We start from the raw sequence: 116,336 nt of genomic DNA, 5'->3' as shown, positions 1-116,336 counted from the left end.
ATAATATAGTTGTTAGACAACCTCAAATCGATGATAAGAACAAACTCAATTATTTAATTAAACAATATAATTTACCTAAACATTTCAGGCAAAGGATAGTAAAATTACGAAGGTAAAGAATTGCTAAAATATTTCCATTTTGAAGCCACTAAAAATACAACAAGACAATTTCCCGCTCAGTTTCGTTAGCAAATCGTCCATAAAGGAATTCTTTGAGTAACCATTTCATTAAAATCTTCCAACTTCCTTGACGCAATGCTTTTTAATTAAAGCAACCAATTTTGGCACTCGCTGCGGCAAAGCTAAATGAGTTGAAGTTTCTTTCTACTGCTGTAGTTTACTTAAACATGATACATTTACCGTCGCAACTAAATAACATTTATACCTAAAAGGAAATTGTTTTGTGTCTTGAAAGATATTTTGATGAAAATAAATGTAAAATTAAAAACTCTTGCTCATTTGTGAGTAATAAGTTGTTTAAATAAAGTAAACATATTACATTTTTATGCAAAATTATTAGCGGATAACTTTTAAAAGAAGTCGCATATCTTCTTAGATGGACCTAACTCAAACAAGATTTATTTTCCAAAAAGGCAATAGACTTACAACTTTAGGACAAGCAGAAGACAATTCTACTTTCACTTGAAAATTTAATGCTGGTATCTAACTTGGAAGCAAAAGTTTTCAGCGCAGTCAAAACAAATAGTAAAGTTAAGCTTTACACGAAAACAACATTTAAGAAATATTTGCGAGCAAGAGCAAAACTTAATGTTATATTTTATATAATTTTCGTCTGGATATTTTTTGATAATATTTGGTCATGCTACAACGATTATAGTATAAATTAACAATAATTACTATAATACTATAAAATTAATTAATTAAACTATAAAGTGCACACTAGACGGATTGGGGTTAATTAATTTCATCAAATTAACACACAATTGCAAATATAAATGCGATAATTTGATAGAATTATTTGAGGCCGCATTGGCGCAACGGTTACAGCCATGGATCGTACCTGTTGCGCTGGCGGTTGCAGGTTCGATCCCCGCACATGACAAACATTTGTATTGGCCATACAGGTCTTTGCCGTCGTCTGGGTGTTTGTGCAATTCTTCGGGGGCTTCTCACCGTACTTCTGAGAGCACGTTAGGCCGTCGGTCCCGGTTGTTATCATGTACACCTGATAGCGATCATTACTCCGGAATATATCCGCCAACCCCCATTGGAGCAGCGTGGTTGATTAAGCTCTGATCCTTCTCCTACATGGGGAAAGAGGCCTATGCCCAGTAGTGGGATATTACAGATTGAAGCGTATTTGATTTAACCCTCGGTAGAAAATTTGTTTGAATAATACGAGTATTATAGTCTATAAATATCACATGTATAATACTAGGTAATAGTGGTTATTAATGTAATAACGAATGCTATACTTTTTATGTAAATTAACATTTTTTCATTTTTAATAAACTTGTGTTTATATCAACTTCTATTTACGTGTGAAGAGACAAAAAAAAAATTACACGGAAAATTACTAAAATAATCGCTACATTTATATATTTGCTGTATGTACTACATACTACAGTATATATATATAGACCTATATGTGTGAGTGTGATTCTTATCCACATTCACGCCAACATTGTCACTCTTGTGTTGCCTGAAGTGCAGTTTCATGTTTCTAGTACGATAAATTGCATTGATTGCATGACTGCAATAAACTGTGAGTATGATCAATAAACTGGATACAATGAAGTTCGAAAAGTTAATAAAAACTTTGAGACGAGGATGCTTACGCCGTGGGGTTTGAGTATGTTGGGAAAACGAGGTGAGTGGTGACTACTGTAACTATTTTAGTATTTCATAGCACTATATATTAATTAGCCAGTTATGACCACTTTGCACACAGTGCATTCGAACAGTGTTAGAATTGGAAGTCAAAATAATCCGGTTTTCTTCTTCATCTTGAAGAAATCCTCATTCAATCTGTTCACCTTTAAAATATATTACCGATTAGTATTTTATATTCAATACGTTTTTCGTATTTCTTTAGGGATAGGATCTTTTATAACATATTGGTAGGGTTACATCAGCGTGAAATTTCTATCTTCCATTCATAATCCGTAAGCATTTTAGAAAACGAATATGAAAAACATTTTCAAACTGTAATATATACAATAAAATAATGAAAACTCAAATGATAAGCCATGAAATATAAATCTAAAGCAAAGTTTTCGAAAAATATAATGTATCGGGTAACATAAATCTCGAATCTACACTTGTTAACTTGCATACAAAATATTTAGCATTTACTTTTCTGTCCTCGGTCACGTTTGTGTGGCGAATATGCAAATGCAACTTCAATATTCATCGATGTCAGCACAATAATTGAGTTGCATGTTTACCATGTTGTGCTAGGCGACGGCTATGAGTAGGTATCACTTTGAGTTTACTTAGTCTCAAAGCCAATTTACTCAATAAAAGTCGTGCATATATGAGTCTCATCAAACATTTACTACTATTTTTAATATATAAATTTATATATTATTAATTTATAACTCTAAACGCAAAATAACGCCAAATATTTGTGTTCTTATTGCATGTTTGAAGTGAAACTTCTTTAGAATCATTGTAATTTTTAAACTCGATGAAACGAAAATGCGCCATGATAAGGAAACAAACACATAAATTTATAAGATTAGGAAATATATTAACACAGTGCTAATTTTTTTTACATAATATATATTTTTTTATTGAGATCTTTTCACCGAGAAAAAAATCTCTCGTAGGCTACTTTTCAAAGTTTCACTTCTGCCGTGTATGAATTCCACACACACATACACACATTTTGTTTGTACATCATATAAATCAATAATTAATCACTACGGATGAATTACCTCTCATTTCAAATACACATTTCTAACGGTCGTATCTTTTTATTATTTATTATTAAAATTATTGTCTACATATTACTTAATATAATCAGACAATAGAGCTTTTTTAGACTCACTCTAACCTATACTTCATCTTGGAACAAACTTGAAACTTAATTCTAAAGTTTAATTTAAAATATATATAAGAAAATAAATAGGATAAATAGTAAATAGATAAGAAAATAACAATGTTTGTGCTCCAGAGACCGAACGATATTGTATATTCTTAAAATATCTCATTTCGCTCTCACAGAGAAGCGGATTAATATTTAATTTCACGTATTATAGCGTTATATCTAACCGAGATTGCGATGAAAGCCGGACAATCCAACCGGGTGTTATTTATTCCTATTAACTCTGTCCGAGCGTCTCGCCGCCGACCTCGAATAAAATATAAGCATCATTATTCGTCCTATAACACTATACACGAGCATTTGCGGGTTCCAAGAAATATAATTAATGTATGTATGTAGATGAAAAATATTTCCATTGCTTTGATACTTTGTTTAGTTTTTATCTACGTAAAAGTATTATTATTAAAGTATTTTAACTAAAAATATTTAAAGGTAAAAGTTATTAGAAAAAAAATATATATTGACAAGATACTATCGAATCAAAGATCAGACTTAAATAAGATACATATTAATCATATTAAGTTGATAAGCATGATAAGTTTCAAACAGAACAGTCGCGCTTAAATTTCTGAAAATACATTAAGAGGAATATTCCTATGGATTCTTTTCTCAGTAAAGATATACGGATTTGATCTACATATAATGTCATACACTAAATAAATTACCCTGAAGTTTCATTGTAATCCATACACCTTCAATGGATGCTAACCAGTAATTTAGCATCGTCGATAGGAACTAATATTGAACGTCATTAGATGCGACACTAATAGAGCTACAGACACAAAACGTATTACATAATGGTTAATTCGAAGGAATATTCGAATGGAGACGTTTATTGGTATTACAAAGGACACTAAATCCATAACTTGAATACTTGTAAAAATTTTACAAACAACAAAATTTGCATATTTTATTAATAAGTTAAATGTATGGTATATAAAAAAATAGTATAAAAAGTATAATAAAGTTTACCTAGCTTAACTGTTTATGTAAAAAGACGAAACTTACATCTAAAACTTGGATTGAAGTAAAGAAGTATCAAGCAATTATTTAAAGACGTTAATTAATTCGTCATGGAACGAATCACAACCTTAATGAAGGAACGGATGGCACGATGGTGAGGATCCTAGGACCTCAAGTTGAGCAGTTTGAAGTTTGTCTTGGACAACTCTGAGTACGAAGTTACTCCGCAAAGAAATTGCTAGTCCGCTCACAATCGCCTTCAGTTTAGATTTATTGAAATTAGCCTTTGCATGATTCATAGTTTTAGAGCATTTTATATTTTAAATATATTGTAATAAATTGTAGTAGCTTTTTCTTGCGGGTATATAACTGAATATTAATTATAATGATTGGATAACTGTTGAACTACTTGACAAGAAAATTTCCAATTTGAATCGGTGGTAGCTTCACGACATCTGTAATGAATTAATTAAAAAAATATTGTACGCTTCGTAAAATGTCGATTCAAAGGTACTTATGAAACCAACTTAAAGGGAGACATTTTTAATTAGATTTAAGAGTAAGTATAGATAAAAAGAATTATATTTTTGAATATAGTACTTTTGTCTGTAAACAGATGTCTATTATATAAATAACATAGACTATAAAATACTGGGACTAATATTAAAGCGTGAAGGAAATCATAAAACCACTACTCAATAATAATGAAAGTTTGACGTAATCAGCTACAGATATGCTTTGAATTTCTATTAGTGTAAATCTTCAAAATATTTTCTACGATTTCGATATAATTTTGTAGAAACTTACATAACTAAAATAATACTTAATTTTCGAAAAACAAATAATAATTATATAATTTAATCGTTTAGCAGAAAATTAACAAATTATTTAACAAAGAATAATCTTTTTTATTCCAAAAAAAAAACAGTAAAAAAGTTAATACAGAAAAGCAGGGTCGTGCTGGTGTGATATAGGTAGCAGGTTCTATGCACGCTCGTGATAAATATTTTTAAAGCCGATAAATATCGTGGTCTGGTCAATTATTTTGATTTTGGAATTGAGTGCAACGTATAATAACATTATAACAATCAAACCTGATTTCAATATTAAAATTTCTTTATTATTAGGAAATTATGACATTATAACAGAAAAAATATAGGCTATAATACGTCACGTCATGACTTGACGTAACAAAACAATGACCGTACTTGTGAACGCGCTTAACAACTACGAAGGATGCCTTGTTTTTTTATATAAAAAAATCTGTGCTTTGTGAAAAATTTTCAAGGAAATATAGCATTTTATTCAGAAAAGATAATAATGTTTACGGTCTCATATGCGGAGCCAACATTTACTTTTCATTACGGTAGCTCCGAGTCGATTATGGACCAAGATAAACACTCACTTAATATGCAGCGTTTTATTTAAATGTAGAGCTAGTTTATTACGAATTTATATTTTTCCACGTTGGCTACATTTATTTTACGTAAATATAAATTAAGCTTATCTTTTGTAGCTTACACATATCTGAGAATTTATTATTTTAATTTAATGAAATAAATAAAATGTAGTTGATTGTTATACTACGTTACGGACTTCGTGACTGCCTCGGATGAATAGGGTTAAATAACAAATATATTTTTTTATAACCTAACTTTTGCAAAATAAGATAACTTACATTCTACGAGCGATAGATATACTCGTAGTTTTCATTCTCGGACGACTGTCATCCGTTGCTATGGCATCTGCCACGTCGTCGAAATATTGGGAATTTCAGAATGACAATAGAATAAAAAATAGTAGTCATGAAAGCTTAAAAACATACAAAGATGTAGTATATTTATTTCAACGTTTACAATTGGGACATGAATTAATAAATGCAGGTAAATAAATCAAACTAAGGGATTGAAAACGTAGACGGAAGTAAGTAAAAAAAAAAAAAACCAAAACAAACTAAACAGATACCTCTGTCACGAGAGTACAACTATCGATCAGTGCTGTGCAACCAGAACGCATTACTCTTTGACTGTCAAGTGCACCGTTGGGGATGCATTTGCGATTTTATTTTTAACTTTTTCACTATATATCTACAACATTTATCTAAAGGAGATGGATACGATTCCATACATTCTTGGGCCAAAATGTAATGAAATGAAAATGGTATAAATTAATGTATTTAGGCTTATTGATCCCTCGCTAAAAATTATCTATATTTTGGCTATCTGAGAGTGGAGTTATTATACTTTTTGTAAAAGTGAGGTTATGTTACAATGTCTATAAAAAACCCGATCACTAAGTTCTTGTAGCATTAATGTTTGTTATATTTAGTAAAGACTGTTTGAAAACTCATTACAAATATTGATATACACTTGAAACCATAAATAAATATCAGAAATGGACTCAGAATGCATCGGAAAACAGTAAACACGAAACGAGTGACGGACACAGTATTACTGTTAGTAAGCTGTCATTAAAAATATGATTTATTTTAAATCGATACGAAATCGATAATCATTTTGGTTTATCAAATATTAATTGATATTTTCGATATTAATGTAACTTTATTTAAATACACGTTATTGTTTACAGCTTTAATTATGCATCTAAATATCTTGAGCTAATTAACTAGTGCAAACATTTTCTTTTTGAATTCTGTAATCGATTATAGTGGAATCGATACCCAAATAATTTGATGAAAACTATCTTTCTCAATTTTCTCCGCTTCTAGATTCAGAATTGAGCTGATATTTAATATTTTAAAATAAAAAAATATGACCAATTTTTTAAACAATATCTCTACTCATTACATTTTGGCCCAAAAGTCGCATTCTCCTTTATGTATTTTTATATTATTAAATATAAAAATACCAAATTAAATGTTTAATTCTATTTAAAGCGATATAAAGCGATAGCACTTTTATAACCAAATATAATATATATATAATTATTGACTAGCCCGTTGGCGCAGTTTGTAGTGACCCTGCTTTCTGCTCCAAGGGTTGTGGGTTCGATTCCCACCTCGAGTCTGGGTGTAATATAAATATTTATTTATATATTCATATATGTATCATTTATAAGTATGTTTATCGAAAAAAAATATATGTTGCTATACCAGTCGGCTGTTACCTATATAACACAAGCATTAAATTGCTTACTTTAGGAACAGACGACAGTGTGTGTATTGTGTAGATATTTATTTATTTATTATTATTTATTTATTTTATTTATAAACACAATAAAAAGCATTGATACAAAGTGTACAATATATATCGTGAGTTCAACTATTAGATACTATTCAATTACCGCTCTGGTGCGTGTGCCATACTCGCCCAAACACCGGCGGTTAGCGGGTTTTATTCTCGCTTTGGACGGATATTTGTAATTGTACAATTTTTTTTTCCTGATTTGGATGTCTCTCCTAAAGGGTCCCTCCAACGTGCCTCGATGAGTACGTTAAGCTTTCGGTCCCGGTTATTATATACACTTGATAGCGATCGTTGGTCATAGTAGGAAATATATTCGACAAGCCACACTAAAGTAGCGTGGTGGATTAAGCTCGATCCTTCTCCTACACGGAGAAAAAAGCCTATGCCTAGCTGCGAGACGTTACAGGCTGAATCATAATCGAAGTTCATTTAATTATTTATTAGAATAAGTATACAAATTACCTAAAAACTAATTAAACATAATATTTTAAGATTTTTTTTACTCAAATACTTGCAGCACAAGAGATATCAAATAGTCAAAATTATAATAAACGTCTTTGTTCAACATAAAACAAGTTGACGGGCCTTTTTCTCTTCAAATTAAAAATTTTTCATTCGCCCTAAAATATACATTTAAGTGGAGAAAGTTTCAGCTACAACTGCGGCCACTGTTTTTATTTCATTGCTGTACAGAACATAAATTACCTACATTATTGCGGATAAAATTCATGAATTTAAAGTTTAAATTGCTTTCATTTAACTTCGCCGTGTTACAGGGTAACATATGTATTCGTATGTTACTCCTTCGTGTACAGAGCGTAAACTCAAAGTAAGAAGTTCTTCGGTGATACTAACTTGTCCTGTTCGACTCTGCGTTTATCTTAATGAAAACATTTTCGAATGTTTATTCAATTCTGTTTTCTTACTAATTCATGAAAAATATTTATCAATTTTTATACATTGTCTGGACTTAAAACCTATTTAATTTTTAAACTAAAAATAGAGCAGGTCAAAAATTTTTAGGGTTATAACGTCAAAATTATTTAATCATAATTTTATCAAGCTCTTTTCTAAGTTTATTTCACACAGACTAGCAAAGTGATTTTGCCTCCAAATGTTTGTAGTTACCTCCACACCTTACTAGACGAGTATATTCTTTATTATTATTTACATTGATCTAGAGTATCTATCTAAAGTAGTTTAATTTATTATTTAGGTAGGGGTATATTTAGATAAGAAACACAAAATTTCACTAACTATATAATCACAATACATTTATCCAGATTCCATATCCATCTTCTCCACCTAGTAAATACACTGTTTAATTTGACTATGACTGTCTTGGTTTCGCTTAGTTACTACAATACTGTAACGATATCTTATCGATTTGGTCGGAGGAGGCAAATGTATTGGCTGCTTGTTTGCAGCGAGCCGTGCGCCATCTGACGTCCATATTTTATGAGTTTAATCTAACACCACGTTGCCTAGCAACACCATGCCTTAGATACCAAGATTCGTGCTTCTTTGGCACTGCAAGGCTTTAATTTCAGTAATGGTTCTTGTCTACCTGCTAAATTTATTGTTAACGGCTGTATCGAAATTCACGTTAATTATAAATTTAAAGCAACGTCTTATAGGTACCTAAATATTTTTAAATCACCGCTCAAAATTTAATTTATCCGATTATTAAAATTTAAAACGACACGTTAACAGCGTGAAATTAAAATAAACTTTTTATTATTTTATATTTATAGAACTTAAGTATTAGTATCAATCGTTTGTTTTGTGAGTTTAATTAATATTTTTATTGATCTATTCCTGAGTGAAATATAAGTGTTTTGAACATTTATATAAAAGAGGTTTTATTTAATTGATGTTATTGATATACTTGTCATTTTTATTCAATGTTTCAACGGCGTTACAACCGTCATGGTTGTCGCGAGAACAAAGACGTGTCACGCCACGACGACGAATCCAAAGGTTTACTTCGCTTACCCCCATAATGTCTGTCTTTACAATGCTGCTTATCATAAATACTAACATAATTGTTTAAGATATACGATTTTCACTACATTTTTCTGAGGATTATAATCATTGGTGGCATCCTAACGATTATAATTTATTTAAAAGAAAGTAAAAAGTAAATAATAATAAAAAATATAAAAAGGAACATATTACGTCACACTTAATAGATATATAATAACTAAATATTAACCCAACAGGCTTAACATAATGAGATTATAATTAATTAAAATTATTTTTAAAAACGTAATTATTAAGCTGAAACTTTTTCTTGGGTTAAAAATTGTCATTTAAGTTTTTGCAATACCTATTTAACAGCGGTAACAAATGAGTATATGCTTTATGGTGATTTAAAATATTGACAACACCTTCATGACATCCTGATTATTGTAATAATTGTCACGCTATATGGAAGGTAGAGTAGGTATGTGCCTTTTAAGATATATTGATTTTACATAAAGTGAATTCTTATTACTTTTATGAAAGTTATATAATTATGTCGAGCTCAAAAAGCAAAATCTTAAAAACAGTGCAAAGTAAAGTATGTTATTAGTGATTAAAAAAAAAGCCTATATAATGGATATTAGAAACGAAAATTAATTGTTGCAGAGATATTTATAAATACAAATACATTCTTTCTATATTTCTTTCATAATTATTTTCTATCGTATTCCTCCTTTCAGTAAAACGTTCAAAATAAAAAAATGATGAAATTTTTTCCAATAAGCTTTACGTTTATATTAAAGTTATCGCTCAGTCCGAAATCCGATTATTTATTCGTAAAGTTGAATGTGAAGTGTACTTATAGTTTGCGTTCGCTTTGAGTATTTACTTTTTTTATTTCGAAATATTCTACAACTTCAAGGTACGTATTCTGAAATAAAAAGAGAAAATAAAATTAAGGCGCTCGGAGTAAATGAACACACAATTTAGATTTTTATTACAATGTTCATTGAGACTGTATAATTGTGCAGCATTGTGTATGAATACTGGAATAATTATATTGCCATATACAAACACTTTATGCTTGCGGAATGAATATGCCACCAGCGTGATTAAATTACTAAACTTTTAAGATTTGTTGACGCTTTGGTTAGTGCTCCGTTCACCTGAGCCGTAGAGTCATACTTTATAGCCTACAATATTTTTAAATAAGCATTTTTTTTTAATTTATACACAACTTTTGATAAAATTATAAGCTAATACCGAATATTACAAGTGTACTGAAGAGGGTTAAAACAGCTTTTAAAATATTCCACTCCAGGGCACGTTAGTGAACATTGTTTGTATTGAGACCGACAACTTCGGGTGCTCTCGAAGGTATTCTGATAAGATCCATCGGGACAATAATTCAGACCTAATGTTAGTATTAAATATAACTTTTCCAAATAATCTAAAAGCTGTATCAAGGATGATCAACGACAGATATTTTAATGTCGGTTGATTAATGATTTGCGTATCAACATCGGTTGAATTAGATTTACAGTTCTCAGTCTACTTCGCTTTAATCTGTGGAAATGCATAAATTAATAATGATTCTATCGACGTAACGTAAAATATTCTCGTGTAAACATTGTAACGAGCAAGTAGTAACAATGTTTACGGTAGGTATAGCAAAGTAATTTTTTTTATGTCACTAGGTCGGCAAACAAGCGTACGGCTCACATGATGGTAAGCGATTACCGTAGCTTATAGACGCCTGCAACACCAGAAGCATCGCAAGCGCGTTGCCGACCCAATCCCCAATCCCCTAGGAGCTCTGGTCACCTTACTCACTAACAGGAACACAATACTGCTTGAAAACAGTATTATTTTGCTGTGATATTCTGTAAGGTCGAGGCGAGGTACTTACTACCCCAGTCGGGCTGCTCCATATTTTGAGCAGGAAATTCCTGCTGTGCCCTACCTCAGTTAATGTTTTGTTGTATATTTTTATTTAATAAGAGCAATATTTGAGGCTAACTTATATTTCATATTATCACTACTTTATTTCATATTATCACTACATTCATATAATCGTGCATTTAATTTTTACGTGAATTTTTTTAGAGGGCTGCCTATAAACCTTTTAGAAACTGTATTAAGCCCTACAAATACAGTAAAATATTCAAAATACCTCACGAACGTATTACAAGATTAATAACAGAAATCGGAATCGCAGAAGCGCTCAAATTTATCCAGGAACCGCAACTAATGTAACACAATTACAATTCTACCAAACCATTGTCGAGGAAATAAGATTACGGTCGATTCGTGTCTTATTTTCATTTTATGCTTACATTAGAACCTTTGTTCAAATTATTTTCCTTACAAATTTTTTTATATAAATAGCTGTGTCATTGACACCGAAAAAATACTGAACTAATACGTTAATAATTATTTTGGTTTCTACAAACTGCACCAACGGGCTAGTCATACAAGTAATAAAACGTAGGTAGACGAAAAATAGACAATTAAATAGGCTTTAGTATAGATAACTGAAAAAGTATTTGTCAAATATCGATTAAATTTTATATAAGACTACATTTCAAGCACCGCCTTTCGATTTAAACAAGAATATTCGAAATCAGTACACATAGTAAAAAATTCAGAAGATCCGAATTGAGACGAACTTCACCTATCTGTGTAATGAATAAAAACTATTTTGTGTTAACTTTAGTATATTCAGAAATAAATCGCAAACAGGTTGACTAAAAATTCATGGCCGGGCTTATAATCATTTAAAAATTGGAAAAATACTTTTTAAAAACCGCTTGACGCGTTAGACGAAATTTGGCAAGCAGGTAGTTTATAGCTTGTAGACATCCGTTAAGAACGGATTTTTCGATAGGGCCAGATTAAAGGGGTCTAAGGGCTCTCACATATTTGTATGAAAGTCCGTCATTTTTTGTGCTAGAAGCTTGAAATTTGGCAGAGAGATAATTAATAGTCAAAAGACGTCCTCTAAGAACAGATTTCGAGACTAAGACCACATTAAAATTGGTCTAGCTCTCATTCTCACAAGTTCCTACTAAATTCCTTCATAGTTTATGCTGTGTATATAAAATTCTACAGAGTGATGATTAATTGTTAGTAGACGTCATAATTAGTGCAATTTTCGATTTCGACTGTTTTAGACTTTTTTTTTGGAATATTAGCATCGTTGTTACTGAATTATGTAATTTACTCAGTAATATACATGTCGCAGAGTATGAATACGGAACGTCAAGTGTTTGACTTAGGTGTATTCAGATAATGTCAGTTGTCAATTATTAGCTGTAAGAGTAGTGGGGTGATCGACGCGCCACCTAGCGCATCGTTCGATAGTCACCTACCCTCATTTATTATATTACTCGAATTGTTCTGACGTGTATAAAACGAACGGTTTCACCTCAGCTAAGGCAGTCTTGGCTCTGGCTTGGCACGATACACTTGTTGTATCCTACTAGTAGCTTAACCTAGACTCATTCAATAATTAATTTGTGCAAACGAATTAATTGTTACCTATTACGATTAATTTGACTAGGCGGGGCGTATAACTCGAGCGGTGAAGGTGAGCGTTGATACGTATCTCAAAGGGGGCCTCCTTAAACCTACACCTGGGTCGCAAGTCCTAGGTACTGCTCTGAGTTACTCCCTCTACCACACGATGGATTCGGCAACCGCACGGTGAACCGTGAAACCATCGAATACTAAGAAGTTAGTCTTCGCCCCCTTAACTAATAACTATCCCGCCTTCCGTGCTGCGTTATCTTTCTGTTAAGTGAATCCTGTGTTATAATAATTTGGTGATATCATTGAATTGTGTTTATTTGTTGAGTCAACATTACCCACTGAAGCCCACAGTAAACTGAGTACTCTGAGACGATGAGAAAGAGAAATATACCTTCAAGCCGACAAAAGTATACCTTCCTTCTTCATTTCCGACATACATTATTAGTTCATTTTGTTTTGATAAACTGGCATTGAATTGATTATTTTCGATTTTCGAAAAATAAGTTTGAAATAATTCCATGTAAAAAAAATTACTCGTAGGGAAGGAATATCACGTTTTCTTATATTCATAACATTTTCTGGGCGAGTTTCATCTTTTCCAAGATACGATAAAGCATTGAATAAGTATTTTGTTTTGACGTCAATACATCCATATACTTATAATATAAACAAAATATATCAATCTACCCGCTACAAACACGCTGCTTGTGGGTCATATAACCCCAGCCGTCTTAAAAGGTAGATTTTAATTTACAACCAAGAAATATTCCAGTGGCTACAATCAATGTTAAAAATTAAAATATTTTATTGCATTAGTATATCAAAATTAGGTAGTTACCAACATATATGATACGCATTTAAGTATAAAACATACAGATTTCTTTGATTAATCGTTTTATTGTTTACTAGCGACCCGCTCCGGCTTCGCACGGGTATAAAATATAATTATAGCCTATGTCATTCACTGAAAAAATGATTAAAATCGATCCAGTAGTTTTGATTTATTCATTACTGCCCGTGGCCCGTTAACTTAGAGTAAAAGCCGGCCGGAACCGCCGCAAACGCTACGTACCGCGATTTTTAAATCTGTAATATCTTCGAAAATATTCATTTAAATCATTTGCTGTAAAGGGCCATATAGATCTATATTAAATAAAAAATATATTTAAGGTATTTAATTGGATAAGGATTAATGCTGTATTGGTTGAAATCGCTTTGAAAATTAGCCATTATTTGTTGTAAAAAGTAAATGACAAAAAAATGTTATTGTGGGATATCCATAAGAGATAGGTATATACCATCGCGGAGTTTTCTGTAGACCTTTTCAATGTGTACAATACTTAGTACATTATTTTGATAAATCTCGTAGGGTTCAGCCTGCGTTTGCAATTTAAGCGAAAAAAAAATAATTATTTACGACATAACATTAGAAAACTCAAAAATAACAGTATTTCTCCACTATTTAATGGATGTTATTATACATATAAACGTTCCTCTTGAATCAATCTATCTATTAAAAAGAACCGCATCAAAATCCGTTGCGTAGTTTTAAAGATTTAAGCGCACATACATGTGCAGGGACAGAGAAAGCGACTTTGTTTTATACTATGTAGTGATGTCGGTTTAAAAATATTGTTAGCTATTTGCAGAGGACTAAGCCATGTTTAGTAAATATAACTGTAAATAAGCTTAACTTTAATTAAGTGAAATAACAAACTGAACTGTTTATTTATAACACTATATTTAAGTCAATCTTATCTCTTCAAAGGCCGAGGATTATTCCCTTTGAATCACAACGTTGTAGTAGTTTATCAGAATGGTTTCTCTGATATACGGTTCGGAGTCCCGCCCTCCACCTGTTTCATTGAACTTTAAATTCCCACCTGAGTCCGCCCTTTTAATACAGTTGTAACCTTAAATTAGAAAACTATAGAAGTGGTATTTATGATTATATTCAATTAAACAACACACGCCAGCAAAGCAAAATTACAGGCACTCATAATTTTATTGTTTATGTTCTTAATCGTGATAATTTGTAAATATAAAATTATCTCAATAACATAACATAAAAATAGGTATAATAAAACAATATTTTAAATTTTTGTTAAATGTATGATTAATAATAATGTTATCTTCAAATGTACAAAATACATCGATAAGTATTCTATAGAAAAGTTCACTCCGTGGATATAGCGGAAAGAGTGCGATAACATCATACTTTATGCGACATGAAAAGGCAATACTGACTTGGTTAAGCTTGATTTAATCTCAAAATGTTAAGGAAGTGCTCTGTATTAATAATCTTTGAAAACTCCTTTGTTCTTACTGTGAAGGAAGCCAACTTTTGTTCTTGCTTAAAGGAACTAAATCGCTAACTGGTGTATAGAAGTTACAGGTTTTTTACGTTTATTTACGTTTTGGTTATAAATCCTTATATTTACTTGTAACTACTCTTTATGCTATACGTACAAAAACTTGAAAAGGAGATTTTATGAATTAAGCTTGTACGAATATATTGTGTTTACTAGTAAACCATAAAAAACCTACTTCAATTTATATCGACAAGTTATAAAAAGTAGGTAGTTGAAAAAATAATCAATTAAATCATCATCATCAACACACTTCATGGTTCAGCCTATCGCACTCCACTACTGTACATAGGCCTCCACAAGCTCGTGCCAAAAATGTCATGTGTGAAAAACTTATGTGTGTTGCCCACGGGCACCACGCTGGGGAAGCGGGTTGGTGACCGCAGGGCTGGATTTGTCGCACCGAAGACGCTTCCACCCGTCTTCGACCTATGTATTTCAAAGCCAGCAGTTGGATGGCTATCCCTCCATCGGTGGCTTTTTAAGTTCAATGTTAGAATAGGAACTGTGTTATCCCTTGGTCGCCTCTTACGACACCCTCGGAAAGACAGGGGGTGGCTACATTTTTTACTACCGTAACCACACAACAGGTTCAATCAATTAAATATATTTTACTAAACTAAAGTCATAAATAAAAAAAGAATGAAGAAAGTATTATCAAAGTCGGTACACGCAGTAAACATTTTTAAGGTAATACACATAAAGAATGCAGTCAAATTGAAATCGTCCTCTTTTTTTGAAGTGTAAATTGTAAATTTAGGTTTTCTATAGAATTGAAAAAATACCTATCTAACTAGGTCTAGCCTAAACATATACTTATCTTATCGATGACATTAAATTAATTACAAGAATATATTCTAATCAGTGAATAAGAAAACTTCCTGATAAAATTAAATCAATCCGTCTGTAGTCTAACATGGATCGAGGTTCTTAATTCTTAATTTCACGTGTCTTTGCCTCTTGTATCGGACGGAAATTGTCGAAGAAAGATGTCTGGCAATCTTGCTAGATCTTATTTATTTTTATTAAGTTTGTCCAAGGGTCCACGGACCCATATAAACTACGGGTGTGACAATATTCCTCTAGAACGTAAATGTTATTTACGAAAGGATTTATTGCTGCGAAGTGTCGGGTGGTGAAACCTTTGTTAAAGAAAATGTTATTTAAGATTTTATATTTTCTTTGCAAGCATTTATATAAATTAAGTTCTAGTAAAGTTACGAAAAGGGAGCGTCCATTTTGTAGAAGTAAGGAAATACGGTTACCATTAATGTAAGCAATGTACAGACAATCTTAACGCAACTGTCTAAACATATATGCTAATCATAATTAAATTAAGTATATAACTCTGTAAACTTACTTTGTACTATTGAAAAGTAAGGAGGACGATAATAATTCTACGAAAGTGATTATGATATAGAATCATATTGTAATAGAGTTTCGATGCTTTAAATAAAATAATTATATTTTAAGTTAAGACGTATTTCGTGACCCCCATTTCTTTGCATAACATATTCCTAGGACACCATTGTAAAGCCTGTGTTGTTAAAAAAATCAGCACAAAAAAAGAACGCTTCCAATTTAATAAAATACGCTTCATTTTTATATTTTCGTTTTTACACATACAAAAGGCTGAATTTCTTACTCTCACGATATTGAATATGTCAATATTATATTAAATATTTATTATCATTGCGGAAAAAAAATATTAAGAGAAATTTTGAAATCATATTTAAGTATAATAGTTGCATTGGTAAGTCAACTAAAATTACAAAAATTTTAGATATAATGAAAAATTTGTCATGAAAAAGAAATAAAAAAAAACGGATTAATAATATATTATCATGTTTCTGAGATATTACGAGTATAAGTGACCAATTGTATTGTTGGCCAACACTAACAGACGTTTTTATGAGCAAGGGTGCAGCTATCGTCACGATCAATAAATATCAGATTTAGATTTATTCGTAATTCATCACTCATCATCATCACTTCAGCCTATCGCAGTCCACGGCTGGACATAGGCCTCCACAAGTTCGCGCCGATATTGGCGTGAACTCATGTGTGTTGCCCATAGTCACCACGCTGGGCAGGCGGGTTGGTGACCGTTATTACGTAAACGAAATTACATCGAACAACTGAAAAAACAATAATTATAATTTTATTTGTATGCTCAGACGTCAAATAGATAACTGTTGTGGTTTTGGCGCTTGTTTTTTGTGTGTTTTCAGAACTTCGCCATAGGATATACATTCATTGGCGCCCGTTGAGTTTAGACTATACTAATACAGAGACGTTTATTTATTATTTATCCTATAACTATTTTATGTTTAACATCTATTAACATAGATTATATTTAAACGATAAAAATGTAATAACTTAATAAAATATATTCCGATAAAGGTGCAGAAGAGGTTGTCGATTTGTAATTTTTTCTCGTTTTGTTCACGCTTGTTTGACTCACATTACAAACCACTTAAGTATGTATGTATCTAAATGCAAGTAAATGAATAGAACAAAGAAAGTTTATCAGCATATTTTCTATATTGAATAGAGATTTAATCAGAGTTTATAGTTTTCGTAAGCTTATCTTTTTTTAATAATAAATATCTGGGGCCCGAAACGAACCCTCAACCCGTGGAACAGAAAGCAGGGCCACTACAAACTGCGCTAACGGGATAGGCAAAAATAATATTTACATTTGTATATCTTGAAAATTCTCCTACCTATCTACCTATAGTATATTAAATCAATAACACTATTTTTTTTATTCCAATAAGTATATCTGGTATAAAAAGAAAGTAACAAATAATTTGGCTTTACCAAAGTTAGTATATAAATGTCTGCGTTTTATCTCAGAATCGTAAAATGCTTGACAACGGGTTGAACAGAACAACCTTTTTGATCACGAGTTGAGTAGTAACTTCACTTCTTCTTCTTTACTGAAAGTAAACGGCAACTAGTCGACAGTCTATAAAAGTTTGAGCGTTCTTTGTACATTCACCTTTTAAAGAGAGCTCTGGACAAGTCGTGAACTGACTTGAACAATACAGTTTTGTTTCCAACGACGTACGTGGCTTGAAAATTTCAGATCACCTCGGGCCGTTGAAAGTTACTACGCTACCAATACTGAATAGAAAACTTTTAGCCTATCGAGTAATAAATACAACGTAGCGAAAACAAATAATATTAAAATTATTTCATAGCGTATCGTTGCGCTATTGAATTATTCAAATTGAATCTGTGTGTATTATTTGTATTTATATATTTATTATGTATTATTTCTATGTATATTTATCAAAAAAAAAAAAAAAAAAACATAGTTACAACAGTCGGCTCTTACCTGTAACACGAGCATTAAGTTGCTTACCATAGAACAGACGATCGTGTGTGTATGTTATAAGATATGTATTTATTTATTATTTTATTTATACAGAGCTTACACGAATAATATAAGCAAAAGCATAAGAAAGGCGACATTTTTCCATTGACCTATAATACCGATGATCTTGTTATAAACTGCACCAGTACTCTTGGCGGCAACGAGATATGGATTCAATTACATTTTTTTTTTGTACTATGGTCATAGTTTGTTTAATATAATATTTACCAGTTGACCTTCTCATATTCCTACAGCAAAGTAATTTTTAAAAATTTTATCGACGTTTTCTTAACAAAGTTATTCAAGCAGTAAAATTTTCGCACCTTAAATAAAAGCAAAGTCATGAATGTTTACCGACACAAAAATTAGAATGATATTAGACCCCAATGTCTCACCAAAGCATCGTTTTCTTTTATACCTTAAGAAAATTTATAAAGTATCAAGAAATCGTACCCGGGAGCAATATTTATCCTCCATTATTATTCAAAATAAGGAAAAAGTGTAGACAAACTCCTCTGTAAAAGACTATAATTTTAATAATGTTATGTAAATGTTATTTGTGACTTCTTGCTGTTTTATTTCGTGTAGGTATAAGATAATTACGGCAAATAGCTTTGTTTAAAAAACTTTCAAAAAATGTAAATAATGTCATTTAATCAATAACACATTATATACTCGTATTAGTAGTAGTTGTCAACGTTAAAGTTTTTTTTTTGTTGTCAACGACTCCGTCCGCGTGAAATTAAAAAAAATTATTGTTCAGTTCGCAGAGTTACAAAATAAGTAAATTTCTAAAACAAATGTAGCCTAAGTTCAGCATTCCTTATTGCATCAGCTATCTGTCAGTGAAAGTCCCGTCGAAATCGGTCTAGCCGTTCCAGAGATTAGTCAGAACAAACAGATAGACAGACCGACAAAAATTGTAAAAAATATTACTTTGGTACAAAGTAATATTTTTTACAATATTACTTTGGTACAAAGTAATATTTTTTACTTTGGTACAAAGTAATATTTTTTGTGGTACATATACCATGTATACACCCATATGCATTCAGTAATAATCAGTTCTTTTAATATTACAAACAGGCACTCCAATTTTATTTATTTGTATAGATTAATTTAAGTTTGGTAAAAAATCATGTATCGATTTGGATTGGAAATTGGTATAGCTTTGACTAATTTTGTTCTGTCATTTTCAAGAGAGACAATACACAATAGATTATTACCTATGCTACAATTTAGGTAAAGTTAACAAAAACCTAACCACTAGTCTAATATAGTATAAAATTCTCGTGTCACGGTGTTTGTAGTTAAACTCCTCCGGAACGATTTGACCGATTCTCATGAAATTTTGTGTGCATATTGGGTAGGTCTGAGAATCGAACAACATTTATTTTTCGAACATCATCATTTTCATTCCCCTAAGTTATAGAGGGGGGGGGGAGGGGTGAGAAAGCTTATAAAATATATGGCAAAACAACGTTTGCGGGGTCAGCTAGTTACTGTTATAAATTTCAATTAGAAAGTAATCCAAATTTCTATTATGCGTAATACCAAGTCTATAGTAAAAGTTGCATATCGAAGGAGTTGTTTATGTATAAATTTATAAGCAATGAAGTTATGTTCCGTCTTATTATCTAACCGAAGAGGACAAAGACAAAACACCGACTTCCTTAAGATGAATGAAGATTACGACTTTATATCAATGTGTGCCCCGAATTCTTGAGAATACATTTTGTCTTAAAGTGAAACAATTTGTCTTCTTATATTTTTGCATCTTTACGCTCGCTACTCTCTATCTGACTTCGGTATAACAACTATAAATAATGTGTTGTTTTTCTGTACGTGCTTTTGTAATACAAAGCCACACATAAAATACTATAAAATTTATCAGATGAACATCATAGATGAACTTCGTGGTGTTATCCACAGTTAAATTTGAACTGCACGCAGTCGAAAAACTTTAAATCTACTTTAAAAAAATAATTATTAGTAATCGGATATTTAGTGTATTATAGAAAATCATTAATCAAAAATTTTGTTGCCACAAATTATTTTAGGCTGTGTAGCTACTATCCCAAGCATAAAAAAATAAAAATATATAAATACTATCTTTATGTAATTACAAATTGCTATAAATGAACGATGAGAAACGACCCTGAATTATAATAATACTTAGGAATGAAATGCCTTAAAAATCACCTGCCAGTACCTGAAGTGTAAGTACTTAATTAAATTAGCTTGAAAATGTGTATTTTATAAAAATTGTTTAATCTAGCATTAATTTTAAATTCAATATTTATTGACGTGTTGTAACTTTTTAAATAATATCTAACAATATGCGCATAGCAATTACAGATAATATGTGTAATATTTACATACACAATATACCCATAACCATTTCTTCCAATTAGAATCAATTAAACCATTCGATTATTTTTCCATCTTACACCATTCGAATTTTCGCTGATTTTTTTCATCACAAAAGCGAATAAAAAAAATATATGTATGAAATCATAGTAAATCTTTTGAGAAAATAAAAGATGCAAAAAGAGCTCGAAATAAAACCAAATAAAGAAATGAAAACAAAATATAATACACTTTCAGATATTATTAATAATATTATTTATAATATTTAACATAATACATTTTCCCTTCAGATATATATTATATATTCTATACCTATTTGTCAGTAGGTACCTACAATCTTACAGTAAATAAAAAAGTAAAGGTGGTAACAAACAAGCGTGGCCTGTAATATAGGTGTATACATATTTAAGCCCAAAAATAAATAAATTTATACAAGCAAATATTCATGATATTGACATAAATGCTTACCATATCTATTCTAATACAACATATTTGTAGTAAAACGGACGGTAAATAAATGAATATTTTTCTAAAACAAAATTTTTCGGTTAACTAATAAAAACTTCCAACTTTTATATAAATATTAACCACGAAATCCATTAAACAAATTAAAATGTATCGAGCAATGCATTCCAACTCGTTCATGCAGATTCCACCGTGTCTCATATAACGTAAAGAATTGTCTTTAGGAATTATGGTTTTTATGTTTATTTTGATAAGGTCCAAATTTGTTATAAAATTGTGTTATAAATAGGCATAAGCCCGCATGGTGCGGTTAATCATACTGAATGTACTTGCAGGTATTATTTACGTAGCTCTGAATTCCAACTGCGCTCGTTAAAGGTGCTTGTAAACGTTGCCTGTCGGGACGACAGTAAATACCATTTAATTGTAAGTTATGTTTGAACAAGGGGCATACTATATGAAACAGCATAATGTGACAAAAGTTCGTTAGCTATTAATAACAGTTTTAGGCTTAAATATTGTTATATGCGCTAATAATTGCTCTAATTTCGATTATCACTATAACAGGTAAGTTACTTTATAACTTCGAAATAAATTTAATATATAGAGTATAGTATTACATATATAATTCGTAAATAATACAAAGTCTTAATAAAAGGAATAATACGTTTAAGGTAATACATAAAGTTTTACATATCATCCCAATTTCCGCTCTCTCTCTCTCTCTCTTTTCTCTCTTCAGCCTATCGCAGTCCACTGCTGGACATAGGACTTCTAAGTTCGCGCCAAACATCAATTTTCTCACATTTCCTTAATCAGTAAATTGTGACAAGTTTGAATTAATTATGAACACGTTAAGAAGAGATCATGTATCGTATTTACTTCTAGATTACTGTTCTTAGGAAAATCTATAACTTTTAAGTATATATAGGATCATCTGGTTCCGAGAAAAACAAAATAACGTGGAATATAAAGGAGTCGACTATTATTTAAGGCAAATAAATTTTATTACATGTTGAAGAAGTGAAATAATCGTTTTACTTTATCTGTGCAAAATGTTATGCATGCAAAGAATTTGAAAGAATTACAACACGTCTGCAATCTCGGTTCCGTTGATTTATGAATTTCGTTTCAGTTGAAACAAGTGTTTTTATGGTTTTTTATTTTTCTAGCTAAATAGCATAACAAGCATCTCGGTTTGATAATGAAACAGCGAGGATTACAGTTGCATAAAAAATGGCTGCTGCAAAATTGAAATCGCAAACTTTTTAATTTAGCGAAACGTTGTATTTCCTAAAAATTTTCTACTTAGTTTTCCTTTGAAATAGGACTTCATTAGACTAGCATTCTTTTTTTATTTAAGACAGTGAAAATTTAAAAAAGAAACCTATTTTAAAGAATATATTACTATGATAAATAATCTCTATACTAATATTATAAAGCTGAAAAGTTTTTAGTTTAATATAAGGAACTAATGGTATAATATATTTTGTAACGTATATTTTTATTCTTCGTTCATTCTTTTAACAATTATTTAATTTCGTCGAATTTGCTATTCATTCATTCATTACTGGGCGTTACGCTATTGGCGTGTTTCGTGTGACGTGGGGCTGCGTAAGCAGTCGTTGGTGGGGTTCGCGGTGTAGATTAGACTCAGCACTATATAAGCGCTGGTGCTGTGCGGCTCCTTCCTTTTCCTTTATCTTCAGCCTCGGTCAGGTTCAGGGCTCGATTTGTTGGGGTCCTTGGCCCCAACATCTACGATAAAGAATTGAGCAAAAATTTTTTTTAACTCCGCGTAGACGTCCGCTAAGAACGGATTTTGCGATATTCCACCGCTAAAGGGGTTTAATTGGGGTTGATAGTTTATATGAAATATATACAGCAGCTATAAGTTCGCCTGATAGGTTATTTATTTATACTGCAGCCTGAAAATAAAACTAAAAATGTGGTGTATAGAGAGGTTTTATAAAAATAACTATTACATTATACTAAATTGTGCCTTTGAAAAAGTTACTCAGAGTGATAAGCATTTCAAGTGACTGAACTAAAAAAAAAAATAATTTGCGTTAAACATTTTAATAGTAATGGATATCTTCATAACCACGCGGACGTAGTCGCGGGTAACAGTTAGTGTATTAAAAAACAAAGTCCATAAAGCGTATGTAATCGATTCCCTCAAAATCTACTGAACGGATTTTCATGCGGTTTCACCAATGGAGAGAGGGCTTCAAGAGGAAGGTTTACGGAACGGCTAAGCCGATTTTGATGAGAGTTTCACTGGAAGTTTGCCGGGAAAACTTTATGACAAACTGATATCAACGCGGGCGAATCCGCGGGTACGGCTAGTTAGTCTATATAGGAAACAATCACTTGGCGTTGTTACAAGTTTTACTAATAACTCGGATGTGTGTGGCGTAAATGTTACTTCGACTAATTAGACTGTTCTTGAAGAAAATAAGGCTACCAGAATCGAATTTTCTCATGAAGATTTTTTAATGATATTTATAAGTCTCTCTTTATTTATTTATTTATTTTTTTTTTTTTTTATCAGTATAACTAGGTCGGCAAAGAAACGTACGGCTCACTTGATGGTAAGCGATTATCGTAGCTTATATAAGCCTGCAACACCAAAGGCATTTGTGATGCGAATGCGTTGTCAACCCTATGCCCCAATCCCCAAGGAGCTCTGTTCACCTTACTCATTATAAGAACACAACACTGCTTGAAAACAGTATTATTTAGCCGTGGGCTTCTCCAGATTTTTAAAAGAATATTTCCTGATGTGCTTGATTAATATCTTTATTTTTTGTAAATATAAAATAATTTATACACTGATATAATTATGTATAAGGAATTATTATCGATAAACAGAGCCTAGCCACAATTAAACATAATGAGCCTTTTTAGGATTCCTTTTATTCCTTTAATAAATTGTAAAAGTCATTATTCGTTTTCCAGTTAGCTATAGAAAATAAAAATTCTATATTAAAATGAAATAAGACACATTAAAGCTTATCCCTGTTTTCATCTTGTAATATTTAATCAGATTATTTCTCAGCGGTGTCCAAAGCCAAGTAGGATTAAAATTCTGAATACCAGGCGCCAGGAGCACACGACTTTAAGTCCATGGACCGTGCAGCACACCGTCTCTACTAAAATATTTCTTAATTTGATCGCAACCTTTCTTGAAAAATAAATTTCTGATATTCGATCTTCTTAAATATTTTAACATCTATACATCTACACAAATAAAGAAAAATAAGAGTGTCCGTTTGTAGTATTAAAAATAAAAAACACAGATGGAAATTAAATGATATATTCCTGAAGTCGACGATATTATAATATGTCTTCGAATAATTACTAGAGAACCGTCAATTATTTGAATATACACAATTGCAGAGTAGACTCGAGTAAAATGACTAATTTGTTTTACCTGAAACGTTGCATTTTTAATGAATACCTACGGTCGCTTTCCAGTCGTAACTGCTGTAATGAGAAGTAAATGATGGCTTATAATACAATTTTGTAAACATTATTCTTATTTCATTGCATGGCTGCTCCTGTTTGTTAAACATTGTGTAAGCACCCGAATAGCAACCCGAATATATATATTATATGTTACAAATATAGGACATTTGTTGTTTTGTTAAAAACATTTGATTGCAGCTAAATCTCTTTTGGATACAATATTTTAAACATATTATATAACGCGAGATTCCTGACCTTTGAGTGACCTTTTATATGCAAGTTGTTGCATCCGTGCTATACAAATATGACCCTTGTCTGGCACGATACAAATGAAACTATTGACAACTTTTTTTCACAAACTCTGTTACAATTAAATAATCGAGACAAACGGGCATTATAAAGATAATGATTAACCACATACTACAATTAGCATCCTGTATAACAATAGAGATAGATACGCCTGTTTAGCTATTGTCAGCCCCTGTTTATCAAAAAGTGTGATCGGGCGAGGAGAACGGAGCAAGAAAGAGAGAGGTACACAATTTCTTTCGCTCTTTCTCTCATAGCCAGTTAGGTTTCGTATATCTAAGACACAGTGCAGGCCTATTGTGCAGGCCTATTGTGCAGACATATTGCTACACATTTCAGCCTGTCGCAGTCCACTGCTGGACATAGGCCTCCATAAGTATACGCCAAAAGGTTTTTGGCTTTTTAAGTTCGAAAGTGGTAGCTATCCCATAGTTGTTTCTTACGACGCCCACGTGAAGAGAAGGGGTGGTATATTCTTTACTGCCGTAACCTCACAGCACACTCGTTTTTTTTAGGTAATACTTCTTTCCGCATCCTTGACTTGAGGATTAAGCTGGTGATCGCGTGACGCGAGCGTTACGAAAAGTGTGATCGGGAAAAGCGAACGGAAGTTGAGAGGCAAGTATAAGTTAGATGGAAGCTAAAGAAGTCTTACTTCAGTCATGTGGTCTAAAGCACACTTTTTTTTTTAATCATAGACTTCTTTTTTACCCATTTGTAATGGGATCTCTAAATAGAACATCTCACTACTAATCTCATAGAAACTGTTTGCCATTGTGGCAGGAGGTTCGGCTGGGGAAACTTTTCACATTTCAAATAGAATTTGCATATAGTCGGAAAGGCAATATTTCCGGTAGGGACCGCATTTGAATATTGCTGACAACACGAAGAAAAAGATCTATCACAATTGATGCCTGGGGTAGAGCAAACTGCAAAAGACGGTGCACGCCTCTTGAAAACAAATGCAATAAAAGAAAACGTATTTCTTTTCAACTTAAAATGAGTTTTCAAGTATATTTTCATTTGATTTTCCGTTTCATTTGCTACTTCACAAAATGTAATTTTACTTGTTGGAACTTTTTGGGTGATCACAGTTTAATTAAAACAAAATTTCTTTAAATTTAAACAAAAAACACAAGTTTAGTTTTTGCTCAGCTTTTCATATTCGATACTTGTTTCTGTAGTCAAAATGGCTTGTCTCTCTTGTATCTATTTGTATTTGAGATTCCACAAATATGCATGAGTAGGTTTACGTCTTTGTTCCTAATTTGCAAAGGAGTAAAGCGTTCTTACGGTATCTGTCTTACCCCTAAACTGTTTCGAAATTATCAGATTAAATAAACATTACACGTCTAAATAAACCGAGATGTTTCAATGGATGGAAAACGCAAAACATTACCTGATCATTGATTCAAATGCAGGGTGGCATCAGTGACATTTTTAGTACTTATTTTATTTTTAGAATCTTGTTCGTGGTCTGTATACCAAATAATTGTGTTTGCTCGCAAACGAAAAAAAAACCGACTTCAATTACATCGACAAGTAATACAACGTAGATCGACGAAAAAATAGTCAAGTAACTACGCGTTATCAAAGATTACTCAAAAAGTAGTTATCAGATCTCGATAAAATTTATAAGTAACCACATGATAAACATCAGCTTTTGATTAAATTAAAAATTATCAAAATCGGTACACCCAGTAAAAAGTTATTACGGATATTCGAGAGTTTCCCTCGATTTCTGTGGGATCCCATCATCAGATCCTGGTTTCCTTATCATGGTACCAAAGTAGGGATATCCCCTTTCCAACAAAAAAAGAATTATCAAAATCCGTACATCCAGTAGAAAGTTATGCGGTATAATACAACGTAGGTCGACGAAAAAAGCGTCAAGTAAAAACGCATTATTAGATATAACTCGAAAAGTAGTTGTTAGATTTCAAATAAATTTAAATGGAACCAATTGGCACACACCACCTTTCGATTAAAACAAAAATTGTCGAAATCGGTCTACCCGGTCAAAAGTTCTGATGTAACATACATAAAAAAAAAAAAAAAAAAAAAAAATACAGTCGAATTGAGAACCTTCTCCTTTTTTGGAAGTCGTTTAAAAAGCGAAATAATGTAAAAAGAAAATTTTTGAATAAACCTCCAATAAATTCTAAAACATCTCGGAAATCTACCATACGACTGTGGGGCATCCTATTGACTCAAACTCCAATACTTTTTCTTCACGGACTATATACCTTGAATAGCAATGAGGTGTTTACAAGCGGTTACTATATAGTAGTTCATATTTAATCTACATATATTTTGTGCAGATTTAGTACATGTCATGCATGTTATGCTGTGCGGTTACGGCATAAAGAATATAGCCACCCCCTCTCTTCCCGTGGGTGCCGTAAGAGGCGACTAAGGGATAACACAGTTCCACTACTATCTTGGAACTTAAAAAGCCGACCGATGGCGGGATACCCATCCAACTGCTGACTTTGAAATACACGGGCCGAAGACGGGCAGCTGCGTCTTCGGTGCGACAAAGCCAGCCCTGCGATTACCAACCCGCCTGCCCAGCGTGGTGAGTTTACGCCATTTTCGGCGTGAACTTGTGGAGGCCTATGTCCAGTAGTGGACTGTGAAAGGCTGATGTGATGTGATGTGATGAGGTACATATCATATACGTATATTAGTGCCTACCATAGAGGGTTTTTAACCATAGTCACCGCGCTTGGTACTGCGTGTTGGTGACCGCAGTAGATGTTATAATATATATTGAGTAGTGTGTGTTGCCAGTGATGACCTTCGGCGCTGAGACGTGGTCTTATACAGTTAGCCTTTTCCATCGGCTCAAGGTAACTCAGCGAGCGATGGAGAGAAGCTATGCTTGGTATTTCGCTACGCGACAGAATCCGAAACGGCGAAATTCGTAGACGAATGAAGGTCACCGACATAGCTCTCAAAATCTGCAGCTAAAGTGATCAATTTATTTTTTATTGTACAACATCCACAGTTTGTTGTGATCCGTGCCCTTTTTGAAAAAAAATTAGCATTTTAGTGCTTATCCGCGAGCACTTTTTTATTATTGTAGCACTTCAGGGCAACAGTCTTTTTTCTCCCCATTTAAACCATAAAAATATCCAATAAAATTGATGAACTTTTCTAAAACTTTTTTAGCTGACACTTTACTCAAATGAGCTATTTCTGTGGCAGATCTTAACTTTTTAGATATACCCGTAGTAGTTTTAGAAAATTTGTCAATAGTTAATTTAGCTAATTTAGTCTTTTTAAATTTATTATATTTATGTCACAAATATAATTACTCTTGTAATGACATAAAGTTATTTCAATAGAATATTTAGTGTTTGAATGATATGCTCATTTTCATTACAAAGTGTGGGGCCTAAAACAACACTGCCTCCAGCATCGGAAAATTAATGAACGCATTTCCAACAAAGAGATAAGGGAAAATGTTCTTTTCTTATTTCCTTCAGCGAAATACTTAATCCAGCGGATGAAGGAACCACTCTCCTTTCTAATTCCTTTACAAACAATATTTAAATGTTCCCCCTAATGAAAATGGTCCCTGAAAAACTTGTTTACTATTGAAACACTTTTAATGAATGAAGATGAATGTCAAATTAATTTATTTTACAATTAATTCTTTTTTAAATTACGCCTAATCGTATAATGGAAGGAAAATGTATTTTTTTACGTAGAAAATATTACTTCTTATTTAATTTCAAAGGCACGTTAGAAGATCATATTGAATAACCCTCGAGTTTTTTACACAGCTCTTTTGATATTAAAAAATAATTTATTTAAAAGTTCTCTAGAGTCTTTAATTTTAAAATGTTCAAGATGAGAGAGTTTTGTATTTAGACTATTTATTTCAAACAGTTCTTTAACGTTAAAACGTACCAAGATATTAAAGAATCCTATAAAAAAAAAATCGAATATCGATTTACATATTTTATTACTTTTTAAACTACCTAGTTACACTCAAATACAAAATTTTGTCTACCTGCGTCGACAGTAACCCGTACCGACTAGGCTCTGAACATTTTGAAAATTGCTGTTTTTAGACCTTTCTTTTATTATAATAATAATAATTTAATTCAGACATATGTCCACATTTTGGTTTGTTCCATTTTTTTTCCTAAACCATGTTAGTTTTAACAATTGTGACCAAACAAATTATACCAAATCATAAATCAATAAAAATAACACTAAAATCAAAATTAAATTTTAAACCATACCAACATACCTAAACTTATTTATTAAATAAAAAGATAAAATCAAAGACCAGCCAGGACATTTTCTTTTGAATGTCTTTCTGTCTTTTTTTCAAGTCATGAAAAGATTTGTATTAAAGTAAATAAAATAAATAATTACATCGACATGTAATACGGCGTAAATTTATACTGATATTTTAAAGCTGAAAGTTTGTTTGTTTGTTTGTTTAGAAACACAGGAACTACTGATTTGATGTGAAAAATTCTTTTTGTTTTGGACTTTTACCAAGGAAGGCCTAGGCTATATACAGTGGCGTGCATAAGGTTTTTTTGACAGGGTAGGCAGTCAAAAAAATATGAACAGCTACACTGCACCTATTTTCTCGCAATTTTTTCCTAATTTATTTCAATTTTGACACGTAATGTAATAAATGCATTTATACTAATAATAATGCAGGCATACAAATACACGTACTGCAACCAACTGATATTTATCAAACAAATCAATTACTGGATAGACCTCATAAAGCCGGCACTCTGATAATTTCGTTTTTGTGAAACATAGGAAATCATTGATAACACTATTGATTGGTTACGATTGTATGCTTAATGAAAGTACTTGTTTATTTATTAATACATAAAAAATTATAACGTCATTGTTAGTTATATGTTAAATCGATACGCCTGAAGAACTTTTAATTTATCCGTAAAATCGAACGTGTTGAATTTGGATGAACTATTTACTTTCATCAAACACACATCCTTGTTACATATTTCACAAGTAAACTATATTAATATTTTCACTAATAACAAGAACGCACAAACGAAAAATTCAAAGTGAATTACTACTATTACGAAATTACTGTGTGGAATGTTGCGATTATGCGACCGTGTCAAAAATCATAATTATTGGTAAAAACGGTATCGCATTTAAGTCAATTTGATTTGACGGGTTATTCTTAGGCTGTGCCTACTCTCATTGTTAAACCGACTACTGTTAAAAACACAATACTTTGTTCGTATTCCATATGACGCGCGACATTATAAAATTGTAGGATTATATAATGTCCTACTGTCATTGCTAACATTTTGTTAGCGATTGTAGGCAGAAGTTTCATAAAATGCGCGTCGTCGATTCGCGCGAAGCGCTGATATCGCATATATGACGGTGGGTTTTTTAATTGAAGCGGATTTAAATTGCATTATGGTTTATGTCTTTTTCAAAAATATGTAATGTTCATGTTTTATGTATCATTTTTAGTAACATGACAAGATAGACAGTGCCTTTTTGCCTATATGGAATGCACGCTACGGGCTATAAAACAACAACAGGAGCTAAGAAATGAAAACGGGAACAATATTCTTTTTTTTTTTGAGAACTTACGTTGCGTTTGCTGCGTAAGCGGTTGAAGCTTCCCAAAAATTATGTATGATGGAGTTGATCACCATTAAAAGTTCTAAATAAAGTCCGCGACAGTATGTCCCTTAAGGGTAACTTATTATAACACTTTTTATGGTATTCAAATTTGTTCTAAAAGAATGCATTAATTGCGAAGTTGGCTTTAAAGACTTGATATAAATCCTTTAAAAAAAATTATTTATACATCACAACTATTTATTATTGAACGAAATTCTCCTGGACATCATCTGATTTCAATGAATATCTTAGAAGATATCCTAGTTGTAAAATAACTGCAACGAATTAATGACCACAAAAAATGAAAAGGTGGTTTTATTGCGTTATTATCCAGGCATATGAATCCTTACGAATGAAAAATACTTCACCAAAAAAGCAACTTTACAAAAAATAACTTTATCTTTTAAAATTTTTAAGTCGGTCGCGTAATTTAGGAGATTACGTAAAATCAAATGAAACGATTCCGCGTCGCACCGCGCGTGTATGTCGTCTAAGTTGCACAGTAATGTTTTGTAAATATTTTAGTACCTACGTTTTTGCACAAAATCGCGGGATTTTAGTACCTATCTACGTTTTTGAACAAAACCGCGGGACACAGTTAGTAGTCGACAAAACTGTCAGTTAAATAAATACATTATTAGGGATAACTCAATACGTAATCGTCAGACCTCGATTAATATTAGACCACATACATGAGGCACCAGCTTTCAATTAAAAAAAAGAATAATCAAAATCGTTACAACCAGCAAAAAGTTGTTAGAACCTCATCCCTTTTTAACCGACTTCCAAAAAAGGAGGAGGTTCTCAATTCGACTGTATTTTTTTTTTTTTTATGTATGTTACATCAGAACTTTTGACCGGGTAGACCGATTTCGACAAATTTTGTTTTAATCGAAAGGTGGTGTGTGCCGATTGGTCCCATTTAAATTTATTTGAGATCTAACAACTACTTTTCGAGTTATATCTAATAATGCGTTTTTACTTGACGCTTTTTTCGTCGACCTACGTTGTATTATACCGCATAACTTTCTACTGGATATACCGATTTTGATAATTATTTTTTTGTTGGAAAGGGGATATCCCTAGTTTGGTACCGTGATAAGGAAACCAGGATCTGATGATGGGATCCCAGAGAAATCGAGGGAAACTCTCGAAAATCCGTAATAACTTTTTACTGGGTGAACCGATTTTAATAATTTTTAATTTAATCGAAAGCTGATGTTTATCATGTGGTCACATATAAATTTTATCGAGATCTGATAACTACTTTTTGAGTAATCTGTGATAACGCGTAGTTGCTTGACTATTTTTTCGTCGATCTACGTTGTATTACTTGTCGATGTAATTGAAGTCGGTTTTTTTTTCGTTTGCAAGCAAACACAATTATTTGAAGTCATTTTTAAAATAATACAGTCACATAAAAAATATGGCGGTACATAGTTCACCGGGTAAGCTACTTTAAAATAAATTTGATCTCTCAGCGATACCAAGACCAAACCACACTTTGTTTATGTAGTTACTTCACAGCACGAGTTACCAAGACAAACGTGAAACTGTTCAACTTCAGTTGTTTCTGAAGTAATAGTGCCGACCTTATCTCAATTAACGCTTTGTTCCTGTCCATTTAACTCTATTTAAATAATAGATGTGTAATGATTGTTTTGATACTAAAAATACGTATTATATACTTATTTATTTATTAACTTACGTATTAAGTTTAATCTAATACCTTTGTTTTTAGTATATAACAGCATTTAGAACGTTGGCAATAATGGTAACATACCTATGAGGTTAATTATTTTCTTTCATTAAATTTAACATTTATGTTAGAGTATGTTATAAGTATAAATGTGTTCCAATACATGCATTTTTCTTCGAGGTATTTTCTTTACCACTGAGGTCGTAATTACTTTAAAAAAAAATAAGTCTGGACTCAATTTCCGTATTATATCGATCAAGTCCTCATGGCTATCATCATATTCTGTTAAATATAAAGTCTAAAGACCATTCATTTATTACCACAACATTCATGTCCACCATTTCATTATTCTAATTTTTTTCCTTGCCGCCTTGTTTATAGACATATGCACGCAGGTTAAAATTTTATTACATGCAAGTACCATATAATATTGACAGTGTAGATATACTTATTCTACTTATTTTACACTTGTTTTTCAACTACTTTTAAAATTTAAAAATAAATTCATATGCTACCATTCAATACATAGGTATCGATTCTACAGCCTATCTTTATTTTATACGAACAAGAAAATACCGAATTTATTTCTCATATATAAAAAAAACATGAACTTAAACTCAAAACTATTTTCGTAAAATGAAATGAGCACAATAATGATATATCCTGTTTGATTTAAACGCAAAATAGAATTTTCATATTTCATAGGATGCTTTGTGAAACGTAACTGCTTTCCTCTTTAGAAACAAAATGCTTTGTTTTAAAAGAATATTGTATGTAGCTTTGAAATTTTCACAGAAAGCATAATTTGTAAATAAAAATAACATATATTATATTTAACAATTGATAAAAATTTTAATGTAAAATTTATGAACCGTCAGCCAAGAAAGTGGTGTACCACGGTAAGGTTGAATACCGCTTGCAGATTCATAGGTGATAAAGATTAGTTTCGCTTGCAGACCAATCTGACAAATTCTATTGCCGTCTTTATCTGATTATTGATAACGATATTATTTATATTCGTACTTAATAGAGTTTAAAATGTCATGTATAAAATGACGTGAATACTTATCAATCAGGTTTACGTCATTATTATATGTCTTTTTCAGTATCAATATTTTAATAACGAACCTTGTTGTAATTTTCGATGACCAGGAAACTAAATCAAAACTGTTACACCACTTTCTTGACTGACCGTACATTTCTATAAAGTAATCGTAATAGTAACAATGGTAGCGCCTGACTTAAAACAATTGCAATCTCATTGCTATCTGCTATCTAAACCTTTTTTTTACAATCAAAGGTATTTGTTAAAAGTATTTACTCCTACAAAAATATTTTTTTAATCCCGAACTCTCAGTTCCAAGCTGGAAACGGACGTTTAAACAAAGATTGAAATCGCTTCGTGACAAGCTTAAATCCAACCGCATCAACGCTGGGTTCGCACTTAAGTGGACTCAGACCTAAGCCGGCAAAATTGTAATCCTACTATGCAGAGCTGCATTTATTTATATATGAACGTGAAATGGTATACGAGGTACTACACCAAACGATATTACATTTTTCAGTAAGACTACATAAAATAAAGTAAAAATAATTTGATAATGATGATGAAATAAAATTATTTGATCTTCAATGACTTTAAACTCTTGAAGCCGGCTATCAACATAGGTGACATACATCATGAGTATTACTCGAATGCAAACAAAAGACACCTAAAACTGTTGTCGATTTAAAGGATTAAAAAAATATATTTGTGTGTGTGTGTGTGTGTGATGTTTTGTCAAAAGCTTTGTTTTGAAAAAATGGTTTAGAGACATTTTTCATTAATTTTATTGTAAAGAGATACGTAAAAATCTTTTACTGAAAACAGACCGTGTTCGTGGAACTAAACAAATTTTATCTTTACATCATTTATTATTGTTTATATATGGGATTTATTCTTGCTGTAAAAGAACAGTTTGAATAATAAAATTCTAACGTCCCTACATTAAGAACGTTTAATTCATAGTATAGCGGAGCAGTAGAAAAAGTCATTTTGGTCGAAACATACCTTCAGTACGACTTTACGTGCCACCTCAAGTGGTTTTAAATTAGTTTTGGTGGCCCCTCTTCAAGAAATAATACATACTATAGGTAATAACAGAAAAACGTAGAGCAAAATAAACATTTCTAACAATAATTTGGTTAACAATACTTTTTCATTGTTAGATATAAATTAATTTGTGAATATTGCCTCTTTGAAAACTAATATGAGCCCTGAAGTTCAAATTTTTATATAAATTATTAATTTTAATACTTTACAAAATGATTATTGAACTTTGTATAATTGGTAATGGCTACCTGGTTCCCCTCGAGCATACAAACTACTTGAGACACGTATTACATAGCTACGATGACTATTATATTATTTAACTAGTGTGACTTCTCTAGTCGAGCTGCTATAAATTTTGAAATCTTGATCTTCTTAGCTTAATTGCTGCTGTATCCTTCCTCAATTAGAAGTGACTTACTATATTAAGAAGTTTTCTTGCTATATAAGTTATGTTTATATTTAAAGCTAAGTCTAAAGTTACTAATAATAATTGCAAAAATTAGTCCGACTATGGAAAGTAGGAGACTTCTCTAAGCTTATCGTCTATGTTTAAATTCGCTCAGTAATAAGTTTTGCAACCAAAGTATCTTCAGCAAATATTAATTGGAGAGGTAGTCGTGCTAGTTCTGCCCCCATTTGAAGACAAATACTTAGGACGTAGTTCGCAAGTGGTATTAGACTTGAAACGGTAAACTATACAGTAGAATTTATAAGTTTCAGGTTTCACATACTTTGTCTACTCGTATAGTGCGGTTTATCTAATATCTTAACCTAAATTATCTGCACAATTTTTTTCTGACAGGATAATGTTTAAACTCTTTTATACGTATATTAATAGGTACACTTTAAGCACAATTTTCAAACATTTCAACGTAGGTATATTAAATAAAGTGACATTGATATTGTGCCTAATAAGTTATAACGTTGAATACGTTAAATAACTTATTCGGCACAAATTGTCTTTAACATGTTTACTTTAATAGTTCTTAAAGTCATGTTACTGCGAAAACACAACGCGCATCTTACTAAGATAGACTTATTCTAAAACGCACGAAATTTTCAATGGGTATTCTAAATAATTCATCATGCGATGATTTTGGCTACATACCTACGAAGTAGCCACCAAGATGCTTACTCTTTAATAATAACATTGGCATAGATTTGATTTTTGTAAGCTCGAATAGATTAAAAAAGAAGCATATGGCATTAATACTGGTGTTCGTAGACCCAGTTCTACCCCCTTTTATGGTCACAGAACCAAAAACCTTAAAATATTTGGTAAGCTACGTTACAGTGGATTTTTCAAAATGAATCAGACCGATCTAATAATAATAAAAGTGTAATTAAATATTTTTACTGTCGTTTTTTTATCAGTATTTCTTGGATTCACGCGTTCACATCCTACACACTAAAATACATATAAAACACGTACGTGTTTAATCCAAGAGTATAAAATATCCGGAATGGAAAAACCAATTAGTCACTAAGTATTTTAATAACCATATACATATTATATTTTATATGTTTTGTAATTATCTTATCATAGTTAACAATTCAATCGTTATCATCCATTTTTTATCGTTTTAAATTTATCAGTACCTACTCATTATTTTATTAGCGTCTTATATTGTAGACTAATATTTCTTTTGTTTTATTTCATTCGTCATTCATCATCGATATAAATAAAAACTTATCGCTAAATGCGTGGCTAAACGGATAACTCGAAAACGATACGAGGACCAATTTAGATATAGGTCAAAATGGGTTTTTATGGAATGATAGAATTGATCAGAAAAATAAATAATTTCATAAAACATTGCAATTATGAACGATGAAATTTCACGCATTCGACAGTTCTCAAGACACGATATCAGCGGGCTTAGCCAAGTTGACAATCTACAACCGATAACGCTATTAGAAAACTAACCAAATGTATAGGAATGACATCATCTCAACGTCCAACCATCATCGCTACCTCGGACAAACACTATTCCTTAAAATGTCTAATGTAGTGATAGTGGTCTCAGCTGAGGGCTATAAACAATTTCAAATTGCCTGTAATATCAGAGGAACAATTAATTTTTGTTTGTATATAACAAAACCTATTTTAATTTATTTATTTATTTATTTATTTATTTGGAGAACGGTACAGAAACAATTACAGAATAACAGCGTAGCATAAAACAGAAAAAAAAAATAGATACAAATTGTCCCCTCTATGTCTCACTAAGAACATAGGGATAAGATTTACAGCAAGGACAGTAATGATGATTAGTTATTACTATTATAGTCTAGAGCTAATGAAAACACCAAGGCAACTAATTGATCTAACTAAATAGCTTCCTAACTTTAGTTTTAAAAAGATGCCGGGAGCACGAGAACATGTCTATATCATTAAATAAACTATTGTGTAGGACACACATTCTGTAAAGTGGCGCGCGTTGACCTATATTTGTTCTAGTTAATTCTATATGGAAAAGGTTTTTAGACCGAGTTGGTTTAGCTGGAGCTCGAAAATACAGTTCTGCAAGAAGTTGTGGTGCGTTTATTTCACCCATGCAAATATGTCTGTGGGTAAGTGCATCAGCCATCGAACGTCTATCCCTAAGAGAAATCATGCTGTATCTATCTAATAATTCATCATAAGAGCACCTTGGGGAATGAATACGGTAGTTGAGGATACGTAAAAACTTTTTTTGTACAAGTTCTAGGCGATTTTTTTATGTATCGTAGTGTGGGTTCCAAATGGGGGATAAATACTCAAGTTGTGAGCGCACTAAACTTTTGTAAAGACACATAAATGTTTCTTCTCACTTAAAAGATTTCGTGATGCGGCAGATAAAACATAACATGGGGTAAGATTTCTTTATTATATGATCAATGTGTGTATCAAGCGTAAGCTTTGTATCCAGATAAACACCTAAGTCACGAATCGACGGTTCAGTATCGAGCATATGATCTCCCAGCAAAAAGGTGGATGGTATCATGTTTTTATTTTTTGAAAATCGAATATGTTTGCACTTGCTATAGGCTAAAAATAGTTTATTGGCTCTACAGTATTCATTTAGTCTATCCAAGTCTTCCTGCATCAAACAGATATCATTATTGTTTGTTACGGTGGAGTATATTTTTAAATCGTCTGCGTATAAAAGAAACTTTGAATGTTTAAAGCAAGGCGAGATGTCATTAATAAATAAAGTGAATAGTAATGTACCCAATATCGATCCCTGTGGGATACCGGATGTCACAAGTGCAGGAGAAGATGCGTATCCATTCATGACGACAACCTGGGTACGATTTTCTAAGTACGAAGAGAGCCACCGAAGGAGATTACCTTTAATGCCACTGTACGATAACTTTCTTAAGAGCAAAAGATGATCCACCTTGTCAAACGCTTTTTTATAATCTGTGTTTATAGCTTCAACTTGGCCCTTTTTGTCTAAATTTTTAAATATGTAATTTGTGAAAACTAATAGATTTGACAAGGTAGATCGCCCCCTAACGAATCCGTGCTGCTCCTCGATAATAGTATGCTTAAGCTTCGATGATATGAAATTGTGAACTAGTTTCTCAAACACCTTCGGAATAGTTGATAGGATGGATATTGGCCGATAATTTGGTATTTCATTTTTCGAACCCGATTTAAATATAGGCGTTATAAAAACCCTTTTCCATTGGCTTGGAAATACACCTTTTCTGGGGCAGTTATTAAAAATCATTTCAAGAGGAAAAGAGATATTTTTACTAACTCTTTTTAAGAATATAGGTGCTATGTTATCGGGACCAGGCCCTTTGCTAGGATCTATATCTTTTAGTGCTTTATAAATGTCAAGTTGAGGTAGATAAAGTTGATTCAAACATATGAGGGTCTCATTAGTATCTAGTGTGTCAGAAATTTTGTAAGCTTCTAGATTTACCGGCTCAAAAACTGATTGAAAATATTGAGAAAACATACTACAAATTATGCTTGGATTACTGGATGTACAATTGTTAAGTTTCATGGTTTTTGGATATCCTGAGTTAGTTTCTTTTAAATCAGAGGTGTATTTCCAAAACAACTTTATATTGTCTTTAAGAGACTTTTCTATATTTTCAATATATAGATTGTAGCAGTTCCTAATTAGTAGTTTGACTCGCTTCCGCAGTAAATCAAATTCTTGATAATCTCTTAATGAACCGTAAGTTTTCCAACGCATCCATACCTTAGTTTTTCGCCTAAGTGTAGAAATTAAACTCTTAGAAAACCAGAAAAATTTATACTTAAAATGTAATAATGAAACTAATATTTATGTACAATAATTAATTTTTATGTAAAGTAACAAATAATACCTAAAATGTAGGTTTTGAGTGAAATGTAAATAAAAAGTATTAATGACTGAAAAATCCTTTCTTTCCAACTGTGCATGCCACGAATATCATCAGTGTTTTAATAAAACAATAATAAACTTATTTGTAATAATAATAATGTTTTATTAATTATTTTATATTTAAGTAGGTACATTACATTGAACATAAAATTAACTGGACATTTACAAAATACTATTAATAACTTATTAATCAAATGTAGGTTAATGATAAATTAAATATGAAGGACCTACATAAAAGTTACGTACAACGTACGAAGTTAAGTACGACGCGTTGGCGCAACGGTAAATGCACTGGCTGTTGCGCTAGCGGTCGCGGGTTCGATTCCCGCTCCCGACAGACACTTATATCGACCATATAGATGTTAGTCGTGGTCTGGGTGTTGTGTTTGTGTATTGTGTATTGTGTGTTTCCGGACCCCCAACACAGGAGAAAGTCCTACTGGGGGATCCGTTGAGTGTAAAGCGTTTATTAATTTTTATAAAAAAAGAATAAAAGTTTGTAACTAGACAATGTAAATAAAATCTTACTAACTTAAAATAACTATAACCTATTCAATAATAACTCAGCATGGCTCTTCCAAAATCATCATGGCTAAATGCTGAATATAGTTCAAAATTATCGTAAATAAACAATTCTCGGTCCTAACACAACTCTTTCATATTATCATAATAGACGCCATTTTTTAACGTTTACTACTGGGTCTCGGCAATCTTTTATCTATCGTTCAAAAATTTCGACATCGTTTCGCTGACGCTTGTCAAAACTGTAACATGGCTACCATTTGTATGGGATGTAGTGATCGTCGTTGTAGAAACGATTCCATTTCGTTGTAACATTTTGAACGAGTAAACTTGTCTACGAATTTTCTATTCGTTTGTTATGATCACGTGACTTAACGTTGAGATGATGTCATTCCTATACATTTGGTTAGTTTTCTTATAGCGTTATCGATTGTAGATTGTCAACTTGGCTAAGCCCGCTGTCATGTCAGCTTGTTATTCATAACAACTATATTACTAATATTTACGCTAAACTGTCGCAACCATCTATAAAAACTACACACATATAAAAGTATTTAGCCATATATTCAGTCAGCCGTTACCTATATTTAACACAAGCGTTAAGTTGCTTACCGTAGGAACAGACGAGTGTGTGTGTATTTTATAGATATTTATATTTATATTAGAGCAGAAATAATTTATTAAGCTTGTCACTTGTTATTGATTGTTTTTTTTTTTATTATTTTAAACAAGAAATAATACTACTTTAATAATTATCATATTCAATAACATTATTATTATAAATAAATAAATATTTACAACATACACGGTCATCCGTTCCTAAAGTAAGCAACTTAATACTTGTATTATAGATAACGGCTGACTGGTACAGCTACATTTTTTTTTCGATAAACATACGTATAAATAATAGGTATAGATATAAATAAATATATATTACATCCAGACTCGGGGTGGGAATCGAACCCACAAACCCCGGAGCAGAAAATAGGGTCACTAAAAACTGCGCCAACGGGCTAATCAAATTATAATACAATACTATAAAATTTAACAAATGTATTAGTTTTTCTGTAAGTCATAAAACAATACTAATAATCTATAATATACATATCTATAATATGTAGATATAGTTTAAATTATTTATTTATAACATCCTTCATCATTCTTGTTTGAGCAAAGTTAGATTTAAATACAATCTTTAACCGTATTTACTTTGTCTTAACACTTATGAATCGATACAGTTTTTTTTTTTTTTGTTTGTTTGTGATTATGTATATTAAAAGTGCTAAACAAAATAATTTTATTTCTTAACTTCTTAAATAGAAATAAAAACTAGGTATGCGTGCATATTTTAAAGAACATCATTTGAGAACCACTTGATCACTTAGGTAGATTTCTTCATTAGTTTATTAATTATTTCGAATCAATGGGAATCAATCGATCATCGATCAAATGAAAAAATAATTATAAAACATTAAAAATTAAAAATATATGTAATTTAGACCTCATCATGTACGTTTTGTTTTTAATATATTTACTCATGTGACTTTGTGTCCTTTATCGTTAATACAAAAAAATTTAGAACATTTTTTTTATCAAATCAGTGGTATCTGTGACTTATCTTTTGCAGATTTCAAGTCAAAGACAAGTGAAACGAGATTCACGAAGTCAATAAATTCATATGCGAATAAATTGCAAAGATTTTGTGTTGTTAGTCTAACTAGACTGCAGTTTAAGTTGCTACTCTAAAGGAGTCTCAATTTTTTGACCAGTTATGTGATCGAATATATTGTACATTCGTATCAATAAAAAATTAAGTAATCTACAATTAAAATATTTTTCGACTAGGCCGAATTCAGTGACGGTAATTTATGAATTCGTTTTATGCTGAGCCTCGAAAGAATTTCTTTGAATGCGCTATTTTAATTTATATTGAGGGAAGGCACAGTAGAATGCATATATCCTCCTTAAAATCTGGAGCAGCCTGACTGGGAAAGTACCAAAGCTTTACAGAAGATAGCACACACACACTACTGCTCTTAAGAACTGTTGTATTCCTGTGGTAAGTAAGGTAGCCAGAGACCTGGGGGTTCAGGTCAGGCTACGGTAATGGTTTATCATCAGATGGAATCCTATGCTTGTTTCCTGACCTAGTCGAATAAAAAAAAACAGAATCTAATCTGTCTCTAAAACTCCATAAATCTTTAATAGTTAAGACATTTTTAATTTACTAATAAAAACGCACACATACACACCTATGCACTCAAGTTTGAGGTGACATAAACATTCGCAAGCATTCTTGGTATGTTTTCGTATCCGCTTTAAAAATGACTAATGTGATTAAAGTACGATTTCTTGAATAAGCTCTATAACATTAATTTGAAGGTAATCGAATTGAAGAAATAAGAAAATCAATTTCCTCTAAAAGTTTTAAAATTTCATCAAAGTCTCGGTATATAGGAAAAAAGACCACGGGTCACAAGTTGAACTGGCAGACGGAAACTTGAACCTGAGCCATCGAACAGCTCTTGATTGCACTCCCGCTTGAAAATTTTCAGCAAATACTTATATTACTCTCCGAGTTCATCTTATGAAAAGTTTGTCTGAAGAAAATTGAAATATTTCCTGCGACCACTTTTAATATATTATATAAAAGCACTTGACGGTTACTAGTTTCATTTCAATCTTGTTATATTTCTCGTTTCTCTAACGGCCAGTTTCTATTATTTATTTGCGAGTTTGCTTACTAGGATTAGACTTTGATGAATTTCGTAAAGATTTTAAGACAGGATTTCATTACTAGTAAAAAATATCGAAAATAGATATAACATAGAAACCATAAGTAAATAAAAACTGCTGTCAGACTAATTATTTCAATGACGGTTGTATATAAACTAACTAATATATTATTCGCTCTATTATACTAGCAAGTTTTTCAAAAGAGAAAATAAACAAAATATTCAAATTGCTGCGTTAGTTAGTTAAGAAAATTGCAAAACAAACAAATAAACAGTTTCTTTGGCAAAACAATAGAGATCATCAAAATCATTTGATTTCATTAACTCAATTTAGAATATACTATAAAATTTAATAATTAATATTAGACTAATAAATTAAAATAGCTTATTCAAGTAGGCTTCTACAAGCACTTTATATTCGACGAACAGAAAATTATTTGAGAAAATGGAAAGCTGCTGTACTCTGAATCTAAGTAGCCGGAAACTCAATCAAAATTATAAGAATAATGTTATTGATAAATCGAGTTCGGTATTTCCAAACACATTTTATTTAATACTAGCTGTGCCCGCGACTTCGTCCGCGTGGAATTTAACAAAAAAGTTATTATTCAGTTCGCAGAGTTATAACATAAATAAATTTCTAAAATAAAAAGTAGCCAAAATTACTCCTTACTACATCAGCTATCCGCCAATGAAAGTCCCGTCAAATTCGGTGCAGCCGTTTCTGAGATTAGCCGCAACAAACATACAGACAGACAGACAAAAATTGTAAAAATGTTATTTTGGTACGTACCGTTTGGTACGTAACGTAAATAGACGAAAAAATAGTCAGGTAAATACGCATTATCAAAGATTACTCCATAAGTTGTTCATAAGCGACGAAGTTATCCCCGAACATACATTATATATATATATATATATATATTTATATATATATAATATATCTGCGATCGAATTGAGTAACCTCCTCCTTTTTTGAACTCGGTTAAAAAGCGGTAATTTTAATATTACTAAGAGACACTCTAATTCTATTTGTTTAGATATTTATTACAAGAAATACTAAACATTTTCTAACAGTTTTATTAGAAACGGTATTAGAATTAATAACAGAATTTTTGGTCTTCGAATAATATACAAAATAAAATATGCGATACGTCTGACCGTATTACGTCCTGCGTCGATCAAAAGAAAGTCCTTTTGACTCCTGATCTAATAAAGTATACCAAGTACAGACCCGAAAATACTTTCATATAATCGCGTGACATCTAAAATAATACATTTTTAAGATACATTATATACATTACTTTACTTTCAGAATACTGTAACATATGGCCCTAGCTGTTGCTTAGAAATTGATTATATTAACAAAGAGGTCCTAAAATAGTACACTACCTAATTTAAAATATGTCTTCAACTTAGGACCTATATTTTACACTACATTTCTGGTCCGAGGCTCAGTGCGCTAAAACCACCAGACTGTTCGCAGAGCTAGTTCTCGAATAGGCAACACAGATCTGTCTACACGAAAGACAGTATGTGTCTCCTGCAGTAATTTTTAGGTAATATTAGTATACGAATTTATCCACAATTCGTCAGTCTAGAATCCCAAGAAAGTTAAGACATATATCAGATATCTAATTAAAAACCCTAAAACAAACGTTAATATTTCTAACTTCTAGTGTAACGGTCCAACTTTTAAGGTGTATTTAGGCGTTGAATGTACCCTAAGACTGGAATACCTATTTACTTATTTATTTTAAAGGTACATATTTGAAATTTCAAAAATGATAGATTTTCGTACAAAATTTTACGCAGAAGTGGGTATCAAATTCCATGGCGATTTAACAAGCGGTTAAGCTGTGAAAGTTAAACAAGCAAACAAACAAACTGACTTCCAAGTAATAGTATTAGCACTCACTAGTAGACCAAAACTAAAGATGCTTTGGTATTCTACTGTAAGTCCTACGTTTTTTAGTCTTTCAAACTTTCTTATTTTCCTTCTTTTCACAAAATTATTTTTGAAGCAAAAGTTGTTGTAAATTAAAAAAGAAATATTAATCATATAAGAATTGTATGATTAATTAAATATTTTATTATTTATACAATTAATTTTATAGGTATGATTAAATTGTAAAAGCGTACACTAATCTACGATCTTGTATTGATTAATTGGACTTAGATCCAATTATCAGTATAAGTTCTTGACTGTACTATTAATAATTAAGCAATGTAAAATGTTTTTAGTATGTTTTTTAGTTTAAATTTTTACTATAATAATTAAGGTCCATACAGCTAGAGAGACGGCCGATTTTATTTTAAAATCAATAAGATAAAGCTATAGCCCAAGAGCCCACAACGAACTGACCTTCGTTATTTTATAAAAGCTAGAAGTTTTTCTGTGCATGTCGCCTATACAGGTAAGAACGACCAGCGACTATAGAGTTTGGGTTGTGATTACTTGGGCAGGTAACAGGTAGTAAAGGTGTATCAAATAGTACCTTAAATTCGTTAAAGTATAAAGCTCAATGTTTTTATATTATCTATGGGATAACTTTAGAAATCTCGCCATCCATTGCCGGACACTTATGACAGTTGCTACACCCTGCCGGACACCCCTAAACTTTAATAAATTATAATTATACTTTCGTTATAAAATAAAAGCTAAATTTTATATATGTTACTTGGGGCCCTATAAAAATGTGTTCTTAATAGCCGGACAGTTTTAATGGTTCTTAATCTTGCAAATACATTGAAAATCCGCGGTAGGTGTAGCGCGAGGTAACAATTGTTCAAGCGGTGCGAGTGAGATAGGGCGCTTAGTCGAATGCAATCTTTTACTACGCATCATGGCAGTGTGTAATTTTAATAAAAAGTGTGATCATGGTCAGTTCGTCTCTTGCTCTTCTAGTCTCGAACTCATACATTGGTGTAAGTCCGATATAATCGTTTTCGATCAGAAACGATAAATTAAATTAAAAATTAAATTAAAAATAAAAAATTAAAAATTTTAATTAAAAAAGGATAATAAACATTAGCTTTCGATTAAATTAAAAATTATCAAAATCGGTACACCCAGTAAAAAGTTATTGCGGATTTTTGAGAGTTTCCCTCGATTTATCTGGGATCCCATCATCAGATCCTGGTTTCCTTATCATGGTACCAAACTAGGGATATCCCCTTTCCAACAAAAAAATAATTATCAAAATCGGTACATCCAGTAGAAAGTTATGCGGTATAATACAACGTAGGTCGACGAAAAAAGCGTCAAGTAAAAACGCATTATTAGATATAACTCGAAAAGTAGTTGTTAGATCTCAAATAAATTTAAATGGGACCAATTAGCACACACCACCTTTCGATTAAAAAATTTTTTGTCGAAATCGGTCCACCTAGTCAAAAGTTCTGATGTAACATACATAAAAAAAATACAGTCGAATTGAGAACCTCCTCCTTTTTTGGAAGTCGGTTAAAAAGGAGACAGAGGAGAGTTAAATCCGATTTTACATTAAGACACATAACTTTGATAATTTAGCTAGCTTGTAAACGAAAAAAAAAAAACAACTCCAATTACATACAACGTACTTAGACGAAAAATTATCTATTAGAGATTACTCAAAAACAGTCAGATCTCAGTAAAACTTATATAATCAGTAGTATGTAACTAATTGTATAAATATAATACTAAATAAAACTAAGCTAAATAAATGTTATGACAAAAAGTACTACAATTTCGTTTGCACCTATAAAAAATCAACTTGAAGACAACTGGTGTTTTTTTCTACTTTTCTCTTAGTGGGGTAAGTTAAAACAGTGCTATAGGAGAGTTGAAACATATATTATCTCGAATATATTTGTTACAAAAACACACATTTGTAAGGAAATGTGTTGAAAAGACAATTTAGAAACTTTAATGTAACCTTTTTTTGTTTTGAATTACCACTGATTCGTCTTTTACTGGCATATCAGAATATATGTGACTAATAACGAGATATTATTTTACAAATGAAATTTTTTAATTATTTTTAAAAGTAAAGCTACCACCGGTTTGAAATGCAAATTCTGTAGAGAAGAACAGACAAGAAACTCCACAGTTACTCTTTAAAAAATATAAACTGTGTTTTTATACAAATTTGTTATATCTTGCATGAAATACAGCGTCACTAAGTCCATACATCTTAATCATCTATGTATTCCTGCACCGAATAATAAATAAGCTTTAGCTATTAGTTTCTTATAATACAAACTCTAAATTTATTTTCAGACAATTTCAATAACGCCAAAAAGAGACGTTTACTTAGCGTAGTCGGAAACGTGGAGTTACAATTTTGTTATTCCTTCTCGTATTGACAGTGAGATTATTACTATTTACTTATATCAAAACAATTGATATTCTTTTGAATATACCTACATTATATTCTTTTAAACATAATGTGACGTAGTCTTTCTTATGAAAAACATCCCGCAAACTCGTCATCCGTCAAATAGCACTAACAACAACTGGTGCTAATGCTAATAATAGGTTTGGTAAAAAAGTAAAGCCACTTATGCATACACATAAACACAAATTATCCTACTTTGTAAGAATTTCGCTGACATACTAAAGTCATGTTTGTTCTTATATTTAATTTAACGTTAAGCGATTCTATATATTTTAAAATCGCTACTCAGACAGGAAGTCAGATCGAAATCGTGGCGGTCTGGAGGAAATTGCTCATTCTCACGCGAACGACCTCCCTCGAGGGAATGCGCTCTAATGGAAAAAGTTAAAAAAATATACAAAACTTTTTTATTACAATGCCGACGGTTTCATCGCGGATGTAGTGTAACTATTCTCTGCCAACGAGACCGCGAGAGTTAGAGGCTTAAATTTTTTTTTGCTTTTTTTTTGCCGTAATTGCTTTCGCTGTTTTCACCTCACCTATGAATATATACATTATACATATTTCTTTTTACGTTCATGTGTGGTTTTCTATCTAACAGCGTTAATTTTTAATTTCAATATGCAATTATAAATAATATCTATGAAAATTCTTAAAGTGGTAATGCTAATATAGATGTCACGATTATAGGAGAAATTAACTACCACACGCAAAGACTGAAAGACATAATTGCGTTTGCTAGTAAACGGAAAAACCGACTTCAATTACATACCTTTATTATTTTTTTTTTATTTATTTATTTATTTAAAGAAGAAAAAAAGATACAATTTATGTGATAAACAGTGCAGCAAAAACAGTGAATAGTTTAACAGTGCACTGTGTTTCTAAAGTAATAATACTAAAGTACATACTATATTATTTACTAACATAAAAATATGATATAAAGCTATACAAATATAGATTATTATACATGTGAATATAATTGGAAAGAAAAAAAAATAACATTAAGTGGTTAAAAAAAAGTAATAATCATAATAAAAATAATAAATGCGGTCATGTCAATCTCTCTCTTTAAGTTGTTCTAAAAAGAATTTTTTAAATATGTTTTTATAGTTATTTTTTTGAATTTTTTTTTTTAAATTCGATGGCAGATTATTTATTAGGAAAGGAATAATATATTCAAGCGTACGTTTTCCATAAAAATTAATATGCCTAGGTATTTTTAATGTGTGATTTGTAATATTTCTTGTTAATTTATAGTGACTCATTTTTATTTGAATGTTTGAATTAAAATATTGTTCTATTAATAATGTATATTTTATTTTAGTGTGTATTGGCATTACTTTGCAGTAGTTAAATAATTTCAATGCGTTGTTTTTGTATTTATTTCTTATGTATATGGGTACGATTGTTTTTAAGATTCGTAATTGGAGATGATAGATTCTATCGAGATGTGATTTAAATGTAAGACCGTAGGTGCTTAGTCCATAAGATATAATAGATTCACCTAAAGATTTATAAAACATTAATAGTATTGAGAATGGAATTTTGGGTTTAATTATGGTTAATTTGGCTAAAAGGGCACGTAATTTGTCACAGACATTGTTTATATGTTCTTTCCAATTGAGGTTAGTATCTATAGTAATACCAAGGTAACGCTGAGTTTTAACAAAGTCAATGTGGTTACAGTTGCAGGTACCAGTATATGAATTATGAAAACATTGATGGCTATGTGCAGTGATTTGTATGTCCCCAGAGAATCTATTTTGCGTTGAGCTTATATAGATGGCTTTTGTTTTTTCTCTATTTATTACTAGGCCAACATCATGGGACCATTTTGAAAGTTGGTCAAAATCATATTGAATTTTTTCAATTGCTTGTTTTATATCATGATGGGCCGACAGAAGACATGTATCATCCGCATATTGATACATTTCACAGGTTTTTACAACGTTTTTAAGATCGTTAACATATGTTAAGTAATGAAGGGGTCCTAAAACTGAACCCTGTGCAGTTCCTTCTGTTATTGCTATTTCGTCACTGAGGGTATCAGTAATTTTAACGCGATATGTTCTATTTGAAAGATAATTATAACACCAATTTAGAAGTATACCTATATCGACGAGTAATACAACGTAAGAAGACGAAAAAAAAATAACAAACGCACCAGTCGTCACTACGGTTTTCGAACGTTTCCCTCGATTTCTCTGAGATACTATCATCAAATCCTGGTTTCCTTATCATGGTACCACCCATAGGATATGTTCTTCCCTACAAAAAAAGAACTATCAAAATCGGTTAATAAGCGCCGAAGTTATCCTTTTAGGAAACTTTTTCTTTTCTCTTTAAACTATGTGAATTTTATCTTTCTTTCTCAACCAATTCTATATTTTAATATATTATACTACCTACCATATAATATTTTCCACGTAAGTATTTTCGAAGCGAACAATAGTAGGTACATAGTAGGTACATACTAGGTACATAGATGCTAAAATGTAATTCCGAAAAGAGTTATCTTATCACTACTTTTATGTTTACATATTCACCTATCGAAGCGTAGAATTATATGTATAGGAAGGTGCGTAACAGATTATTGCTTCATCGTTTTTTCGTAATTAGAATAAAATTTTGTATTTTTCGGTCGATGACATAATTTGCACATTATGTGAAAACTTAAAAATATTTTCTTTTTGTTTTTAATTTTTAATTTATTACAATTTTTAATTAAATAAAATATTCCCAAGATTTTTTTTCTGACAGCTTTTTACATCAACTAACTTTACAATTAATAATTGCAGGGCAATAAATATAAACTTTAACCTATTTTCGCCTTATAGTCCACAAGATAAAAATTTTTCAATCTCTATTTCTTGTTCTTGTAGGTATGAATTATAAAGGAGAGAATAGTATATGATCATAGAATAGTATATGATATTTCTTTTAGAATATTATCAGGAATATAGAAAATATGTATGTTAAAACTATTAAAAAACAACGAGTCGTGAAATATCCCTAATACTCTTGATTTTTGAACGTTTGTGTAATTAAAAAAGTGTGTGGGTGCTTATGTGCGCACGTAAGAAATTATACATCATTGTCTGGCTAACTTCACGCTACTAACTTCTCATTCATTGGTTAGCTAACTTCGGGGTGTCGCTTTTTTGTGACAGTGTTTGCGCGCTTTACGTTTATTAAGTTTTATTAACGTTAAACGTTTACTCTCATTTTCCCTAACGTGCCAAAAGAACTTCGAAAACTTTGAGATTGAGAAGTGATGATCAATGTATCCATTAAAGTAAAAGTTTATAACATCAAAAACGTTTTTATAATGCCCAAAAAACAAGGCCCTGCATGTCACCAAACAGTCTCCTGGCAAAATTTCAACAATCACAAGCTCAAATCTCACAATAATTCCTTTTTTATACTTATAAAGTTTAAAATCTAATGGGTTTTTTACTGAAAATATCAGAGGAATTTATTTGTGACTTAATTAAATAATACACCTAAAACTAATGTTAATTATGTCCCCCAATTTAACACAATTTCGTGGCCTTTGAATCTGACTCAATAACATTTAATACAAATCATCACCTCTACATAGTGCTAAGTATGCTTTTTAATTTTTCCTAATAATATTAATTAAAAAAATATTAACCATTGATAGTTTTTAACTAGGGGACTTTTTGTCGAGGCAAAAATAGGTTTAAAGTGGCTCAGTTTACAGAGTAATGCCAATCCCATAAAATATTTGTTAAAGATAAATACTTCATAAATATACGTGAAGCATTTATTACATTTTTTTTTTTAATTATAATCAATGTCATTTTTTATGCAAGTAGACTTAACAGTACTTAGAATCGCTAATTAACAAAGTATATTGATATTTTGGTTGTGTGGTTACGGCAGTAAGAAATATAGCCCCCTCCAAAATAATACATACTTGTAACAACCAAACACAACATCTAAATTAAATTATGTTAATATAGTTTTAAAATGATAGGAACAGCATAGCTGTATCACTTATTTCAAAGAAGCAAACAAACATTCTATGAACAGTAGATACTTCTTAAAAAGGATTTAAATTTCGGTTACATATATTACGGCATATCAGGATATAGAAAACTAAAATTTTAAAACATTTGGAAATTTTTAAAAAATTTCAATTCTGCAAAAAAGTAAAAAAAGTTAAAAATGGATCAAAATAGTGTTATATTTTTTTTACTATACCTACTTTAAAACTATGGACTTATAAAATTCTCATTCATCAATACTTCATTCAAAATTTTAAAATAAATAGGTACAACGCAAAAATAACTACTGCAGACAAAATAATATTTTTACTTATATACACATTACACATATTAAATTAGACAATAGCTAATCTAATCATTTGCTTTGCAACTTTTTCCCATTGATATAAATCTCGATAAACGTATATATGCGGACATTTTTATCTACCTAAATAATATTCACAATACTCGCCCAACCGTTTAGTTACTCGTGAAAGGTACTAGTGACTGCACGTGACATATAAATTAACTCAAAATGTGGTAAGTAATAGTTTTGTAAAGCATGTATAACACTACATATAACACAAGACACAATATATAAGATTGTATCTTCAACTTCAGTTCCTCTTTGTTTCGACATTACATTAAAATGTTTGCGGTGTGATATTGTATGAGATTCATTTGTCTCTTTCACTCTTACTGTACTAAGCCTGTTTAACCGTTACTTCAGAAGGTCGAAGGCATTTTTTATGTTTTATTTAACTGCATCGTCACTTATATTTTAAAAACACTCTAAAAACTTTAAATATTTTTTGGTCTTTATTATATTTACATATTTTTTTTATTTAATGTTATTAATAACTAACAAAATTTAAAAGTGTAGAAATTTGGTAATTAGTAGTAACTTAAATACATAAAATTAATTTTAAGGTTAAACAAGTTTTAAACTGAAAATTTGAAACTTATACTAACTATAATCTTTGTAAATTTTGTCAAGAATAACCTGTATTAACTACATTTTAGTGTCTGTAGAATGACTAATAAAATATCTGTAAAATGCTGTTGTGAAAATTCGGTAACATATATAATAAAATATGACGTCACATATTATCATTAAAAAGGTGAACAACTAATTAACGAAATATTTACTTATGCGTGACTAACCACAAACTATGCTAACCCATATCGCTTACCTCCACTTTTTATATACACACAAAGCGATACGAGTATTATACATTGAAAACAAATTAACTTTGACGCCATTCATGCGTCAATGTGTAAAACCGATCACATTAAGCTACATACATTTGACCAAGTAGGTACACGTACATACTTAATTGCACAAATTAGCTTACACGAGTGATAATGGAACGATATCGGACTGGACATGAAGTTTCCATGTGTTCGAAAGCAAAAGTAGAACCAAAAGAAATTATGTAATCTGTATAAATAAAAATGAATAATCGAAATGTATGTAAGTAGTTACATGCTTGCACCAAATTGGATAATCCATTTTTGTGTTCGTTATTGTCAGGATACAGACCTTCTGTATAACAAAAATTTTAAAGAAAATCAATATATCGACGGGAAAACATGGGTGTGTAAAGTTTTCCAGGTCAGCTAGTACAAAATATTAAACAAATACTTAAAAATGTATTGAAATTACATATAAACGTAAACAATTTTGTTTAACATGAGAGTTCTCGAACCTTGGTAAGTAGCCTAAAATAAACAGCCGACTTGACAATTTTATTTTATTTTTATACAAGCTAGGTACACAAGGCTACGGCTCGTCTGATGGTAACCGATACCGTAGCTTATAGACGCCTGCAACACCAGAAACATTGCAAGCGCGTTGCTGACCCTAACCGCAATTCCCCCTAGAAGCTCTGGTCACCTTACTCACCACAGGAACACAACACAACTTGAAGCAGTATTATTTAGCTGTGATCTTCTGTAAGCTCAAAGTACTTCCACCGTTCGGCTACTCCAGATTTTGAGCAGGATATTTCCTGCTGGGCCCTACCACATTTAAAGGCGTGACATACAACGTAAACGTGACAAAGTTATTCGGGTCGAACTAATTTTATCGAATTGTAAAGACTCATTTAGATTTTAATAAAACGTGATCACAATTACATTAATATGAATTGTTATCTATAAAACTTATGTATTTTAAAATATTACGTTATTTATTCACGTGCATTAATTATCTTTCAACGCTTATTATCTATGTACTGTGTAGAAAAAAAACGTTCAAAAATACATATAAATGTATTATACCTATACATCTAGCTACATTATCATGTGTTAGTATATTTAAAATATATTCTCGTATTTAAAAATGGTCGTTTCAGTTAAATTAATTATTATTAATTATTTAGACCCAGACGTGTCTCTTTTCGTCTCTACGTGTCTCTTCTTGTCATCGGCGTAGGGTGGCCGCCCTGTCGGTTGTTTATCGGGTACACTTCGGAGAGTGTGCGCAGGAACTCCACGACTGATTCCTCCCTGCCCCTTCCACGCAATACGCACGCATAGATGCATAGCGTTACGCCACCGTTATATGGTTGACATACCCACTATACCCTACGCACTAAGCGATTCGCCAGTACATTCTTGATGCGTACGGCTAAAGAATGGAACTCTCTACTAACTTCTGTGTTTCCGGATAGCTACAATCTGGGGATCTTTAAGTCGCGAGTGAATAGGCTACTTCTAAGTAAGCGTGCTCCGTCCTAGACTACATTCTTACTTAACATCAATGAATAAATGGTGAAATATTGGTCAAACGCAAGCCTATCTAACTATAAAAAAATCCAAAAGAATGTAATTCATGTTAATATGGTGGTGCGTAGTTTTGTCGTCACCGAAAACGAAAAAGGATGAGATTCTATGCGAGTCAATGTGTATTTTTTTGCTCAATGACTTTATCAGCCAATGTTAGACACATTTTATATTAATAATTATTGCATTAGCTAAATACAAAAACTCGAAATAAGGAACTGTTGGAAAATCTCCAAAAAATATAGAATTATCGTTTCAATTTGCAAGAACAGTATGTTTTGTACGTACATTGATTTTTGAAGGTTTCTGATAACAATATATTATGTTTAATGTGATAAGAAATAGATAATATAGAAATCTTTAAGGTTTACCCATAGCCTACACATATATATATTATATATGTGTACTAATACATTTGATAAATACAATGAGTATGGCATGTTACGTACCACCTTATCAATTGTTTGTCCATTATTTTTTATCTACCATAGCAAATAAAGTTAAATATACAAAAACAATAATAAAAACGACTTCAATTAGGTACATCTATAAGAACACAACCTAAGTAGACGAAAAAATAGTCAAGCTATTACTATTAAAGATTATTCAAAAAGTAGTAGCCAGATCTCGATTAAATTTAAATGCTACCAAAAAAAACATCAGCTTTCGATTAAAATAAGAATCATCAAAATCGTTAAACCCAGTACAAAAAATAAATGCAGTATAATACAACGTAAGTGGACGAAAAAATAGTCAAGTAATAAACGCATTATTAGATACTAGCTGACCCGGCGAACTTCGTATCGCCTAACACAAACTTTATCGTATGGTATTAAAGTTTAAATTGACTTTTAAGTATTATCACAAATCTTTTGTATGGGAGTATAGAAAAGTGTTGTTTTTAGACTTTTTCAGGAAATTTAATTTTTTTTTTTTAGAATTTTTCTCTCCGTAAGAACCATCCTCGTACTTCAAGGAATATTTTAAAAAAAGAATTATCGAAATCGGTCCAACCGTTCTCGAGTATTGCGCTTAGCAACACATTTTGCGATTCATTTTTATATATAAGAATACTTAACTCGAAAATTACTTGTTAGATCGAAATCAAATTTAAATGGGACTACATGACACACATAACCTTTTCATTAAAACTAAAAACATCAAAATCGGTCCACCAAGTCTAAAGTTCTAAGGTAACAAACATAAAAATATACACACGAATTGAGAACATCCTTCTTTTTTGGATGTCGATTAAAAAATAACATAAATTGGCCGTAAGATCTACATTTTATTTTACTACAGCAGGTACGCTGTTCGCTTACAAATTTGTAATTTTTTGTATTAAATATATGAAGATTATGTTAGATGTCTCACATGCGTAATTTTTTACATGCGTAATTTTAACTTTTATACATTATCATAATAAACGGAAATTTTGAATCCCCCAACAACCTATACCGTCCTACATTGTCTAAGCTGATTAGTCATCACTACAATAAACGAAAATGAGTATACATTAGCAACACAATTGTCAAGTCCGATGAGAATTGTTTTTGTGGAATAGAATATTATTTACATAAAATTGGAGTCATTTAATTTTCAAACGAAACTTTACAACTAAGCATAAGAAATTACATAATATATTAATTGACAAATTCAATGACCTTTTTTAGAAAAAAAAAACTTTATTTATTAATATTTTTTTATAAATTGAAATATATTTTTAATGAATCGCTTAGTAATAAATAGAGAAAACCATTACCAAAACTATTTTATGTCACAAACAATATGCTTTAAAATTACTATTTTTTTTTTCATTCAATCAATTGGATACACTTACGTACAAGACACTACTTCTACCAAGTAATAATTATAACTTTGACTTCTAATTTCACAAAACCGACCAGTTTAATATTTACGTACACTCTTCTCAGGATTTTTTAGTTGGAAAAATATATAAATAAATATCGATGACATAAATAGCCATTTTATAGAAAATATAAAAGTCTATATATGCTACACAATTTCAAAGTAGGTTCGTTATTAAAAGTAAGGTAGTAGGATTGTTTATAGGGGCGTATTAAAAAAAAAATACTTTACGCAATATTAAAATAGAGGTTTTTAATTAACAACACGTCTACACTTAGTTTTAAAGTACCTCTATCCTCTATTGAACAATATAACCCGCATACGCAAAGTTTTGCCACAGTTCAAACTTTTTGAATAATCTCATTAAACTTTTTTTCAGCTTAACGTGTGTCTGCAGTCTTCTATGCAAAATCATCAGTTTTATTATTTCCGTACTACTTATTGTCGGTTTCATCCTCCTCATTTTATGGTTGACGGGAATAATCTTTTCATCAGGCGTAAGTTAACTAAATTAAACCAATGATAAAAATAAAATACCAATTATTGGTAATAATGAAATAAATAACTAGTTTAGTAAATAAATGTCGTCTTTTTTGAATGGAAAGAAAAATCTTATTACTTTTTTATCTCAAAAAAAATATTTATTTATTGTATAATTTTGACGAAATTTCGTTTTTTACAGGACTCAGGAACGTCTAATTCAACTACACCGACTATCCTACGGGATACCTTAAAATTGGGTAACGGAGCATAATGAACAAGGAAAATATGTAATACTATATTTAAATTAGTTAACTTATTGTAGAAGTAATTTATTTTTAAGCGGTTGTAAAATACTGTAAAATATGATAAGCGTTAAGGGTTGTTGTTATATCAATGAAGATATACTGACTAACTTTAATTTACGCTGCTGAGTCGTCTATAAAATATTATAAAAATGATATAGAAGTATCTACAATTAATGAACACACAAAAATGCCTTAAATACAATTTATATCACAATAATAAATTAATTGTGAAGATGTTATTAATATCAAGTATTTCGTCGCTTAATATATTTTATATAAAATTAAAAAAAATGATTCAATACTATTTATTCTATATCCCTCATAGCATTTTTCGATTTTTTTTTTCCAAATTTTTTCTTCCGACTCATTTCAACTTATTTTTAAACTGCGTAAATTATTACGAATAATAAATTTCTTATTAAAATGTTCCCTATATTTTATTGTTTTTTTTTATATCACACTTCTGTTACCGTTTTCTACTCATACTGTTAAATGAATTTTAAAAAATCCTTTTCAAGCTGCATATATATGTTAAATCATTTGCAGCTTCTTTTAAGATATAACAGTAATAAGTACACTTTCTTATTTTAAACAAAATTTGAAACTTTTCCAAACTTAAATTATTTTGCCAACATTTGAGATCTCGAGAGTAAGGTATAATAAGTTTTTCACTCTGGCATTCAAAAATATGATGTTGGTAATGATACCTACGCAAAAAGCAAACGATTACGATCGAATGTTTTTTTTACAAATGCACTTTTTAATAATACGTGCATTTTTTTCTAAACAAGAGTGGGATATATATACACAATCATTTACTTATAAAAGATATGTCAACAATGGATACTTGTATTACAATTTTTTCTATGACTAAATCATTGTTTGTTTGTTTTTCTTTTTTTTTCAGTATTATCGTGGATAAACTTTCATTAATTTTTTATTCTACTTGTTAATAGCCCTGGAATATATCTAATAATAAAAATATTAATAGGTATTACTTGTTACCTTCTTTCTGTGATAGAGACTTGTGAAATTAGTTTTTATATGACTGAAAAAAAAAATCATTTTTAGACTGTATTTATAGACTTATTAAAAATATTTCTTGGAAGAGACATTTGAATGTCAGCGGAGAGAAATATTTAAAAGAAATTTATTTGAATTTCTATAACAATTAGATCTCAGTAGGGTTTTTTTAATATAATAGGATTGTACATAGATTATTAATTAAGAATATATTAAAAATGAAATATTGTAATTAAGTCAGTGTTTCGCTAAACAAGGTAAGACTCATTCAAAAAAAAAAAACGAAATAATGACATTTTTTTTATTCTAATTATTAATTATGCAATTACGGAATTTCTTGACGATTATAGTCGGTAGTTTAATCAGTAGCGTCACCACCACTAATTTATTTAAAACAAATATAATTGTAATTTGTAAAATGATGATTCAGAGGTGCCTTTGTAGATTGTTTGAATAAAGTAATTTTTTTCAATGATTTAGATAGGTATATCCATTTCATTCTCTGTTTTTTGTTTTATCCATGAAGCAAAAAAGTGAATTTGAAATGTTTCCTATTATCTACGCCCATATCAATATTGATTTGCACGTGAATGATAACACTTATTCTGCAGTGATAACAGCAACTAATACCAATAATCTGGTGTTACTAATTATAGAGACGGTAATCATTAAATTATTCTTTCATATGAAGGTACTTCAACGACTTATTCGCTATTAACAATTAGGGCTCAAATATTCGAAAAACAGTTTATGGTGAACTCATCACTTATAAAAGTACACGGCGCTTACATAAAAGATCTTTGTTCTTTCGTTACATCAATAATCGTAGAAGTATTGAAAAAAATAATTTAGAATATGGCAAACAGTTTAATTATGTAATCTTTTCTGTTTCGTTTACCTTTACGTTTGATACTTGATTACTTGAAATTTATAATCAAGATTTTGCTTTCAAAGCGTTAATAAGCTTGTAATCCTCCCTAATACGACAAAACAACAGGATAATTGATGTACAAATAAATTGCAGATTAGGTTAGTTGTTTCGGGGATTATCCCTACAAAATTACTTCTTTATAATATTAGTATTAATTTTAAAAAAAATCTTATTTTAAAAATTTCACGTCAACACATAAGTTTTTCATAATAAGTTGACACTTTAATATTGTCTAAAGAAAATTTATTCTTAACACATCCATGTACAGTTTTAATTTGTTTTCAAACTATATACGAGTATGTAGAGAAGTACATCTCTTGACTTTGCTTTTGTTCTAGTACTCATAATTTACATTCAGTTGCACTGTGCATGCTGTAGCTCGTGACTGACACTAAGAAAATAATTATATGCTTATAAAAATAAAAGTGACGCACAATGTGGTAAGTTTCTGTTCTTTTTTTGTGTCATATTCAGTAATTATGCAAGAATAAATTTCAACAAGTTGGTCTTCAATTTATTTCATTACTGAATGCTTTCATACAAATGAATGAATTTCATACAAATGCTTTCATTCATAAGAACTACTTACTCTACCTTAATTGAAATAATTAAATTTTTAAAGATTTGTTCCACACTTCTTGATTGTGGTTAAGTTTGATTTACCTAGAACGTGTGTATAATATTATATTTATCAACGAATTTCTCAACTAAACATCAAAATTAACTAGATGCCAATTTTTTTTTATTAAAGTCATTATATTAGTATCTAAATGTGTAGTGATTTTGTTAATTTGTAAAATAAAAGTTATGAATACATTTTTTAAAAAAGAATACGTAAAAAAAAACAAACGTAAATATACTTAGTATTCGACGATTTAGTTATTCGTAGAAGATTGGTGTATGGTAACCATGTTTACTATTTATTTACATTTATTAATAAAACTTAAAAAAAATCTACTATCTAAATTTAAAAATAATTAATATAAATTCATTGTTTACTTTATCTTTGTGTATACTTGGGTATAAATTAAATGCAATTCATTAAATCCTATACTATCTGGTTTGTTTTCAGTTGCATATGTAATCTCATTTGTCAGATTATAAGCTGCATTATAACAATCGTTTTTATTATTGCTGTGGTAGTAATAATACTTTGGACGTTAAAATACATTAATCGTAAGCATTTTTTTACTCTACATTTTACAAAATATTAAAGAATAAACGAACTCGTCGCTTTATAAATCGATTTAAATTAAATGAACACACTGAAATAACAACACTAAAATGTTCTAGAATATGTTGTTTTGTAATTATATAATGCCCTTGAAATTATTATACTATTTTCGGGCTCTCAAAATAAATTCAAAATGTCAAAAACTATCTGCAAACGTATTATATTTTTTTACTTAGGTATTTAATTTTTTATTACTTATTATTTAGCTAATGTTGTGTAGAAAAAAAAAATAGTAACAGTGTTCCTCTCTTATTAGTTTCCGATGTAAAATTATTATAATAAAAATTAAAGAAAAAAAAGCTTATGAATTTTAGCGAACATCAATTTTTATAATCTGGTTACCACTAACTTATTACTGGGAATATATAAAAGGTAAAATGACATTTAATTAACATGTACCTACTAGTACTAATATATTTACTCACTAGCTGCTGCCCGCGACGTCGTCTGCGTGAACGCTATCATCATTACAGCCTATACAGTCCACTGCTGGACATAGGCCTCCACAAGTTTACGCCAAAAATAACGTGAACTCATGTGTTTTGCCCATAGTCACCACGCTGGGCAGGCGGGTTGGTGACCGTGAACGCTATACAGCACCAAAAAGACCTACGATTATACCTTTTAAAATAACATTCATTTACCCGTTTCTTCTTTAAATTTCATATCTACAGAAAAATCTCATAGATGGCGCTGCTTTAAAATTGTCTTGTCTACTTATATTCATTTAATTATGTTTATCGACTTAGTTATTTGTATTTCGTGATTTTTATAGTATGAAGCTAGCTTATATAGCATGGTTATTAACATAATAACAACAACATTCAAATATGCGTCGTTAGATTACACGTTGTTACAGACCGCGTTGAAGAAACAAAGGTTCACTGGTCGTTCCCGGTAGGTGATAGCATGATAATATGAAGCCTATATGTTGACTCGACTTCTTGATAATATTCGTGCCAAATGTTAAGTAAATCTATGCGGTACTTTTTGAGTTTATCCCGGACATACATACAGACAAACAGACAAACATTTTAAAAATTATATTTTTGGCTTCGGTGTCGATTGTAGATCACACCCCAAGTATTCTTTTAAAAAATATTCAATGTACAGTTTTGACTTTCCTACCATTTTATTATATGTATAGATAGATAGTTTAAGAAATCACTTTTATTGTTTCAGTGTAAACGCCTGCAAGTACAAAATCCAGTCACTTAAGCTGTAACGAAAATGTTGTTTTGCAACATCAATGTTTTGCAAGTTCGTATAAACTGGCGTACATATTTTTAATTTATTAATTTAATCTTCAAAGACCTTTGGAAATCCAGTTCATCTTAAATATTTAAAAATATCAATTTTTTTATGTTACAATAATTTTAATGTTTTTTCGAAATTGTATGGACCAATATATTTACTTATGGTTGTAAGTATCCCAGTATGAGTTAGGAACGTGTCTACCTTCCGCCTTACGACTAATTTACGTACAACATTGTATATATCAAGTAGTAACCTTCCAATTTGCGTAAACTGAACTTGTGACATTACTTTGTTCAACAGTTGGTAGTATTCGTGTTTTAATTAGTCACAAATTTAATAATAATTTATAAATCTCAAGTATAGTAGTCTGATATATAACACATTTGGATAATGCTGCTGATATCGAGTTTGTCCCGTCTGTTTCGTAATAAAAAAAAACCCTTTCGAATTAATTAGAATTATTTTCAACATATAGTAACAGTTACGTTATAATAATAATAAAATATATTTTTTTTGCTTCAGGAAGATTATATGGGAAACTAGCTGCTGTCCGCGATGTCATCTGCGTAAGCGCTATACAGGACCAAAACTACCTATGATTATACCTTTTAAAATAACATTCATTTACATGTATCTTCTTTCCATTTCATATCTACAGAAAAATGTCATAGATGGCGCTGCTTTAAAATTGACTTATTTACTTATATTCATTTAATTATGTTTATCGGGTTAGTTATTTGTATTTCGTGATTTTTATAGTATGAAGCTAGCTTATATAGCATGGTTATTAACATAATAACAACAACATTCAAATATGCGTCGTTAGATTACACGTTGTTACAGAATGCGTTGAAGAAATAAAGGTTCACTGCTCGTTCCCGGTAGGTGATAGCATGATAATATGTAGCCTATATGTTGACCCGACTTCTTAATAATATTCGTGCCAAATTTGAAGTAAATCCATGCGGTACTTTTTGAGTTTATCACAGACAAACAAAAATTCTAAGAACTATATTTTTGGCTTCGGTATCGATTGTAGATCACACCCAAGTATTCTTTTTAAAAAATATTCAATGTACAGTTTTGACTTTCCTACCATTTTATTATATGTATAGATAAGTTTTTGTATAATTGATATACCTAGACGTACTTCGCGTTTCTGATTGGAGCAAAATTGTTCTCAAAAATATTGTGTTGAAATATATAATAAATGAAATTGAACCAGATTGAGTATTTTTTGAACTATTTTATTGTTGCAATCCTAAAGTTGGTCATTATGGTCCACATTATTACGACTCGTATTACCTATCACATCGGCTTATCAATACATATAATAAAAATGTAACTGCGGTTGCTGTACACTTAAGATTCATGAGAAAAAATATTATTTGGACATTTATCAACTCAAATAGCACCCAAAACAATAATTGTCCATCTCAGAAACAGCTTATCCGATTTAGATGTCGTTTTTACTAATATATTGTGGCAAGCTTAGCTTAGAATTTAGTGTTTTTTTCATGTCAATCGATTAGTAACTAAAAAAATTATGCCAATTTTTTTTATGCCACGTTGAACATTTAAAGTCACTATTCCACGCGGACGAAGTCGCGAGCACAGCTAGTTATAAATAAAATACGATTAAGAACAGAATGTCATATTCTTGAAAGAAAAGTGTTCTTTAATGTCATTAGCTCAGTCGTAAAATGTATAAAATAAAATATTATACGATAGCGTGAATAATTCAGCTGTGTTATTATTATAAAGACATAAAGCTATACCAAGAATCGAAACTGACGATCGTTAATGAGTACCAGTAAACTGTCAAATGCTAAATTTTATTTTAAAATTGACTGCTGTATACGAAAAAGATTAAAAGGCTTAAAATATTTGACCTTTACAAAAATTTACCCATGATCTTAAGCTTTAATAATGAAATGGTCCGATAGTAAGTGTTCAATAAAAACATAAAAAATATATCTACTAAAAAAAAAACAAGTAAGTAGGAGGTATATCTATTACATAATTAATAAGATTATATCTGTATAAGCCCGAAACGCAAAAATCTCCCGTTTTTTCAAATTATCTGAAAATTTTGTGTATAGGTATACATTTTTGTATGTAAATACACATCATTAAGATAACTCAAAAACTATTTGTCATATGTCTATGAGATCATGTTCAAATTTAAATGGGACACAATAAACTACGTCTTTCGAATAAAACAAGAATCATAAAAATTGGTACTCTCGGTGAAAAGTAAGATAAGACGTAAAACACATGGAAATACAGCCGAATTGAGACCCTCCTTTTTTGAAGTCGTTTTATTAATAAATAAACCTACTTATTATCGTGAAAAAAACCGATGTGGCGTTTTGAGCCAGAAAAACAATGGGCATGTTGTCACCTGCCCTACATTTGTTATCAATTAACACAATCTTGGTACAAATTCAAGTGCTTCTATATTTCTTACGCTACGCCGATTTAAACAAGAATAATATTTATTAAATTAGCATCAAATTCGTTGAATCATGCTATTTATTTTATTGATGTAATTAGAAATACGATAAAATCTAAATTGTATATTACCATATGATATTATCAGTTTTTGATCGTTGCCTGATTGATTATAATTGAATGAATTCAATTTTACTAAAAGTAATGAAATACGTTGAAAATATAAAATTATTTTGAATCAGTACTCTTCTAGAATAAATCGTGATAGACGTCTGGCAATGCTGTATAAAAATGATTTCATTATTGAATATTTTAATAATAAACCATTGTTTGTGAATAGAAACGCGTTTACAATAACATTAAATAATAATAATAATCTTACTAAAAGAAAAAGAGTTAATAAGTATTCAATCGCATATGCCTTGAAACCTCTTACGTATTTTTCATCTTTATTTGCTTTGAATTGTTTTACTTATAGCAAAAATGGTATAAAGAAACTTAACGTTTACAATAAATTTTATTGCGCTGTTGTAATATTAGTATTCGTTCCTTTTAGTACATTTGTCAAATCAATAAATTTTCGTCAAGTGGGTACAGATTTGCCTTTTGATATAATAACAAAGTCTTTTATAATATTTCAATGCTTAGAAAATATATATGATTTGTTTAGTACTTCATTTGGCAATAGTTACTATTATATTAAATTAATAGAAACGATTGACAGCATTGACGGTCACTATCAAATAACAAAAACACTCTTTATCAAGAGGCGAATATTTTCTATTGTATTAACTTTAATACCAATTTTCCTTATTTCGTTTACATTTGCATTTTCCAAATTTGAATTATTGAGTATCGTGAATGATATTACGCTAGTAATTCTATTATTACAAGGAAATATCTGTATATTTTTCGCAAGTATCATTTATATATGCTTATTAAATTTTAATATTATTTTACGAAAGAAACTTGGAGATAATATATCGTCATCAAAGAAACTTATATTTACAGACGATTCCTTGGCATACTTTATTAATGTAAGTTGGTAAAAAACAACAAAATATTTTATATTCAATAAAATTATACACTTTACATTTTTACTAAAACTAGCAGATATTTTTTATTCCACTTTTTGCATTAATCATCTCTTGTTATTTCAGAAAATGCTCAGTGATCCGAGATACACAGAATCCAATAATGGCTATTGTTGGTTTGAACTCATGCAAATATATGATAAAATCTCTGACTGTATATATTTTTTTAACAAAATCTACGCGAAGCAGGTAATATTTTTAGTGAAATTAATAATGGACACAATCATAGCCGCACGTAATATTTAAGTACATTTTTTTACAGATTTTCTTAATGTTCAATGAATGGCTCATAACCACGCTACTTACGATTTGTAGATCTATTTCACCGACTTATAAGGTAATGAACACGTTGTATGTTCTTCATGTTTTAAGATTATTTTGAACAAATGGTACGAAGCAACAAAAATTATCTTGGTCGATAGGTACTACAAATTGATATAATGCTTGTTTCAGAGTACTCATAAAGTCAGGACGGATTTGTACTTTTATGCCTTCTCAAATATTCGGTCACTGCTTCTAACTGGAATCAGCGAAAGACTTATTCAAGAACGAAGAAAAACTCAACTGCTTTTGGAACATATTTTGATTTACAATGATTTAGGTATCAAACATTATGGTGATTGAGTATTTTTTTTTTACCTAATTCAATTTAATTTTACCTGAAACGATTTTGTTCATAGATCCAGATTACCGCAGTCAGGTCAAAACCATGTTAGCTTTAGTACATACAAGACAACTCCAGTTATCAGCAGTCGTATGTTCCGTTAATTTTCCAATTATGATCACATTTGCGGCTCGAATTGTATCTTATACAGTTCTAATGATACAAAACTTCTACATGAAATTACTATTGAAGAATTGAATTATACATTAATGATCTTCCGGATTTGATAAAAAGTTGATATGTTAAAAAAATGTTCACTAATAATAATTAAAATTAATCTGGAAATCAAGTTATTTTATTTTAATTACCACAACATTTGAAATAGTGCCAATTGTTTTGAATTTAACTTTTCCCGTTGTATTTGATGTGTAGTTGAACATACTTGTCGCTTCTATTTCAACTAGCTGTAGCACAACAGGTCCACAGGAACACAAGTCCAACTTAATTATTTGGTACTTCCCAATCGAGATGTTCCAGATTTTGATCGAAATATTTCCTGTTATGCCCTATCCCAATAAAAAAATAAGCTGTGACCAAGACATTATTAAATCGATTTTATTATTAGGACTACCGCAATAAACTTATGCAACCATAATATTAATATTAAATTATAATTAAGTAAAAAAAACCTTTTTGAATAATTGTGTTTGCTCGCAATCGAAAAAAAAACGACTTCAAATACAAAACAATAACACAACGTAGGTAGACGAAAAATTAGTCAAGTAAAAACGCGTTATCAAAGATTACTCGAAAAGTAGTTATCAGATCTCGATCAAATTTAAATGAGACCACAAGACACGCACCAGGTTTGAATTAAAATAAGAATCATCAAAATTATTTATAAAGAATAAACTGCTATATTAGTGGATAAGACAACTCACTAAGTTATAATAGATGTGGCCATGTAACATCATTTGATCGATATTCACCGAAGTAGTTAAATACGCGCCATCAAACATTACAAAAAAAGTACAGTAAAAAAAGTGCATCAGCTTTCGATTAAAATAAGAATCATCAAAATCGGTATACACAGTGAAAAGTTATACGGTATAATAACAACGTAGGTCGACCAAAAAATAGTCAAGCAAATATGCATTCTAATACATAGCGCGAAAATTACTCATTAGAGCTCAATTAAGTTTAACCCATAGAGCAACACGGAGGGGAGTAGCCCTGGCGTTTTTTTAACCGACTTCAAAAAAAGGAGGAGGTTACTCAATTCGACCGTATATATATATATATATATATATATATATATATATATATATATATATACGGTCGAATTGAGTATATATATATATATATATATATATATATATTTTTTTTTTATATATGTTCGGAGATAACTTCTTCGTTTATGAACCGATTTTGATAATTCTTTTTTCGTTGGAAAGAAGATATCCCTAGTTTAGTACCATGATAAGGAAACCAGGATCTGATGATGGGATCCCAGAGAAATCAAGGAAAACTTTCAAAAATCGTACGGGTGACTAGTAAATTAATCATGTTTTCATTAAGTACTATAAAGCAAGAAAGAAAGATAGTCGAGGGAACTCTTCAACAATTTATGGTAATTACCTGCTTTTTGAACTTAATTCGTTTCTATTGATGAGAACTTTGCACCTGTATGAGTTATAAGTGCCATTACAGTCTGATGATGGAGACAAAAGTTATTCGAGGGAACACTTTAACGATTTATAGCAATTACCTGCTGTTTGAACTTAATTCGTTTCTATTAATGAGAACTTTGCATATATATGAGTTATAAGTGCCATTTCAGTCTGATGATGGAGACGAAAGATAGTCGACGGAACTTTTCAACGATTTATAGCAATTACCTGCTGTGTGGTCATCTGTGTCGCAGGACCAGGTTTGATGATGGAGCCCATAAGCACTCGAGGGAATTTCTCAACAATTTACAGAAGTTACCTTTTGTTGTTTGACGACCGCTTAGTGCCAAGTAAATACTACAACAACCTGACTATAATAAGAAATATAAACAACACACACACAACAAACAAGTACAAAAAATATTATTAGATATATCAAAACATAACAGAATATTAACAGTATTCAAACTAATAGTCAATGAAACAAATTATGAAAGAAAACTGAATACAACTTACGAGTAGATACTAGAGTAGTTATTGTTTTACTTGGCACCGACTTCAAAATTATAAAATATTTATTTAATCATTTCTGATTAACTAAATCAAAATACGAATTACTTTGTACTAAGTAAATTTATTTTTCACTTTTTAGTTTCCTGTTTGAAGTCGGTTTTTTTTTTGTTAAAAATTATTACCGATACAAAACTGTCTGGCATTTTTTGCGGGGGGAAATTACACACATGCTTACTTTATTTAATTCACAGACAAAAATAATCGTCTATCACTACGAAACTCACACATACTAAATTAAAAACACACTTACATTTGTTACACACACATAGATACATTCTGTGTCATTATAGTATAACTAGCTGACCCGGCGAACTTCGTATCGCCTAACAGTGACTTTTAAGTATTATCACAAATCCTTTGTATGGGAGTATAGAAAAGTGTTGTTTTTAGACTTTTTCTGAAAATTTTAAATTTTTTTTTTTTTTTTAATTTTTCTCTCCGTAAGAACCATCCTCGTACTTCAAGGAATATTTAAAAAAAAGAATTAGCGAAATCGGTCCAACCGTTCTCGAGTTTTGCGCTTAGCAACACATTCAGCGACTCATTTTTAACCGACTTCAAAAAAAGGAGGAGGTTACTCAATTCGACCGTATATATATTTTTTTTTTATGTATGTTCGGAGATAACTTCTTCGTTTATGAACCGATTTTGATAATTCTTTTTTTGTTCGAAAGGAGATATTCATAGTTTGGTACCATGATAAGGAAACCAGGATCTGATGATGGGATCCCAGAGAAATCGAGAGAAACTTTCAAAAATCGTAAGGGTGACTAGTAAATTTAATCATGTTTTCATTAAGCACTATAAAGCACTACTATTTAATAAAGGTCTGGAGTCGATCTGATGATGGAGAAGAAAGATAGTCGAGGGAACTCTTCAACAATTTATAGCAATTACCTTCTTTTTGAACTTAATTCGTTTCTATTGATGAGAACTTTGCACCCGTATTAGTTATAAGTGCCATTACAGTCTGATGATGGATACAAAAATTAGTCGAGGGAACTCTTTAACGATTTATAGCAATTACCTGCTGTTTGAACTTAATTCGTTTCTATTGATGAGAACTTTGCACCCGTATTAGTTATAAGTGCCATTACAGTCTGATGATGGATACAAAAATTAGTCGAGGGAACTCTTTAACGATTTATAGCAATTACCTGCTGTTTGAACTTAATTCGTTTCTATTGATGAGAACTTTGCATATATATGAGTTATAAGTGCCATTTCAGTCTGATGATGGAGACGAAAGATAGTCGAGGGTACTCTTCAACGACTTATAGAAATTACCTGCTGTTTGAACTTAATTCGTTTTTACTGATTAGAACTTTGCACCTATATGAGTTACAAGTGCCATTAAAGTCTGATGATGGAGACGAAAGATAGTCGAGGGTACTTTTCAACGATTAATAGCAATTACCTGCTGTTTGAACTCAGTTCGTTTCTATTGATTAGAACTTTGCACCTATATGAGTTACAAGTGTCATTAAAGTCTGATGATGGAGACGAAAGATATTCGAGGGAACTTTTGAACGATTTATAGCAATTACCTGCTGTTTGAACTTAATTCGTTTCTATTGATGAGACCTTTGCACCTATATGAGTTACAAGTGCCATTAAAGTCTGATGACGGAGACGAAAGATAGTCGAGGGAACTTTTCAACGATTTATAGCAATTACCTGCTGTGTGATCATCTGTGTCGCAGGACCAGGTTTGATGATGGAGCCCATAAACACTCGAGGGAATTTCTCAACAATTTACAGCAGTTACCTTTTGCTGTTTGACGACCGCTTTGACGGTCGCGGGTTCTATTCCCGCTCGGAGTGGATATTTATGTTTATACAAATATTTATTTTCAGTCTAGTTGTTAATCCTTGTGGTTCTCCCAACCTAGCCTCGCTACACGCTAGGCTGTCAGTCCCGGTTGTTATTACGTACACCTGATAGCGAACTTTACTCATAGTATGTCGACGCGTTAGCGCAGCGGTCACAGCACCGGCTGTTGCGCTGGCGTTAGTGGGTTCAATCCCCGCGCACGACAGACATTTGTATTGGCCATATAGATGTTTGTCATGATCTGGGTGTTTGTGCTTGTGTATTGTGTATGTTTCCGAACCCCCGACATAAGAGAAAAAGCATCCTTGTTAGGTCTACCCATCACTAAAAATTGTAAAATAAAATAATTTTTAACAAAAACAAAAACCGACTTCAAAAAGGAAACTAAAAAGTGAAAAATAAATTTACTTAGTACAAAGTAATTCGTATTTTGATTTAGTTAATCAGAAATGATTAAATAAATATTTTATAATTTTGAAGTTGGTGCCAAGTAAATACTACAACAACCTGGCTACAATAACAGATACAAACAACACACACACAACAAACAAGTTCAAAAAATATTATTAGATATGTCAAAACAATAACAGAATAATCACAGTATTCAACCTAATAGTCAATGAAACAAATTATGAAAGAAAACTAAATACAACTTACGAGTAGATACTAGAGTAGTTATTGTTTTACTTGGCACCGACTTCAAAATTATAAAATATTTATTTAATCATTTCTGATTAACTAAATCAAAATACGAATTACTTTGTACTAAGTAAATTTATTTTTCACTTTTTAGTTTTCTTTTTGAAGTCGGTTTTTGTTTTTGTTAAAAATTATTTTATTATATTATAGATGACACGCCGCAACTACACTGACAAGTTGCTTACAGCCGTGGTTGTAACAAATGTCGATATGTATTATCGATAAATTCAAGTACTCGGTTATGGAAATAAGATTTTTAAAGTGATAATAAGGTAAGATGTTATTATAAAAATAGACTTAATTTATTATATACTACAAATCAAACATCTTCATGTAAAATAAACGATTATAAAGAGTAAAGATTTGATTGTTTGTTTGTTAGCATTGAATAGGCTCCGAAACTATTGGACCGATTCAAAAAATTATTTCATCGTTGAGAAACTACACTATCCTTGAGCGACATAGGTTATACTATATTTTTAAAAATATTAGAGATCTTTACTAAAACTCCAATAATGTAACCCAAGGGTTAAAAAAATAACCTAAAAAACTCCTTACATTGCGTGCGCTGCAAAAACTAATGATAATAGAAATACAAAATGTAGTAAGACTTTGTAGAATACATCATTATCTACTATAATTGTATTTGCTCGTAAACGAAAAACAAAACTGACTTCAATTACATCGACAAGTAATACAATATATGTAATATATACGCGTTATCAAAGGTTACTCAAAAAGATGTTATCAGATCTCGATGAAATTTAAGCGCAACCACATGATAAACATCCGCTTTCTATTAAATTAAAAATTATCAAAATTGGTCCACCCAGTCAAAAGTTCTGAAGTAACATACATAAAAAAATACACTCGAATTGAGACCCTCCTCCCTTTTTGGAAGTCGGTTAAAAAGTGTCGCGACAGCATATGTCTAACTATTATAATTATGTCACAATACGTTTGGTGCAACGTTGTTGTGCCCACCCAGGCGTTGACGGGGCATGGCGGATTCTCCGAATACTTGTACCGTTTCAAGTGTAAGGAGAGTCCGTCGTGCGTCTGCGACCCTGGGTGCACCGAGTCCGTCCTCCACGTCCTCCTGGAGTGTCCAATATTTGCCTACGAGAGGCTACGTTTAGAAAATGAAATAGGCGTACAAATGATAAAAGGAAACTTGTGCGAATTAATTAAAAATAAGACAAGTAGAGAACTGTTCCTACAGTATTGCAGGAAAATAGTTAAAGCTGTTAATATTAGAAATAAGACCTAGAAAATTATGTTTTCTAAATATAATTGTATATATAGTATAACATAAGCAAATAAGATGTAAGTAGGAATAGAATAAAAATTAGAATAGCTTCCACATGTAAAAATTAGTGTAATTTTTATTAGAAGTAATAATAAGTATGTAAGAACCTATGAATGTAAAACTAGTGTAATAAAGTAAAATAGAATTAAGAAAACAAAAAATGTAAATAAAATCATTGTACCCAAACCCCACTTATTTCCCAAGTGTCTATTAGTTTTAGTAATATAGTAGTAAGAAATAGATTAGATGGGAACCCACCCAGTGTGTGAATGAGGACAGAATGACAGAAAGAACTAGTATGTTGAATGAAAGTACGAGAGGAATAATAGCGAGAACTGGAATGATTGAGTAGAGTAGGACAGTCTCACACCCAAGTGTGGGGGTCTAAAAAAAAAAAAAAAAAAAAAAAAAAGTTGTTGTGCCAAACAATGCCAGTCTACAATAAACGATTTAAAATTAACCCACATTTTGAGGAGTTGATGATGTACACTGTGATGTCAACGAATCAGGAATTGGGAGCGTAGCACTAATGGCATCATAAGATGATAGCCTGTCATCTGCTAGATTGAATGATTTGTTGATGACTCTGAAAGGATGGATTTAACATTGTTAATTTTCAAAGTTGACAAATTTAAGTTTCGTTTCACTACTATGACTAAGGTGAACCATAATTATCTTGATTACCTTGTACATGAGACAAAAAAAAAAAAACTTACGGGACACAAACAGTGTGGCGTTAGTGTTGGTTTGGTGCCCTCGACTAATCCTTCTATTGTTCGCCAACACTTGAAAGTTAGTGGTATTGATATGATCTGAACAAATTACACTATTTTTTGTGGGCGTCCAGGTCTGTCTGTTATTACAATTTTTTTCCATGTATCCCTTAAATTTGGATTTTCAGAAAACCTGCCAAATTTTTATATAAAACATTATGGTCGAAGTTCACATTAAGTAATTCTAGTAAAATGTATTAATACTCGTAATATGCGTATTATATTTAATTTAATGCAATTTTATTATATAACTATGTTTATTAAAAAAAGCTAGCAATATTATATTATAAATAAATCAAAATCTCAAAAATGATGAGATAACTATCTACAAACAAACCGGTAACAACACTATCGCTCGGCGACAGTGACTTCTCGGAAATAGAATCCGATCAGTCGCTCGACCGATCCGCATATTGTATGAGGGCAAGCGGCCTATGTTGGTAAACAAATCGAGTCAACACGACCGATAATATTTGTAATTTTTAAGTTTATAAAAGGTTTAAAAGAAGTATACAAGTAATAATGTGATTAAAAAATACTTACGTATGAAAGGTAACGCCATGTTTTTAGTAAATTTGACGTGGCAGATCTTTTTTTGAAGCAAAAAACAGAACAATTTGGCATTTTTTGAATGACGTTGATTCAATCGCGCAACTAGATTTAGTCTAGTGATCAGTGCGGCTGCAACTAGTTTTATTGTACGCATATGGCCATTTGGCCTTATACCTTGACAGAGGGGAACGCCTGTACATGGCTACTCCCCTCCGTGTTGCTCTTTGCTCGACATCATAGATGACGTCACTGTTTGCTTCCACATAACACCCACTTCATGCACAAAACATAGGTGGGTCAGAATGTTGTCTTTCATTAGATTTGGCAAAAACGCAACAATAAATTCCCAGGAATCCATGTTAGGCTACATACTCCAATCCATGTGAAATATTCACTCACAACCCCCACATCTGCATGTTTTCGACTCCACCATGCCACCGTATTGATAGCACACAGCTGACACCTGACAGCACCCAAATATGCGTTCTAATTACAAAATTCGCCTACAATGCCTGTGGCGTTTTTTACGTTAATGGGGGTGAAAGTGATTTAGTGAACGGCAATTTCAGCGGTCGTGGCCGATGGCACTGTAGGCGTTAAGTGAAACACGCTCAATGACGTACGAGACCACTGACACCAGCGTGATTTAATAGATTTCTACTTTTTTGGTAGATTTCGAGGTACCGGTAACAATATCTAGTAGGTAAAAAATATTTGGTATATTTAGGTAGAATTCACGCTTTTCAACTATTCTGGAACTTTTTTTTCCTTCATAGGCAAACCTATCGAAAAAATGTGGGGTATTCCCCTTTTTATCGAATTGATTGTAACTATTTATTTCTAATATTAATTATTCGAGAGGAAAAGCTGTTGGGCGAATACCACATGTATTGAGAAAAATTGATTAGGTGGGTATATCTTTAATTTTTATTCTTTTCGTAACCTTTCGTGCTGTGAGCCAGTGATGTAAAGTTATCGATTTATCAGTGCAACTCGCAATTTTAGTGAATAAAAATCCATAAAATGATTTTAGCGTATATTCTTCCGATTTACTCTATTTTAGCTCATGAAACTTAAATTATACGAGTTTTAGTTTTGTAACACTCAGTGTACCTATATTTAACTTTATATAAATGGTACTAGCTATTTCCCAGAGGCATTTTATAATATGAGACTCTTATTAAACAAGCCAATTTAAGCTGTATTTTATAGGTACTAAGGATTAAATATTATTGTTTTTGGAATGTAGGAGTTTCCCACAGTTATCAATTCCGAGTGAAACACAAAATTTCAATAAAAAGTAGCATAGGTTACAGATGCTAAGAAATAGGGCTTTCAAATCAAATTAATGGACTCAAAACAGCTTTATGACAATGTTACCCAACATAATGAACCGACCATAACTCGATCACAATTTAAAAATACCCATATTTCTGTAGATTTTAATTTTAAGTAATAAACATTGATTTATCTAAATTACGGTGTTTTCTTTGTTCATCTTATTGTTTTATCGTTATAATCAAGTGAACAATATTATACTTTTTCGTTGTAACACAACAGCGAATACATGTAATAGATTTTTAGTATTTTCTCGTTCTCTTTTAGTAGAATTTAGTAGTTTTTAATCTCCACAAGCAGTAGATTCGTTCAATGAAATCTGGTCACACAGCCTGACGCAGTGACGCTTCTTGATTTCATTCTAAGCTTCTATTGCTTACTTGTTTCTACAGCTAGTAACTTTTGCGTATCAGTTATCGTTTATGTTTGTAATCATTTTATTTTATTTTTTATAATCGAATTAAGATATATAATTCTTTTACGTGTGCTAAAATACTCTTAAGTTTTTATTCTTAGTTGTTGTTGAAGTAATTAACAAACACCTAATTAGGTTTTTGCTAGTTCAACTGTACTCGTTCCGTTCAGTGTAACTGTAGAACAATAAAGATGTCCGGATGTAAGTATAATTAAATTACAATATCTATGAACACTGTAACTAAATTTACTATTTATGTAATAAATTCGTCTAGATCTATTTAAAAAACCTGTTGCTAGGCCTAAGTGGGCGTATAGGTCATCTGGTTTTCGCCGGCGCTTATTCAAATAAACAATAAATACTTCAAGGAATGTAAAAACTAACAATTTAGTTGTGAAATACGTTATGTAATCGATAAACAAATGAATATCTAAATATGAAGGAATTTAGTTTTTGATTTTGTCTTTATTCACATCTTACAATGTTGTTAGCCATTTTTTTATTTGGCTCATTAATGGTACATATGTAGGTATAAATTTTTATGTGACATTAAACAATAATCATACCTACTCTATAATTATCTTACAGTAAAACCAATGTGTATGTAATAAAGTGATTAGATTTCCAAAAATTTTATACTCAGTGTTCAGAAAGCAATACAAAAATAGCTGACAATCATTTTGCTTTTTAAGTACGACTTTCACTGTAACCTTTTTGTTAAAAAATTATAAAATATATTGACCAAAAAGATAGTCTTATGTTTCTATTTAATAATGTAATAATTTTTAATTTTGATGAATTACATACCTACTCAACATTATGAATCATATATACATATATACTTTAATGATGCAGAGTAAAAATTGCACAATGATTTCAGATCCATATGGAGGCAACCCTCCCCAATATCCTCCCCCCCAAAATCAGATGTATCCTCAAATATATAATCCTGCCAATCCTCCACCCCCTGGTCACCCTAATCATGCTGCACCAGGGTATCCTTCTGGTCAAAACCCTCAATTTCCTTACCAGTCAGGTTTTGCTGTTTACCCGACTCAACAGTTTCCTCCGAGACAAGCTCCTCCGGCAGCCATGTCATACCCAGGTGGTCCGACGGCTCCACCTTCATATGGATATACAGGATACCCGACAGTAACTCCGCAGCCAGGTTACGAACGTAAGCTTTATTTAATTATAACTAGTTTTGTAAAATTAAGTGAAAACGTAATTGATAATCATAAGAGTAGACTTGTTCTTTTTCTATACAACTAGGTCGGCTAGGAACAATACAGCTCACCTGATTGTAAGCAATTATAATCATAACTTATAGATGCTACACCAAAAGCATTGCAAGCTCATAGGCAACCTTACCTCCAATCCTCCCCCTGGGAACTCTGGTCAACTTACTTACCATAGGATCACAACACTGCTTGAAATCAGTATTATAGCTGTGATCTTCTGTAAGGTCGAGGTACTTACCCAGTTGGACTGCTCCAGATTTTAAGCAGGATATTTCCTGCTGTGCCCTACCTCAGTTTCTCAATGTATTCTTAGAAATATAATTGATATTCTCAAACTATTCTTAAAAATCTTGAGTCAAAGGTTAAGATAACAATTAATTTTATTATTAATAGAGATAGTTTAGTGATTTAAATTAGATGTGCTTAAACATTCCATAATACTCAGTAAAACAGACCATTCGTTTAAAGAGATAATATCATCAATTTCAGCTGCAATTGAATGGATTCCATCTACACCCATGGATGCTCACAATCTAAGCAACAGAGCAGTTGTCGCCGGCTATGAGGGTTATGACCATAGTCCGCTCTGGGTAATTAGAGCCAAGTATGAAGGTGACGTGATTCCAGGTAAACTAGCTATCCAACACAAAGCTGCATATGTGCCTTGGGGTGGAAATGAAAACAGCGTACAAAACTTTGAGGTAATTCTTAAAACATTTCTGTAAGTTATGTGAAATACTATAGAGTGTATCAGTAACTATAGAGATATAAGTACATGTATATTATTTTTAGTCAATACGTTTTTCATGTATTTAATTTTTAACCGATTTCAAAAAAGGAGGAGATTCTCAACGTTCTCGACTGTTTTCTTTTTAAATATATGTTACTTAAGAACTTTACTGGGTTGACAAATTTAGATGATTCTTTTATAATTATAATATATGTACATGTATCATGAACTTCATATTGCATCCAGACTCGAGGCGGTAACAGAAACCACAAACCACAGAGTAGAAACCAGGGTCATTGTAAACTAAACCAACACAGTAGTTATATGACAGCAGCTATAAAGTTTTACTAGTTTTATCAAAAACATAATATGTTAATTTTCATACACATACTTATTTGATGTTAATCAATATTTTTCAGGTTTGCTGTGCACGTCCAGAGAAAATTCATTGGGTAGAAGTCAGAGATGGTATAATACCACCAAATGCAGTTATTGGTGGCAATACTTTATCTGGTGAACCTCTTTACATCGGTAGAGCACGGGAACAAGGATCTTTGACTCCTGGAAAAGTAAGTTCTCTATATAAAATTATTATCCTTTTTAAATCTAATTTATAATGCAAGAAGACAAATGTAAATCCAAGAAATTAGATTTTTTTTATTTAGTAGTTAGAGTTTAATAGTTTTGTTAGGTACCAACAGGAATTTTAGTAGTTATGAAAGATTTTAGTTACATACATAAAATGATTCTCTATTAACTAACAGTTTAGCAGTTAACATTCGGCTTCCTTCCATACTCAAAAGCTTATTGGCTTTACAATATTTATGTAAGTGTTTAAATTAATTACAATTTTAGTATTTTTAAGTACATAATGCTTCTCATTCGTTGAAGCAAATAAAGGCTCACATGTGACCGTATCAGCTAGGTGATAGGTGATGAACGGGCCATTTTCCGCAACTCGACGTCTCCGTGCGCCTATTTTGCGTGACTGGCTGTGGACACTATTCGTGCCAGCCCAGCTCCTTAAGGAAGCCTAGCAGACCCTTCACGTTGCCGACTTCCTGGAGCAACCTCGGTGTCCCGAGGTTTAGTGCCCTGTAGTTTGCCACACTACCGCATTCCGGCAGGATGTGTGAGGCCGTTTCTTCTGCCTCCATGCACGCTCTGCATAGGGAGCTGTCTGTAACACCTAAATTGTGTGTTTGTTAAGCAAGGCATGTCCAGTAAGAGCCCCGACCAGTAGTCGGAGCTGAGCTCTACCATAACCGCAAAGTTTGCGGGACAATCCTAGGTTGATCCTTGAAAGAGCTTCCCTGGTCTGCCTGCAGGTAACTAGGTTTGCGAATTATTCTTGGTGCATTACCTTGGTATTGTGTCGCAGCTGGCCGCACAACCATCCGAAAGGCAAGCGCAGAATGGGTTCTGGTTCGTAGACCCTCAACTCCGATCCCTCCCTCGCCAGTCGATCAGCTGCGTCGTTGCCTCGCGATCCACTGTGTCCCTTTATCCATTGAAGGGTAATGGTGTTTGTTTCACTTACCTTCGTCAGAGCTCGACGGCACTCGTATATTAACGCTGATGTCATAGTGTTGCTCTGCAGACAGTATACAGATTAGAAAACCCTGTACCTCTCTGGAGTTGATCCCTGTTTTGCCATTATGATTCAGATGCATTCCCCCTGGAAGACAGTATTACGGATTCCCAATGGTGATGAGATGTTGATATTCAGGTCTTCTGAGTGAACCCCAGAACCTGTACCTGACCGTATCAGATATTTGCAATTTAATATTATTCATTCATTTAAAATTCCAGCAAAATATTTCCAGACTATTTGAAAAAAAGTATAAAGCTTCTTTAGGCTCAATAAAATTATAAAAGCATGGTTTTTTTTTATTATTAATTTAAATTATAAAAAAAAAATTGTGAATAAATCAATAAAATTTTAGCTTTGTTATTTTTAGTTTTAATAAAAAAAATGTGTCAAATGCTTCTACTTTTTGTAACTTTTTCCAATACTATTTATCATAGCTTTTCCTGAAAAGAAACTCACCATAAAAGTTGATTTGGATACTTCCTTTTTTTATTTGCTATTATTTTATACAACTTACAATAATTGAAAGGTGTGACTGAGAGACTGTAATAAATTTTTTTAAATAGTTGAATCATAGCAAAGAATAAATATGCTTTATATTATGCTTCAGCCTGTAATATCCCACTGCTGGGCATAGGCCTCTTTCCCCATGTAGAAGAAGGATCAGAGTTTACTTAATCCACCATGATGCTCCAAAGCGTGTTTGTAGATATATTCCTATATATCCATGAGTAGCGATCGATATCAGGTGTACATGATAACCGGGACCGACGGCTTAACCTGCTATCCGAGGAATACTGGGGAGACCCACAAGGACTACACTAACACCCAGTCCTCGGCAAACCTTTGTATGGTCAATACAAATGATTGTCATGTGCAAGCATCGAACCCGCAACCGCTAACGCAACATCCACAAACCAGTGCTGTGACCGTTGCGCCAACGCGCACACTTTTACACATTGATTATTGAAATAAAGCGTGACAGCGTGGTGACTATGGGCAAAACACACGAGTTCACGTTATTTTTGGCATAAACTTGTGGAGGCCTACGTCCAACAGTGGACTGTATAGGCTGTAATGATTGATTGATTGATTGAAATAAAAAAAGTAAATTTTTTGGAGTTTATTGGACGGAATAAACTTCAATTTATAATAAAATAAAAATTAGTGTTAGGGTTTAGCTTTTGTAGTGACACCTAGAGGTAATAAATAATATTGCTATCAAAAGTAAAAAAATTGTACAAATTACATATAAAGCATTTGATGTGAATAACACTGGTTTCAACATGGAATTAAACCACCGAAAGTAATTTCATAAACAAAAAAGGACGAAGAAGTCAGTACAGTACAGGCTTAGAAATCGTACAATTAGTTGAGTCAACTGAAGAGCTAATAAGAGTAATTTCAATTTGAAACAACACAGTTTCTTTGGCAATATCAATCTTAAAGCTGAGAAAACTAAATAAAAGACTCTTACATTTGAGTAGTAACGTATATTAGCGTGATCGCTGACGCAGGATGATGACCACGTTGCACCTTTCCGACAACTTGAGCAGCTTCTTCAGAACTGTGAGCGTACACTTTATCATTTTGCTTATTGTAGTGTTTTTCAATCGTGAAAATTTTTTCATCGGTAAAGAGGATATTTCTGTGCCTTTCACCTGCGAATCGTGACAGAAGGCGTTTTGATCGATCCACTCTCTTTAATTGTAAATATTGAATTAGGGTATGTCCTGTATATCGACGATAAGCACCGAGTTCGGGTCTTGTTTTATAATACGCGACAGAGTCCTAGCGAAAGCTTCATTTCTCGCGATAAGATTTTTTGCTTCCTAAATGGGGTTTCGACGAATTCTGGCTTTAACAGCATTAACAGCCTTTGTAGTTCTAACAACACGCGGGCATCCCGATCTTTTCTGGTCTTTGACAGACGAAGTGTTGCTGTATCTGTTGATAATACGATATACGAACATACGGCTGATACCAAGCTTTTGAAGTGTCTGGAATGATCGACGGCTCCATACCCACTTTGTACAAGGCGATCGCTGCAATCCAATTTTCTCACCCCATTCTGTAATTTAATAATGAACACGAAAAAATATCGCAATGGCGCAAAATCGAAATAAGTTTTTCAAATGTCAAATTTCAAAATAATTAAAAAGTTAAAAAAAAAAAGAAAAGATTTTATGTAACAGTATTTATGGCCAGACTAGTTATATGTATAAATCATAACTTAGTTTACTTTTGACTCAACCTATAACACAGTGGCGTGCATAAAGTTTTTAGACAGGGTAGGCAGTCAAAAAAAATATGAACAGCCACACTGCACCTACTTTCTCGCAATTTTTTCCTAATTCATTTCAATTTTGTTGGGAATAGAGGCTTTTAGATAATTTCAAGAACAGACAAGTAAATTATTGGACACGTAAAGTGTATTTATACTTATGATAATGCAGGAATACAAATACACGTACAGCAATCAACTGATATTTATCAAACAAATCAGTTACTGGATAGACTGTGACCTCATAAGGCCGGCACTCTGATAATTTCGTTTGTGTCAAACATAGGAAATCATTGATAGCACTATTAATTAGTTACGATTGTATGCTTAATGAAAGTACTTGTTTATTTATTAATAAATGAAAAATTATAACGTCATTGTTATTTATATGTTAAATCGATACGCCTGAAGATTTTTAATTTATCCGTAAAATGTGTTGAATTTGGATGAACTATTTACTTTCATATATACATATTTCATATATATTCTGTTTTGTGACACTCGGTCTGATCCTGTAGATTTTAGTTGCGAAGACACGGGACCTGCCATTACAAGGAGTGAGGTCTATCATGCCATCAGAAATGCAAAAACAAGGAAAGCTGTTGGTCTCGATGACATACCGGTCGAGGTGATTAAGATGGTTGAGGAGTATAATCTAGATTATCTTGTTAGCCTCTTCAATGTTATTTACAACTCCGGCACAAATCCATCCGACTGGCTCAAATCGACATTCATCACCTTACCTAAACTCAGGAATCCCAAAAGTTGCGGTGATTATCGTACCATTTCGCTCATGAGTCACGTTTTGAAGTTGTTCTTAAAAATAATCCATAACAGAATTTACTCAAAATGTGAGTCTGTATTATCATATACTCAGTTTGGTTTTAGAAGCGGTCTGGGAACTGGAGACGCACTTTTTGGCTATCTAGTACTGGTACAAAGATGTCGGGATATGAATAAGGATCTGTTTGTCTGCTTTATTGACTATGAAAAAGCCTTCGACCGCGTTCAGCATGCCAAGTTGATTGAGGTGCTCCAGAGGATTGGCTTAGACTTCAACGACTGTCGATTCATAAAAAAATTATACTGGAACCAGCGTGCAAATATAAGAGTCAACGGGAAATTATCGTCCTACATTGACATAGAAAGAGGCGTACGACAGGGATGTATTTTTACTGTTTAACTTGTATGCTGAAGCCATATTTTCGGAGGCACTAGATAACAGTCCAGATGGCATATCAATTAATGGCAAATTATTGTACAACATAAGGTACGCAGACGACACGATATTAGTCGCCGATAGTCTCGCGGGTCTTCAAAAGTTGATAAATTCAGTGGCTTCCGTTAGTGTTGAATACGGTATAAACATCAATACCAAAAAGACGAAGTACATGGTAATAAGCCGAACACCTGAGCTTATCACGTCTTTATCCCTAAATGGCCAGGGCATTGAACGGGTCACCAAATTCGGATATCTGGGCACAATGGTTGACGAAACAGGAGATCACAGCCTCGCAATACGATGCAGAATAGAGCAGGCACGCAACGCCTTTTCGAGAATGAAAAGAGTTCTTTGTGACCGGAACCTAAGTATTTCTCTTCGAACACGCATGGCGCGGTGCTTTGTCTTTTCTGTACTTCTCTGTGGTGTGGAAGCTTGGACGCTGACAGGAGCCATGTCTAAAAAACTGGAAGCGTTCGAGATGTGGGTGTACAAACGTATGCTAAGAATTTCTTGGAGGGACCGCGTACGAAACACCACCGTGCTACGGAGAATGGGGAAGGCCACAGAGACACTTACAGCCATAAAGAGGAGGAAATTGGAATATTTTGGACACGTGATGCGCAACACCAAAAAATATGAACTCCTTCAACTTATCATTCAGGGGAAAGTAGCAGGCAGAAGGAGGCCTGGCCGCAGAAGGATATCGTGGCGAAAGAACTTGCGCCAGTGGTTCGGGAAGAGTACAAGATCACTTTTTAGAGCAGCGGTCTCAAAAGTTGAAATCGCCCTAATGATTGCCAACCTTCGCAAGGAGACGGCACCTTAAGAAGAAGAAGAAGAAGAAGAATTTACTTTCATCAAACATACATCTCCGTTACATATTTCACAAGTAAACTTACTCATCACTAACATATTAATATTTTCACTAATAACAAGAACGCACAAATAAAAAATTCAAAGCGAATTATTACTATTACGAAATTAATCTGTGGAATGTTGCGATTACGCGACCGTGTCAAAAATCATAATTATAAGTACAAACGGTATCGAATTCAAGACAATTTAATTTGACGGGTTATTCTTAGGTAGTGCCTAATTTGGTTGTTAAACCGACCAATTAATACACTACATGCTTTATACTTTACATGTGTAACTCTACTATGTTAATTTACCGCACTGTCGACGGCCACTCTCATTTTTCTAAAACAGCGCCCGCCGCCAGTTTCGCGAGCACATCCTCAATAACATTCGCATCCCTATTATTGATCGCCATTTTGAGGCTGTGCTCGAGAATTTGCCTACGGTTTGCCTCCACCGCCCTTCTGATGAAGTGGCCGATTGCGTCGTCCTTGTCGTCGGTGTAATAGACACAGGTGTTAGTGTGTCTAGTCACCGCGACCACCGCATGCGAGACACTATCATGGATTCGGAGCCTCTCCGCCCTCGTCTGGATAACAATGACGTTTTCACTCGTCTGTCCCTGCGCCTCATGAATGGTCAAGATTTTCGACCCCTCCCCGGCTCCGTATCCCCGACCTATCAACACCTTGTAACTCTGTAGTTACTATTGCAGTAATATACATCATAAATATCATAATTTTTAATATTGTGTTCTCGTTGTCGTTTGAGTACCTACACACATTCATATTCGTTTCTGATCTGGGTGTCTATTCTTGGGGGTCTCCCCCACCGTGCCTTGAACAGCACATTAAACAGTTGGTCTCTGTTTTTATCATATACGTCTGATATTGATGTTTTTTTTTTTTAAATAAAGATATGTCCACAGGCTTATAATGCCCGTACTTTTGTTATTCAAATTTATTTATATTAGTTATTTTTATTTTTATTTATTTTTGTTAGTGATCGTTACTTGGTACACTACTGCAGCTTACATTAAGAAAACTAATTATTCTATCCTAGTGTCCCTAATGCAGACGTGAGTCCACCGATCATATATGACCATATTGATGGTTACTCGTAGCAGAGAATATATCTGCCAATCCGCAGTAGAGCGGCGTGGTGGAATCAGCTTCGATCTTTCTCCTACATGGAAAAATGGGCTATGCCCCACTGTAGGATGTTACAGGTGGAATCAAAGTGTGGCCTAGCCAGTGAGGTCGAGAGGGTGGCGCAGAGCTTAGGCAACTTTGCGTTTTCCTGAAGAATGTTCTAGGCGACACAGTGTCTGTCTGACACTGTCTATTGTCTAAATCGTCTGCAATTGACGGACTAAGGCCAATGATGATGATACTGAATTACTATCCGGTATCCGGCCGGATAGTGAAGACAAGGCCGGATAGACCGGATACCAGATAGTTACCGGATATCCGTTTTATCTCTACTCTGCACCTGGTCACAAGGCACGAACTACCCAAGCCTGGATTGAAACCCACGTTCCGGACTTTATAAGAGTTGAGAGACTGGCTCTCATCTAGCCCAGACCTCAACCCTTTAGACTTCAAATTATGGTCAGTTTTAGACGACATGGCCTGCTCTAAACGACACGACGACATTGAGTCTTTTAAAAAATCTTTGGAGCAAGCAGTGGCGAAATTTCCCTTGGAAACAGTGCGTAAATCCATATATTCGTGTCAAAACAGATTAAAGGCCTGTAGGAAAGCTAAAGGTGACCATTTCGAATAGAATATGTTATTAATTTTGCGCTGAGACGTTAATAAATATGTAGGTATAAATTTGAACAATATTACATTACTTCATTAAAAAAAATGCATTTTCATTTGTAACAAAACTGGACTAGGTATATACTACCTGACCCCCCAAACGTTGTTTTGCCATACATGTTAGTTACACCCCTTAAACCCACTTCCCCTTATAATGGGTCTGAAAAATAGATGTTGGCCGATTCTCAAACCTACCCGATGTGCACACAAAATATCGTAAAAATCGATCCAGCCGTTTCGGAGTATTGTACTTGTGACACGAGAATTGTGTATATATAGGACTAGCCGACCCGTGCCCACTTCGTTGGGCGTTAATTATTATTTTTATGATGCAAATATACAGTAAAGTTTTCATCTTTCTCTGACTTGATTTACATATACTATTATTTTTCACTGAATTTTTTGTTCAATATCAATAAAATATAGCCTATATCACTTCTGAATAGTTCAGCTTTCTGTAAGTGAAAGAATTTTTATGATCCGATTAGTATTTGCGTAGATTACCCTCTACAAACAAACAAAGTTAGAAACTTTACCTCTTCATAATATTAGTATAGATATATAAAAGCTGTATGTATGTGTTGTAAATATAATATTTTTTGTTCTAGGTCCATCCAAGCCACAATGTTATGTACATGTCGTTTGCTGGTAAAGAAATACCCCACAAAGTATATGAAATATTGTGCACAGTTTAGAATCTGTTGTTTGTATACTTTGCATAAATGTATTTAACTTTCTGTATATGATTGTTATTTACTTACAGAAAAATAACCAAATCGTTTGATTATTTTTTTTATTTTTATTGATATTTCATAATGTTATACATTTTTAAAGGTGTTTTTAATGATAATGGTTTATTACAATATTATTATTACTATGTTTAGTTGTTGTAAGTTTACTTTTTAATGTAATTGTATTTTTACATATTTTTCATGCTTCTTAAAAGCTTTTTTCTATTAGAGATTTCAAAGAAATCAAATATATACCTTAACAATAATATTAGATAATGCTAAAAAAGTGTCTTTGTATATTTCTAATATGCATGATTGTTAAAGTAAAAATGTATATATATATTTTATACTATTTGTATCAATATAAGTATTGTTGCATTTTAATAAATTGTTTGTAATAACATTTTTTAATTTACTCTCCTATATTTAGGTTTTCTTTATACGGACTATATTTTTATATAAATACTAGCTGACCCCGCAAACGTTATATTGCCATATACATATGTTATTAACCCCCTTAATTCCCCTCCACCCCTTATAGCTTAGGGGTATGAAAAAAAATGTTGGCTAATTCTCAGACCTATCTGATATGGACATAAAATTTCACAAAAATCTGTCCACCCGTTTCGGAGGAGTATTTTAATTAACATTGTGACACGAGAATTTTTTTATACAGGGTGGGGATGACAATACAACGATAACTTTGACATCGTATATGTAATGATATTCCAAGCCCACATACAAAAAATCAATAAAATACATCCAGTAGTTTAGTCAAAAAATATGATTTTTCATTTTTTAAAATTACTACGTGTTGTATAACATTAATAAACGGTCACCCGCAGGTTAACGACCCTTTGAGCGCGATCGGTACAAACAATATTACGCGTACGCGGAATTTAAAAACGTGCAAAATTGTTATCTATTTTGGTAGGTCAGTGATAAGTTAAGACATATTAAAAACATTTTGTTAAATAGTTTTAATATTCAGTATGATTTTTGATATGATATTCAAAAATGTTTAGAATTCCTAATGTGTGGGTAACACAAAAATAAAATCGGACATATTAAAAATAGCATGGTGTCGTCTCCTGTCAAAGATTTTCATTGTAATATGAAACTTTGAATAGTTACGGGTTTCTGTAAAGAACTCACCATAGACAGCGCCACGGTTCGCTTAAACCGCTTATATAGCTTAATTGGCTAGAGCGCCGACACGGTCAGTCGGAGACGCGGGTTCGAACCCCGCTGGAGCGGTCAATTTTTGATATGATATTCAAAAATATTCAGTATGATTCTAATAATTTTCTTTTTATAATTTTTGTTTTTGAAAAATTTATTGTTTCTTTTAATGCTTAAATTTTAAATTCTGAAAATGTAAATTCTGAATCTAACATAGTTTTTTCAAGTAGGTAATATCACGGGGAGCACACATGGCATATCAAATTTACAATCTTTAATAAATTTAACTTTTAAGTATTTCATTGCCAACATTGACTATATTTATTTCAGGATCAAAATATTCGCGAAACTTTTGCTCGAGCAATTCAACAAATGCGATAAAGACAACAAATAAGAATAACAACAATTATTAATAATAAAATACCACGTTATTACATTAAAATATTAAATCTTGCAACAGCTGAAAAAAACAATCAACGTGGCACGTGTGTTGCAATGACCCTGAGAACGTGTAAAAGGACAACTGGCTGTGCCAGGGCTGCCAGAAAATTTTGTCACACTCATACAAAATTTTCTGTGGTCATATTTTTTAACAAAAGAATTTGTTGGCTTAAAATTCGTATCATTTTCGTTTCTTCTTATTAATTGCTAGGCTAATAATGTGCCCTTAAGTGTATCATTGGATAAACTGTTTCTAAGTTTTGTTCTGATTAAATTAACTTCGCTGAATTCTCGTTCACATTACAGATTGCACTGTAATGGGGAAAACATAACAAATTTAAAGCAAATTGAGCCAGTGTTTTATAATTTTCAAATTGTTTTTATTTCAAAATGTATTTTTTTTTCAAGTCGCAATTATTACCACAAGATAAATTATAAGTTTCATTAGAAAGCAAACAAATACAGCCTTTATATGATTTTCCAAAGAGTCTTCATTCATATAAAAGTGGTAGGTTCATTCAAGTAAGGGAAATTAACGAAATTCAAGCTTCCGGTGAATGATGTTTAATTATTAAATACTTCCAGGTAATAGGAATATACAAATCGTACATTTTGCGTACGATTTTAGTCTATAGCGATCGTAGATGAGTAAAAATAAAAAAAAAAATCGTATCGATTAAAATCGTACATCTGTCAGAAAAAAAAGCGCGGGAACTTTGAAGTGAAAAGGCGGTCTTTTTTTTCAAAAATATTTTATTAATTTTATAATTCATTCACTGGAGTTTTTTATAAATAAATACTTATAAATTAATCAAGAGATGGGGAGAAGTAAGAAAAGGAAAAAGAAGGAGGAAGGTAACGCTGAGGACGACTCGTTGAGCTCCGACTCCGAGTCCATAAAATCTGTTGAGCTAACAGACGCCGAAAGGTATGCCCCGTTTCGGGTAGCCGATTACGTGCGGCACTACCCTGAAAACGGGGGTAATTTTGACTATATTGTATTCCTGGAGAGTACAGAGGCTGACAAGCCAATCGGAACAAGAGACATGATGACACTCGCTAATAGCATAAAAAAATATAATAAAGGCGTGAAACAACTAAAACGCATTAATAAAAGTAAAGTTGGAGTTATCTTTGATAGACCTGCTTTTGCTAACGCGGTCTTAGGCAACAAAAAATATCTTGATGGGTACAAACTTAAAGCTTCCCTTCCGGCTGCCGCTACAGAGGTCACTGGGGTAATTTCTCATGTGCCTATAGAATTATCCAATAAAGAAATATATTCAGCTCTAACTAGCACGAAAAATATTATATCTATACGTAGATTTATGCGACGTGTAAGAGAAAATGGAGAAATAAAATTAATCCCCACAAAAACAATTTCTATAACCTTTTCCTGTCCCAATTTACCAGATAGTGTGGACCTCAACAGCTGGCGGTTCGAAGTACGGCAGTACATCCCGCCAGTAAAGCAGTGTCTAAAGTGTTTAAGATATGGTCATATTGCAAAATTCTGTAAAAATTCACAAAGATGCAGCATTTGTGGCGAAGGTCACAATTTTAAAGATTGTCAGACTCCTTATACTGCAGCCAGTTGCTGTCACTGCTCTGGCAATCACATTGCCATATCCCCTGCATGCCCTGTTAAAAAAGAAAAAATCCAGCTTAACAGAGATAAATTTCAGAAAAAAAGCTTTGTTGATGTTTTAAACAGCTCTCACTTTCCATCATTAAACAAAACTGATCAGTTCTTATCTCTTTTAAATTCCGAAATAATACTCAAATCTATTACAGAAGCTTTAGTAAAACTTATAACACTAAACAAAAATAATGAAATACCTATCTCTTCCCAAAATATTAAAAATGTCCTGCAAGATACATTAAAAAAGGTTACTAATAAATAATTTGTACTTTATGGATACTTTAAATATTGTGCAATGGAATGCTCAGAGTATTCTACACAATCAACATATTTTTAATTATTTCCTTTTGGACAAAAATATTCACATTGCGTTAATTTGTGAGACTTGGTTAAAGCCTTGTCAAAAATTTAAGATACGTCATTACAATGTAATTCGTCTTGATTCAGGAAACACCCACAATGGCGTAGCCATATTAATACATAGCTCTATTTCTTATTCTAAAATTGATACTTTTTATGATGACTCCATTCAAAATGTTGTTGTTCGTATAAAATACTCTAGCAACAAAGAACTTACTATCATAAGCTTTTACAGTCCAACTAATTGCAATCCTGCTTTTTCTAAATCTAAACTAGACAGGTTAATTAAAAGTTTACCAGAACCAATCTTCCTAGCAGGAGATTTTAATGGCCTAAACTCAGCCTGGGGCTGTTCTACTTCTAATTGTCGAGGCAAAGACATTTTAGAGTCTATCAATAACAATAATTTGGTTATACTTAATGACGGAAGTATGACCACTGTTGGTTCGCACATATGGAGACAGAATGCTCTTGACTTAACCATAGTATCACCTTCATTGGCTCTAGAGTGTGACTGGTCAGTACATGACGATCCCTTAGGCAGCTACCACTTTCCTGTAATCACAAAAATTTTACTTAATAACAATCATTACAATGCCACTCCTATTCCCAATAGTAGCTCACTACCCTGCTTCCCTAACCTGAACAACGTTGATTGGAACATTTATAATTTAAATGTCCAACTATTGCTCACTGAATTTTCTCTTGATACACAAGACCCCCTTCATAACTACACAAAATTTACAGATATTTTACACTCAGCACTGTGGAAATCATCTTCTATTTCTAAGCACTCTTTGGTTAATACAGCTTTATCTTCATGCTCTCCTTCTAACTTAAATAAAAAAAAAAAACTTCTTCCTTGGTGGAATTTCAATTGCACCAAAGCCGTATTAAATAGCAAAAACGCTTATTTGACTTTTAAATCTGATCCCACTGAGGCTAATTACATTAATTTTAAAAGACTACAAGCCACCAAAAAATATATTATCAGAAATGAGAGAAGAAACAGTTGGATAAAACTTTGTGAACAATTTAACAGATCGACTCCTATATCAGTCATTTGGACGTATATGCGAAAATTTAACAAAAGCTATTCTCCACCTTCCCATAACAACTCTGACTATTCTTGGATCTTTGATTTTCTCAAAAAATATACTCCAGATACTGTAGAGCCAGCCTTTAATCTTAATTCTTTCTGCCATATTCTTCCTAATCAAAATTTTATTATAAAATCTTTTACCATTGTCGAATTAAATTCTGCTATTTCATCCAGAAAAGACTCTACACCTGGCCTTGACTACATTTCATATAAAATGCTTAAACACCTGTCTTCTCAATCTAAACTAATTTTATTAAATATCCTGAATCTTCTTTGGGAGCATAATCTTATTCCTATGGATTGGAAGGTTGATTGTTTAGTACCTATCTTAAAACCCAACAAGGACAAGTTTAACTTTGATTCATATAGACCTATAGCATTGACTTCTTGCATGGGAAAAATATTTGAACAACTTTTAAAACAAAGATTGGAACATTTTATAGAGTCTAATCATATTTTACCTTCTAATCAGTTTGGTTTTAGAAGAGGCAGGTCTTCAAGGGAGAGCATTGCTCACTTACATCTTGATATTTATAATGCTATACAATCAAAGCAAGCTCTCGCTGGAGTTTTCTTCGATGTAGTTGGAGCCTTTAATAATGTTAACCATCATATTCTATCCACGGAATTAGCTGCGATTGGTTTACCTGTAAAAGTTATACAATGGATTTTTAATTTTTTGCACAGTAGGAAGGTATTTGTTAAGTATAATAATAGACTTATTGGTCCAAGGCTTTCTCATAAAGGTACATGTCAAGGTAGCATTTTGAGTCCATTGATTTTCACACTTTATATACATAGATTAAACTTAATTCTAGGCTCTCATATATACAATTTACAGTTTGCTGATGATTTGGTAGTCTATTGTTCTAGTAATAATATAACTACCCTAAATCTTAAGTTAAACGAAGCTTTAGTTAAATTAAATTCTTATTTTAATTATCTTGCATTGGACATTAGCTTTGAAAAGTCTAAAGTCATAGTTTTTAATAAAGTAGGGTCTGAAAGAATTAAAATAAACTATAATAATATATCTCTTCTTATCACAAATGAAGTTAAATTTTTAGGTGTTATATTCATGAATAACTTATCATGGAACAAATATGTAGACCACATAGTTGATAGAGCTCTTAAGGCTCTTAATATTTTAAAGTCTCTTGCAAAAACATATTGGGGTTCTGATCCAAAAATCCTTCTTACCCTATATAAATCTCTTGTACGCAGTCATTTTGAATATGGATTTCTATGTTTTTCTGCTAATGACAAGTTGGTTAACAAATTAAATATTATTCAAAATCACAGCCTGAGACTTATCACTGGCGCCATGAAAACAACCCCAATTAATTCGTTACAGGTCGAGTGCAACATTTCCCCTTTACACCTTAGATTTAAATATTTGAAATACTGTTTTTTGCTAAAACTGTTTTCCATTAGTAATCATCCTCTAATTAAAAAGCTTAATTACTTACATAGTAAATATCCTGTAAATGCTCCATTAACTTCTAATAACCCATTTATTCTCTTCGAATATTCATTCATGTTAAATCTAAATAACCAACACAAAATACACAGTTCTAGCAATTGGATGTGTTACGAAAAGGAGTTTGACTGTCTTATTAATCAAATCGATATTATTATTGACCATAAGCTAAAAGAGCGCCAGGAAGTTTACAACCTCATAGCACAATACTCTGATAAGTTCAAACAAGTTTACACAGATGGATCAAAAAATGATATAAATGTTTCCATGGCCTATTATGTACCTCATCTGAAGTTTGGCCAAGGCGTCAGATTGAAAAGGGAGATATCAATATTTACAGCTGAAGCTCTAGCAATTACTGCTGCCCTAGAATTCATTAAAAAACAAACTAATCAATATTGGCTGATCATTACTGACAGTATGAGCGTTCTAAAGGCTTTAGATAATTATCAATTCAGTGCTAATACAAACTTCATCATTTTAGAAATAAGACATCTCCTTTATCAACTATCCAGAAGAAACTACAACATCAAATTATTGTGGACACCTTCACATATAGGAGTAAGGGGAAATGAACATGTGGACTTTCTGGCACGTTCAATTGTTGACAGTGACAGCGGCAGCCCTGTTGATGAGAATGTTGCCGTACCATACACTGATCTATTAGTTGCTATTAAATCAAAAATCCTATCTGATTGGCGTGATCTTTGGCGACAAACCTTGTTAAGAAAAGGATCTTGGTATGCTCAGATAAATCAAGATATTGGAAAAAGTCCTTGGTTTACTAAATCGCATCAACATAGAAGCAGAAAATATTATACAATACTATGCCGCTTGAGATTTGGACATTGCAGATTTAATGCACATTTGAATCGTATGCGTATCATCTCATCGCCCGTTTGCCCACATTGCACCAACAACTCTACACAGTCTTTAGATCACATATTTTTTGAATGCTCCGCTTTTAATCTGGAACGCCTCTTATTTATAGCCAACTTGTTATCAACTTCTGGACCAAAAAATGTCCCGCGCAATACACAAGATTTATTGACTAATTTGGATAACTATACTAGTATATTTGAATTTATTTGCAATACTATCAATGATATTTGAAACAGGATCAGGACCTTCATTCATCGGATGTGAAATTTTATTTTGATATTTCAGGCTTCGGCCTATTACAGACTTGGTTTCGACCTCGCCTATCACTTATAGACAAAGAAGAGTAGACGAAAATATGAAATTTCAGACTTGGTTTCGGCCTTACTCTACCAGTCATCGAATCAGAAGAACAATAAAGTTACTTCAGACTTGGCTCCGGCCTTTTGATATATCAGAACGAAACTTACAAATTCAGACTAGGCTGTATGGATTATAGTCCTTTGCCTTTCCCTATTGGGGATAAATTTTAAAACAACAACAACAACGTACATCTGTCAGCCCTGGTGCGTAGGCTAACGTAAACAAAACATGTTATAACCTGTTTTTGGTTTTTCCCTGACTTGCCGCGTGCGAGACATGCGGCCAGTGGTCTCTGTGCCGTTTATTTAGGTACTCATGTTTCTTGATGTCATACGCGTTGATTTGTCAATTTTCTACATATGCCCACGAGTTTTGTTGGAGTGAATTGTGCGGTATTTATCGCATTATTTTTATAGTGACAAGAACATTAAGGTAGAATAAATGCCTAGTTTAATAGTTATTAAGTGAATTGTGCGAAATTAGGCGCTAGTGTTAATAGTAATAATAGTTTTTATTTTATTTACAATGCCACGTTATAATTACACAGCTTCGGAGTACATGATTTTTGTTTACTGAGAATGCCACGGCAATGCTAATTTAGCAATACAGAAGTACCGGGAGAGATATGGGAACACCCGTATTTGTCCAACCGATGGCCGCACTATTTCAAATGCTTTTCAGAGGATACGGGAAGATCAATGCTTAATCCCTCATTTTCTGTGAAGTTTTATAACAAACGACTTGTACTCAACAGATGTAAATACAGTTGATGAGTTAAAAACTAGAATTATTAGAGCTTTTAATAAATTAAAAAATATGGCCGATAATGGCGACATCATGTCAAAATTAATGAATTATATTATAAGAAGATAATTATTTTAGATAGAATTTAAAAATTTAGTAACCTACTATGACCGACTAAACAAACCAATGTACCTAGTTCGTAGTAGTTCGTTGTGTCACCGCGCGTCATAACAGGTCAGTGAACCTATAGTCACACATGTTGTTGTATAAATTTTATTATATTTTTAACCGACTTCCAAAAAAGGAGGAGGTTCTCAATTCGACTGTTTTTTTTTTAATGTATGTTACATCAGAACTTTTGACTGGGCGGAGCGATTTCGACAAATTTTCTTTTAATCGAAAGGTGGTGTGTGCCAATTTGGTCCCATTTAAATTTATTTGAGATCTAACAACTACTTTTCGAGCTATATCTAATAATGCGTTTTTACTTGACGCTTTTTTCGTCGACCTACGTTGTATTATACCGCATAACTTTCTACTTGATGTACCGATTTTGATAATTCTTTTTTTGTTGGAAAGGAGATATCCCTAGTTTAGTATCATGATAAGGAAACCAGGATCTGATGATGGGATCTCAGAGAAATTGATGGAAATTCTTGAAAATCCGCAATAACTTTTTACTGGGTGTACCGATTTTGATAATTCTTTTTTTGTTGGAAAGAAGATATCCTTAGTTTAGTACCATGATAAGGAAACCAGGATCTGATAATAGGATCCCAGAGAAATCGAGGGAACTTCTTGAAAATCCGCAATAACTTTTTATTGGGTGTACCGATTTTAATAATTTTTAATTTAATCGAAAGCTGATGTTTGTCATGTGGTCACATATAAATTTCATTGAGATCTGATAACTACTTTTTGAGTAATCTTTGATAACGCGCAGTTACTTGAGTATTTTTTCGTCGATCTACGTTGTATTACTCGTCGATGTAATTGAAGTCGGTTTTTTTTTCGTTTGCGAGCAAACACAATTATTCTTATTTGGTTTGTTTGAAAAAATCATTTTTTTGATATTGACGTTAGGACTTTTTTGATGGTTTTCAAATACTCCTATAAACTAGTATTACCTGTGTTATCAATTTTCGTTGTATTGTAATCCCTACTTTGTATAAGATAATATTTCCACTGCACAAACACACAACAATTATTAAAGTTAGCAACACATAATTCTTTTAATATACGCATATAAGTTTTTCAGTAAATCCGACTTTGTAATCTATAATATGTATATGGATATACAACATTTTAAAAAACATTGAACACTAAGGACAATGTTATACAATGTCTCCTTTAGGACTTATCTCGGCAAATGCAATATTTTCTTTCATTTTTTAAAGAATAAATTGGAAATAACAAATTACTCTTATTATCTTTCTTTTTCACAAATTTTTAAAATAATATAATTTTCAAGTATACTATAATCCTATTATTCACTTCAGCCTATCGCAGACCACTGCTGGACATAGGCCTCCACAAGTTCGCGCCAAAAATGGCGTGAACTCATATGTTCTGCCCATAGTCACCCGGCTGGCTATGCGGGTTGGTGACCACAGGGCTGGCCTTGTCGCACCGAAGACGCTGCTACCCGTCTTCGGTCTGTGTATTTCAAAGTCAGCAGTTGGATGGTTATCCCGCCATCGGTCAGCGTTTTAAGTTCCAAGATGGTAGTGGAACTGTGTCACCCCTTAGTCGCCTCTTACGACAGCCACGGGAAGATAGGGGATGCCTATATTCTTTAATGCCGTAGCCACACAGCTAATATTGGTATTATTAATTTTGAATAAATCTATTACTCGCTTAAGAATATATTAAATGAAGTAATTTTTGGAAATGTCCGTATTAGATATTGCTAATTACCAAGACACATTGAGTGATGCTGACTATATATAATTTTGATATTTTTTTTCTTTTTGTACACTGAAGGACTTAAATCTATAGGCCGTGTGTAAGAGGCTAAGGCTAATAAACTTTCATAACTGTTGAATTACCTTTCATTGTTCTAATTACCTAGTCCTTTTTTTATTTTATTTAACATATCACGTTGCGACTGATGAGAGCAGAGTACTCAGGAATAAATAACGTAACAGAAATAATGCCATAAAAACATAGAACAAGCTTGTTCACTGAAATAAATTAACGTATAATTAACTATTACTCGGTAAAGGCATCCATCTTTAGTAATATTATTAGGCAGAAGAGTTTGTTTGAACGCGCTAAACTCAGGAACTACTCGTTCATACAGAAAATTTGCATGTATTCGATAGGCCATTATTTACCTTTAAAGATTTCTTATATTTATTATAATAAAAGTATGATTTTTGTAAGATGATGATATCTACAAAAAGGAGTATTATGTTATAGTATCCAAACGACTACAAAAAAATTAGGGAAATAGTAATAATTAAAAATAAAATATCATCATAGTTTATACCGTATAATAAAACAAAAATTGTAAAACAAATACATTATTTAATGTTCAACTTAAGTTATACGCCTATATTTACTGTGTTTACTACATAAGTAGGGCAGACCGGGGCAAGACGAGGCTCGGCGTAAGACGGGAAATATGCTTGTGTGCGTGACTAGTGAACGCAACAGAGTCGCACACGGCGCCATTCGAACGATATTCAGCAGTGTTGCCAGATGGGACGATTTGTCGCGAATTGGGCGATTTTTTTCATGGATACGCTCCTTTCTTTAAGTTTGGGCGACAAGTCGCAAATTAGGCTCTTTTTAATCCTCAGCGTTGGCAACAAGTTAAAAGTACAAAAACTGTTATAAAAAATATTGTTTTTTTTAATGTCCCAATAAGCTTCCTTTAATTTTGAAATTGAGTCAATATATTTTATCCGTATCTTTTATTTTACCTTGGGACATCATGTAAGTTAATAATATTTTAAATAAATAATTTTTAATTTCGAGTCTGTTATGATACTGTCATAAAAAACTGCCAGACAGATCCTAGTGTATATTCAAACTTTCATTGGGCGACTGCTAAGAATATTTTCCGACTTTCGATCATAGATGGGGACTTGAATCAAAACTTTCTGGCAAGCCTGATATTCAGTCGCGTCACACGAGTCCAAGCGGTGCGTAGGTACATGTCAGAACACGTTTTGGTTGTGCCGCGAGAGAAAACTGGTTTCTGGAGGATTTTTATGAAGTTTTCTGTTTTGGATCGGTGTGCACAGAGGTAAGTATCATTGGTAATGTAACCTTTTTATGCATACTTGTTGCAATAGCGTAAAAGTAACAAATTTTGATAAATTTTTTGTTGAATATTTTTGTAGGTTAGAACTATTAGTACTTTTCCATAATATGTATGCTGGGGTAATGAAATTAATGATGCGCAGTGAAAAACTCAATTTATTAATTAGTATTCTTTATTTCACACAAATAGACACAGTATCTAAGACGCCATATTTTCTTAAGCAATAATGAAAAAAGGAAACCGAAGACGATTAACTATTCTTAAGTTCTACAATGACAGTAGATGTCAACCTGCCACAGATACATTTCCAACATGGGGCAAAAAGGCCGGGGCATAATGGGATAGTGTCTCATTTTGCCCCTTATGTGTAGATTTTTTAAACACCTATTTAACAATATATTTTATTTGCAGACACAATGGTACGAAATTATAAACGTAAAACGGATCGTGGAACATGGGAAGAAGACGATATGAGAAAAGCTGTTAGAGCTGTGCTTTCTGAGACAATAGGATTTCTTCGAGCCTCAACTACATATAACGTACCAAAATCGACTTTGGAACGTCGAGTGAGAAAGGCTCGATGTGCGGGTGATGATGCCGATTCAGACAACGACTGTGGGAAAAAGAAATTAGGACGCTATAAAACAGTTTTTACTAGAGAACAAGAAGAAGAATTATCTCAGAACATTAAATCGATGGAAACGCGCCTTTTTGGAATAACTGGCAAAGAGCTTCGGATTTTAGCTTTTCAGTTAGCTGAGAGAAACCATATTGAGAACCAATTTAACACACAGACTGGAATGGCTGGAGAAGACTGGCTCAGTGGATTCCTAAAAAGGCATCCTAAACTTTCATTCAGACGTCCAGAGTCAACATCTGCTGCAAGGGCTATGGCTTTTAACAAAATTGCAGTGAATGAGTTTTTCACATTATTGGAAAGAGTTGTAGAAGAGCATGGCCTTACCGCTGACGGGATTTATAACGTTGACGAGACCGCTGTTAGTACTGTGCCAAAAAGTCAATCAAAGATATTGTCACTTAAGGGACAAAAGCAAGTTGGCTGCTTATCATCTGCAGAAAGGAGGCAATTAGTTACGGCAGAAATCTGTTTTAGCGCCGCCGGAACATACATCCCACCAATGCTGATCTACGCCAGAAAACGAATGAAGAACGAGTTGCTGGATGATGCAACACCAGGATTTTGCGGGACATGTAGTGACAATGGATGGATAACTTCACAATTATTCTATGATTGGTTCAAAATTTTTGTAGAAACCGTAAAACCCACAAAAGAAAAACCAGTATTGTAGCTACTGGACGGACATGCGTCCCATACAAAGAATGTTGATTTGATAGATTAGGCAAGGGAGCATCATGTAATACTGTTATGTACACCACTTCATTGTACACACAAATTACAGCCCTTACATGTAGCATTTATGAGACCTCTGAGTACATATTATGGAGCAGAAGTGAAAAAGTGCCTAAGAGATCATCCCGGACGCTAGTTACACCACACTAAGTGGCAAAGCTATTTGGACAAGCATATTTACAAGCAGCTACGATGCTAACAGCTGTGAACGGGTTTAGGAAATGTGGAATATGGCCACTTGACAGAAAAGTATTCACAGACGCTGACTTTATAGCGGCTGAAACAACAAATATAGAAATATTGCCGCCTGAAAATATAAATCTTGAATCAACATATCAGGCTCCAACAACTTCAACATCAACTCCTTTATTGGCAACACAACAAAAGATTGCTATATCGGAAGTAACCCAAGATGAACCATTCATTCCAGCACATAAAAATACTTCTGCTGATCGTGCAGTTGCCAAACCAAATATGAGCTTTGAGGTTTCACCTCGGCCTTCGACTTCTGCATACTTAACTAAAAATAACACCCCTGAGAGACAAATACAGCCAACAAATTTTTCGTTTTCCGTGACCCCAGAAAATATTATAGCTATACCCAAAGAAGTAAGCACCAAAGAGAAAAAAATAAGAAGACGCGGTAAAACTGCAATACTTACAGCTTCTCCTTCTCAAGAATGATCTTATTAACGAAATAAATAAAAGACAAAAAGTAAATAAAATGACTGACAAAAAGAAACCTGACAACAAAAAGACTCAAAAACAAAAATCTGAAAAAAAGAAGGCAGAAAAAAAGAATAAAAGCAAAAGAAGCATAAAAGAAAGTGGCACAGATTCATCTGAAGGCGATGAAAATGATTGTCCCTGCATATATATTGTGGTTACTTATATTCAGAGTCCACTGAAGGATGGGTTATTTGTAGCGTGTACCATGGCTGGGCCCATAATTCCTGCGCAGGTGTAGACGAAAACGATGAAGAGGCACATATATGTGAGCTTTGCCAACCAGAATAAATCTGTAATCATTATGCCCCATAGCATTTTCTATTTTGCCCCGATCATAGGGCAAGACGGGATATTTGACATGTGTCATTTAGTTCCTTTATGTGCCATAATATATGTGATTTAGTGCAATAAAAGACTACAATTATTTTAACAAAAATTTTAAGTGTTCCTTATTTGTAAGAGATTTTTAATAAACGTTTTGGTTTTAATATTATGACGTCTTTTGTCTTAAATATCCCATCTTACTCCAATCTCCCTTACTTAATAGTCATCATAATTTTATTATATATTAAAAACAATAGTTACATAATATTAAAAATGGAAATCGATTTTATACACCTCGATATAATAATAATAATTAAATAATGTCTTAAGTACCTAAATATAAAAATATCTATTAATCGGATTTAATAATTAGAATCACAGGATTAATACTATATGTTTAAAAATAATATATTACTAACAATAATTATTTCTTCAGATTAAAATTATTAAATCCCATCACAGTCATAATATAGTGGCTGTATAAAATATTTATATATTTGAATATCTATTAAAACTATTTTTAATAGTTTACACATTGTTTTAGCATCATTATACATATCACTGGCATCTTTCCGTTTTTAATTATTCGTTTTTTAAAACTTCAATGTCGCATTCTCGTCTGTTAACGGGAAAAATTATATAATGTAGTCGTATCACTTAAAACAATCACATGTACCTAGGTACTTGTTTGAGCAACTGTTGGGGGTTCGTTTATGGTAAAGAGATATATATCTGGAAGTAATTTTCAAAAAGGAGGTTTTTTTAGTGACAAGTTTTTTTTGTATTGTCCGTACTTTTGGACTAAATTTAAAAAAGGGACAATACACTAAAATGAAGGTATTTCAAATTACTTGCTTTTGTTTTTTAAAATAAAAATTGCATTAAAAAGTAGTAAATCAATTATATGAATAATTCTAATAAATAACTACGATTTTAAAAATTGCAGTATTGCCAACACTTTTAAAATAAAAATATACATTTATTGTTTAAATGTGAAATAAATATTTCTAAAATATTATAAATATAAAATAATATTTAAATTATCTTATAACAAAACTCAATTGAAATTATACCCATAAACACAATAATATAAAAATTATAATGTTTATTGAATTTTGACCAGCCGGTATCAACTTGATAACACCTAAAATACTCTTTCAATCTAATAATAACTAAATAAGTAAGTTCGAATTGCAGCCGGTTTTATGGCTTCCGTAACCATAGAATGAAAAATATTGACAAAATGCATACATGTGAAATGGTCCTTGTATGAATAAATAAATAAATATAACATACCAACACGGTCAACAGTTCCTATGTTAAGCAACTTAATGCTTGTATTACAGGTAACAGCCGACTGTTATAGCTAAATATTTTATATAAATATACTTACATAGAAATAATACATTTATAAATTTATAAATACTTATATTACACCCAGACTCAGGCGAGAATCAAACCCGCAACCCGCGGAACAGAAAGCAGAGCCACTACAAACTGCGCCACCGGGCTAGTGAGAAATCCCTTTTTGTTGGTCTTAGTCGGTGAAAATTATAGTGCTAAATATTTCACTGTGGTGTGGAGCCCTGTGCTTGTTGATTTTATGCTACATATTTAAATGCTACAATTTACTAGTACAAATCATACTCTCTGTAAAGCCCATTTCGATTTGAGATTGGCTGACGGTTTTTTCGAACTTTTCCGTATCTTCTAACTGATTTGACGGATCAGTATTGTTCGGTATCTTACTCTTGTCCTCGTTTTCGAAAGCTTTGTTGTCGATACTGATCGTTTCCGGTTTATCTTCTGCTACTTGAGCTTCTCTAAGATTTTGTTGAAAATTTGCTTCTTTGTATTTCTTATTTGCCAAATATAACCATCTGTCAATAAATAAAATTTATTACATTAGCATTAAATAAGCCTACATTTAAGTTTTACATTTTCTTGAATCCTGCTTTTGAACAAAGATAGAGGAGAGCTGTGGTCGTTATGAGATTCCGGATGATACTCGGGTTGCCCGACTAATACTGAAGTTCTTTAGTCACATCTATAGAAATGAGAACTCTTTGGAATGACTGGTAGTTCAGGGTCAGTTGGAAAGAAAGAGTGCACGCGGTCTATCGCCAACCCACTGAATAGACGTTATCATAAAGTCTACTGGGTCCTAACAAACGAATATGGAAGCATATCGCTAGAGGAGCTACCCTCGGAAATGTTATCGACCCACCGAACATCCCACCGTGTACCGCGGCAGCGCAGTATCAAGAGTATTCGACTAAAAAGAAGAAAATTTGATCGAGATCGTATTACTACTTATTGAGGAATCTTTGATAACGCGTGTTTACTTGATTATATTTTCGTGTCCATACGGTGTATCACTTGTCGATGATATTGAAGTTGGTTTTTTTAGTTTGAGAGCAAACACAACTATATTTTTTCAGCCTATGTATCCAACTACTTACATTACTAGTTATATAGGAGAGTAACTACTCTACTGATGCCCTAAAATATATGTTCTTATGTGTTACAAGTACTCACAAAAATATAAGTAAAGCTGGTACAGTCAGCCCCCCACCAAGGAAGAAGAAGGCCCCAGGGAAGGTTCCAATAGTTGCACTGTACACCGTCGTATACATAGGAGCAAACACCAGGGGCATCATTGCTTCTGCCACTCCGAAGAGAGAGTTCAACTTCCCTGTAAACATAATACATTGTTTAAACTGTTTAAAAATGTTATAGATTAGGTTGAACTTTTTAAATTATTTGATAACACATCTAGGCTACTTTCAGGAGCAGCTTTAACTATAGTGCAGGAGGTATTACAAGTATGTAGATAATGAAAAAGTCATTGAAATAATATCGTTGGTATTTCTACCTTTTCAGCATAAATAGGTAACTCATAAAACGTAGATACAAATATAAGTAAATGTTACCATCGTAAGGTATTTCGATCGAGGTAAAAAATTTTACTCAGTTAAATAATAAGACTTTCTTTATCAGTTTAGATTTTTTTTTGATATTTTGTTCTCTACTAACCATTACATCACATAGGTACCTACTAATTACGAGTAACGTAGGTACATATAACGTAGGTACATATACATCAATACAACCTAAACAAAACGACATAATATTTATTTATCATCGAAAACTGGAATAAAAAAGATTTATTAAAAAAGATAAGTACATAATTTAATTATCTTCCGTAATACAGTTAAAAAAATCTTTAGGACAGATATAATTTCCCAATAGTAAGGGAAATGAGGATTCCAAGAAGGTAAATTGCTTATTTAAAAAATATATATATATTTGATGGTTTTAAAGTTATGAGGAACAGAAAATATATTTGATGGATTTAAAGTTTTGTCGAATAGAATTCAAGAAGAATTTAATATTTAAAAAGACTTTTGCTCTGGAAGCTGTTTTGCTATGGAACGACCCACCTGTGGCCATAAGACGAGCTCAAAATTTAAAGCATTTGAAAGCATATTACCTTAGTCTATAAATTATTTTAAACTCACTACATCATTAAATTTGCCATGAAGCTATATATTATACGATTACTGTATTTATATATTTATGTGTATGTAAATGTTTATATTTATTTCTTTTTTATTGCGTTCATATGTATATAGTGTATATGTATCTGTAATTGTTATATATTCTATTTTTTTACTTATTTATATTTATATACCACCTACCTATCTGAAAAGCATTATCCCTTTCATTATCAGGTTGTCTGGAAGAGATTGCTTTTTAGCAATAAGATCGCCTGGTTGTACAATTTGTTACTATAATTGCTTGTTATGTAAATTTTGTTCTTTATTTAAATGTGCAATAAAGTATATTGTAACTATATTATTATTATTATTATTATTACTTGCGACCCGCTCCAGCTTCGCACGGGTGCAATGCTGATACTAAATATACTACAGAATATCTTTATTTATAGTGCGAAGCTAGCTTATAGCATGGTTATTAACATAATGACAACAACATTCAAATATGCGTCATTAGATTACACGTTGTTACAGAATGCGTTGAAGAAATAAAGGTTCACTGCTCGTTCCCCGTAGGTTATAGCGTGATAATATGTATCCTATATGTATCCTATATGTTGACCCGACTTCTTAATAATATTCGTGCCAAATTTGAAGTAAATCCATGCAATACTTTTTGAGTTTATCCCGGGCATACATACAGACAAACAGACAAAAATTCTAAAAACTATATTTTTGACTTCGGTATTGATTGTAGATCACACCCCAAGTATTCTTTAAAAAAAAAATATTCAATGTACAGTTTTGACTTTCCTAGCATTTTATTATATGTATAGATTTAACTGAGGTAGGGCACAGCAGGAATTTCCTGCTCAAAATATGGAGCAGCCCGACTGGGGTAGTACCTCGACCTTACAGAAGATCACAGCAAAATAATACTGTTTTCAAGCAGTATTGTGTTCCTGTTGGTGAGTAAGGTGACCAGAGCTCCTGGGGGGAATGGGTATTGGGTTGGCAACGCGCTTGTGATGCTTCTGGTGTTGTAGGTGTCTATAAGCTACGGTAATCGCTTACCATCAGGTGAGCCGTACGCTTGTTTGCCGACCTAGTGACAAAAAAAAAAAAAAAAAAAAAAAACTCTTGACAATATTTTGACGTTGACTATCGACTTGGTAATCGTGTTTGGGATCGAATTTACTCATTTCAATTAAGTTAACTTTTTAGTGTTCGATTGTGTATCTTAAAGTGTCTTTTATTAAGATAATGGCGCGACTGGCGCTTATTTTTAACATATTAACTATGTATATTTTTATTTTATCAACAATATCACAATCATAGTATTTTGTTTTAAATTTCCATGGTTCTTAACATTATTTGAATTCGTTTTTACGGGATTTATACCATGTACCTTTTTATCTTTGAGGCTCCGATATTTCGGCGCAGTTGCATGCGCCATGGTCACGGAAGAACTGTTCGATTATTGCGGGTAGATGTCCTCATGAGCCTCAAAGATAAAAAGGTACATGGTATAAATCCCGTAAAAACGAATTCAAATAATCATAGTATTTATTAAAATAGAACTAAATACTTAACAATTAGTCTTTTATCCTCTTTTAACCTAAGGTAGCAGTTTTTAAATATAAATCACAGTATTTATATCTCTGATATTTAAATAAAAATCACAGTATTAAGGTCTCTAATATCTTTTGTTTTAACTACATTAAATAAACTGTTGTATTCACTAATTTAAGCTTAACACTGGTAAAATTGCCGAAATTATTACAGAAGTAAATAAAGAAAGAAGATAAGTTAATTATAAATATAAATTAAGAAAACACGTAATTGAGATAATTTGAAATTTAGAAGTCTCGAAATTGCGCCAGTCGTGAGCTTTTTTTAACAGCAACACACATTATGCCAGGATGTATAATATATCTTGCCTTTTTATGCTTAAAAAATCAGTTTTAGGTTTTATTTAAGGAATTACAATATAAAAGATAATAATTAATTATTGGAGACACATTATAATTTAAAAAACATAAAATTTCATGAGTTAAATTTTTTTTTTTCTAATTATTTTTTATTATAATGGCTACACCGGAAACCGATCGTCAATTCGATTCCAATTTCAATTCAATTGAAAGCTCGATTTGGTCAAGAGTACCAAAATATTACAGATTGGAACTGGAACTGTATTGAGTTCGTGTTTTTGTGAGATTGGGATTGAAGTCAAGAGTAAGCCTACAGAGCTCCTGGGCGGGATTGGGGATTGGGTCGGCTACGCGCTTGCGATGCTTCTGGTGTCGCAGGTAGACATAAGCTACGGTAATCGCTTACCATCAGGTGAGCCGTACAGGGTTCGCCAAACCGATTCATAAAGGTAACCGTTTGAAACGGTTACCGTATGAATCGGTTACCGATTGAAAAGGTTACCGTTTTATTTCGGTTCCAAAACCGTAATAAAACGGTTACCGATTAAACTGTAATACCGAAATATAACGTTATGTATTTCGGTTTTAAATGATTCGGAGAAGTAAGAGAGGGAGACAAAATCTGTGAGCCATCGTTTGAAATGAAGAATCTGTAATGTTCCTTTGCTTTTATTGATAATGCTTGGTTTTTCATAAGACTGGCTTCTTTAACTATGAAAGTAATTAAGTTTTTTGTTTTGAATTATTCGTTATATGCAATGTAAACATTAACGCGAAAAAGAGATGAAAACATGCTCGCGCCACGCCCGGGGCCTGTCGTCTATCACAAATAAATAAGTTTTAAGTAAAATCACGCAACACACGGGAGCGAATGAGATAGAGATATGGTGTACGTTCGGTCCGCAATTCGAGCTAGCGCAGCGCAGCTACAAGAACGGGAATTGCCCGCTTAAACTTACGACGCGAACGTTATGCCTACTACCGGTTTATTTCGATACTGTATTACCGATATGATTCGGTTACCGAATGATTCTCTTACCGTTATTTTGATTCGATAAGTACCGTTTTATAAAGGTAAATAACCCATACCGGAATATCCCTGGAGCCGTACGCTTGTTTGCCGACCTAGTGACATAAAATAAAAAAAAAGATAATAAGATTATTATTAATATATATAATCATAGATCTAACAACTACTTTTCGAGTTGCATCTAATAATGCGTTTTTACTTGACTATTTTTTCGTCGACTTACATTGTATTTTATCTACCGCATAACTTTTTACTGGGTGTACCGGTTTATCACGTAGTCACATTAATATTTTATCAAGATCTAATTAGGTACAACCTTTAAAGTAATCTTTGATAGCGTGTATTTTCTTGACTATTTTGTCTACCTACGTTGTGTAACTTGTCGATGTAATTGAAATTGGTTTTTTTTTTTCGTTTGCGAGCAAATGCAATTATGTAAGTACTTAAGTATCTACTTTTTTTCGCTGTTGTTTTAAGGAATAAAACCAAATCATTCATAGCTAAGTAACTATTTATTTATAAATAACTTCTTACTTTTATATTTTTAATAAGCAGATGACAAGTGCGTGTGTGCAAATCACACATCTTAGAAGTAAAACTTTTAAAAAGTAGCCTGTGAGAGAGAGGGAGATTACCAAGAATATAAATACTGGGTAATGTATTCTATCTCATTCTCTCCTATAACACACATACATGATGTGCTTGTTCCTTTACGTGACGCATTTTCGTTTTGCTTCAGCCTGTAATATCCCACTGCTGGGCATAGGCCTCCAATAATAAGAGAAGGATTAGAGATTAATCCACACGCTGCTCTAACGCGAGTTGGCGAATAAATTCCCTACTATGAGTAACGATTCCTATCAGGTGTAAATGATAACAACCGGGACCGACGACTTAACGTCCTCTCCGAGGTACGGTGGGTAAACCTACAAGAACTGCACAAACACACACCCACGGCAAACATCTGTATAGTCAATACGGATGTTTGTCATGTGCGAAAATCGAACCCGCAACCGCCAGCAACAATAGCAACAAACCAGTGCTGTGACCTTTGCGCCAACGCGGCGTCATTTTCGATTCATCGAGTTTTAAATCACAACGATTCTAAGGTAAAGAAAGTAAGTAAAACTTCCACTTCAAAATATATATTTCGTAATAATTGTAACAATAACACTCACCTAATTCATTCTTTTCCACTAGTTTTGAAACCATCGACCTCATTGCCATTATCGAAGTACCATTGAACATTTCAATTAACGGTGCTAAAAAAAAAACAGTGTTTAATAAAAAAATAAGATTTTTTTAATATCTTAGCAATTAATATTTATCACTAGCCTACCTATTACAAAATTGATATTCACTTCAGCCTATCGCAGTCTACTGCTGGTCATAGGCCTCCAATAATACGATTATGATAATAAATTAATTATGTAAAAATGACAGTAAGTATTATATTGTAATACCTATATTGTATTTTACTACATTTTAAAATATACCTACTGTAATAATTTATGTATTCCTTAATTAAATTGCACTGTTTTTAAAGAAGATAAAAAACTTCAGAAGAACAAAATTACCGTACATCAATATACTTATTAAATAAAATAAATCGTACCAATGTATATTTGCCAAGTTTTTGTTGAGAAGGCGTACATAAAGCTTGATAATATCTTGCTCATGCAAGAGATCACTCCGATAATGGCATCATCTAATTTTAATAGGTGGCTGAACACTCCAACGGCAATTAGCGTCCCTGTGAACACGCAAACGAAAATATGCATTTTTTTATTTTGTACATATTTGTGAAACTATATACATATATAATAAATAATATAATAGTAAACTCGAGCAGCTTCAATGGTTAAAATCAATCCTACATTGATAACAATCAATTATTAATTAAAAATATTCCTGAATCGAAAATATGAAAATTATGTCTATAATGTAATTAGTTTATATTATAATTAGCATAATAGTCATCAACAATGAATTAAATGGTTATGAATGTAAATTTTTTCTAGAGTTTGGAATAATGTTTTACGTGTTTTTTATGTCTTGCTGTTTTAAGTTATTTTTAAAAACTATTATAAGTAGGTACCTACTTAAGAATTTCAAAAATGCTTATTTCTACATACCTAACATCTTACAAAATATTTTCAATTATTGTAGTTAATTTGAAAAATATAAAAAAAAGTAAGAATAACGTGAATCTATCTCCATGCATAGATCCATTATCTTTTATCACATAAGTCATTTGCAAATTTCATGGTCATAAGTTGTTACTAACGTTATCTATCCAACAAGGAAGCATTGTTAATCTCAATAAGCATACTATCGAAATATTACGTACCGACGAGAGAAGTGCACATGATATAAGTCGTAAACATGCTAAAATCCAATTCGTCCCAGTTAAACCGGTACCTCGTGAACAGATATATCACGGATAACTCTCCTGAAATTTAAAAATTGAATTCAAGTAGTATGTAACATCAGAAGTACGTACCTACTTAATACGGTACCTAATTAAAAAACCATTTGTAATTACTGTTTGTATACAAAACAAATTTAAGGTAGGTACTTTTGGAGGATATTTAGACTAAATTGTTAGGTCCTTTGTTACTTTGTTGTTACTTACACTACAAATTGTGGTACGAAAGGTATCAATTAATAATTACGTAAACCAAATGTTTTATAAACAAATGTTTTTATGTCATACATCTGTATAAATATTTAAATTTATACAAATTTTGTACTAGTACAAGAGATAACATAACTTTCATAACCATTGCGTAACCAACAAAAACAACAATAAACACAATCTATTTGTGTCGTAAGGAAATTTCGATCCAATTTATACCAAGTCATTGTAGTAATTTTTATTTACTGGTCACTTTTTATTGAAATTTTTACACATTTTCAATTATGCATATTGAAAATGAATGACGCAAACGACTGTCAACAGCAGGAAATAGTGGACAGTCGAGAGTAGCGTTACGTTTCAAAATATATTCAACTGATATTACTTATATATTATACAACAATACGTTCTCAAATGAATTACTCCATTTTAGTACACTTGCCTTTGATATATTTTAGCTGTTTACAATTCAAGACAAGTAGTATTTGAAATGTCGATACTTGTGTTCACGTGGTTTCTCAAAAAACTATAATATATTATCCTTTTTTGGTTCAATTTATTTACATACTACATACAGTTACGTTCAAAATGCAAGGAGAAAGCAAAGTCCTTTTGAGATTATTGCTTAAGACAAGTCAATTTCTACAAATACTTGAGCGCAATCAATTAAATCCTTCTTTGTATATTTTATGCGTATAAGAAACGCTGGTTGGCATTAATATCCTTTTTGTGACGGTGCACTGCTGTACAGGTGTAAATAACTTTGGTAGATGAATTTTGTTGCTTTTTTTTTATTATTACTCTTTTCGCTTTATTTTTTATTTTAATTTTTTTTATTTGATAAAATTTTACTTTTCTTATTTTAAATCAAATATTTAAATTTTTAGTTACATTTTTACTTAATTTTGACTTTTTTTTTCTTTTTACTTTTTTAATGTATTTGTGCTCTCATTGTGTTTGTTGTATGTCTGTAAGCAGTGTATGTGTCTCAAATAAATGTCTTTCTTTCTTTCTCTTTCTTCTTATTATTTAGATAATTTTAATTGAATATTAAGAGCCTGACTATTTATTTATGTGGCATTCGTGTGCATATAATGTAGAATTTAACAATTTTAGATTCGCGATATCTTAGGATTTAAACCAGTGCAGACAGCTTTTGAAACCAAAAAAAATTATAGTAGGATAACACCCATTGTAAAAGAAAGAGAATACAACGAAAAAAAGGTCGGGAAGATATGAAGATTCTGGATTCCAGATAGATCTATCTGAATCCAGATAGCCCAGATAAAAATTGTTTGAAAGTTGCATGAAATTTTTGGAATCCTCGTTTCAAACACAATAGTTAACAATAATTTCCCATACAATCATCGTTTTTTATTTGCAACTTTCAGCAGGGGAGGTTTTGATATAACGGGATCTACCGTCAAGTATAAACTTGTTTCAATTATACAACACTAACAGCTCTACCAATACTTGTTGTAGTACCTATCTATCGATTTCCTAGAGATAATAAAACAATGGTAAACCTTTAGATTAGGAAAAACCGAATTTCGGGACCGTGGAGGGAAGGGGGGGGACGCTACCCCTGATACCACTGTCACACCTCAGAACCCCATGGTTATGGAGATATCCATGGTTAAAGTTTTGAGGTTAGAAGAAGAATTTCGTAGCTTTCACACGTTATTTTCACATTTCACACGCGTTTTTTCACATTTCACACGCTATTTTCACATTTCACACGTTATTTTCACGTTTTATAAGCTATTTTCAAAATAAAAACGATTTCGACTCCAAGATCAACAAACGATACAACTTACGTTACTCATGCTCCGTTCCATAGTTTTCACATGTTATTTTCACATTTCGCACTTGATTCTAACATTCCACACGTTAATTTAATGTTTTCACACGGTTTTATTAAAAAACGATACAACTAATGTTTAACAACTGAGAAATATATGTTTTAATAAAAAATGACTATGACTGAATTTGTGCTTACATTGCTTTAGAGCGAAACGATAAGTGTCCTGTCATTTTTAACCGACTTCCAAAAAAGGAGGAGGTTCTCAATTCGACTGTATTTTTTTTAATGTATGTTACATCAGAACTTTTGACCAGGTAGACCGATTTCGACAAATTTTGTTTTAATCGAAAGGTGGTGTGTGCCAATTTATTTGAGATCTAACAACTACTTTTCTAGTTATATCTAATAATGCGTTTTTACTTAACGCTTTTTTCGTCGACCTACGTTGTATTATACCGCATAACTGTCTACTGGATGTACCGATTTTGATAATTCTTTTTTTGTTGGAAAGGGGATATCCCTAGTTTGGTACCGTGATAAGGAAACTAGGATCTGATGATGGGATCCCAGAGAAATCGAGGGAAACTCTCGAAAATCCGTAATAACTTTTTACTGGGTGAACCGATTTTGATAATTTTTAATTTAATCGAAAGCTGATGTTTATCATGTGGTCACATATAAATTTTATCGAGATCTGATAACTACTTTTTGAGTAATCTTTGATAACGCGTAGTTGCTTGACTATTTTTTCGTCGATCTACTTTGTATTACTTGTCGATGTAATTGAAGTCGGTTTTTTTTTTCGTTTGCGAGCAAACACAATTATTTATTAAAACATCTATTTCTCAGTTGTTGAACATCAGTTGTATCGTTTGTTAATAAAATCGTGTAAAAACAATAACTTAATGTCTGAAATGTTAATATCAAGTGCGAAATGTGAATATAACATCTGAAAGCTACGGAACTAAGCATGGTTACCACAAGTTGTATCGTTTGTTGATCTTGGAATCGAGATTCTTTTTATGTACTCCTGTTCGAAAATAACTTATAAAATTGCAAAACGGCGCATGGATTGCACTGCCCGCAGCGTTGGAGCTAAGGTGAAGTCAGGCGCGGAGCTCAAAGGTATTATAATAGCTTTAAATTCTTCTTCTAACCTCAAAACTTTAACCGTGGATATCTCCATAACCATGGGGTTTTGAGGTGTGACAGTGTTACCTTGTATAGATTCCCCTACACCCTCCGCCCTCCACACCCAAAAACCCCATAATTCGGTTTTTCCTAGTCTAGATCTTAACCAAAACAATAGGTGAGACAGCAACAATAATATAATTGTTATCTTTTAACTGAACCAATTTTTTCAGTAGTATATTATTTAATTCAGCGAAGTGAAATTCCTATTTTTAAAATAAAGACTAGGCTTTTCAAATTAGTTTATTATATTTTCAAATGTTATGACAGTCATTCAACTTACCGTTAATAGGTCCAACTACAACACATAAAACAACGACAAGCATTATAACTCGTAGTCTTCTTTTGTTGGGACCGCGTTTGAAGGCAACCATCAGGGTATCTTTAACGTAACGCATGTCAAAGAAATCTCGCAGCCATTCACAACAGTTACTTGTCTTTTTCTAAAAAAAAATGTGATGATGGATGTTTATTTGTTTATTAATAATACTTTTAAATATATATAATAAATGCAATGTCTCCAACAAAATTGTTAGCTTTACTATAGCCTGTACTATACGAAGGAAACACGAAAAAGGAGTTACCTACTACAGACTTTTTTTGGTATCGCAGGGGAACCCATTTACGGGTGATATCCAGGATGCCCGGGTAGGCATTCCTAGACCGTATGTCGGCTTCAGCACTTGAGGGTGCAATACCGACCAAAACCCCTGCGGGGAGCCTTCAGCCGCTTTAATTGGAGGGTCCCGAATCTGCAGGCAACAGGATCCCTCCAGCGACAGGCTGGCCTCGGCGGAAAGGCCAGACTTCTCCTCCATGGGGACTGACCGGCTCACCTCTGAACAATTCCGACGAAGCCGGCACAGGGGCGTTAATGGAGGCGCATTAAGTAGCGCCTCCTACGCACCCCCGTTCGTCGCCTGCAGACGGAGACCTCGTCAGCGGCCTCCTCTCTCATCCGCTCGTCGTTCTCCTTCTGGGACATTACTGTCTCGCAGAAGGAGATTCACTATGTTTCACTTAATAATTTTAATTAAACAATATAAAGGTATAATGGGGTTCTTGATATTACATGTCTGCAAAAAATATTTAATTTTGTGCATTAAATGATTTAAAAAATATATGTGACTTGTCGTCTACTATTTGTCTGCTAAAATAAAATATGCTTTTAATCTTTATTAAAATTACAAAATGGAAAAACGAAGCTTTATAATCTTATAAGAAAAACAAAGTAATCGCTACGGACAATCGAATTCAATCTAAGTGCTATTAATCTAACCGTTAGATTCTAATATAATTTTACGTTATGTTTTCTGCTCTGCACATACAATGAACCTAATTATGAGCCAAATCTAAATATCCTTCCACTTTTTTTAATACTTTGAAAACATACGAGTGAGGACTTTATACGAATGGTAAGTTTACCATTGTAACAGCATTTTGCGTTTGCATGTCCCTTACATTAGCGTTCCACCCAGCTAATGAACTGCAAGGACTTACATACACTTGATTCTAATGTTATTATATCCTAAATTAGTCAGAAAACTTTGACTTTTGGATACGCAGTATATTCCAGAAAATATTTATTTACTTTTGTCCTTCCTTTCAAGCGAGACTGACACCAAACTAGGTCAAGTTGATGGACTTTTTCTATTGTTACACTCGATTATTACGGGAGGCTGCCATAAAATATACCTGGCTACGTATGATGGACGCACGCTACGGTTGGACCATCACCGAACTTGAGGTAGAACTTAGTCACATTAAGTGGAGCATACTGGGGTTGTCTGAAGTCCGAAGACAGGGTGAAGACACGATGATCCTGGACTCCGGGCACTTGTTCTACTTCCGTGAAGGTGATGGGCTTTCCCAAGGTGGCGTCGGTTTTCTGGTCCACAAGACTCTCACTAGCAACGTTGTGAAAGTAAGCAGTGTGTCGACCCGGGTAGCATACCTTGTACTTAAACTCACTGACAGGTACTCCCTGAAAGTGATACAGGTATATGCGCCGACCTCGGCACACTCTGACGATGATGTCGAAGCCTTGTATGAAGACATTGCAAGGGCCATACATGGCACTACTTCGACCTTCTACAGTGTTGTTATGGGAGACTTCAACGCTAAAGTGGGAGTACAAGACCGCGACGGATCGAGCATCGGACCACACGGATTGGGGCACAGGAATCGCAGGGGGCAGATGCTTGTCAACTTTCTCGAATCGGAGGGGCTCTTCTTAATGAACTCATTTTTTGAGAAGAAGCCCCAAAGGAGGTGGACATGGCAAAGCCCCGATACTGTGACGAGGAACGAGATAGATTTCATCATAGCGGATAAAAGGCATATATTCAGAGATGTCTCAGTGTTAACAGGTTTAACACCGGCAGCGACCACCGGCTAGTACGGGGCACTCTGAATATATGTCTCCGAAAGGAGCGGATCCGCTTGATGAAATCTACTCTCCGACCTACGCTGCCCCAAATACTATGTGGCTCCGAGCAGTTCCAATTGGAACTCCAAAACCTATTCGATTCGCTGGAAACTACTAGCGACGTCGACGAGATAACCGACAACGTGGTGAAGACGGTGCGTACACTGGGTCGCAGGCACTTTCCACCAACAAAGCCAATGAAGCAGTCCAAACTTTCTCCCGAAGCCTTGGATCTGATGCGGCAGAGGCGCGAGTTGCCGGCTGCTTCGCCAGAACAGAGGGTCCAAAGTTTTCCAAAGACATTGGTTAGAAGCCTTCTTGCGAAGCTTAAAACAGCAGATGGCAGAACCGTCTGCTCTCGCCCTCAGGTCCGAGAAGAGGTTGAGAATTTTTATGGACAGCTGTACTCGTCGAGCGCACGCAAGCCTGCGACTTGGGACACCGAAGATCCACGGGCACCATTGTTGCGCCATTATTCGGAGTGTATCCCGGACTTCGAAGAGGATGAGATTGGTGCAGCGCTCGGGCAGCTTAAAAACGGGAAGGCCCCGGGGGATGACGGAGTTACCACTGAACTCCTTAAAGCCGCAGGGCGACCTGTCCTGAAAGCCTTGGCAAGACTATTTAATGCCGTCATCCACCGAGGTACCACGCCGGAGGCGTGGTAAAGGAGTGTGGTGGTGCTGTTCTTTAAGAGAGGTGATAAGTCTCTGTTAAAGAATTACAGACCGATCTCACTTCTGAGCCACGTCTATAAGCTGTTTTCGAGGGTTGTTACGAATCGTTTCGCCAGAAGACTCGACGAATTCCAACCACCAGAACAGGCTGGGTTTCGAAATGGCTACAGCACCGTGGACCACATCCGTACTGTTCGGCAGATTATCCAAAAGACGGAAGAATATAATCAACCGCTGTGTATGGCATTTGTGAACTACGAGAAAGCCTTCGACTCTGTCGAGACCTGGGCTGTCCTGGACTCTCTGCAGAGATGTCATATCGACTGGCGATATATCGAGGTACTAAAATCTATGTACGACGCGGCGACGATGACCGTTCATGTCAATGACCAAAGAACAAGACCTATTTCCCTCCGGCGCGGGGTAAGACAGGGGGATGTAATATCACCGAAACTGTTTACCACTGCGCTAGAGGATGTTTTTAAGACCTTGGATTGGGGGGAACGGGGCATCAACGTCAACGGTGAATTCATCTCTCACCTTCGTTTCGCCGACGATATTGTCATCTTTGCGGAGACGCTGGATGAGTTAGGCCAAATGCTGGCCGGCCTAAACGAGTCCTCCCGACGTGTCGGTCTCTGTATGAACTTGGATAAGACGAAAGTTATGTTTAACAACCAAGTCATACCGATACCGGTATCGGTCGATGGTACCCTTCTCGAAGCTGTTCAAGATTATATTTACCTAGGCCATACTATCCAACTAGGCCGCAACAACTTCGAGAAGGAGGCCGATAGGAGGAATCGGTTGGGCTGGGCGGCGTTTGGCAGACTCCGTCGAGTCTTCACTTCGAAGATTCCGCAATGCTTGAAGACAAAAGTTTTCGAGCAATGCGTCCTGCCTGTGTTAACATACGGAGCCGAGACGTGGACACTGACCAAGGGACTGGTCCACAAGTTTAAAGTCGCTCAACGTGCAATGGAACGGGCTATGCTTGGGGTCTCTCTCAAAGACAGGATTAGAAATGAGACTATCCGCGAGAGAACGAAAGTAACCGACATAGCACACAGAATTAGCAAGTTGAAGTGGCAGTGGGCTGGTCATCTGTGTCGCAGGACCGATAGCCGTTGGAGTAGACGGGTCCTAGAGTGGAGACCGCGTCTTGGCAAACGCAGTGTGGGACGTCCTCCGGCCCGTTGGACCGACGATCTACGTAAGATTGTCGGTGTAGGCTGGATGAGGATTGCGGAAGACCGGGATGTGTGGCGCGAACTTGGGGAGGCCTATGCCCAGCAGTGGACTGCGATAGGCTGAAGTGACTCGATTATTATCTGATTTAGTCATTGAACTCGTGGCCTATCATGTAACCGAAGACGCAACGCCAATTATTCATGGCCATATCTCGTTCCTACTTTATATCTTATCGATGGACTTTTTAGGAAGGAAAATTCCTTTTAAACCTTAGTAAGTTTTGGTAAGTTAAAGTGTAGTAAAGTTTAATATAGATATATGTAACTCCTTTTAATAGTGAATGCTTTAACCAAACATAAATGGTGTACATAAATGGTAATAGGGAAAATTAAAATGAGACTATTTTAATAACGACACAAATATTTGTATGACTTCTAAAAGATTTCCAAAGACATATAACATTTTTTTACTCTAATGAAACTTTATAAGTTAAAACTTAAAATTATTTATTAAAATAAATTCCGAAAATTTCACTTAACATAAATAAGAATTATCAAAAAAAAAAAACCTGAAATGTGTACATACCAACTGAATATCACTTCTTTTGACTTCTTTAATCCTATAATATCCGTAGAAGAAGCTCAATACGTAAATAGTTGCACATAATGAGAAAACACCGTATAAGCTAATTTTTCGCAGTAATATTCCACTAAGAGCTGCACCTAACGGCATTCCCAAAAAATAAAATAGGTTCGTAATTCCAATTCGTACCGTCCTTTGTTCCTCTGTAGTCACATCCGCTATATAACTGAATATGCCCATAAACATAGTAGGCCAGCCCCCAGTTAAAGCTGGAAATATTGCTTCTGTCACAGCAGCTACTTCGACTGGTAGTTGGTAAAAGAAATAAGTATTTACAATAAGACCTATACTAGTTAAGAATTCTCCGATGATAGGTAAAAGCATACAAAATTTTCTTTGTCCAATTCTATCACTATACGCTCCGACAAATATAAGTGTTCCACATGGTAAAAATGATTGTAATACTGTTTTCCATCCAGCTACTGAAGCTACTAGTGTTTGTACTGCTTCTTCTTCAAACGTATAATTAGCAGTGTCTCTTTTAGTCAATGCGTCACATATGTGTTGTTCAAACCCCAAATTAACTCTACAGGCCTTATCCAGATACAAGTTCTGTGTAGCTAAATTTGACAAAACAGACGGCACAACAAACCCTACTAAAATTGGTTCTACTGTTATTAAGGAGATCATAAGTTTTACTTTTTGGAATATACTTAGACCTTTTGAAGGATCATTCTCAGTATCATCCTTTTTAATTTTTAATTTTTCATTATTTTTTATAAAACTATTTCTTAAAGTTTCGTTTGCTATTAAGTTTTTATTACTATTAATTTTATTTGATTTATCCATATCATTCTTTTCTTTATTAACCGTTTTCTCATCAATCGTCATTATTTTGGATTAAATATCTGAAACAAATAAATAAAAATTAGGAAACAATTATGGAATTATATATATTTTAACTGTGATGTTAAATCTACTTTTATATGTTTGCGAGAAGTTTCTTAAAAAATATAAGTTTTGCCAATAATTTACCATTTAAAAATTACTAGTGGTCGCCTAGTGGTCAAAATTCGACCATAATTATTTTAAATTATTACTTTGAACATTATTAAAGTTTCACAAATAAATTTATTATTATTATTATTATTATTATTATTATTATTATTATTATTATAAAGTTATGTCGTTAAGGATGTTTTTTTTTATTGATTTAAATTATCATATATTA

The 116,336-nt window shown here is 32.5% G+C and overlaps 5 protein-coding genes and 1 long non-coding RNA gene across 6 annotated transcripts; 5 read left to right on the top strand and 1 right to left on the bottom strand.

Moving 5' to 3' along the window:
* Positions 1-51,036: 51,036 nt before the first annotated feature.
* LOC123657857 lies at positions 51,037-56,418 on the top strand. Its single transcript, XR_006743785.1, has 3 exons — positions 51,037-51,097; positions 55,593-55,710; positions 55,896-56,418. It is a non-coding gene; the product is annotated as an uncharacterized LOC123657857 (long non-coding RNA).
* A 4,139-nt stretch (positions 56,419-60,557) lies between these two features.
* On the top strand, positions 60,558-64,943 carry LOC123657778. Its single transcript, XM_045593292.1, has 5 exons — positions 60,558-60,612; positions 64,061-64,183; positions 64,257-64,331; positions 64,448-64,595; positions 64,675-64,943. Exons 1-5 carry the CDS (start codon positions 60,607-60,609, stop codon positions 64,854-64,856), a joined length of 534 nt encoding a protein of 177 aa, XP_045449248.1. The 5' UTR covers positions 60,558-60,606; the 3' UTR covers positions 64,857-64,943.
* An 8,748-nt stretch (positions 64,944-73,691) lies between these two features.
* LOC123657713 (ribonucleoprotein RB97D-like) lies at positions 73,692-84,300 on the top strand. The gene is made up of 5 exons (XM_045593231.1): positions 73,692-73,962; positions 74,642-74,938; positions 75,492-75,703; positions 76,152-76,301; positions 84,122-84,300. The coding sequence occupies exons 1-5, from the start codon at positions 73,953-73,955 to the stop codon at positions 84,206-84,208; spliced, it is 756 nt and encodes a 251-aa protein (XP_045449187.1). The 5' UTR covers positions 73,692-73,952; the 3' UTR covers positions 84,209-84,300.
* An 11,824-nt stretch (positions 84,301-96,124) lies between these two features.
* Positions 96,125-97,018, top strand: LOC123657592. Its single transcript, XM_045593113.1, has one exon. It carries the CDS (start codon positions 96,125-96,127, stop codon positions 97,016-97,018), a length of 894 nt encoding a protein of 297 aa, XP_045449069.1.
* Positions 97,019-97,126: 108 nt separating this feature from the next.
* On the top strand, positions 97,127-97,844 carry LOC123657833. Its single transcript, XM_045593341.1, has one exon. The coding sequence runs from the start codon at positions 97,273-97,275 to the stop codon at positions 97,762-97,764; it is 492 nt and encodes a 163-aa protein (XP_045449297.1). The 5' UTR covers positions 97,127-97,272; the 3' UTR covers positions 97,765-97,844.
* Positions 97,845-99,754: 1,910 nt separating this feature from the next.
* LOC123657590 (solute carrier family 46 member 3-like) lies at positions 99,755-115,996 on the bottom strand. The gene is made up of 7 exons (XM_045593112.1): positions 115,109-115,996; positions 110,511-110,670; positions 106,945-107,046; positions 106,210-106,347; positions 105,773-105,856; positions 100,672-100,828; positions 99,755-100,013 (listed from the first exon to the last, which is right to left on the bottom strand). The coding sequence occupies exons 1-7, from the start codon at positions 115,994-115,996 to the stop codon at positions 99,755-99,757; spliced, it is 1,788 nt and encodes a 595-aa protein (XP_045449068.1).
* Positions 115,997-116,336: the final 340 nt, after the last annotated feature.

The sequence above is a fragment of the Melitaea cinxia genome, chromosome 11 (genome assembly GCF_905220565.1).
Source record: "Melitaea cinxia chromosome 11, ilMelCinx1.1, whole genome shotgun sequence".
Classification (NCBI taxonomy): domain Eukaryota; kingdom Metazoa; phylum Arthropoda; class Insecta; order Lepidoptera; family Nymphalidae; genus Melitaea; species Melitaea cinxia.
This window is presented reverse-complemented; position numbering and strand designations above follow the sequence as displayed.

Coding starts and splice junctions, on each gene's coding strand:
- LOC123657592 (XM_045593113.1), top strand. CDS start 96,125: ATGGTACGAAATTATAAACGTAAAACGGATCGTGGAACATGGGAAGAA.
- LOC123657713 (XM_045593231.1), top strand. Junction 74,939..75,491: donor TCCGCAGCCAGGTTACGAAC/GTAAGCTTTATT, acceptor CATCAATTTCAG/CTGCAATTGAATGGATTCCA. Junction 75,704..76,151: donor ACAGCGTACAAAACTTTGAG/GTAATTCTTAAA, acceptor AATATTTTTCAG/GTTTGCTGTGCACGTCCAGA.
- LOC123657590 (XM_045593112.1), bottom strand. CDS start 115,996: ATGACGATTGATGAGAAAACGGTTAATAAAGAAAAGAATGATATGGAT. Junction 110,671..115,108: donor AAAGAAGTGATATTCAGTTG/GTATGTACACAT, acceptor ATTTTTTTTTAG/AAAAAGACAAGTAACTGTTG. Junction 100,014..100,671: donor CCAGCTTTACTTATATTTTT/GTGAGTACTTGT, acceptor ATTTATTGACAG/ATGGTTATATTTGGCAAATA.
- LOC123657833 (XM_045593341.1), top strand. CDS start 97,273: ATGCTAACAGCTGTGAACGGGTTTAGGAAATGTGGAATATGGCCACTT.
- LOC123657778 (XM_045593292.1), top strand. Junction 64,184..64,256: donor ACAAAATCTACGCGAAGCAG/GTAATATTTTTA, acceptor ATTTTTTTACAG/ATTTTCTTAATGTTCAATGA. Junction 64,332..64,447: donor CTATTTCACCGACTTATAAG/GTAATGAACACG, acceptor TGCTTGTTTCAG/AGTACTCATAAAGTCAGGAC.